General features: G+C 39.9%; 2 protein-coding genes across 3 annotated transcripts; both read right to left on the reverse strand.

The window, feature by feature from the left end:
* Positions 1 to 247: 247 nt before the first annotated feature.
* On the reverse strand, positions 248 to 15,042 carry TMEM30A (transmembrane protein 30A). Its single transcript, XM_080342264.1, has 7 exons — positions 14,707 to 15,042; positions 8,626 to 8,742; positions 7,883 to 7,990; positions 6,710 to 6,797; positions 6,097 to 6,240; positions 4,252 to 4,458; positions 248 to 2,516 (listed from the first exon to the last, which is right to left on the reverse strand). The coding sequence occupies exons 1-7, from the start codon at positions 14,977 to 14,979 to the stop codon at positions 2,323 to 2,325; spliced, it is 1,131 nt and encodes a 376-aa protein (XP_080198390.1). The 5' UTR covers positions 14,980 to 15,042; the 3' UTR covers positions 248 to 2,322.
* A 6,979-nt stretch (positions 15,043 to 22,021) lies between these two features.
* FILIP1 (filamin A interacting protein 1) lies at positions 22,022 to 86,051 on the reverse strand (the record flags this gene model as incomplete). Of its 2 annotated transcripts, XM_080342457.1 has the most annotated exons (6): positions 22,022 to 22,062; positions 29,937 to 29,994; positions 36,920 to 39,725; positions 64,484 to 64,662; positions 66,786 to 66,959; positions 85,779 to 86,051. In XM_080342457.1, the coding sequence occupies 6 exons, from the start codon at positions 86,049 to 86,051 to the stop codon at positions 22,022 to 22,024; spliced, it is 3,531 nt and encodes a 1,176-aa protein (XP_080198583.1). The 2 variants fall into 2 exon arrangements, with proteins under 2 accessions (XP_080198583.1, XP_080198582.1); XM_080342456.1 differs by lacking the exon at positions 22,022 to 22,062 and having other exon boundaries at positions 29,316 to 29,994.
* Between the last annotated feature and the right edge of the window lie 58,128 nt (positions 86,052 to 144,179).

Genomic DNA, 144,179 nt, shown 5'->3' on the forward strand with positions numbered 1-144,179 from the left:
GAGTATGAGTGAAGGAACCGTTTACAAATTTTACCTAGTATTTTACACTCTTTTAAGCATTTTAGTCTTCTCAGGCACACTGTCTCTTAGGCATATTGCCTGAGAAGTATTTCCTGGAACAAGCTCTCAGAGAAAAAGCTTAATTTTAACAAAAAAACCCAGACAGCAATTCTCATCCTGGTGCACTTTATCAAGAAGATAAAAGCAGCACTGACATCTGTAGTCAGTAGAAAAAAGGCATTGAAAAATATTTTAAGGTAAAGATAGAAAAACACTTTGTTTTTAATTTTGAACACAACCCAAAAACCAGCATTTCGTGCTTGGAAAAGGATAGGGATAATGAATGAAGCAGAATACATTTTCATTTCAAGTGACAAAGTTTAAAAATAAAAAATATTTGAGAACCAGTAACTTGGAGACATCCCCTTACTTGCTTTCTACATTTTGGACTAGCAACTGCTTCACAAAGCAAATTTAACATTTTGTGTCAGTTTTCTGCCTGGCAATATACAAAGGTACATACCTTTATTTTGTCATTCCAGCAATATACATAGAACACTAAATGAACTCTTAATGTGTTTTGATTATTCAAAGTCCTGTGCTGCCACACTGTACTATGCAAAAAAATTATTATATGGAGTTACAGAAAGCTAGCACACTGGAAACAGTGCCTCATTCCACAGTTCATACACTTAACTTGCTGGCTTAAAAAGACTACACAAGTAAATCAGTAAAAACAGTCGTGTTTGTGATAAACTGTGTCGTGTAAAACTGCCTATAGATTAAGCTATCGGACCATGAATAAACAACTTTTTGCGACAAATATGCAATCCCGGAAATACAACTCAAATTGCAATCACCCTTAATAAGAACGCATATTTTCATCCAGATGAAAATAAATGCATGTTCAAGAACAAAATAAAATCTCTTATTAAACAGTTTGCAGAATTTATTAGGTCTTTTTTAATATGCTCAATACTTTATCAAGCTAGTTGCATATAAAGTGATCTCCACCATATACATTACAATTTTTGTGCATCATCTAAAAAAACAAAACAAAACCTCACCAAAAAGTAGTATTTTACAGGTTGCCGTTAACTTTGAATTAACCTAAAAGTGAACCCTTCTGTGATTTGCTTTAAGACACTAACCTGCACAATGCTTCTAACTGCAATATTTAAATTAGGTTGCACAGCAAGCTCAAACTGCATTTCAATTGGAAGATGTTACTGCCATCCAGCTTTCGAATTTCTACAGTTTACTGTCTTAACACTGCAAAAATTTAAAGCAATTTTTACTCCAAATAAGGAAAAAGTATATGACAATTCCTTTACAACAAAGCCTGCTCAGAATACACATGCCTCAAGAAAATCAGGAAACTCCTCCAGTAAAAGAAATTCTGCCAAATTTGTGAATGGGGAAAAAAAAAAAACAAAACCCAAACCCCCCCCCCCCCCCAAAACTAAAAATAATAATAATTAAAAAATAAGGTTCTTCTTGATTAATGCTTGGAGCTGCTCATAAAAACCAAAACCAGCAAGCACAATAGGTAAACTGGTATTGGATATGAGTTAAAGCAAGTAAAAGTAGAGAAAAGTAGATTCTACCTGCAACAAGCATTTCCTAATTTAGAACAAACTTTAAAAGGGACTCACATAGATCAATAACCAATGGGTTTTTTGATAGCTTCATAAGATGCTTGTTTACTGGCCAGGCACATATATTGTAAATATACAAAGAATCCAGAGTGCTGAAATTTACACAGCACTTAAAGGATATAACATAACAGAGGTGGGTAGGACGCAGGAAAAATATTTAACAACTTCTATAAATATATTAAAATCTCAGCAAGAAATATAAGAGCCCATGCACACGAGACAGTAAATTGAAAAAACATGTAAGACTTCACTTCTCCTTTCAACAGCACTGACACCTGAATTCTGGAAGGTTAACAATTTACAGTATCTTAGAACAGCTTTTCTCCACACAATCTGTATGTACTGAATCATACTGACATTACACAGCACATGAACAAGCAGCAGATGCATCAAGGGAACAGGAGCTATTATATGCATCATGTGGCCCGCCCAGTTAGAGGTAAATATCAGAAAAACTGTTTCTGACATAGGCAGAGATACAATCAATCTAGCTAATTGTATACCAGTCAAGAGTGAATCCACAGTATGGGAAAGGGGAGCTTTAGATAAAAATTATGTACCCAGCCTCAGAAGTGACAGAAGCAGAGACTGATCTTTCAAAAACTGGGTCCATTCTGGACTGGCCTTGATGCACATGCAGTACATTTGTTTTCAGAATGCAAGATTAATTGGGAATGTCTGCACTAGTGTTTCGATTTCCATATTTGTGATGGATAATCAGCAACACAACTCCTAAGAAGAAGCATATGGACCCAACAGTGATATAAGCAATTCCCAGAAAGGGATTTTTGCCTCCCATCCACGAGATGGTGCTTAGGATCATTCTTTTTCGTCCATCAAAACTGTGTACAGGATAATCTGAAAAAAATATATAGGAAAACAAGAAGCACATTTCCAAATGTAGCTTTATTACGATTTTCTGTCATTTCACTCAGGTTCCAAATACAAGCTGCTGCCTCTGAATATTGGAAGTGAAAAATTTAGCTATTCCTGTAGGCTAAGACTAATCTGGGAACTGTCAGCTACTCCAAGAAAATTGCCATGTTAGGAGATGTTAATCTTTTTTTAAGGGAAGGGTAAGTACATGATCTTGTGGGGTTTTGACAGCAGTTTCAGTAAAGTGAGAGAAATCTAAATTTTAATTCTTGAATATATTTTAGAACAAGATTTTTCTCAGCGAGTTTATATTCCTTCAGTTTTACATGTCCTCCCCTCAATTGTGCAGCAAAGGAAAATACTGCAGTAGCTATTTTAAATTTATCATTAAGTGCTTTTAAATTTTAACAATTCAGTAACTATGACAACCCTCCTCTTCTAGTCTCCTACATTTCTAGCTAGTTTTTAGTTTGTCCAAAATAGAATGACAGACCTTCCTACCTGATCTGCAGTGCTGGCATTTTTCTAACCTCCAAAGTCAGTCTGCCCTTGATTGTCATTACATCCTTATGTTAAAGTTCTCAAATTTCTAGGCTATCAGCTACCTCTTTTCCTTCCTTTTTCCTAGGCTTCTCTCAATTCCTTTATAGCACCCAAACAATCTGATTTCCCTCTCACTATGAAGCTACTAATTTAATTGTATACACAAATTTGAATAATTGCGCAGCAGAGCAGGCTGCTATGGAGCAAGTCCACAAGTAGAAAGTAATCTGACAACAATATGTGAATCCAAAAAGGACCCAAAGAAGGGCCCAAACTCCTCCTGAATGAATGTTAATTCCTGTACCCATGAAAAGTGTCTCTCCCGATGATCAATATTCTTCAATGTCAATGCAATAACTATGCGTCCATAGGAAAGCACAGAAAGGCAAAGACTTAGTAGTGCATATACTGATAAGTAAAAATGCACACTGCAAATTGGCACATTATCAACCTAAGGGTAAAGAAAGTGTGCCTATATATAGTATTTTGCAGAAACTAGAACTTGGCTAACGCTCCCATTCACAGACTTCAGCCTCTGTTCTACATGAGGCAGCTAGTGGAAACCACAAGGACCCATAAATGTGAACAAAAATGTGTGAGAAAAAAGTGAATGAGACTGACCATACACCTGTGAGAATTCAAGTTAAGTGTACACAGAAGACACTGGTGTCCTCTAAAATTTACCTACTAGGTAAATTCTACACTGAAATCTTCCCTAGGATTAACATCTCCATCATTTCCTCACAAAGACTTCCTCTAAAGAGGACTTGTTTTTTAGTTGTTTTTTACTGAACTGAATGCTTTCATCTTGGTTTCAAAATGGCTTTGTATATGAACTTCAAAATAGCTTAAGAATAGTATGATTAAAACTGCACTTTACACTAAAGAGTGTAAGTCTAACCCAGTCATTTCATTTATGAAGGTTAAAAAACAGACTGGATTTCACGTTCTAACAGCCACACACAATTCTATTAAAAAACTGCACAGAAGTACAAGATGGTAGTTATTCCACCCAGTCCTCGCTACCAGTCTTCAACCACAGCTCAATACCATCTTTTTTTTTTTTTTAGACATGGTAAGAAAAAAAGCTAGTTCAATTTGAACTTGCACAAGTATATGCCTGCATAATCCAGCTAAGGTCCTTAGCTACTTTCAGAGGTTTTTCAAAGGATACTGTATCCGATATGCAAAGAATATTTTCCAGCCTGCAAGGTAGGCTGTAAATTATTCTTCCTTTCAATGAGACGATATAGCTTGCGAAATGTTGGCAGAGCCGCAGTACGCATCCACACAATGAAGTCTTCATTGATAAAGCCATTGTTGTCAGGCTCCGTGTCCAGCATATAGACTGGCTTGGGCCAGTTTACAGGTTTTGTTGTGCCTAGAATTAAACAACAAAAAAAATTAAGTATTTCAAATATAGGACTAAATAACACACTGGCTCATCAAAATTCATTCTAAGATTACACACCAAAAAACTACTTCTAAACAGTATGGACAGGTTGGCTTGCTATTATTGCAAGACACCAGGCTGTTTAACAACTTTTTATTTTGCAGCTTAATTTGTAGTGCATGTCCATTTATTCTGGACAGCACTGTCTATTCATTTAAACAAATTTGCCTCCTCTACACATTCATATAGCTACAAAGTTTTGTCTCAAAACATTACTCTAATGAGATAGCTCACCATTATGATGATAGTTCTTCTGCAGACCTGTGAAGAGTTTAACTACCACTTCCTGGGCCACGAGCAAATAAAATAATGTATGACATTTTAGATGATGCCATATAAATGCTTTTGCTAGTTTTATTAGAAATACAATTCTACACTGTATTAGTATCTACTTTTCCAAGGGTAGCATCACATTGGTAACACATAATTTGGCTGTGACTAAGCAAGCAATTGACCATCAGGTTAAACCTGAAATTATTAGATACCTTGCATAAACACACCCACACACTGTAGAGCCCTGAGGAAGATTATTTTCAGACATTGGTGGCCAAAGAAAACCTTGATTTACCAAACTGCATTTAATCTAAAAAAATGAAATAAATCTGTCACTTCTAACCACAAAATCAGGTTTTTAGAAAACTTTGTAGAAACATTTAAATGAAGAGTTTGATTAAACAACTGCAAGATATTTTTTCAAGTTAAATCCAAGCATTATAGCAGTTGTATCGGTTTTGGCTGGGATAGAGTTAAACTTCATAGTAGCTTGTATCCTGCTATGTTCTGGATTTGTGATGAAAACAGTGTTGATAGCACGCTGATGTTTTAGTTATTGCTGAGCAGTGCTTACACAGCCTCAAGGCCTTTTCAGCTCCTCACAACACCCCACTAGCAAGGAGGCTGGGGGTGCACAAGAAGCTGGGAGTGGACACAGCCAGGACAGCCAACCCCAGGGATATTCCACACCATATGAGTCATGCTCAATAATAAAACAGGGCAGGTAGAGGTAAGCAGCAGCTGCCGCTGCTTGGCCAGTTGGCTTTTTTTATTTTTTTTTTTTCCTTACAACGTCGTTTTTTAATTATTAAACAGTCTTTATCTCAACCCACAAGTTTTGTCACTTTTACCCTTCCAATTCTTCCCCATATCCCATTCAGATGGAGCAGCTATGTGGTGCTTAGTTAGCAACTGGGGTTAAACCACAAAAACAGTGCAGCTATTAGGCTTCTCTCAGTATTTAAGGTGGAAAACAAATATTAAAAAAACAACCAAAAAAAAAAACAAGCAAAAACCCCCAAACAACCAAACAAAAACCAGCAACAAATTAATGATTACAGTAAAGGTAAAACCCAAATACTTCCACGTGAAATTTGCAGCTTTCATTTTTTAAAGACAACCTTTCTAAATAGCAGAGTAGTCCTTACATTGGATTTCTTCAGAGAACCACAGCATATTTAATTAGCATGTTCACTCAAAGGCTGTCAGTCAGGTAAAACTTACTGGAATCAAAATGTGTTTGAAGTGGTTTGTTCTTAAAATTTCACATATTTCCTTTTTTTTTTTTTTTACCTTGGAAAAGTGCCGTTAAGTTATTTCCATCTCCTGTAGGATTCCTGAACTTTACATTTTTATCTGTCCACCACGCAATGCCTTTTTTAATCAAAGTAATAGGAGTCTTTGTGTCATTATCAATGCGGTATAATTCCAGTGTATCTAAGGAGAAAATCAAATTAGAAAACCAGCTGAAGAAACTTTCATTAGACAGATGATCCTGATAAGCAGTGAAACAATTATCTGCAGGAGAAACAAACCAAAAAACTGGACAAGGCATTTATTAACTGCCTGTCACAATCACAAGCTGTTCTGTAAGAGTCAATGTACATTAGATAGTAGCGTGTTATCCACATATGATATCTATATGTCTACTCCAGAGCAATAACAGCTTTTCACAACAGGTATTTGCATCCTTTGTACACTATCAGATTAAATGAATTTTGATAGCAATTTTGATAAAAAAAAGCAACAGTAGTACAAGATATTTTATTCTGAGCAATGAAAATGTGTTAATTCAAAACAAAAAAAGCCCATGATGTCTTTACTCAAAACAATTTGCAATACAACACAAAACATACACTAAAGCACGAAAACATCTAAGTGATAACTTAAAATTCTGTTACCATACCATTAAACATACTGTTGGCAATAGCTCCACAAGGAGCAATGGGTTTGTCCTCATTTGTGCGGTAAGGCTCACATTCCTTACTTGGGTTCTGACAGTTAGAAAGAAAAAAGGCAGATGAGTCTGTGCTACTTTATCCAACTAACCTGCTTTTTACTACAATACCTCGATAATGTGTTCATCTTAAATGTACCACAAAGTAATCTTTTTGCAAGTCAGGTTATTTACAAATACTTCAGCATTCAATACTAGTTAGCATGATTGATTTTTCTTTTACAAGCAGGAATAAAATCTAAATAAAACATTAAGTCAGAATGCCATCATGGTCATACTAAAAATAAGGCTTTTCTTGGAAGTTATTGGAACTTTTTTCTTTTATCTTTTAATAGAAACAGTTTTCCAACATGAAGGACTCAAGCATTCTTTCATTAAAGTGTTTGTTTTTCTTTTGTTTTGTTTTGTTTTTTTAAGTATGCATCAGTGTTATAGAAAGAGCATAATAAGAAACCAAGCGTAACATAAAACGCCAAAGACTGCAAGAACTCCAACAGCATGTCAAAAATGCAAGCAGAAAAAGGCCCCACCAAAACCCTGTGTCCGTCATCAGATATAACCTCATGAGACGGTCTCCTTCACAGGTAGAAAGGGAGAATCATTCTTGCTGGAGCAAGAACACAACTGTATTTCCACTCCTCATTAAAATTACAAGAAGGATTGGTCTGGCCCTAAACATTACACAGTGGCTTGAACAGAGTACACAATACTGATATTTTCCAGTATCACTGATGTTCAGTATTGAACCAGAGTCAATAAAAAGAGATGCATTTAGCTGCAATATATCAAATAATATTTTAAACTGAAAACAAGAGCTTCAGACTGTATGGATATAGATAGATACTACTGACTGAAAATAACAAGACAGTTTAAAATTATTCAAATTGGAGAAGTGATTGAAATACTGCATTGCTGTGTGCTTAATGAAATGACTAACATGAAATTTTATAGCATTTTACACAGTTATTTTCTGTAAACAAAATAAGAATTCCTTATGGACTGTCTTCTGTTATGCAAAAATTCTAGTACCTCATTACTATTAAACTAAATACTCTGCTATGTGGCAATTTATGCAATTATAAGAAATTAGTTGTTTATTAATATCCAAGCACGAATACCTACAAGTAGTGAACTGTTATCTCCATTTAGCTGGCTGTCATCTCGAGATTTCACATAACGACGATGGTTTTGATAGAAGTTGGAAAGTCCATAATACATGAATACATTGCTCTACAAGAAGCAACATGGGGCAAGAGGGCTTTTCATTCACACAAAGAACAGATCAATAAAACATACAAAAGTTTTAGCTGCTTAAACTCTGTGTTTACTTTACATTCATAAAATAGGAGCCTCAAGCCTGTCTTCATCCTGAGTACTGTCCTAACATAAGCTGCCATCCTGAAGTCACAAAGTATCAACATGCAATAAACTATCACAATGATACTCACCAGCACTAATCCCAACATCTATCCTGTCTGATATTAAGCATATAAGCCTCATTATTTGGCTCCAATTTGTCAGAAAGCACTTTTCTGGTATTTCCAACTCTTGAATTCTGAGGTTCTCTAAAATCATCCAAGACTAGCAGATCTACTCACCAACTATATGAGAGATACTGTAAATCTAAAGGTGTAAAACATAAGCATGCCATTTAATCTTGTACATTTCCAGATAAACAGAGGCATTAAAAACCATCTCACATGTGCTACTGAAAGGCACACAAAGATCAGGTCCAAGTTCATAGGAAAACTAGAAATAGTTCTTTAAAATAGAAAAAAAAAAATGAAGTGATACAGCTTTCCTATTAGTTATGAAATAAACCATATAAACTGTTCTAATTTCACTTTGCATACAGGGTAGCATACCTCAAATGAATGTTCCAGTGTGAAATTGATGATGCAAGTACAAGGTGGTGTGCTGTCCCAGGACACATTTAAACACTTGTTGCAGGGACTAGAAGGCTCTGTTCCTGTATAGTCAATCTATAATTAGAAAAAAAAAGTTATTAATTTACAATGGGAGAGTAAAGAAAATTGATTAATAAGCCAGAGAGTTGAAGTGGTATTTGTTTTGCAGTCTTATTACACCTCAACTCCAAAAGCCCATTCAGGCCTATTTGATGATCTCAAGAGGTCCCTTCTAACCTAAATGATGCTGTGATTCTATCTATATGCTTGACTTCAGCCTCAAACAAATTTAATATTGAGGTGGGCCATTACTGCTGAGGGAAAATGAAACAAAACACAGACCAAAAGACAAACAGCAGATACTCCAGACAACATGATGTTTCTGAATACACACACACACACTATACAAGCAGATCTGAGCTTTTACATGCTTTCCAGAGAGACTGAAGTTTAGATATTTAATAAAAAATGTTTGCATTAGAAAATTTGCTTTGTTGATCATTTTTAGTATAGTCAGAAAACTAAAACAAAACCAAACAAAAACAACAACAACAACCAAAAAAATCACTTAATGCCCAAGAACTCTCCTAAAATAGACAAGATGAGGACACTAATATTGTTTTGCCAGGCATGGAAAAATACCAGTAGATGGACACAAAAGATGATCAGTGTTGATCTGCCTTATACAATATTCTCTCTCTTTTAATAACGTAGCTCAACAACAAGCCAGTATTTGAAATCTGTACATACAGGCCACCTGGACAGTATGCATAGCATCTCCGAGCAGCCATAAGCTCACCCTATGGCCCAAGCCAACTGAAGTCGCCTCACCACATCAGCTCTCTCTCTCTCATGTATTGCTTCAGCATGTGAATGGCAGGAAATAACTTGGGCTTAGCAGATGAACTGCAAGTGTAGAAGGAGAAAGCATCCACCTGCCTACAAACTATGCACTTCTACACTTACTATGAACCTCCTATTTGGCGTTTAGACTCAGACTGGCACAACAAACACCAAGTTATGGCACACCGTTCAACGGCAGTATCATTTAAACTACAAGAACTACACAGTTTTATGAAAGGCTGCTGCAAATGGTTTGCCCTGATTTACGCTTGCAGTGAAAAGCATTATCAAGAATTAAGAGGGATCTATGATCTGTCTTAATACCTGTATTAAGGTTAACTAAAACAAACATGCAGTTTCAAAGTTTAGGGAACAAACAAAGCCTATTTTCCTCTGGATCTTCTTCAAGGTCTCTCTTCCTGCCATTTCTTTGATATCTATTAAGCTGCAGCCCTTTCCTCAGCACTTTCATTAGTATCTGCTCTGCTGCCAGATTTCTGACAGATGAGCCCTATACCCTAATGAGCCCAGCTGAAACAAGTCAGCTCCAGAAGCTATTAGCTAGCGGAGAGAGGATCACATAATCTTTGCTTCCTTCATTGAACGAGATATTGAGTTTATGCTGATCTAGAAATAGCACTACTGCAGCAGTCCTGTTTAGCTACAGCAGACAGACCACCATGGCTCTCAACAAACATCTCATTTGTTCAAGGCTAACCCCATCGGTTCTTTTTCCTGTTAAAGTAAGCTTAAGTAAAAATTTCCTTTAGAAAGAACTTCCACCTGCATATCCTGAGCTAGTTAGTTCTCCAATGTGTGGAAAAGTTTCAGATCAAGGACAAACTCAAATACTCTGAGTTTGCAAAATATCTAAAGCCTTTAGTTTTAAAAAGATAATCAACTAAATTCTGTGGAGCATGAAATTGATGTATATTGAAACAGAACCATGACTTTGATGACTGCTATCAGCTTCAGTGCTATCTAAAAACTTTCCTGTACAGCAACTATCAATACAAGTGTTTTACTTCTGCATCCACACCTACAGGTCACATTCAACAGAGAGCTTATTTAAAGGGATGGACGTATCTGTCTTCATCTCTTGACAAAGTGAAGCAAACCAAGAACTGAAGGACCGACTTTGGGGTCCATGGCAGGAACCTGCCTGACTCACTGTTCTATCCCCAGGATCAACCAGCAGCTGAGCAAGACAAAACCAGTGTCCTCCCCAACAACCCTTGATCAGTGGATATATACAAGTTACCCATCACCAACAGCTTTCCAGGCTGCTGATGTCTTTCTCAGTCGATTTACATGTCAACAGTATAGAAATAACGTAACTATTGCATATACATGTTCTCGCAACCATTTAGGATTTTGTAGACTTCATACACTGTCACATATTTATCCTACTCTGCTTGCCCACTTGTTGTATAAAAAGCATCCATAACTCTGGTCCTCTCTGCTATCCCTCTCTGTAGGTTTTATTAAGTTCTGTATCATTTCTGAGATAGAGCTACCAGAGCTGCACACAACACTGCAGATGTATCCAACAGTAATCTATTTTCTTTCAGTTCTTTATTCCTAGTCATGTCTTGAAGTCTATCTGGCTTTTTAACTATGATTATGTTTTTCACAGCAGCAGTCAGAGCACAAAGATCTCTTACCTACACAATGGTTTGGATATTCCACATTTTTATCATATATTATTATGGTCTGTCAATGCTTCTTATCCGTTCAAAAATAAAAATAAAATCAGGAAACACAGAACCCTCTCACTCTTTAGTAACAGGGCCAAAAGACACATTTACACAGCCAATTCTCATTTTCTACTCAACTGAACTGTTTTCACGATAGACACAAGATAAATGGCTGTTTACATCCTATGAAACAGCAAGAAAATTCTAGAGAAAAACCAACACAAAACTCCCTGTAATTCTAGTACATTTAAGCTGTTGGAAATCTTCCCACATTTGGATTCAAGAGAGCCTATAAAGAAAATCAATGGAAAAGCTACATTTTGCTGCTCAGTCTTTGCACCTGTATGAGAGCAGCACAGTTCACAGAGATGGTAATGGCTGCAATATCTAGTTCCAGGGAAGGGTGATTTGAACTGTACATAAGTATGTATTTCAGGGCCATAAATTATACATACTACTCAATTACAATACACTAAGTTTACAGGCAGATATATAAATATATATATATATATATGCACAGACACACTTAATAAGTATGCTCTTGTCTAGGAGGTAGGTGTAAATAACTACCTCTGCTTCCTTCCCCAATTACATTTTTAAAAGAGCTTAGTCACTGTACCCAACTTCTAGATGTCTTGTCTCCCAGAGCTAATTTTACAGCTATTTGTAAATAACATTTGGAGGTTACTAACAAAAGCCAACATACTAAGCAGGGACATATCTCAGCTAAGCATACGGGTGACAGCAGTGTGTGAAACTGCATCCCTCATTGGTGTTCAGAGCATAAATGGTAGGCCATGAAATGCTTCATCTACATGTTGTTGCTGCAGTTGTACAGTTTGATTTAAACCTTTTTTTCAAAATTCAGCTGTCTTTAGAGTTATAAACTCACTCACAGAAGTTCTACATTATAACACTTGATAAAACAAGAATGAGGACCAGAGAACAGAACCCGTTTTCCTCATTCTTACCTGCATAACTGGACTGTCTGATCATACTCTCAGAATTCAAGAACACTGTCCCTCATAAAAATCTAATGATCTCACATATGAGAGCTTCACACAGGGTGGATGGTACAAGAGCGAACCCACACAGTAAAATAAACAAACAAAACCCTTTCCAATCTTGAACATCTTGAAATTAGAAAGGGTGGAAAGGCCAGCACCTACCGACTGGTTTCCAAATATAAATGGCTATTACTGTTTTGCATATGCAATCTGATTGTGTAGGGGAGCATCAGTTAGTCTCCCAGCTCACCTATGGATTTTTGTACTACATGTCAGGTGGGAACAGCTAGTTTTTGGCTCCTATTGGAGCTTATCAGGAGTACATGATTGAGCTGCTAAGCAACAATAGTATATAAAATTCTGCATATGCATCCAGCAGCAATACAGGCACAAGAAGTCGCTTACATACTCGAACTCATGAAACTCTGATGCATTTCCTGTCCCTATAGATCAACACAGATACAGTTGTAATGAAAAAAGCAGATGTATTTATCCAATTATATTTACCTTACAATCATTATGATCCAGAACTCTGTATTACTTTACTATGGAAATGGCTATTTTAAATGCAACTGTCAAAAAATCAAAGTTAGCAAAGATTTTTTTTTTTACTTTTCTCTCCTTGTTGAAAACACATGATTGTATTTACCTTAAATATGACTATAATATGACAATTTAAAAGTCTGCGTGCCCATGACAATTTGGCAATGTTCTCTGCGGCACTCCTGTCAATTTTCAGATGTTCTGCATGCCCTCAAACCTTGACAGAAGAAGCAATTGCTTTTTGAAAATATGCTTACATATAACATTTGGACACTGTAAAATACACTTCAGCTTTGTTTTTTTTCCACTTCTGCTTTTCTCCTTGACCTGAATTTTAGTTCTTAACATAAGAGGAAGGTGAACCTTAAGTTGGTTTTATTATAAGATTGTTTGCATTTTAACAGAAATATGAAAATATAACACAATTCGTTGTCTGCATCAGGATTTCTTTATTTAACTGGGCTTCAATGCCACATTGCTGCCACTAGCCAAGCCACTGTCTTAAACACTACCTATATGAAAGTGACAGCTTAGTCTGATAACTAGAATAATTTGTTCCATAACACATCAGAATTCAAAATTTCTCCAATACAGCAATTCAACAAAAAATGACACTTTTTTTTCCTACGATCAATCTTGGTCGCATTAGCTCACTGAAATCAATCATAGCCGACAATTTGTTTTTCAAGGTTGTCCCTGAGCCCTTTAGGTTGTTTCACAGAATCACAGAATGTTAGGGACTGGAAGGGACCTCAAAAGATCAGCTAGACCAGTACCCCTGTTTCCTCACAACACATAGTAACGGTTAGCAAATGGACCTGACTATGATATATAGTTTACTTTTCAGCTGATGCTTAGCAACTTTTTACAGCAGTGATGTGGTTAATTATCAGATGTAAATGACTCAGTTTTTGTAAGTGTAATTAAAAAAGCCACACTCTTCCATCTTTGTTTCTAAGTTTAGCTGGAACACCCTGATCTCCCACAGAGCATCTAAAACATTAAATCATCAGTGCACATAAAAATTATAATACAGAGTTTGGTCTTGAAACTGCAATTACTTTAGAATATTTAGAGATTTATAACACATTGTCACAAGCTGTCACAGAATCACAGAATGTTAGGGATTGGAAGGGACCTTGAAACTTCATCTAGTCCAATCCCCCTGCTGGAGCAGGAACACCCAGATGAGGTTACACAAGAAGGTGTCCAGGCAGATTTTGAATGTCTCCAGAGAAGGAGACTCCACAACCTCCCTGGGCAGCCTGTTCCAGTGCTCCGTCATCCTCACTGTGAAGAAGTTGCTTCTCATATTTAAGTGGAACCTCCTGTGTTTCAGTTTGTATCCATTGCCCCTTGTCCTATCATTGGTTGTCACCAAGAAGAACCTGGCTCCATCCTCCTGACACTCACCCTTTACATATTAATAAACATATAAAACATTATTGAGGTCACCCTATCCCAGAGGTGATGCATGTATACTCTGTACTACCGAGAACAAAACTTCCATTGGGCTGTGCTGATCAACTAAAAAACACCGGCATTAACTTGCCTGGCAGTTCGCTCAGGGGCACCGGCAAAGCTGACAGGAGGATACAATCTATGCGGAGGATACTCTGTAAACTCAACCCCAGCTCAGGGTAACGGATGGCTGGTTCGTTAAAGAGCACAAACGTTAAACTGCACTGGAGCAGTCAGGACGAGGTGCCCGTTCACCACGGCACCCACGTACGCCGCTCCCCCCGCATCGAGCGCGGGCAGGAACAGCCGGCGGCGGGTTTCGCAAGGAGGAGCAGCCGCCCACGGGCAGGCGGCACCAACACCGCTGGACCGGCCCGCCGCCCCCCGATCGGCCTCTGGGGGTCTCCAAACCGCCGCCGCGCCCGGACACACGGCCGGGCCCCGGCACCCGCCGGCGGGAGGAGCCTGTGTGTCCCCCGCCCACGCACCTCGTACTCGCGGATGTTGTTGGAAGTGACGAAGATGCCGATGCCGATGGGGATGAAGATGAGGCCAATGATGAAAAAGGCCGGCAGCACCGTGCCCGCCGTCAGGATGGGCTGCCAGGCCGGGAGCCGCTGCTGCTTGAACGCCGTGTTGTCGGGCTTGCGGGTCTTCACGGCCCCGCCGCTGCCGCCGCCCACCGCCCCGCCGCCCGGCACCCCGACGCCGCCCGAGGGGTGTCCGTCCGCCTCATCCTTGGCGCTGTAGTTCACCGCCATGGTGCCTCCTCGGCCCGGCCCGCTGCCACCGGCGCGGCCGGCGACACAGCGAGCCCCGCGTCACCGGCCCCTCCCGCCTGGCACGTGACTGAGGCCACCGCGCCTGCGCGCTCGGCCGCGGCTGGAGGGAGGTGGCGGGCGCGCGGCTGATGACGCACCCTAGCCACGCCCCACCGCCCCCCGGTGACGAGCACTGCCGCAACCATATTGCGCATGCGTGGAAATGGGGGGGGCGGGCGCCGGAGACGCTGAGCTGCGCCTGCGCGCTTCCCTGCTGCCCGCCGGCCTGAGGCGGGGTTATGGAGTGCATGCGCAGTGCGGCCCGGCGCGCCCCGGGCAGGAGGGGAGGGGAGGGGAGGGGTGTGTTCATCCCCCTGCGCTCAGCGCGGCGCTCACGGGCAGCCGGTGCCACTGAGGGGCCGAGGCTCCGAGGCCTACCCTGCTGCCCCGCGCCGTGGGCGGAAATATCGCGTCACTTCCTTTCTCACTCGCCCTTTTCCCGCCGCGCAGGTCCTGCTGGGGCGGTCGTGTCCCGGCCGGCACACACATCCCTTCCCGAGGGGGCAGCCCGGCCCGGCCCAGCCCTCTGTGCCCCGGCAGGGTCCTCTCCACAAAGCCGTGCTGCTGCCCCGGGGCTCTGGCTCCCTGTTCCGCATACCCGGAGGCCAACTTGGTCCGCGACCGCCACCTCTGAGCAGAGAACCCCGAGTCAAGCCCGCTCAGTGCTTCAGAGGGAGCCCTCCCACCACATCTCGTCTTCCCACTGCCTCAGACCGGGGCTGCTGGATAAAAGCATCCATTGGATTACAAATGGAGACGTTAACTCACCCTTCCTGCTCTCATAAAGAGGAACAGCATCAGTGCTGCTGCGAAGATGTAATAGCATAGGTCAAACAATGGTAGCACAAGGGGCAGTGGGTATAAACTGGAACACAAGAGGTTCTACTTAGATATGAGAAGAAACTTCTCAGTGAGGGTGACAGACACTGGAACAGGCTGCCCAGGGAGGTTGTGGAGTCTCCTACTCTGGAGGCGTTCAAAACTCGCCTGGACAGCTTCCTGAGTAACCTCATCTAGGTGTTCCTGCTCCGGTGGGGGCATTGGTCTAGATGGTCTTTCGAGGTCCCTTCCAATCCCTGTCATTCTGTGATTTCTCAGCGAAGCTAAAAGAGCTTTAATGAAGCTATTAATACGAACCATCACTTTGGGGAGTTGTTTTCTGCTGTATTCCTGCTCTGTTGTCAGGACCTGTGTGGGTCTGTGCTGTCAGAGTTGTTACTTTTTATTCCCCTTAGGAGCTAATCCAGTTTCTATTCTCTAAATAAGCACCTTGTGGAAAGCAGTGCAGTGGTGTGTATTTGTATCCCAGAATACTTTATTGAGCATTGCTCAAGTCGATGCAACAAGTCCATATTTCTCACTGTACTGGCACTTTTACATTAAAGTTAGTTTTGTGAGGACAGTATTGTTCTTCCTATACAGAGTGTAGCCAAAATCCACTTTCAAGGAAGTATTTATGTATTTGCTTGATTCTTAGGAAAAAAATAATTAAAACTATTTAATTAAATAATTTTAGAAGCATGTAATCTAGTGTAAGACTTTTCAGCTGCCTGTGGAACAGTTTCACTAAAATAAATGTTTTTTAGTTCTCTGAACAATCCAAAGTATCAACAAAGACCACTGGGGGGTGCAAATGACCTGTGCAAATGTGGTCTCTCTGTGGAGGCAGACCAACCCCTCTTAGCAGACAGTACAGGAAATAGGGACAGTTAAGCATGTAAATTTTAATAATTAATTTGATGCCTAAATGTATAGGGTTCAACAATTAATTATAATCTTTGTAGCATCTGTGCTGAAGCTACATTTCTAATTTATCCTTTCCATTATCTTATGTGCCTTACTTTTTGCCATCATTCCCCCTAGCTAAGCCCCTTATCCCTATTATCACCCTTTTCTTCATTAGCTTTTGTTTTCAATTACCAGCTTCAGCTCAAGTAACTTTTAGTCCCATAGCCTCACTGAGGTGCAGCCTAGGATCCCAAGGGAACGAGGCTGCTTAGAAACCTGTGCTGTGAGGTGACAAGACATTTCTTCAGCAGCGGGCTAACCAATGGGCAATATTGGGAAGCTGGGAACCTCATGCTGCCAGTTATGAGAGAACTGGCAAGAAATGGCATGTTAAATTTGTGCGGGAAACTGTTCTGCAGTGGTTAAGCTGGGCATGGGCTCTGTCAGCTGTTGGGGAACAGCCACAGCAGTGATGCTGCGGGCCATGGTAGTGGATCACTGATGCAGTACTGTCATTTGTGTGAAATGGGCAGGAGAACAGCACGCTGCTTCGTAGAGGATCTTGCAGAGGGGCACTCAGTCAAGCAAACACAGGTGGATGTAAAAGTTTTCCTTCAAAAAGAGGAGACATTTCACCCAAGGGGCCAGACTAAATCCAGCCCAGGAAAACCCCAAACTATGACCAATGGAGACTTGGAAGAGCCCCAGAACTTTTATGTGCTGACCTGCTCCATTTGTATCAAGTGGCATGCTAATATAACCCTAGCTGAAAAAGCCCTGGATAAATGGAAATGTGGAAGAAGGAGAGAACAGAAGAACTTCCTCATTTCCACCGCAGTGGAACCAGCTGCTGTCTGATTTTGAACTGGGCAAATTTAACACGGTGTGGTATGGTCTACATCCTTGTAGCCAAGTCCTGATGTGAGGATCAGTACTGATCAGTACTGCTGATCAGATCTTGACAAAGCAACAACTGAAGCAAGGTGTCCAAACAAATCTCTGCTTGCCATTCTGCAGGATGGGAAACAGAGAAGCTATTTAACATACCATACAGACCAGATCCACTATTATTAGCCAGTTATAGTTCTCACTTTTCAACTACTTGTTCAACTACTAAAGCCATATGTTTGTTTACAAGCTCGGCCTACACATGCACTTTGCACTGTAACAACTAGGTTAATTAGAAGCATGAGTTTTCTTTTTATCAAAATAATTATATCCTCAATAGCATAACTAGATGCAATCATAGGGTATATCTTCCGTTCTTTATAGAAATAAAGAGTATCAGCATAAATACTTCAATATATTTGCTTTCCTTTTTGACCGGTAAGCTAAGGTCTTGGTTGGATATTATTTCACAGTTTTATGCTACAGAAAACTCAATTATATCACGGCAGGGGCAAACAACAAATTTCATGTTCATGAAGTTTTACAATGAGGTGCTGTGTGATGCAGTGCACTTCACATTGGTTTGTGTTAAGTTACAAGACAAATAGGTATAGAAAAAAGAAAGGAAGACAAATACTTATTGAAACATAAATTTATAGTTTTCCTTTTTTAATATGTGGAATGGCAAACTGATTTATTAGGCATTCACCTAGCAATGAGTGCTACACTGATGTATTACATAGTCAAGGCCTTAGTATGTTACATTTTTCAGGTAAGGAAGGAGCAAATATGTATCAGACTACCTAAGAATAAATCATAAAATACCAAAAAATAATTTGAATACTGAAGTCTGATTTCAGAGTTCTAAAATGAGCCTTAAAAATGAACAAAAATTAATATATTTTCCTTAATCCAAAAGACCGCCAATCAGCATTTACTTGCTAATTGTATTCCACGAAGCCCCCAAAATGATCTTCTTCTGGCACTTACTCTATCCCATTGCACACTTATTTCTAGGAAAGATGTAAATAATAAATACTTTAAAAAATAAAATCTAAAGAAACAAAATCTTATGTGATTGAAACCCCTAATATTTAGAACAAGTGACACAAATAAAAAGCATTAACTGCCAAACAGATTATTTAAGGGAGCAAATATACATAACTTAAAGCATTAAATATGAAGTTTTCAACTTAAATGTTACTGTTCAGAAGAAGAGATAAAACCCAGCCATTCATACTAAGAGGTGGAACAGTCAGGGCAGTAACCTCCATTTTATATCTTGTTTTCTACAGTAGAGATGGTTCAACAAAATAGGCAGTTTTCTTTCTTCTTTGGGGTAATTATGTTTCATAATGAGGCAAAAGGAAAACTCACTGGCTGTAGAGAGATTTTGTCTAGAAATCAAAGCATTTAACAGATCGAAATATCATATTTCATTGCCTATAATTATACTAACACAGGTCTTTCCGCCCTCTTCAGATAGTAAGAGATCTTGAAGAGAAAAGTAGATCTTTCACTGGTTTTTGGTTGCTTAAAAGCTACTAATATCTATAGCTCAAGGTAGTCTCTACATTGTCCAATTCTGAAAGCACTTGTAGAAATTAATCACATCTTTAGTCTCTATTAATAGATTTCTTCCTGAGTGTCCCCCAAATATAGGCTAATTATGTGGCTAATGCACTTTCTTTACTTATTTTAGATTAGAATCCAAATTAGGTAATGTAAAAAATTGACCAGGAGCACAAATGCATCAAAGATTAAATACAACATTTGCACACGTGAGCTTCACCCTCCAGGCATTTCTATGAAATACTTAGGCTCCTTACCAGATGTCAGATCAGAATTTATTATTCTACCTGCATAAACCAATATCAGTGATGAAACATTGTATATCGCCATGGAGTTTTTATGAGCAGTGTCACCAGTCTCCTACTCCTAAGTGCTACAGTTAATTAAAAATATTTTAAAATCTAAATTGTTTCAAATACACCACAACTGTATTTATGCTTTAAACAAACCTTTATTTTGTAAAGCTTAAAAACTTCATGTATTTGTGAAACCATAAATGTTTATATATTTGTTTAGGAATCATAAACCAAAAGGGGACAACTTATACATACACTCATACTGAATCTGCTTTATATTAAAATCTAGGCAAGGAAACATATTTTCTGCTTTGATTTGGACCTTTAAATCTAGACTCAACTTCAGAATAAGATTTTACCTACATCTTACTCATATTTAAAAGCTGAAGAGTATTTCAGGTGTATCACTTGCTTTCAAATAGTCGCCAATATCATTCCAGATGAGCTCAATGTAATTCTTAACATGGGTAGGTTTTGATTCCCAAGTAGTGCTTTGAAAATAGAAGATGTGGGTCATCACAATGTTCATCCTACAGCACAGTTAAATTGAAATGTGGCACATGCTAAACTTTATTCATCTCAGCTGTATTACCCTCTGAAAACTGGAAATTGAATTGGAATTCTTGATAGCCTGAAGTATGATCTACAGACACAACTACATACATTGTCTGCCATAAAAATAATAAAAAAAAAAAACCCACCAAGCCAAAACCAAAAAAACAACAAACAACTGCAAAATTAAAAAAAAAAACCAGACCCACAACACAAAAACAAAAAAACCCACACTCAAAAAACTGGGTGTAACTGGGTGTACCAGCTGAAGTATAAACTCCCTCAACAGAAAGACTCTTTTGCAAGGATAAGCAGCATTTATTTTGATTACTCAGCTGTATTAGCAAATTCTTTACAATGCAGATCAACTCCAATAGAGTTTATACAGGTCCCAGAATATCCTGCCTCCCTACAATGTCAGCATTCGCTGCAGAACTCACATCTAGAAGAAAAAAACAGCTCCCACGGCTGGCAAGCGAACTAAACCATGAGGATCAAATTGACTACATAGCAGTGGGTTATTACAGCTTCAAAGATGAACTGGCCTCATCTCCGTGGGACGCTGAGTTAATGCACTCTTGCTAGTGTCCCACTGCATATCTCCTGCAAGCAACACTGTTTTCCCTTCCAAAAATCAGGTTCTCCCAATAGCTTCTGCAATTAAAAAATCTGCAGTATTTTAAATATATGCCAATGACTTAGACTAAAAATCGTTCATTTTGAAATGCATAAGAAAAAAAACACCCTGCCCAGGTTGTATCCAGCTTTATATATAAATCATTAAAAAATCATTTTACAAATAGCTGCTGCAGACCTCTCTGGATTCTATTTGAAAAGCTACAGCCATCAGTGTAAAATGGGCCCTTCAGTGTATGGCAGAGTGCATGGCATCTCATTTATGCCGTCCTGTTAGTCCTAGACTAAATATTCTGACTGTACCAATCAGGCATGTCTGCCAACGCTGTGGAAGTGCAAGATTAGGAACCGTTAGGTCATTAAGGGCTTGGTGACAGATCCCTTTCTGAATCAGTTTTACTATGTACATCACCATGATACCGCAGTGAGATACCAGTCACAAAAAGGAACTTCCAAAGCCAAACATTCTGTCCCTATAAACAAATACATAAATGACTACTGTCAACCTGAGGAAATTAGAGTTCAAATTCAAACACTTGATTACATTTGCATAGTTGTGAAAATTTATTAGTTACAGTGTAATGAAAATCAACTTTTTTGGTACAGGAAGAAGTAAAAACATACATTATATAGAAAAAAAAAATCACAGCTTTAAAAACTGGCTTACATTGTTTAAAATGAGTAAATCTGGTTGTATTTCAAGGCATTGGACTTTAATACTTAGTTTTATGCCAAACCATCACACAGTGCAAGAAATATTCTGGAAAAGTACAAATTCCATACAGCAGTCTTCAGAGTCTTTAGTCTCACAGAATCTCATGGTGGCAAAAAATGTGCTGAATATTTTTCTATTTAAACACAGAACATTGCTGAAGTTAAATTTTTCTTTCTTTACATACTCTCTGTTACAAAAATATCAAATTGCGAATTTGACAGTGTATTCTACAAATAAATGCGCTATGGACAACAGGAATTGCAACTTTGGGACAGTTACTTTACAAAGTGTATTATAAAAATAAATTATATGGCAAACATCAAACAAAATCAAGCATGTGCCTTAGGCTTTGCAAATAAAAGTGAAATTCAGCTGGCAGAAAGACTGATTCTCTTTATGTACTTTCAAAATATCAGCAAGGCCCTTCATTCTTAAAGCTCTACCAAGAAAATATATATAAAATCTAATTGATGCAATAAATACTTCCATGACTAATCAGTAGCACAAGTGACCCTGGTATTGATGGCGAAGAGCTTCGACAGTGACCCATCCGACTGGCAAGGCGGGTAGTGCACACAGCGCGTACAGTGGGAACTCATCTAGAGTTCATGCGTAACTGGTGAATGATGACACTCTCTAGAAGAAAAGAGAGCAAAACATGTGGTTTTATGCGACTACAAGTACAAGTTACTTTAAAGAACAATTACAATGGCAGCGCAAAGCATTTTTCTTCTGGAAATGACTCTCAGACTTACACTGGTTGACTGAAACTCTGCTGGCTAATGCTACGAAGGGAAACTAAACCAGTACCAGGCAAGGGCTCAGAGGCCCTCGGCTTCCACCTCCATGTCAAGACCATCATTTGGATCAAACCACAGCGACAGCAAGGTTCCAGTCCCACACCAGAATGAGGCAGAAGACTTGAGTTTCTTGTGTCCTGTCTAAGCAAATCCATCATAAATCTGCTGTCAATTCTGAAATGGGTATGTGGACGAGGTATGGGGTCATTTATCGTTTTTAATTTAAATTTGGCTTAGAAACTTACGCTGGTTTTATTCAGCAAGTCTGCTTGAATTTTGCCACTGACATTAATGGGGATAAATTCCAGTCACAGCATGCTAAACTAAGTGTCGGTGTTGTCTTTGAAAGGCTGGGTTTAACTTTGCCCTGTGTGTAATGCAGGAGATCCCTGATGCTGATTCATGTCTGGACTCTGCTGAAATACTAATGACTCGGTCTTCTGTTCTTATATATATCTATATACAGTGCTCTCACAGGCAACTTTATTAATATAAGAATTTAGCTATCAATGGCATTTTCCTTTGAACAGGTGTATTTTATGCATTTCAAATAATATAACGCTACCATTGCTAACTAGAAACATACAATAATACATTTTCAGAAATACTCAATTTATGAATTCAACTTGTCTTTCTTAAGATTCCTTCCTCTCTTAAGAGTCTGAAGATTTCTCAAAATTTACATGACCAAATAAATGACACTAATTATATCATTATTCCCTTTTACATTTTTATTGACTTCTGCCTTTGTCTGCTTTTTAACTGATATCTGCAAGATGTTTGATTAAGTTACATTTTGAGAAGAAAGAAAAATCAAAATGTTTTCCATGTGCTCAATGTCAGAACTCAGAACTTTGCCACTAGATGGCAGATTCCAGTGATGCTTTTCATATGTGGTGACTCAGAAAAAGCAGGGTTAAGGCAACATTCGAGAAGATATGTCAAGGCATATGAAATAACAGAATTTCCCAAGTAGAAAGTATTTCTTTTCCATAGGATTCATCAATAACAAATGACTTTCAATAAATTACGTATACCAGTTCTCCCAAATATGAGCAATGAATGTGAAAGAACCACAAACTACAGTAAAATTTTACCTTACAGCCAGTGCTCTTCTCTAACTTCAAACTCTTGCGGGATATGATGTAAAAAGCTGCTTAATATCAGATTGTAACCTCAGGCAAAGTCTCCTATTAATTTTGATGGGAGTCACACAAATGCTATATGGAACTTTTTTTTTTTTTTAAATATTCACTATGCATATTATATTTGAATATGGAGTTTAGATACGAAATTCTAAAGACTAAATGGATAGCAGAAAAATATGCTCCTTGCAAAAGCTCAGTCACTGAATGAACAGCAAAAATACAAAGGTTTCTGAATCAGTCTTCTTCCTACAGACCCAATATAACAATTAGGCAGAAAAGAATAGGAGAAATAATTAAAAAATCAAATAATTTCTACTCCTAGTGTTCATTTGTTCATTCATTTCTCACACTCTTAGTTTGTTTATCAGTTTGTATTTGTAATGCTTAGATATATATAAATATAAATTATACACACACACTCTGGTTAATAAAAGAGATGTCTAAGCAGCTATTAGGCTAAAATTATAGTAGGGCAGATTTTGTCAGAAGTCTGTTGGACCACTCCCTGTAGGGATATGATTATATCTGTAGGAAAGGATTATATAAACTTTTCTAGGGTTATAGATGTGAATATTTCAAGGAGCTAAGAACTCACTTAAATAAAACAATTTATTGTAATGATAGGAAAAGAAAATGAAGATAATGTAAAGCTGCTAATTCTGCTTTCAGTCCCATTGATGTAAATCAGAACTTCTCCGGGAAAAACATCATTATTGGCTGGCCTATGGAAAATAGTTCATATAATGAAGCACATCAACTGACATTTTAACATATGAAGTTTAATTTCTCCTTATAATATATACAAACAAATAACACCAGATAATACAAAAATGTATATACCACAGACAACGCACGCCCAAGCAAGAGAAGATCATTATACATCAGTATTTCTATTCTTAAAATCCTGAAAATAGTTTTTAAAGGGAAGAACCATTCATATCCGAGTGATTCATACCTGACTCTGAGAGCTGGTAGCTCTGCACCTGAGAGTAGCTAACCGTGATTGCATCTTCCAAAAAGCCAAGTAAACACAGTGTGTAGTAGGGAGGAAGATTCAAAGTGAAGTTAACATTTATAATGAGAAATGTTGCATATAGTTTTGCCTGAGAGAGCTCAGGAAAAATCAAGGGAAAGAGGATAACTCATACTGATGTAGTGGAGAAAAACATTCCCCTAAATGAAAGCAAGTTCAAAAGATGAGCTCACAGATACTCCTGCCAGTAAACTACAGGTTTCTAAGCAACTCAGTGAAACTGCGCACTGATGTGTGATGGGAACATATAATTGGTCAGAAGACTGTCTGTTTCAGCTTATGCCAAGCACCTGAAACCCAGCAGGACGGTAGCTTACTCCCTTTAAAGACATGCTCTTCCACATCTGATCAGAGTTACTTAATATTCATGTAAATATGGAGCAGGTTTTAGAAAGTGTAGCATATTTCAGGCAGTACCATATGACTTGGCATCCAATGGGCATGAATCAACACGTTAACATGACTTTAGAGATTACTCACATGATGCTAATTACTATGTGCTGCAAGTGGTTTGAGGTGTTATACGTATATTCAGGAGAGTCACAAAGTGTTACTGGTTTTGGGGTTTTTGTTTGTTTGTTTGTTTTTTAATCGTACTAATAGGTGTTACGAAAGGAAATAAAGGTGGGCAACATAAATCATAATATCTGTTTTTCTTCTGTTATTTACTTGGCATGTTTACCGATCTGAGAGAAATCTCCCAGGCATTTGGGCTGAGGTTCTGTGCTCCTTCATTTTCAGTCACACTTATTCAAATGTATTTCTCTGCTAATGACTACATTAGCAATAGTCATATAAAACAGTAATGCAGGTGATGGGATCTAATATAAGTAACACGGTGGAAAACTTACTAGGAACAAAATTTTATATCACATCCGGAGAACTAAGGGTGCACCTTCTCAGTCCATATGTGCTGCCCATGAATGGGTTGACATTTTTCATGCTCTTCCACCCCTCCACCTTACTGCTGTCCTAAGCTGTATGTTCCCATCCCTGGTCTTGAGTTATCACAACTGCTATATGGCCACTCAGCCAGCCAGAATGGGGCATCTCTCCAGCTGACATTGAAACCTACCAAAAATACAAAGATTGGTTCTCAGCCAGCTCAGTTCCTGATGAAGCACTGTAACTATCATTAGTACTCTGAGTTGAGTGCATTTTGCTACTGAAACAGTTCTTCCACTTCATTAAAACAAAACCAAACCCAACAAAAAATCAATACAGAGAAAAAGGTAGGAGAGAGAAAGCATGAGTATGAGTCATTCTGGATCATCACCTGGGCAGAGGAAGGTTTGGTTTCTGCATTGTAATCCAGTCATGTAGAATACACAAACCCTGTAAATAAAGACCTTAATATTTTCCTATGAAGTGGTGTATCAGAGTTGGACTCTCTGGTGCCTAGTAGAATCTGAGGTCTGAGCAAATCTTGTCCTTTTGGTATTTCTGACATCACTGCCTTGCGTTCTTTCTTTGATGTTGTATGAAGATGAGCTCATGCTACATTCTTCCGCACAGTGGGGCACTGCTGAGGTCTTGCTCTTCTTCTCTGTCACCCTTTTCATTAAACTGGAGGAACTTCTTATTGTGGAGACTCCTATTGCATTGTCAGATTTGGTTGAAATTGGTTGATGTGTTCAATGTTATTCATCAATCAGGGGCAGATGGAGAGACGCATGAATACAGGCACTTCATTTTATAAGCAATTTTTTCACAGAAGGCCAGGCTCAAAGGCAGCCTTTGGAATAGGGACCAGAAGCCAGAGGGGCTCCCTCCTCCTTGTTTAATATCCTGAGTGCTCAACCACTCTCTGCTTAGTGAATACTGAAGCCTTCCATTAAGAATTTTTGCAGGAAGAAATAACACCACCTTCTTCCCCCTCAGCTGTCTGTTAGTGCCATTGGTGAACCTGGTTGGAGCTGACGTGGATTTGAGTCTCCTCAGTTGCTGGTGAGAACAGGGACCCATCTCCTACCTTTGAAGAAAGGTTTCAATCGAAAGCTTTTTAAAATAAGCAGCACTACCCCTACATTTGTGTGGTAATTTATCTACTAGGAGACATTCGTGATTCCACAATTACTTTAAAATAGTCACTGGTTTCCTATGCCTTCCTCCTTTCTTTTTCTGGCCTGAGAGCCTGGAACTAAGCTATGTTAAAGCTAACCTTTATGGTTTTTGCCAGATTTCTTTTAGTTCAGATCAGTTCCCCAGTTAAGTTCAAACACTCGTGTCAGCTCAAGGGACAACCACATGGAAGTGAGGACTTTCTTGGCTGGAGGTGACAAAGACAGAACTACAGCTTTTGACTCCAGCGTGGGGTTACATCCTGACTTTAAGTGACCATGAAATTGTGGCTTGACTTAAAGCCTGTAGAGGAAATACAAGAATATCTAGATTATGCATCTCGATTAGGTTGAAAGGCTGCAGTGCTATTTAAGTCACAACTGAAACACTGACTAAACAAAGGCAGTGGAAGAACTTCAAGAAGATCTTCAGGATGCCTCTGGGGCTTAGGCACTGTCTTTAGACTTGGTTGTCTAAATTGCCTTCTGGAGCTGACCTACTGAATGGAGAATCTTATTGCAGTCACTAAACATAACTGTCTTCAGATTCAGAGGAAATTCCAATATAATAGACACAGTTATGCTTCAACTTTTAAGACTTCTGAACTATAGGCTTTCTTTTTTCTTCATCTTACCCTTATTCTAGCTTTAAGAAACAAGACTCTCAGGTCACTTAAAACAGATGTCAAAAACTATGAGTACAACTAAATACCTATTTTTAGCTAACAATTAAACCAGTTGCCTGATTCCAACTTGTTTGGCTTCTGCTATGGAGCAGAAGTTTCTTTTTGTTGTGCTGCCCCTGGGAAAAATAACAGAATTCTTGGTCTGACCTGCCTGGAATTTCTTGAGTCCATCTCATGAAATCCTACGGACTCCACAAGAGTCATATCCAGCTTGAGCCTGCAGTTCTCGTTCAGTTGTGCTAATGTGTGTCCTGGATTTCAGGTACTGTAAGGCTGGCTTGTTTCTTTAGGTGAATTAGTTTCTCAGATCTCATGAAAAACAATTTTTTCAACCATGGATGCACAGAGAATATTGCCTTGGATATAGCAACAGTTAACTAAGGAACTAAGTTTATTTGAAACAAGGATCTGAAAAAGAAGGTGCGAGGCAGCTGTAGTTTATCACTGTATCAAGCCACATTAGCTTGGGGCTCATGTTCACAATATTATTTAAACGACTGTTTTGACCTGAAGACTTGCTTCAGTGCCAGTATTTAGAGTAAATATCCAGCAAAAAGCTCTTAATAATGTGTTTTCTTCAAATATCTGCTCAAAAGTCTATGTTACAATAAGAACAGTAAGATCTTGGCAACAATTTATTGACAAATTGAGGCTGTTAAGTGATAACAATTAATTAAGTGGATCTGATGTATTTCTGGCATAGTAACTCACATTGCTTTCTAATTCCAGTTTCCAAGTTTCATCTGAAATACTGGGAATCGAGTGTTATGAAAAATGCTGCTAATACAAATCTGATTTTCAGATGTCATATGAATCAGAACCTTAAAATTAAGAGGTACTGCAGGTGCTACATGTGTAAAAATTGAAACCTACTTATTTTCTGATATGGCCACAGCTTATAAACAACCGACAAAATGTCCTTCATATGAATAACAAAATGCAAGCTTCACACTGGGATAATGGCCATATCTGGATCTTAACTTGGAGAGCAATGCAAAGTGCAGACTTGAAGACTAAACATTGCTTGGATTTAACAGAATTTTGCTCAACTTCTGTGGCAGATTCTTCCATCAAATCTCCTCTCCCAAACAGAAAGCCATTTACTATTTCAGCCACTGGTGCATTTTCTTTTCTGTGAATTGTATTTCGTATTTATTGGTGGTCTTCCTGCCTTGCCTTCTGAAAGCTATTCCTAACCACTTGGTCCTTTACAGATTGCTGTGGTGGTTGAGGTATTATATTAGCTTTAAAAACCCACATTTATCGGTCTGCTCAGCTCCATCTCTTTTGTCTGTGGAAATGGATCACTTAATGGAAATGCTCTTTAATATTTTTACTGTTATTAAATAAACCATCATAACAATCATCAGCATCCACACCATTTCCATGCTGGAACCACTCCTTAAAACATGCTTAAAAGTGCAAACATATAAATGAGGAAATCACAAAGAGGGAAGGAAAAATGATGAATCTCCATGGTACTGTGAGGTGGTCTGTATTTAAGACAAATTATTTCAAACAACTGAGAATTGAGAGTAATTTCCATACCAAACCCTATCTCTTTCACTGTCTGTACCTGAGCTGTGCCTTTAGATAGCGATTTCTGCCACCAGCAGTCTGTGTTTACTTCCCCTCTAAGACACAAGGATGCTTGGCAACTAAGGATTATATATAGCACAAGTCCATCCAATCAGGAAAACTGCAAATGTAGTGAACTCAATGGAGTGACTTGCTTCATAGCCTTTAGCAGTCTTTGGAGCAGGCACAAATGGACTGTATCGATTTTAGCCAGATCAATGTTTCTTAAGCTTTTTCTAAAGACTAAACACCCTTTGGCTCACTTGCCTTCATCTGACCCCTGAGCTGGCAGTAACCCAGTGTGTGTAAGTCAGAGACCTGGCTGTAACTACTATCTACAAGCCTTAACCCCCTTTGTAAGAAGTAACCTGCTGCTTACTACTGGTGCTGCCTAACACTGTGCAACCTCCCTACCCCCTGGAATTTGTAACTGCTTTAAGAAAGCAGCTCACCACTGAGAAACACTGATTTGGATGGGAGACTCCTAGAGAGATGGCTGGTCACACAGTGCCCATCCTTTCTCTCTTCCCCTCCCTCCCAAACCTGAGGTATGAGCTTTCATTAAAAAAGGGCCCCAAGTGTGCTGTCTCCTGGCATTGCTTCCCTAGGATATGTGGCATCTCACAAGATGTGATCACAGGCAGTGTCCCATGCAGTGGTGAAGGTGGAAAGTGATCTGTTAAGGTGGAAGAGCCGATTAAGGTAGAAGTGAACAAACCTCCTTCCATCTATTAAAAAGTGATCAAGTCTATCAATAAGAAACCCTGGGCTAGATTAATAACCTAGTGCAGTTGCCCCATCCCTGCTTCCCAAGCTGAAAATCTTCCTGGCACACTACTTTTTGGATGGCCTTTCTTTTTTTTTTTTTTTTAAGTTCAGTAAGAAAAGAAAAGGATGTTGTTACTTGAGTAGTCAGTGCACACACTTATTAGTTTGTTGTGAGTGATGGCTGCAGAACTCCATTAGTACGGGCAAACGTGAGGAACTACACAGACAGGGGTCTGACTTCCATGGTAGCAGTAAAACCTGCAGAACATACCCCCTGAGCCACCGCCATCAGCCCTGACCCCCGCCCAGGGAGGAAGAGCTGCTGGCTGAAGATTTCTTCAGTTCTATTTTCATAGACTGAGTCTCGGCACGAGGCTCGAATTTTGTCACATTTCCTGCTCCAGGGGCTGCCACTACTGGCTTTCCTGCTTTCATACCTTTTGACACAGGAATGCGGGTGGGTGCAGGTCTCAGGGATGACCCATCCTGTCCTGTCTGCAAAATAGAGAGACAGAGAGAATTTACACGAACAGAGGACTTTTTCTTCTCATTTATGTTCATCTTATACTTTTCATTGGCTCTTCATTCACCTCTCAAGCAACAATGTCCCAGATCATATTTATCGGCAAATTAATGTTCACCTTTGAAACCTGGTTGTAGCAAATGCTGCTACAGTAGGGCCAGAGGTACAAAGTCAGCATCAAACAAGTTTCCCACAGCTGAGGTCCAGTGTTTTGGATCAGGATATGATAGGGATGGGAATCCCCACAAAATCCTAATTCCACAGCATGACACTGTGCAGGATGGCCTTAGAGGCTACCAAAGCGCTGGCTTAGATGTCAGACAGGTACAATATTAGCATCTTGTACAGAGACTAGCACATGCCCTCAAAAAAGTCTGGCCACGTGAGGCTAATGCTGAACCCAGACTAAGTGCCATATTTTCAGAGATGAGCAAGATTTCTCAGCACTATAGATAAAATTGAACTTCGCTTCCCAAAGTACGCAAGAGCCATGGCTGGGGCCTCTTGTTTCTGCATTGGGAAGTGCAAGGGGCTGGGAGAAAGAGACAGAGCAAAGATTTGGGTTTCCTTTTCCTTCAGCTTTGGGAGGAGGGATGTGGGAGAGGGCTCTCCTCCTCCAAGCCCTATCCACAGCTTAGTCAACTCTGGTGAGGGTGAAGCAGGCAGCCCAGTTTTCCAGGGATGCCTCAAAGCAGCGCAGAGATGGTTATTTTATGGTCTCTTCCAGTCTGCTGCCCTGGACAACAGCCTAACAAGCACACTTACCCTCAAGTTTGAGGGCTTCAGAGTGAAAACAAAAAATAGAAACTGCCTCAGTGGCTGAGGACCCAAGCACATGACTGGCAGACCCAACATGGCTCCTACCAGGGATCTGTGCCCTTCTGGATCACCAGCTGGGGGTCAGGCCGGCTATCCTATAGCTTTGAAAATGGCCATCAGTACATACGTCTAGGCAACTGAATCCCGCTGTGTCAGTGCACAGAGTACTTGCACAGGACAAAAAGAACCAAAAGGGTCAACTGGTATTTTCTGTCTCCATTGGCCAGATAATGTTGCACATACTCTGCAAGGCCAACACTGGAAGATACCCCTCATGGATCATGACCTAATGAAAATACCATGACAATTTTGAAAGGAAAATGTATTTTACCTTCTGCAGTGTGCAATACAGAAAGAAATGTTAATGGGTCCAACTTCAGTGTCTCAGCTGAATTTCACATGAGACTTTTTTCTGTTTAGATAATGGACAAAGACTTTCATCTCACAAAAGAGAACACTTTTCATGAGATCCTGGAATCCTAGCTAGACCCATCTGCTAAATAACTAAATTCTACAACTTATGACATGGAAGCAAAATAAAACTAAACTGCTGAAATAGGATGGATTAGGGGATCATGTGATTGCAACATGTATTTGCATATTTACTTTAAAATGCTAATTAAAAAATGCTCCATGAAGAAGCATTTTTCTCTCTCAAAGGATTTCCAGCCAGTAGCATCAGAGCCTTCTGTCTGCATCCTGAGTATTCAAAGGAAAACCATTCCTTAATCTTCTAAGAACGGTTCAAACCCACATGTGTATACCAAAAAAAAAATCACAATTGGAAAACTTGAATGCTGTCTGCCTGGCAGGAAGGAAGCCATTTTCAATAACTAAAAGCAACATTTACAATAGCAGTCTAAAGGCTAATATGGAACTCACATGTAGATGTCAAAACAAGTTAGGCCCATACAATTCTGTAGGGCAAAACATACAAATGCATTCCAGCAGCCTTGGAAAATATGTCAACATCCCAGGGAACCCAAATGACAAACATCTTGTACTCCCTGAAAGAGCTCCACAGTGTGTAAACATGAGGCAATCAAATGAAGTAGCTGGAATCTCAGGCATTTCTTCAGCTTTATTCACATGTAAATTATTAACTAAGGATTTGGGCGCTTTCAAGTTACTCATTTCAAGCCTAAATCACTCAAAAGCACTTTGAAAAGCACTCTAACTTGCTTAGTTGCCCTCCTTGTGGCATACTAACATGTTGATCATATGAAGTTAATGCCTGCTTCACGGGCAGCTGGAAAAGCATTTTGTGTTGGCTAAGCCACCACAAATGGCACAAAGGTGGCTCTTCAGCAAGCAGTCCCCTTTGGGGAGAGTGACTGGGTACACAGGCAGGGGACACTCTCTGGTATGCATCTGTAGCGTCTATGGCAGAGAACTCACATGTCCCTCTGTCTCTCGATCATTTCTTCCAAGAAGCAAGCTCTCAGCAATTCCCTCCAGCTCTGTTTGCAGGCTGCTGTCATCTGGTTGATACAGGAATGTGGCTCCAACCAGCAACCAACTCTCAGGCAGCCAGCACAGAGTTCCTGAGTTGTGGGATGCAGAGTGATGCTGGCTGGCTCTGAGCTGACAGTACGTGGTGCTGGAGCTACCCACGGAGGCCAGAGTGACGTTAGTATATACATTACTGAGAGTGAGATAAATAACATGCAGCAGCTAAGCTGGTTAGGTCGATAATCAGCGCTCACTGCAGACACTGGCAAGTATATTAAGCAGTGAGGTTGCAGTAAGGGTGGACAGTCCCATTAAAGGAAGAAAAGCAATTTGAATGTACAGAATATTTAGCAGGTTTTTGTGGTTTATAACAGATCCTGCTTAGTGCATTTTTTATCGATGTGCAAAAAGAGTACTTTCGTGCACACATTCACTTTTGGAATATTTTAATAACAAAGGTGCTTTTTCAGCACTTGCTCCCAATCATATCAGGGACCACCTTGCCCTGGATGGAAATGGTCCATTTCAGTGGTTAACACAGATATCTAGTGTAATTTTAATGCCCTGGGCTACTCAAGCTGTCTGCACAGGGCTGGTAGATAAGACAGAGGACCCAAGGAGACCCACGACCTCTGATGAAGCAGCTGGAAGCTAGGTAAGCTACTTGACAACACTTAAAATGACACCGAAGAAGTGTGTTTTAGCAACTGAAGGGTGGGACTTGAGGCTAGTCAATACAGTCAGTGGAGCCCAGTGGACAATTTAGCTCACACTGACGGGTGCAGCATCTCTGCTGAATCAGCTCCAGTCTCCATGGAGCACAGGGCTTGGTGCCGACAAGGGGACTGGTGACTGGAGACTGACTCAGTTGCCCTCACTGAGGCATGTTGTGCTCTCTGAGGTATCCTGTCAGCTTCCCCTGCAGAAAGGTCCAGGTCCATGTCATACCTCCCAGCCTCATGCACAAGCCTCAGCTGCCACAGGGCATGCAAAGCACCATGCACCTCTGTACCAGTGAGCGAGCTGACCCCTGGATCTTCAGTAACTCTAACAGAAGCTTAGAGCGTATATGGGACACCTACAGAGAACTAAATTTAGATGCCGATCTCAGCCTTATAGCTTTAACGTGTGCCCAGCTAGCTCTGGCACCTTGCAGCCTTTTGGCCATGCCCGCTGCTTCGGGCACAGGATGCCCTGCGTGGTTGGTGCGGTGCCACCATGCTGGCTCTGCTGCAGCCGGGATTCCCTCTGCTCCCTGCAGATCTGCACGTCACCGGATTCACCATGTACCCTGGCAGCATAAACAGCCAGCAGAGGATGCCAGGCTTGTAGGAGGTGGGGAGCACAGGGATGAAGTAATTACGTTTGGCTACCATCCTGGTAGCCAAAGAAGATCAAAATTCACCAGCAATCCTATAGCCAAATGTAAGGCCTAAATCAAAACACAGGCTATAGGCATCACAGTTGTTCTTCTCCCAAAGAATATTTGCTTTTATTCTTTGTTTTTGTTTTTTTTTTTAAATGTAAACTATAAACTGTCCTGGAAACAGGGACTTAGGGTAACATGCTAAGGCAAGACTAACAACCAGGCTACAGTTTCAGGTTCATTCTGGCCTGCATATCCTCTGGTCTCATTGTATTTAATTCTTCATTGTGGTCCACCCGTGATTAAAAAAAAATCATCTGCTAGGTCTGCTAGGGAAGTCCAAGTATTTTCCTGGGAGTGGGTTTGATTCTAACCAAGCTAAGAAGGACCAAACCAAATTTTTTCCACTTCTGTGGTAATTACCCAAATCCATAGGCCATCATATAAAAGGCATTTACCAGCTTAGGGTTTGGTTGTTGTTTGTGCGTTTGTTTAATGAAAGTGGCAATGGTTCTGTTAAATGCTGAATTCAATCCAACTAGCCAAACAGTCTCCTGCCATGGAGGACCCTGTGGGACTGGGCTAGGCTGGGTGGCAGCGCTGGTGCGATGAGGCCAAGCTGATCCACTGGCCAGCCCTGGGTTCCTGCAGCAGGCAGGACATAAGTGCCTCCGAAATATTTGGGTCCAATGAGTTCTAGTGCCAGTGGAGAAACAGTCACTGACTGTTTTTCGGTTGATCAAGTGCTCAAAAATCTCCCCAGTTTTCCTTCAGGTGCCTCTGTTCTTTGGGTCAGGGTTTCATTTTCTCTAAAATCAAAACTGTTGCAGGCTCAGAAGAGGCTTTGTATTAGGGAAATAGAGTGTATGTCAGTGTAAATCAATACAACCATAACACTCCTTAATCTGTGGGATTCATGGGATTCAAAAATCATCATGGTCCATCATGAAATCACAGTCTCTGGTTTTGGGCTCACACATGCAGGGATAAGTACCGTGGTACCAGGGTAACTTCACCTGCAGTACTGAACATAACCCTATAAATTCAAATTGAAAGAAGAGTTAAGTGTTTTCAAATATGAAAACAGTAACCACAAATTTGTTATAGCAACAGATGAGAGCTAGGAATTTGAGAATCTGTAGCTTGACACTGCATTGGTACATTGTACAAAGCATCTGTATGAGGAGAGTTAAGGAAGAAATTAAAGGCAGTGAGCTAAGAAAGAAGTTTTGTATCAGTTTGTCTTATTTGATTTTATTAACTTAACCCTCAAAATTATATCAGTGTTGGTTTCTTCTAGGGTTACTGAGTAAATGATCATGACTTGTTTTTTTCTGACTAGAGGTACTGAAATGCATTTGTAAAGTAGTCATTTGCAAAACAGATGGCGAATATTCAGGGTTTGGGTTTTTTTTTTCAGAATGATAGGGAGGAAAAGGCACATTTGGGCTTGTTCAAAGTTCCCTGCTTATCTGACTAGGGACCTTAAAAACAAAGGGAAGCATTACATAAAGTAAATCTTATGGTTGAACTATTTTCCTTACATTCCAAATCAGGGAGGATGAAGTGAAGAAAGAAGTCACTTTTTAGCCAGATGACCAAAAAAACCAAAAAAGTTTTATCAGCTATGGTTCAGTGCATTATCACAGTAGAGACACACGTCTAGTAAAAAAGAATGAGAAACTCTTAAAAAAAAGTTTTCCAAGCTTCTGAGAGGCAAAGGAGTTTGTAAATGAATTAATTCAAGACCTTTTAAAAAATGAACAGCTGCCTCTAGTATGTAGGAAAACACTGTATCTACAACATATTTTATATATATATATATATATATATATATGTGGAAAGAAAAAGCATACACTTGTGCAATCCCAAGTAGATCTGTATGATGAATGCAAGTTTTCTTAAATCAGGGGGCTTAAATGGGAATGGCAGCCTCTCTCCAAAAGTGTAGAAGTGTATCTTAAATACAGTTTGACGTTTCAGCTTGGAGATGCCTGAAGAGGCATGTTGTAGGGGTCTGCAGGATCCTGAGCGGCACGGACAAACAAACGGGATGACTATTCAGTATTTGTCAGGATACAAGAAAGAAGCTGTAACCAATGAAGGTATTGCATAAAAGGTACCAAACAAAAGAGCATTTTTCCCAGAGCCCACAACCAAATTCACTGCCCCCTGATGTTGTGGAAACAACAGTATAAATGAGTTCAAAAAGCAATTAGAAGAATAAATAGAAGAAAACTCTGCCACGGTCTATTAAACACAAAGATGTGGCTACAGGCCCTGGTTCAGAAAGAAATACCCACCTATTGCCAAAAACTGCGAACAGACGCTGGAAACATTACTGCACGTTTACCCACTTAAAATAATCTTCCCCTAAGCATCTGCTACAGGCTCTGTCTAGCTAAATAAGCTTTTGGACTAATTCAATACTGCTGGTTCTGTATTTTGGTTAAATTCTTCTTTCCCAGGGTATTTCCAACTAAAACAATGCAAAATAGTAAACCTTGGTGGAGGACTATCAATAAATATTGTTCAATGTGTTCAGAGACAGAGGTGAGAGACTGATTTAAGTAAGATTTTGTACGAAACAGAAGACAAGGAAGCCAACATAGAGGCACAGAGAGAAAGCAGGAAAAATATATTAGAAGAAGCACTATTGTCATGTGGTCCTAATAAAAGCTGAAAATTTCAGAGGAACAGAAAGAGCTTTAGTATTTACTGGCCAAAAGAGACCTGAGGCTGTAAGCAATGATACCACATCTGGCTATTTATTCCTCTGGAGTTCAGGATTAATTGAATGACAAATATAATGGGATTATACCAAAGAAATACCAGCCTGCATGCTTGGACTCTAAAGACCTGCCAGCCGGGCCAAAAATCATCATGGCTATTTTCAGAAGTCGGAAATTGCATTCACCGAAAATAAAAATAGTTTCCTGCTCTGTCATTTCCATCATTCTTTGACACTGTCTCTCACTTGCAATTTTACAGGATTTACATAATTTTCAGTAACTTTGCAGGGACTTCTTTCCAAAGTTACTCCTTTGGGAGGCAGTGCCAAAAGTACACCAGCATCCACCATTGGTACAAAAATATCCAATTCTGTCAAATTGTGATTTTATAGTTAAGTTCATACCTGAAACAAATGTAGGGAAATCAAGAGTTTCTCCTCACCCCACCCATTCTTTCTGGTGTCTCAAACTCAAACTTTGGTTTCCCTCCTCACCATGAAGACTACAGATTAAGACTACGCTGCTTACCACTGATTGTGTTCCTCGTGTGGAAGATGTCGTAGCAGGCGTTATAGTGATAGTGCTTGTCACCTTGCTTGCTGCAGGTCGTGAGGACAGGTTGTTCCGGGGCGATCGAAGGACGGTACCGGTCACAACTTCTTTTTCTGCTGCTATGTTGACTGGTCTGACTGTTATCACAGGACTCGCACCGTCAGGTGCGGCACCAGGAGAGCGTTTAAACTGGGAACCCAAGTGGATGTGGATTTTGTTGTCTTCTGTCGTAATAATGTTGGCGTTGGCATTGTACTTGCGGATTGGAGTCGGGACAGTTTGTTTTTCTGGTGTTACTTTGAAGACAGCCCTTCCCATGGTCATATCTTGTGACTGCGGAGTGACAGAGATTTCTGCCGGTGCTGCGGATGTTGATACTGTCATGATCTGAATTGGTGATGTAGGTCTGTCGGCGAAGGGTGCTCTCCCTCCTTCTGGGGACTTTTCCCTGGAGAATGTTGTTATAGTGACCGGAGACATAGAACGATCTGAACCCAGGGGACTTTCACTGCCTTTCCCTTTTTGGGGCATAACGTTTGGAGAAGGAATGATGGTTATTCGCGGCTTCTGATTTCCCAAAGTAGGAATGACAGTGGTACTTGAAAAAAACTCCTCTGAGGTTGGACTGGTTATCTCCAAAGTAGCTGTGCTGTTTTCATGGTCCGGTGTCACCCGAATATGAAGAGGCTGACCCTGCTTTGGTGAAAGGACAACCTCTCCAGGATGCGCTGGACTGCCATGGGTTCGGGCTCCTTTATCAGGAGTCACCTGAGCCCCAGTTTCCCTCTTTCTCATCCACGGTATCCAGGATTTCCTCATTGCAAGTTCATTTGCTGCTGGAGGATATCTCTCGAGCACTGAAGAGCGCTCCATGGGCTTTTTCAGACCTACCTGCCGCAGATTGCTCATTATGTGATTCTCTTCCTGGAAGGATTTCCTTATAAACACTGCTGGAGTTTCTTCCTCTGCTGCTTCACTGCTCACAGCATCTGTTTGCACACCGGTGGACGTCACGGGAACATCAACCATTCTTCGTCCATTTATGCTGGGCCTCAAAGCACGGCTGTAACGCTTGGAAAGCTCCAGCTCCCTTGTCAGGTTCAGAACTTCCTGCCCCATGCTCTTGTTTTTATTTTCTTCTTCCATAAACCTTTGCTGCAGAACCGAATAATCAACTTGGAGCTGAGAAAGCTGGTCTTCTTTGTTCATCAACTCGTGGATTTTTTCCTTAAGAGCCTGAACTTCTGCTGTCAAATCTCTGCTTTTGGCCTCTTCCAGACGAAACCTATGCCTCAACTCTGCCTCCTGGCTCACTGCTTCACCTTTTTCGATTGCTTTGGTTTTGGCAATCTGGAGCTTCATCTCCTCCAGCTGTTGAGAAAGAAAGTTAGCTTTATCCTGCTCAGTCCTAAATTTCTGCTCTAGCTGATCATATTCATCTTCTGTCTTCATCAAATCTCCTTCAACCACTTCCAATTGTTTGAGACGTTTCTTCAGTCTTTCAATTTCAACAGTAAGTTCTTTAATCTTGTTGTCCTCATGACAACCATGCTCTGGTCCTTTCCTGCTTCGACCTCTTGTAATTTCTCTTTCCACTTCCTCCATACCATCAATTCTCTTCTTTAACAGGTCAACTCTACAGCTTAGTTCTGAGGATTTTTCTTCTTCACTTCTCAATTTACCTATTAACTCATCCCTTTCCTTTGTCAAACTAGACACTTTTTCCTCCATTTCAGATTTCAGTTTCAAAAATTTCTTACTTTCTTCTATCAGTTTCTCTGTTACATCCATAACTTTCCCTTGTTCAACTTTAAAATTCCTGTTCAGATTTTCAACCTTTTTTTCCTCCTGTTTGATTTTTTCCATCATATTTTTTCGTTCATCAACCAACATTACAGTAAATGACTTCAGCTTTGTAAGGTCATCTTTTAAGCTTATTTCAGCCTTTTCCAACTTGCTTTCTGATGCCTCAAGGTCTTTCACTCGAGTCTTTACCACTTCCAACTCATTTATTAAATCCTTAGTCAAATTCTTTTCTTTCTCCAAGTTTATGTGTAGCTGAGTGCATTCAGACTTACTTCTACTGAAAGCCTCTTCCAGCTTCTCTAGTTCTGACATTCTTTTCTGCAATTTTTCCACTTCAAGTTTCAACTCTTTGCTATGATGCTCTTCCTCTTGCAGCTTATTTTTCAGCTCTTTACACTGGGACTCAGTTTTTGTGATCTCTTCGTCTTTCCCCTCCATTTCAAGCACACGCTTGCGGAGGTTTTCCACTTCGGCCATTAAGCTAGAGTTCCCACATTCCCCTTTTGCTATTTTATCTCTTAGTTCTTGAAGTTCTTCCTCAGCTTTTTGAAGATTTTTGTTAGTCTCTTCTAGCTCCTCTATTCTGCGACTCAGCCCCACTAGCTTAAGCCTTAGCTGTCTATTATGTGACTCTTGGTTAGCCAGTTTAGCAGTCATCTCCTCATGTTCTTGAGAAAATGATGATGTTTTCAGTTCAAGTTCTGCCTCTAACTTCATCAGTTTTTGTCCATCTTCTTTTGTTTTTGCACTAATAATTTTCAGCTTTTCTTCTTCTTCCTTTAGTTTTTGATTTAAGTCCTGTATCTTCTGGCTTTGTTGACCAAGTTGTTCAATATGCATTTGTCTCTCATCCACCAGCATGAGTGCAAATGATTTGAGCTTGACTAGTTCTTCTCTTAGTTTATTGAGTCTCTTTGTATGTTCCTTCTCCTTCCGGGCTTGATAGATCTTCTCCTGCTCAAGAAGTTTCTTCAACCTAAAACAAGTTAGAAGAGATGCATTGAATGAAAAAAAAAAATTAAAAGTATTCTGGTGTATTTCTCCATTTCTTAAATCACCTTCATTTTATCTTTTTTTTTTTTTTTCCATTAATAACCTAGGTAGTGTTTCAAGAAATAATTACCTATTACAGTTACATTCCCAAACCAAATATTTTAAATTACAAAAGTTAACTGAAATCTATATAAAATCATCTAGAAATCTGAAAAGCAGTGAAATTTTATACATGTATAGGTAACAAATATGTCAGGCTCTCATTCCTTTACATTTATTTCTCTGATAGGATGAGGTTGGTAAAAGCATACAATATCCCAAAAGGACAGGGTATATCTACTCACCAATCCATTTATACCAAACCTGTTTTACAAGGTGGATTCCTCCTTATGTCTTGGATACACAAAAATGGGTAAAAAGATGGAAAATGAAAACTAACTGCTATATGCAGCCATACACAAATGGATCAATCCTGGTTATATATAAACCAGCAACACAGAAGATTACACTAGCACACAACTGAGAACCATCTGGGCATCACAGGCATAAGAAATTAGCAGGAAGATAAATTTGCTAGTACAGTGACTATTATGTTTAAAAGTTTCTTCTTCTAGGCACATTTCCATTTACAATAGGGGAGTTAGTGGACTGCAAGGGTCAGACTAATCAAACCTTTGGCTACAGCTAACCTCAGCTGGAAAACGCTCTTCTTTTATACAGTCTGCAAAGCTGCATTTTCAAACAATAAAAAAGCCCGCAATACACAGGTTTTGTGTATCTTCTGAAAGATAATAAAGACCTATATTTTCCAGCCTTACCCATGCAACATTTCAATGAAGAAATTACTAGTAATATAAGTATTTTGTATCTGTGATTTATATTCAGGATATGTTGACATCATCACAGGAAGGTCCTGCACATATTGTAAGCACAGATTTATGAGGATTGTGATCCTCAACTGACAAAGAGGTACAGATAATACGTTTATCCCCTACTAATATAAGAGCCTTATTCTAAAAGTAGTAACACGACTTAGAAAAGACATAGGTGTGCACACTGAATTTACTGTGAAATTACTTGTTTTTCAAACCGCTGTCAAACTACCAGCAACTCCCATATCCCCTATCAAGACATGTGATGATTCAAATCCACTTGCTCTGCTCACCTGATGTCTGAACCTTTTCAGCTTCTTTGTAACTGAGAAACACAGTAAAGTGATAACAGCAGAGCAATTTACCACCTGTTAACTAACTTGCCATAATCAGAACATCCATATCTTAGCAGAGATCGACTGTATTTTTGTCTTAAATGCTGACCTGTAGATGGTAGAGGGTGAAGCACAGATATACATTCCTCCCTGCTGCCCCAGCAATTAAGTGGTGCACAGAGCTCCAGGGCACAATGTTGTACACAAAGGATGTCTTCCAGAGCCCTCACCTGAACCCTAAACTCATAACAACAGCCATATTAACTTAGTCCTCCAGCGACTGTTAATGTTTCACTCATTGCTCCTCCGGGAACAGAATGAACAGGAACTGGAAAGAAAAGCTGTAAGAAAAGAAAAGGAAGCCAGAAAGCAGAACACAGGATGCAGTAGGTAGGGAAGGAGAAGGCTGAAGAATGCATTTGAAAACAAGAGTCGGATAGGATGTGGGAGTAAGAGAATAAGAGGAACCAGCGGGAGAGAGAAAAACAAACAAACCTTACGGCCAACCTTGCTGGGTCACAGATTGTTCTCAAAAAAATCTCTTTAGTTTTGGCAGCTCTTTGGAAAGGACTGAAAAGACCTGTTGGTGGATGCCTCATTATGGGTCAAGTTAGAATGTCAAAAGGTAAAAAAAGACCTGCCGCCACTCACAAAGCATGCATTTTTCACACTAAGGAAGGAACTTTATTAGCATGCAACATATTCCCTGGCTACTCTATCACACTGCTTCATGCAAAAGTTTCTGCCCAAAAACTCTCCCTCATCTCCCCCAGGCTACATTTTTAAAGAAATAGCATGTGTCCTTCCACAAAGTATTATTTGTCGTGACAGATGCTCTAAATGACCCATCTCCCAAAGTCATGAACAAATATACAAGAATATGAGATCTTCAAAACAGAGAATGTTTCCAGCCTCCCTTGTCCACAGGAAATTTTACAGTGACTTCTATAAATTCGAAACACAGAAGACAGCACTTTATTTTCTTTTTAACAGCCTTGCCACTTGAAAGCCTATATAGAGAAGCTCAGAAAACTGCATATGTTTTCTAATTCCTAGTCTGTTCATCAAGGGCATATGTGATTTTCACCCAGCAGTTGCTACAGGTGGTACACACCAGCCAGGCTGCTAAGTAGAGTGCAAAACAATTCACTGGCCACGCGATTACCCGAGATTCTACTGGGTAATACTGCTGAGAAGGCCACTGAAAAAAAACAAACAAACAAACAATAAAAACCTGTTAAACTAACACAAGAATTTCAGGGATGTGACTGAGCAACAGGAGAAGAAAGTGTGTTATCACTGTCACTGCCATGCAGGAGAGTTAGCAGTGGGGAATCACTCACCTGGCCCCTCTGGGAAAAGCAAAAATAAAGCACTGTAACTATGCCAATACAGGGAGATGAATTTGCTAACATGTCTGTGCTGAACAAGGTGGGAAGCACTGTGCAGCGTTTCATCCTGCCTCAGCTTTTACGCAGTGAACTAGGCTGCGCAAGATTTGACAAGTGAATTTACACAGAAGGTACTTGACAATACTTCTGTTTTCCATGTCCAGGGAAACTGCTTCTATAATCTGCTTCTGCAAGGGATAGGTGGAAAAGCAGCATCCAAGTTTACAGATGTCAAAGTTTGGAGATGTCAAAGTAATAAACAAAATCTACACCTTTTCAGTGTTACTTCTAAACACCAAAATAATGCTGAGTTTAAGCTTGCTCATGCCTTTTCATCTTTGTACAACTATCATAACTCAGTGGTTAAAGTGGAATTCCAGCAGGATTGCAGGGGGTGATGTTGTCCCCTCTTGACCTTACAACTGATTTATTATCAGACTTCTCATCTGACTGCTGCTGCTGCTAATGTTTGCTAAGTAATGCAGACCTGCATGGGCTCCGACGCAACACTAAAAGAACCTCAGAAACTCAGAGCATGTGTATCTTCAGCATGTTACCCAGAGCAACTGCACTCTGGATTGTCAAGATGTTGAAAGTACCTGTATTCAGGTCACAATGAGAAGAGAGGAGAGAAGAGAGAGAGAAGAGCTTTAATAATAAAATGGGGGGCTAGATACAGCTGAAATACTGGCAAGCCGACAGTTTGGTACCCCTAGTCCAGTCCCTGTATTTGCTACCTCAATTTTGGGTTTTTTTAGAGATGGGAGAAATATTTGGAGAAAATTGGATAATCTGCATTTATCAGTAAAAGTCTCAGGGGCTCAGCACCCACATCACAGTGGGGAAGCAGGCGGGTCTGCTCAGGTTCCTTGTAGAGAGGGGTACTGTACCTCCTGCTTGTCTGTGGAAAACACTGCTGAGGTCTGTGCAGCACCTTCTCCCCACAGGTTACCAAAAGTATCATGTCAAAACATGCAGCCCTAGTCATTCCCTGAATACATGGTCTTCTGCTGCCAGGAGGGTCCAGGTAGTCTCTCCCTCTCTGTCTATCTGTCCTCCCCACAGTATTTGAAGAATGGGTGCCCTACAGCATTCAAGATGACGACACTCATCCTTTACAGTAAATGGGATAAATAAAATAGCAAACCCTTATGTATGAATATGTGCGAAGCACTAATTGCCTCAGTTAAAACCAAACACCCCAGGACAATGCTGTTTTCCAATTTTGTACCACAAAGGAAGATGCCTCTGGCCCTGACTGGACTGGGGCAGGACACTGGCGTACGAAAGCTACTGATGCAACCTCGCATGGTCTCCGCTGCATCGGGGAGCTGTGTCTCCTGCACCCCTCCACAGACTGCAGCATCAGCTGTTCACAGCCGCACCGGGCAGCGCCAGGGCAGCAGGAGGAAGGTCTGCGGGCAGCAGTGCTGGAGATTTAGGAGCATGAAGACTTCCAACAACCAATCTCAGTTTGCAGAGCAGGCAGACACCTGAGTGGAGGAAGAGCAACTATGGACTTAGTTCTAATATCCTTCATGAACAGTGTGCTGGAAGCAGAGGGTGCACAGTAATCAGGCCCTCACTGTCCCCCCTTATTTGGTGCTGAAGCATTTTATTGCACAAGGTCTTTCTGCTTCCCCTTCCCTCCTCCAAGCTTCAAACTGATCAACAAAAGCACAATGGGATGCTGATAGCTTCTGAACCCTACCCCTCTAGAGATGGGCTTCATAGAATCAAAAATCACTTAGGTTGGAAAGTACCCTTATAACCATCAAGTCTGACTGTAAACCTAACACTGCCAAGTCCACCACCAAACCATGTCCCTAAGTGCAGTCCCATCTGCACTGCATCCCAAAGTCCCATCGGCAGGTCTTTTAAACACCTCCAGGGATAGTGACTCAACAACTTCCCTTGGCATCCTGTTCCAATGACTGACAACCCTTTCCGTGAATAAATTTTTCCTGATACCCAATCTAAACCTCCCCTGGTGCAACCTGAGGCCATTTTCTCTCATCACTTGTTACCTGGTAGAAGAGACTGACACCCACCTCGCTACAACCTCCTTTCAGGTAGTTGTAGACAGTGACAAGGTCTCCTCTCAACCTCCTTTTCTCCAGCATCTCTTTGCAGACCAGACTGAGACTTCAACATGAACTGTAAAACTCACAGCTGGAGAATAATGTTGTGGATTTGAAAGACATTTCATACCAGAAGAGCTCCAATGGGCATTACTGGATTTTAAACGGGATTTATTTGTAAATGATAAAAGCAGTAGCTGCAGCAAGTCCTTAGCTTAGCAAGAACCATTAGCTCTTGCCTACGTTTGTAAAAGAAATTACAAATAGTGGTCAGCAGACATTTTCTTGCCTTCTGAAGGATCATCAACTTCATGACTACATTTGAAATACAATAAATTTAGCAAACTGGGAACTCTAAAAAACATGCTTAGCACTGATAGCTGATATGAGAAGCCATTCTACAAAGTGGCTCATAATATTTAAAATTTCGGTTATCAGGGGAAAGATGCACACTGATTTCCAAAAACCCACCTCTCCCCTCAATAAATCATTCACTTCAAAATGTTTTAAACAGAGCATGCAAAAGTGAAAAGCCTCCAAAACATTTATGGAAAATTACACCAGTGTTTGCATTGCCCTTCCCATTTGTACTTCCATGAAGATAAGAAAACATCACAAATGCTCATGTGACCCTTTCCATCTCTAGCACAGAAATGGACACTCACTTATGCGAGGAAACTCTGGTAAGGCAAGGGCAAGCCAGAGGATGACCTGAAAGGACATAAGCTGCTCCTGCAGACTGTGTACATATGAACATTTTTGCACTATATTTCCGCCATGTTGGCCTGGTTTAGCTCCCTGCTTTGCAAACAGACTAAGCCAAGATTACCAAGGGGTCTCACAACATTTAATGAAGCACTCACAGGAGGGGCTTATGTGGAGGGCACTCTGGAGAGAGGTGGAGACCTTTTTCCTCTGCTATCAAGACAGGGGCAGCAGGAGGAACAGCAGGTAGAAGGAAGAGGATGGGAAGAAGGGAAGCAGGTAGTCTCTGGAGAACCTTTTAACTGAGTTTGTACACAGCTTGGAGGTCTACAGAGCTCCTATTTGCTGCTCTAGCACAAAGCCATTGCAGATGTACTGCTCTTGTAGTACCCTGTTTCGCCATTTAAATTCCAAAAAGTTTGTTGCAACAGGATGTGATGACTTCCATCCTATTTTGTGGATGGCCAGTAAGTGAGGGTTAAGAAAAGCATGTTAACAAGGACTTGGTCACTCTAAGGATGGGCTGACTGACAGCTGATGACGGCTGCTTCCTCCCCAAGGGGCCAACAGCATTTCTGCCACTCACACAGCAATCCCAGGGAAGCACTGGAAAGGCAAATACCTTCACAAGCTCATCTTTCCACTTCGACCCTAAAGAGTTTGCTACCGCATACGCAGAGTTGGAGAGACATGTCCTACTGGCAGTTAGGAAGCTGCTGCCCATTAAGTGATGTGAGAGGCTGCTTGCTAGAATCCCAGGACAATGAAAACCAGCAAGAGGTGGTTTAACTTAATAAAGGAGTTCCCTCTTCATATTTTTTTTTCCCTATTTAATGTACAACAGCTGATTTTGAAGATTATTTCTACAGCCACTGTGGAAATCCTCCACACGTAAGGACTATGTCTGAGTGCTTCTGTGTTTGCTTCCAGGCTGAGATACCCAGAGGCTGAGTTAAAGTGATTCTGAGCACTTACAATTTCAGATAAAATCAAAGAAAGCCAAAAGGTAGTCAGGCTCTCTAGGAAGCAAAACACGCAGTTCTAACACTCAAGTTGGGAAATTTAATATTAAGTAACACTTTCAAATCATCAGCTTCAGTCCCTCCCTGACATCCATCTCAACTGAGAGAAGATGTAAATGAGATTGGATCCCATGGCAAGAGAAAGAGCAAAGCACATGTGTGTTGTTTTCTCCTTTCTATTCATTAAACTTGAAAGGCAAGGAACAGAGATAAATGTTTGGATGACCTTGCTACATAACTTCCCGAGATGCCTTTCAGTTTATCACAGAAAACAAATAAAAACTTGTAAAAAATTGGTTAGCAGTTGCAGTGAGTCCAAAGACAAACTTTGTGAATACCTACTATACAAAGTTAAAGCATAAAAACCCCATTTATTCCTCATTGCTGAATTAACATTTGAGAAGTGACTGTATCAAACTATTTCAAAAGCAATTCAATAATCCTGCCACTTCAGAACCACATGACAGTTCCCAAATTATAGTACAGAAAATATTTTCTTTACTTAGGACATATTGCTTGCCTTCTACAACAATTTTTGGTCCTCTTTTTTGTTTCTAACACTGGTTTTGTAAAACTTAAAATCCAGCTTGCTGAAATAGTTCATTCGTGTTGAAGCTGTCTTACTTTAACTGAACATTGAGTAAGGGCAGTATTTTGGAATAAGAACACTTACTAGATTCAGAGTCCCACCACCTTGCTAGCACCTTGTTCACAGAAGAAAAGCAACAAATATCTTTAAGACCAAAAGACGAGCAGAACCCGTTCAGGCTATGAAACAGTATTGTAACCGAACAGGAACTTTGTTCCAGCCCGCCAATTAGCACATCCACATTAATTTCGCAGGTCAGAGGAGAGGAAGGGGGATGAGCAGAAAGCATACAGACAGCATCCGTGAGAAAAGGAAGCAGCAGCGCTCAGCTGAGAGATGAAATTTGCCAAACCTGTCTCCGAGCTGCCGCTATCCTTCCCTGACCCCTCGATGCGCTGTCCCGGCGAAGAAGCCCCGCGGCACGGCCCCTCCAGGCGCACCCTCCAGGGCTCCAGCCAAACCTTGAAACCAGCGCGGTTCTGCCCCGTCCAGCTCGGCTGGAGCCGGAGCCGCGGCGGCGGGAGCTGGGCTGTCCCGGCCGCAGACCCCGCTCCAACCTCCCTCCGGCGCCTACGCCTGTGCTCAGCGCAGGCGGTTAACCCGTGAAGTGCGCATGTACAAGAACAATTAGCTCCGCTCAAATTAAGAAATAAAGAATTTAAAAAAAAAAAAAAAATGGAAATCGCTTACCTTATAGTTAGTTTTTTTTTTTTTTTTAAGCTGCCAATAAAATAATTAAAAAGGATAATTTCGCAGCACGGCTCGGACCCTCCGCCCTCCCGTCGCTGCCATGTCCCCCGCGCACTGCAAGGTGAGGGCTGCGCCCCGCCGGGGGGCCGCGGAGGCTGGAGCGCTGCATTGTGCGCTCCCTCCCGGGGCAGGGGGAAGGGGTGGAGCCGCCGCCGCGCCTCGGCGGGCAAGTGGGGTGGGGAGGGTTTCATTGGCTTGGTGGCTGGCTGCTGCCAGCCCTTCATTTAGCATCCCTTCCCCGGAGTTTATTATTGACAGCCCCCTCCGGGCTTACGGTTTATAGGTGAGCGATTAAGAAATAATAATTTGATTTCAGGGAGCCCCTGTGAATTGCTTTCGCTTGACCGAACTGGGATGCATAAAAGCAATGCTTCCCAGTCTGAGCTGCCAATTCATTCTTCCGACTCAAGAAAAGTTCCTGTTGCTTTTCTCTTGTCTTGGTGGTGTTTGAAGTGGCAGTACTACTGTTGGTAAGCGCTGACTGATCTTCAGATCAGTTGATAAAGGCATGAACACATGAAGAAAATCCCCTGTGGATTTAATACACATGCATATTTGTTTTTGAAAATTCATGCGTAGTAGTGAAGCTAACCGAGAGTCTGCATGAGGTCTGAAAAGCACTGTTCTCTTAGCTCCCTGCATTAAATAAATCCTAAATCAGCCCTTTCGTTCCCAAACTAACATAAAAGAATTTGAGAATTCTTTGTGTTTCCCTAACGGTCCCCTAGATTGCCCACAGTCACCTTTTCAGTCTTTACAAGGAGAACTAGAAACCACTCTTCCCTTTCCCTTCCTCTTCCATTTCCTCTTCTCTTTCCTCTTTTCTTCCCTCTTCACCTTCCCCTTCCCATTCACCTTCCCTCTTTTTTAAAGAAGCCTGCAATACCCAAAATCACTGAAAGCATATCATGTCAAATATTTACTATCCACAAAAATGGACCAGTGTGTGTGTTTACATTTTTTAGAAACTACCTAATTTGATGTTCTTTAATTACTTTTCCTTAGGACCCTCACCTCATTCAGCATACAGGCTGGTCAGTGCTCGTTTGAAAAGCAGGTGCTTAGTGATTGATTTTATGCTTTTTTGTTCAAGGCTCTATTTACCACACACTCTACTTCTGGATTGGAAAATAGGAGCACAAAGGGACTAGGGTCTAGTTTGGACACCTGCTCCGGCGTATGTCAGATGTGGTTCTCACGTGCTGCAGGGTGGGTGCTGCATGTGCTCACATCACAGCCTTCTTTGCCTCCAGCCCAGCAGTGGATGCTCCAGACTCCTGCACTTCAGAGCCCACATCTCCAACAAGCTCCCCAAAATCAGAATCAGTTTTAAATTGAAAAATGTTCACTGCCCATGTAAATTAGCTTCACATGACTTAACTAGCGCCATGTAGGAAATCCATCACACAGACTCAACAGGGGTAAGTCACATTTTCCAAGGAAAGCCTTAATAATTCTCTCCGTTTTTATATTGCCCTACCTCATTTACTAAATACCTTCCAAAACTTGAAGTCAGGGTCCTATGGAGGAATCGTTGCCTCCTGTGTACAAAGCTGATGCATCTCAACATGTTTTTATTTTTCCAGTGTCAGAGGAAAGGTTTCTGTACAAAACTTGTGTTTGATTATGCAATTACAAATGATCACATGTACTGAGGGGATGAATGTTCTGCTTAACCTACTTACTGTGTCCTTTGCAATCCTAATAGCCGTTCTGGTAGAGCTACATACTCTTTAAAAAGAGGAAATTACATGCACAATGGCTAACATTAAAATAAATATCCACCGTCAAAATTTAATGATGTGGCATTATATTGGCACTTAGGGAGATCACCAGAAGAGTTTAGATCCTTTAGATTGCCTGCATAAAGGTCTACACTGAGTTAAGAAAATAATTGATAACAATAGCAGGTTGTCAACCTCAAGGCAGTTTGATACTAGAAGAGCACAGAGCACTTTGCAAGCAGGTTTCTAAACTATCTGCTGACAGATGAGTTTGACTGTGATCAGCAGCTGGGAGTGAGGCTCTGCAGGAGGATATCTGGTCATGCACCCTGTCCCAGGTGGCTCTGAGCTGGTGGCACAGCTTGTCCCACCCAGTCCTGCTGCCCCTGCTGTTCAGTCCCAGGGTCCTCCTCACCTCTGCACTCCATTTCTAACCCCCACCTCTCCCAAATCCACAACCGTCCTAGCTGTCCCCTCATATCTGCTTTGGCTCTTCACCGATCTGTGATGCCATGCTGGTCCAGGCTGGAACTGCCAGAAGCACATCTCCCCTCATCTGTGTTTTTATGGTCTCAGCTCAGAGCAGAAATTTCAGGGACATCAAGAGGAGCTTAATATTTCTTTTAGGAAAGCAGCTGTTAGTCTATAGCAATCAGCTTTGTACAGATGTCACATGAAGAAGGGGGAGGGCACCGGCGGTCTGGGACAGAAGGGATCACTCATGTCATGAAGTCTGACCACTCACAGTCACAGCAGCCATGAAGTGGACTTCTGCCTACCCCACACACTTTGAAGTATTATCTCTACTCATCATGGATTTGGCAGCAAAATGACAGCAGACAGAACCTTAACATGCCATGAGAAGACCAGAGGATGACTGAGGGTGCTGCCAGTGTCCCTTCCTGGCAAGGAATGTGTTAAAGAGAATGACCAGATGTTGCTACAGAGTCTGTCCCAGTCTAAGCCACTGTGCCCTGGTGCAAGCAGAGTCACAAGGAAGTGTGTGGTGTCCTCTGGAGGGTGGTTCATCATAAAACCATAGAATGGTTGAGGTTGTGAAGGACCTTGGAGATGTTCAGTCCAGCCCCCCACAGGTCCAGTTAGAAAAGGTTGAACAGGGCTTGCACTACCCAAGTCCCAGGTACCTCCAATGATGGAGACATTACAACCTTTCTGGGCAACCCATTCCAGGGCCTGTTGAAAAAAATCTAGATTAGGTCAGATCACTAAGACAAGGTGACATACACCACATATGTACCTCATGGTAATCACCAGCAGCACCTGTGACCACCAGTGATCCTCAGAGGGGACTTATGCCAGACTGTCAGCTCCCCAATCTTGTTCTGCAGCTTAGAAATAAAAGCCGAGGGAAGGTAATGTAGAGTCACTGGAGTTGTCTGGATGTGAGCCAGCAGACAACTGGATACAAGACTTGTTAGTGAAAGTGCAGCGTGGTAATGGGGAGCCTACGTACCCTGCACTAGCTGAGATGTGTTTGTTCCACCACCACCACCCTTCGTAATTATTCTCCATCACCAGTCTAAATACTCCACATACCTACCACTACAGCAGTATCAGAGCTATAGAGGACATCACGTAGGATGTCACAGCTAAGGTCAAATAGGCCTTTAACCTTTATAACTTCTACTGCATAGGAACCAAATTATGTGTATATATAACAATATAAAGCTACTCCATATGTTGTTATTTCTCAATAGTATCTTCACTTTTAAGTCACATCAAAGGCTGGGCAAAATCTAACTTGCTCCCCAGAATTTCATGAATCTTTTTGTTTAGGCTTTCATTGGGATGAAGTAGACCAAGAAATACATTCCTGAGTAAAACAGCACTTAACAACACTGTGAGACCAGATTAAAAAAAAACACCAAGAAATAAAAGCAGGGGAGGAAATAGACAGGAATCCTGAATTCCAACTCACCTCTGACAGCAATTGTACTGTTTATCTGGCACAGTTGTCTGCTATAAAGCAGAGTAACTGGGAAGCAAAAGGTAGAATTGGTTTAACTATTTAATGATGTGCTAATAGACTACACATTTCTTTGATATGTTGCTCTCCTTAAAAATATGCTAAACTCTGCACAGCAATGGATTGCTCTTGTGGATCTTAGAGACTTGTAACAAATGATTGCCTGATTATAAAATTCTCTGTAAGCGGGGCTTTGTAACCTTTCCAGTGGACTGCCCTACTCTCTGTTGGCTCTTTATCTTCAGTGCAGAAACACACGTAACATTTACAGTGAAGGCAGAACTCGCAACTTTCTCCAAGTTAGCTCTAACATGTTAGGAGAAGCCTGAATATTTCTGTTTGTACAAAACAAAACTTTTCCTGAAATTGTGTTGATTTAAATATGTGAAAAAGTACACTGTGTAGCTTGCCAGACTTAATGGTTTTGTTTGTTAATCACCCAAAGCAGTGAAAATCTTCCATCATTTCCCGTTCCCCACCCCCCCCCTCTTTTGGTAAGTTAAACCCTTTTGGTAAGTCAAACTCTTTTGGTAAATCAGACTTGTCCTTCAATTTCTACTTAGCCAGTTGCCTGCTCTGAGCATAATAGATATTAATGAGTTCGGTGGCATCTTGACAGAACATGAAAACTTTGAATGCTGAGGGAGGGAAGAGGCTGAGTTTAATTTGCTGCTGAAGATACAGTGAACAAGGTGATCTGTTGGGCCTTTCCGGCACAAATAAATAACAAAGATAAATATAATAAATTCTTGAAACATGACTTTGCAGGAAAAGCCTGAGAAAAAGACTTCAAGTTGGACTCTGTGCTGTTATTTCTCAGGCAATACATTTTATATTGCATACGTCATGCACACTAAAAACCTTCATTTGGTGAGCTGCACTGACAACTGGCTTTGTTCACCTTTGTTCTTATTTAAAACAGGTTGTACCATGCAGCTGTTAGAGAAACTGTGCACACACAAACACAGACATTCAAACACTGGCTTTTTTTATTACTCCCCAGATCTTTCTAAATAAGTCAAGCTGCCTAGATTTAAAATTGTTTTTCTCTTTGCAGCATGAAAATTGCCTTATGTTAGGATCTGCTGGCTCTTACGGAAGCATGATTGAAAAGTTTAACAAAAGCATTTCTGGTTTGGTTTTATTTTTCCACCTTTTTTTTTTTCACCCCCTATTTCTGGTTTTCTGCTTTCTTAACACCGCATGTATCCTTTTGATAGCTGGGAAAGTTCACTATCTCCAATACTGGTGGGACTCCCTGAAGGAAAGGTGATTACAGCTGAAGTAGGACCCATCAACACAGCTAATTGTACCAAGTCAAAGATACCATTTTGTAGTGGTGTCTAGGACCTTAGCAAAGTGCAACATGGCAGGATGGTTCCTTGCTTTCCCCTGTGGAACTGCCATTTTAAGCATTGCCACCTTTACATACCTGTACTTTATCAAAGCACCCCACTAGTGCCACCTTCACCTGCTCTGGTGGCCACCTTTGCTTTCCTAAATTACTCACTTTTGAACGTGGCAGGTGTTTGTGTGAAAAAATGCCGTGGAGGAGTGAGCTTGAGGCTTTGAGAACAGGGAGCTGTGCTTATTTTCAGCTTACCAGGAGAGACTTAGTCTTTTGACAGTGTCTCAGCCTCTTGTTCAAGTTGTGTCTGGGACATTAATTAACCCTGACTGATTTTCACCTGCATGTTTCTTTTGCTGTCTTGGCAGCTGGTTCTCTGATGTTGCCCCCCTCTCACCTGACTTCTCCAAGTGTGGGATTATAGAACAGAAATACTCCATCTAGAGAAAAGGGTCACATTTTAAAGCATGACAATAAGTAACGCATAAAGAACAGTAGTGAATATTCCCTTACTGGAAACTGAAAATCAATGCAAAATTACTTTTCTTTGCTAAGATGTATTATCTTTTGGTGCAACCAAGTTCTGGGAAGTCCCAGTGCCTATGCTGTCCTGCATCAAACAACATCATCAGTATGATGCCTTCTGCTTAATTTTTGCTGTATTATCCTTTATATGTCTTCTGCTTGCAGCTTGGTCTCTGTTCTATGTCATCTCTTTACCATCTTTCTTCCCTCTGTCACCCATGTGGAAGGCTCTACAGCACTTTACTTTTGTCAATAGCTATTTCCCTTCACCACTCCCTCTGTTCTCATTAATCTCTTAATTCAGATTCATTTCCCATATTCTTTGTCTTGTGGCTGCCATCCCCTGCCCTAAACCTGCCTCTTTGCTGTTTGTTGTCTTTTACCTTCCAGTTCCATCAGTTCAGTTCTTGCCACATTGCTTTAACTCCTGCTGACCTTTTCTTGACTTCCTTATAATAATGTATGTGATGGAGTGAATAAAACAAATAACTCCTGTTTTAGCATAAAGCAACCCAAGTGATGGTTTCTGGAGTCACCATGACAGGGCCTCAAACATGGGAGAGTGTTTGAAAAAAAGAGTGAAGAGCTTTAAAATCTAGTTTTAGGAAGTAGCATCATTCGTATAATCGCATGCACTGGGCTAGTCAAGCATGGAAAAGCTCACACAGCTGTACAGCAGCAATGCAGCTTGAGAGCAAGAGTCTGCTTGAGTGGAGTCAATATAAAAACTCCATTTCCCTCAACACAGGGTCTCAGATTTTGGAAATACAGGCTACATGTGCACTGTTTCATATTATACTTGCCTACATCAGTCACAGCTTGACATAAGGATAAGACAATACACACCTATAAAAGCGGAGAAAAGTAATTAATGTCATGAAGATTCCTTCTTGATGTGGCTTCCTATGAGCACCATATTCAGTGACTTAGCAAATAATGAATCCTCAGTAAAATTTTCAAATGCTGTAGAAGCAATCAGTGGCTGCTTTTACGAACTAAAGATAGACTGATAGATTTTAACAACATCAGCACTGAGTAGCCCTGGCTGTCACACCACATCCTAATGTGCTGCCTCCCAACTCTCAGTTTGAAAGGCTCTGAAGGTATTTATGTTAATGCTCATGCCAGGACCCTCAGCTCTTTCCCTGAACACAAAGGAGCACACACCTGCCCACTACATTCATCTCGCAACTCCACCTTTGTTAGTGTTTTTTGCCCCTGTGTTCTGGAGGTGCAGCATAAATGGACGTGTCCTGCTTCCTCCCTCTTCTCCCCCACAAAAAAACAATGAGTCAAACAAACAAAAAAACCCCACACAAGCCCCTCAAAAGCAAAATGAAACAAAACAAATCAACCAGAAAAACAAAAAACAAAAACCAAAAAACACTTAGACAAGCTTTTCTACTACCACATAACTAATTACTACAGCTCATGCAATTCTTAGGTTTGCTGCTTGCATTATAAAATTTGTGTCTACTGAGAGGGAATTAGAGAAGAGACTGTCCCCACTATACACCCCACAGCACTCACCCAGGGCCTAGACTCCCCCACGGCTTGAGCATGCTATTTTAACCTTCTACTTGGTGTTACTTAGACCAGGATCCAAAAAAGACACATATAGATTTTTGAAATGCAATTAATAAAGAATTTTAAGAGAGGAAGATTTTAAAAACATAATTAAACAGAATTACACCCTACACACTCCCATATAAATCTGAATGTTCATAGATACCTGATTTTGGGGCAGATCTGTATCTCAGTCATCCAAACTTGCTGTTGCACATCCTTGGAAGTGCCACTGTCTTGCCTGAGCTGAACATCATTCTCCACTTGTGGTTACTTGGACCTCATGAAATACATGTCTTTACACACACAATGGCGAGAAGCTTGTTCTGAGGACCAGGGAGACAAGGGCTGACCACAGCCATCACATAAGGCCGGGAGCCAGAGGTGCTTCCATTCCAAGGAAGACTTGCAAGGCGGCTGCCTCTTGCACTAGCACCTGTGAGCTGCATTACTTGCCCAGGGAGTAACATATCTGGTTTTATTTCTCTTCTCAGTCTGAAATAATTCCAGCTTGCACTACCCCTTTCCAATGATGTCCCAACCACCAGCCTGTTGAGCATTTGGATGGTGGAAGGACAGGGAAAACTCATATACCCAGATGGAGAGCAAGCAAGGAGAAAGCAGGTCAGTTTCATACAGTAAGTGTGAATTAGAAGGTGCTCTATTTTGCTTCTACTTGCTTTAAAATTTCTTTCTACCATGTTGGTGTTGCCCGCTGAATAGCTACAGGGCTTATGCATCCTGGCCGTGTTGTTTTCTAACAGGTATTTGGTTGTCAGCTGTTGACTTCCACTGAGCATCCTCACTTAGAAATCACTATTATTTTTAAAAATGTTATAGTGACATAAGTGCAAATGATGCCTTGCACACAAAGAGAGGCAAAATCAGTTTGGAAAAATTTACAGCCTCCTTGGTAGAATCAATAGGCAATACTGACAAAAAAATAATTCAAAACACAAAAGTGTTATTTGGCTGTAGAAATTATGTAAAAATAATATGGCAATAAATTATTATTATCATAACCAGAAATGCACATAGAAGTTATATAAAAATATAATAATACAGGAAATATATGTTGTTAAGTTATTTTGCAGGAGAGCAAACTCTTATCCGGGGTCTATAACTCCACTCAGAAAACTGCTGTATGTAACACATTTGTATGTGCATATAAATACTTGTACGGGTACGTGCACACACAGTTTTAACATTTTCAGAGTTCCTACCCTGATTCTCATTAATCCCATTAATCAAGAAGCGCTCTGCTGACTTCAAAGGAATTTCACCAGTGCCAGCTTTGTGCTCACAAAATCCAGCGTCAGGTTGGCCTTTTTACGGATTAGTTATTTCCTAAGACTCGAAGAAGCTTAGTGTAGAGACCTTGGTGTGCTCATGATGGGCAGAAAGCACTAGTGCTCGCCACTGAGAGCAAGTCGGACCAACAGCACTTGGTCTGTGAGGTGAGGACATGGGCCGGTCAAACCAGGACACGCTCTTCTCCACCGCAGGATTAGCGGTGCCCACAAAGCCGAAGCTGTGTGACTACAGCTGCCAGCAGCAGTGCCCTGTCCTCCACACCACCCGCCCGCCTGTCACCCCTGTGGACACGGTGTTGCACGTACTGGGTTTGGAAACTAGGGTTGTATTGCAGCCAGTAATCTGCAAAATGAAAAAATGTGGAAAGCTATGCATCATTTTTAAACAAGTCATCTAGGAAAAGCATGACATTTAAATAATGAAAGAGAATATGTCTATCGCCTTCCAGTTCCTCTGAAAATAAACATTTTAAATGGAACTGTACAGGAACTTTCATCCTGTGATAGATATACTTGTCACCAAGAGATACTTTTTCACCTACGACATAATTGCTATCATCAGAAAAGCATTGCTGTCACTCTGCTATAATTTAGCCTCATTTTCTGCTCATTTCTTTATCTTTTCTCATTAAGCCATTAGATATTCAGCTACGTTACTATTAATCATTCCTTAACATAAGCAACTGGATAACAGAACTGTGTGAAAAACTGATTTTTCAGTTCCAGAGCTGAACCAAAAATTCAATAAGTAATTACCAAAGAAAACCTTTATTTTTCTCTTTCATTCAAGTGAAAAAAAATTTCACGTGGATTTCAGTGAAACGTGTTCATCTTGAATAAGTAATTTGTGTCATTTTAAGAAAAGCAGCAGATAGAGAGGACCATCACTCGGCACCTTTCACCAAACGAACAAGTGAAAAAGCCTCACTTTTTGGAAGATGGAGAGACCTTGCACAGTGAATTCCTGTGTCTGGGTGAATTTGAATACCCAGGCACTGACCTACAAGAAGATTTTCATCCCTTTGGTGAAAAGAACTCAATAAGAGTGTAATGACTTGTAAAAATGGGACAATTTTAGCTGGGAAGAGTGGGAACAGATGCCCCAAGAGACCTGATGACAAGACCTGGCAGGCCTCCTCAGGGAGGTTGAGTTCAGATCCCAGCAAGCTGATGGGACAACTGAAAGTCTTCCACAGTCCAGGTGAATGTCATCATTACAGGGTTATCTGATATATTTTTTTAGGTAGCTGGTCTTGTGACTTAGGCCAGTGGTTTTTCTTTGAGGACATTTGTGATTATTATATTACACTCCAAATTGCATTTTTAAATGAGTTTTTTAAAAAATTGGTCAAATATGAACTGTGGCAACACAATTTTATAATCACAGGCACTTCACAAATACATGCTGAATTATACATTTTATGTTCTGCATTTCTTCCCCCTCACATTTGCACAAGCTTTGGTAAATTTCACAAGAACATTTATTTTGGATTTTTGCACCCCCTGGGAATTTTTCTTCTGCCTTAAGATTTTTCCATATAGAAGACTAAAAAAGAAATGGTAGCTGAAATGATGCAAATATTGAACTCATTCTTTATATTCTCCACTGCAGGAATGAGAAGGGATGCACAATTTAGCGCCCTTTTTGGGAAAGAAGATGGCAATAGTATTACATCTGTTTAGGGTTAGGAAAGATTATATATAGGCTCATCAAGTCAAAATAACCTCCCAAGTCAGATAAGATCTTGAAGTTCTTTAGACAACTTAGTGGAAGTTATCTGACTATGTAGGAGACGCCTTGAATATTTGTAGGACATTAACCAAAACAGTAAGTCATATACTTTACTAATCAGTCTGTACACCTCTGCACAGGTAAACTTCCATTTAAACACAAAGAAAATATCCCACTTGTTCAAGCTTGAGTGCTTAGTAGCATATATTTGTGCTTGTAAATAAGTGGCATCTATCTGATTTTTTTAGAAATTCACTGAAACCTGGCACTTCAGCTGAAACCTGTTTCTAATCTTTCTGAATGAGGAAGCAATTTTCCCTACATGACCCTGATTCAGTTCTTGTTTTCTTTGCCTAAAAAATGACAACTTAAAAAGATGGCCTCAGTAGAGCTGTGAACTGATATTTATTTCAGTAGTATAATAACTCTGAAACATGCCAAAAGCCCCTTAAATATTAAAATTGTTACCTATTGCACCCTGGACAGAGTTCGAGTTCGTGAGTAGATTTTGAATGAAGTCATTTTTTCCCCCCGTCTGACCTGGGAGCATTTGAATTGATGATTTTAGCAAGCAAACTTGCTAGGAATAATGAACTACATATAGTTTTGTATAATAATTCTCTCTCAAGGGCCATGAAGCTGATGCCTACTTAGAAATAATTTTGGAAGAATAGCTGAAACAACACATGATGCCATTTTATATAATCCCAGAAGTGACTGAAAGACTGGACAGTTTTGAGGACTATCCAAGTGTGAAGAGATGGATTTGGATTAGTCCCAGCTCATGGCAAGCCTCACATTGTGTAAGACTTGCAATCTTTCATATTGTTTCTCCACAGTCTGATGTGGCTGTTTGCTCTCATTTTTAAATTACCTTTGGAGCCGTTTTGTTGGAACTTGGGACCAGATTCATTAGTTAAAACATAAACTTTGGGCAGTTGCTGCCTTACAGTCAGCTAGAGCCGTAAAACAGGACCTGCAAAATGGATGACCGTCAGATTTACTTAACTCTGCAGAAATGGTATTTGTCATTGCCAGGTTTTTTCATTTGTTTCTTTTGATAGACTAGCACAGAATTTGTGATCTGTGATCCTGTGCAAGTATTACATTGACAGAAAATAGCCAGTGTTTCCATACCATACAGATAGCATGTCAGCCTGAAAGAAAACAATAAAAACTGTACTGTTGCCCTGGTCTTCTACATTGTAAGATTAAAAGTTTAGAGATGCACTTACTGAAAAGTAGACAGAGAGTGACTCAGTTCTCTACTACAGCCAGTAATGTGCAGTACGATGAGTAACTACTGTAGGCAATTCCCACAGTTCCATCGGGCTGGCTTCTCCTTTTTTTGGGTCACAGTTTGGAAACCAGGACGCAGAAGCAATCACCAAATGAGAAAAGAGTCAGAGTACAAATATAGATAAGAAGTCTTGGAGAAAAAAAATACTAAAAACTTTTCTGTAGAGTAGCCTTATTTCCAGACTTTAAAGGAATCAGGCCCAAATCTGTGCTATATGTTTGCAGCTTATACCTCACCGCAATGTCTCCATATGGGGCTATTCTTACCACAGAATTTGGCCTTAAACTGGTAAATCACAGAGGTTTATTAGCCCTGAACACTTCATACTTTTGGCTTGATTGTTCTCTAAACAAGCAATTGACTGATGGATACTCTGCCCTGCTGTCTTCCTGCCAGCTTCTTTATTTGACAATCTCCATGAAAATCAAGAGAAAATGCAAACTGGAAGGGTAACACACACAAAATCTCCAAGCTATGTCACATTCCAGCCTTCACACATGTTTGGGTCCATGAAATAAAAGGAGACGAAAAGGCAAGCATTTCCCAATGAAAGGCTTGGTGCTGCCGTCTCGTGGGAAAAGGGAGAAGGGGAGCTTTGGTAATAAAAACAGAAATGCCACAAAGGGGGGGGGGGGGGGGGGGGGGGGCGAAGCGGAATTAAAAACTTGCTAACATCAACACTCCCATTTTTGTTTTAAGACGGCTGTGTGCTTTATTGCTCGCAGATCAGTTTCCTTTGCAGGTGATGTGGGCCCAGAATTACATCACCAGCAGAACAGCCAAGAGCATCTCTGTGCCAGGATGACCAAAGCCGAGAGGAATGTATTATCACAGACCTCCGAGGGACTTGCCAGTGCATTCCTTGCTGGGGGTGCTGTGATGGGGGAGGCAGAGAGGAGACAATTTTACACGAAGACTGAAAGGAAACTTTGTGGAGGAAAGATCTGGGGTCACAGTCCTGCTGTCTCCTCTAAGCAGATCTAATTATGGCCATGTACTTCAAAAAGAGGGTTTAACTAAAACCATATTTAGCAGGGCACTGCTTAGGAAGTACAGACTGAATCCCCAGCCTTGCCTTTGAGGAAAATGTGAAATGCTTCAGTGCACTGGGAACACTGTTGCTGTGGCTGTGAAGAATAATTTGAAGCTGCAGCAAGGAAAGCAAGAGCCAATTTAAAATCCTCATCACTTTCAACAAAGTCTTACAATAAAATGTGACTAAACATAATATCGATGCTTTCAGGCAGACTATACTTGCATTAGATAGTGACTGTGTATTTACTGTTACATTGTGTGGTGGTGTAAAAGAGTCTCAGGGATCATGCTGGAAGTGATCAAATTGCTCACAAAGCAGTTGAACAGATCTCCCTTAACGAGCTTCGACAAAGCCTTTCTGCCACATCCCACCCTCTATTCTACAAACCATGTCCATGCATATGAAAGAAACTCCTTCCTCTCCAAATTTTTGATGACTTTCAGCTTTTTTCTACCATCCATCCCGCCGGACTGGCTCAGTGGTCTTCACCACAAGGCTGTTTCTGAACCATTAAAATCAATGGGAGCTTTCCAGTGCTTTCAATAGCTGCAGAATGTGCTGTCAACAAACTGGATTAAAAGGAGAGTACAAGACAAATTGTTCAGAGATTAGCACCTCTAAAAATGTCAGGATTTTAAACCTCATCTCTTTGGTAGTTCAAGAGGTCGAAGCAGTGCCAAGGTTACACAGAGCTCTCCCCCATTCCAGCAGAAGAAAAAGCCCTACTGATCAAATGAAAAAGTTCATCCTCAATCCTGAAAATTTATTTCTTCCCCCCCACCCCTTTCTACTGTTCCATAAAGAGGTGAGAGGGTTGGAACTAGGCAGAGAAGAGAATAACCAACTACCACTTCATGCTAAGCCTGCTTTACACAAGAGCTTTTTAGGGTAGGATCATGCCCATAGCTGGTTTTGCTGTAGCCATCTCATCTGGTGCCCGAGTTCACTCCCCAAAGTGCAGCTGAAGACCAGGAGTGTGCCTCTGCTGGGAGGACCAACTTCATCACTGCAGCTCTTGCTGCTCTTCAGGTGTCCACTGCAAGCCCCATTGTCAGTGTAGTTCCAGTCAGACCCATCATTCTCCACTTGTCAGGCCAGAGACCCCTTGCCCCACTGTCTGCAACCAAAGGCCTCTGATCTCCTCTCCCTATTCTTCATCCTCTTCAGGAGGAAGATGGCTGCTTTTGCACTCACAGGGATAAGAGGTAGCAAGGACAACTTGACGGTACAGGAACAGTGGCTGAGGTGGGCAAGCATGGTAAAGGGGAAATTTACTCAAACGATAAAAATAAAATACTGTTCCCAACTTTCAAAACTTTTCCATCTTTAGATACAATTATAGTGTACTGTAGTGAAATATGCAAAACACTTCAGCCACCATGTCTGTAGAAGCACCTTCCGCTAAAAGTACCAGATTTCTTTCATCTCTGTCCAGCAAACGGTTGTCACTACTCTTTTCTTGTAACATGCCAACCTTTTTCATGACGTTTCTGTTGCAGAGCCAACACTAACAGTCAGGCCCTCCAGCTTTCCCCATTTACCCCTCCTAGCTGTCTACAATTAGAATATCCATGTGTACAGTTTTCTTTTTTATATCTACCTTTCATACATGATTATTCTTGACAAATCACGTTTTCCTGTTACTTCCTTCCTGTGCAATGCTGACCTAATAATTAGTTCCTCATGAGGACTGTTTTCTTTCATATCATGTTGTTGTGGATGGATTAGAGATAATGTATGAAAGTGTATGCAAAAAAAAAAAATAAATATTCCAAAGTAAATACATTCAGAGAGTGATAGAAATACATTAGAACCAAGGCATATTTCTGCTCTTAGGGAATTTCCCTATTTATCTTGTTCAAACTTTCACAGGACAGCAAAAGCTGATGTGGCCTCTAAATGCTGGTGTGGACATCAATAGTTAGGAGAGATGGTGAATTACTGTGAAGACCAAAATTACTTAAATTACTTAGAATCAGGACAGAAATTATTACTGCTCTCATTGTAGCGGGCTTCTGTGAGATGACTGTCCCGCAGGACTGTTCTTCCTCCGGTTCACCCTGTCTCATTAACGTTATAACTGTGAGTGCAGCAGAGTGGCTGACGGGCAAAGTTCACCTCCGTGTCCCTTTTCCTTTTTGTGGAGACTACAAGTCTGTTCAGCTTTTAATAAAATAACCCTGAGGCCTCAAAGCACCACAGTAAAATAAATTATGTAAATAGTGGTACTTATAAAACAAGAATGCCTAGGCAAGGCTCAGAGAAATGCCTTTGGGCAGGCCAGTTCTCTGTCCTAATATACAGGTCAAGTGAGTATGTTTGTTTTGTTTTGATTTGTTTTTTTTACATATGTTTTAAGCATTGCAACTTAATCTTTCTACAACAAACTCTTTCTTTTTGACAAAAATCTAATGCTGATCGCTACTGTGGGACTTTCCTAAGAAGTCATCCCATCATCCTCTCTTTCTCCATGAATATAGCCCTTGAAGGATACTACTTACAGCTTTTAATACATACAAAGATGTGGGTGCAGCCTCAGTTTCATGTGCACTCAGCAAACAAAGGTGAGGAGTTGAGATCATTTAAGACTGTACACTAATGACTGGTTTCCAGCCCATCCTGATTTTGCTAATCATCTGCTCTGTAAATGATCTGGGAGGAAGAACTTGAGGAGGGAAGGATGTGAATACTTGGTTTTCTATGTTTAGCTAAGTGCCATGTTCTTTCCCTCTGCTTGGTCACTACTAAACTTGAAACAAATTTTCTCTTTAGTGCCTTAAACAAAGAAAGTGGAATAAACAGCAAACATCAGGTTTCTTGTGTCATTCAACATAAATCAAAATCGCTTCAGCACTGCACTTCTTCACCCACAGCCACCAGTACGGAGGCACTGGTGACTAAAGCCAGCAGATTTACTTGCTCTTAAAGATCTGCTTTCAATAGAAGTTCAAATTCAAATTATCTGGGTTTTTTATTGCCATTTAAAAAAAAAAAAAATGTAGGAAATAGAAAAACTGAAGTTTAAAAGACACAAAGGAGCAGGAAGAGTACAAGAAAATGCCCGAAGAGATAGGACTTGATATCTCAGCAGTAGTGTGAGACAGAAAGCCTGCTAATCAATTCATTGAAGGAAGTCAGTTCAATATAGGCCATAATCTTAGGCTATTTAGTGGCCTTCATGAGTTGAGCTGGAATAATAAATTAACAATTGTCAAATTAAAATTAGTATAAAATGTAAAGACAAAAGTAAATGGTATCTTGATACCACTTTTACTTTTGTAACGTTTCAGTTGTATGCATGTCCACACATATACAGATATTCAGCACAAAAAACAATGACATCTACTAGAATCAGATATGAAATTGCTCTTCACTTGGAAATATAACACATTTTTTATCTTCTGCAGAAGCATTTTTGTCCTTTTTGTTTGCCAATCAACCCAGGAGAACAGAGAGACAGAAAAACAGCAGCTATTAAACCAGGAAATGTGGTCACTTCAGCTCATCTGCCACCTACCCAAAGCTGGTGCTGTACTGAGCTCAGGAAATACACTAAACAGTTTAGCTCCTGGCTTTTTGCACATGTCTGCCATCAGACTGTGGTTTCCTTAAAAGCATTTCTTCTTTGAACTTGCCTTAAGTATTTTTCTCAGACCTTTTATAAAACAAACAAACAAGTAAACCAACCAACCAACAAAAACCTTTGTGAATTGATTCCAAGAAGTTTAGTATGAGCATGAAAATTTCATATTGAAAAACTGAGGCTGTTACCGTGTGATCATTCTTCACCTAAGGCAGGTGCTGTTTCTTTTCTTAGAGACTCAGAAAACAAATTACTTCCACAAGGAGGACAAACACTTGAACCAAAAAAATGGAGTGTATGAGCCTGTGAGATAGTCCATTGCAAGCTAGGAACGGTTTTATAAAACATGAAAATATTTTCTTCCAGGGGAACATAAATCTTGCCTGAGGCATGTATCTTCAAAAATATAAAAAATAATGCAAATGGTTTGTGACTTTGCAAGCCTAAATGTAAAGGGCATGACAAAGTCCCTACCACTTGTGTGCCAGTATCCTAATGTGTGTTGTGGTTTTCCTTACCCTGTCCTCCTGCTGTGACAAACAGAGTCCTGTCCTTTACTAAATGTGGCACTTAGCTGAGCAAGCCTGCCTCAAACTTAGCCAACATAAATAACATCTGATCAAAACCTACCAGGAGGTGAACCCAAAATGGGCATGAGTAATTCAACACAAATCTGCTTCTTAATCCAAGTGCACACTAGAGAACATTTAATGGTATTCTTCCAACTCAAGGCTTGCACAGTAATGTACATACTAATAATGTGAGTGAACTGACAGGAGTTTAGTGTCATTTAAACAGAAAATACCAGACTGTGTCACTGCCGAACCGACAAGCACCAGGACACCAGGGATACTCTTTCCACTGTCGCAGGTACTCACTCACCTCTCCCGCTCCTGTTCCAAGAGGTTGGTAAAGTCATCGCTCTTGTTCATGTAATCTGTATGCTTATGTTTCTCATTTTCTAGCTCATAAACCGTGCGGCGATGGCACTTTTCTGCCAACAGGAGCTGTTCCAGCATGCGCCGATACGTCTCTTTCTGCTTTTCTTCAAGTCTGTCCAGCTGGATTGTAGGAAAGGAGAATGGACTGTTTTAAAGGTCTCTGCTTACTTCATCTGATTTATTAACCAACAATGTTGTGTTTGGTAAATGTGAGTCCCATAATTTTATGTCTTGGGCTTTACATAAAACAGTGACTAGAAATAAGAGTAACTGTCCTGTAAAAGTAATGATTTCTTTGGATGGCATGTTTGTAATAAATGTTTGCGTGATTCTCAGATATACAAAGAAGAGAACTTTGCATAGTTTTAGGGTAACAAATAATACTGTTGCAGTGAAGAATTTCTCCTGTGGTGAGGTGCTGGGCACACTTTCCTCATTTCACATGAGAAAAACTGTAGCAAATGCCAGGGCAGGATACACGCCCTCAGACCCTGGGAGCCTCAGTTCATGCACCTATATGGGGACTAGACATGTGGAGCGTAAAGTGTAAGCTTGAGGCTGAAATTTGGGCTGTACGTCTTCAACACATCTGTAGGACTGCTGAGATAAGAATGAGATTCAGCATAGATTCAGTTTTACATTTCCAGATACATCTCATTACAAGCCTTACGGTTTTCCCCTCAGACTGTTTTTCGACAGAAATGTCTCTTTCTTTATTAGCAACGCTTTGCCTTTTTTTGTCTTGCTGTTGTTTGTTTGTTTTGTTTTAAATATTAATTTAATCTGCCAATTATTATTCAAACAAACACCAAGGCCGGGGAGGTGTGCCTAAAATGTTGCTGGGGCACACCAAAACTACCATAGCCGTTCGTGTTGCCCATTTCACTGTTCTGTAAGAGTAGACAACGAACTCCACCCTCCTCCCCACCAAAGCAGCCCAGAGCCCTGGCACTTCTCTGCTTGCCTGCCCCTGGTACGGCAGCTGGCAGAGCTGCTCTGCCCAGCCCCAGCCCCTGCTTGGTGGGAATTGCATCATTCTCAGCCCGGGCTGCATCAGAGAGTTGCTGTTTCACAGGCTGCTTCAGCAAACTGAGGGAAATAAAAGAGCACGAGGACAATAGTGATTTGCTCCCCAGAACTTGGCCATGACAGTTGAAGCAAAACATTGCATTTTTAAACCAGCTGGGTTGGATTCAGCCTTTGGGAGTAGATCTTTTGCACTTATGAAATTTTGTCATCATCCTATTTGAGCTCCAACATAACTCCTGCAGACCTGCATGGGACTAAAGTTTTACACTGAGGTACCCATCAAATGAGCAACTTCTTCAGGCTAAAGCCCTGCTAAGCTCTTGTAAGCTTGCTAAACAGTATTTCATGCATGCTCCCACATGCTAATGATTGCTTTCTTTATTTACCATCATCCCAAAAATTCCAGAAAACACTTCAATGATAATACAGAGCATAAAAATATCCCACAGTAAGCACAATTCTTAGCAAAAAAAAAAAATAATGTTCTAATAGGAGGAACTATGAAGATCTGGACAGGTACTATAGTGTATTATATTGTACATTGTAGAATGCTCTTTCTCCATGCCCTGGACTGTTCTGAAACTATAAACATGAGCAGTGGCTGCTTATTTTGGTGTTCACACTGGCCTCAGACATTCCCAGGTCTATTCTACATTCATTTATTGCTTAGATTTTAAAGCAAGGAATTAAGTTTTACAAGTCTCCTTTAGGGGCTGAACGGACTTTGCAGTCCTAGAGCTTAAGTGACATAAAGTTATTATGGATTTATGATTCTCTAAATATGCCCAAAGTCAATCTCTGAAGGTCTTCTTTTCCTAACTACCCACAGGATACCACTCTACCATGCCAAGAAAATCAAAGATTGCTTACCAGTGCTGTGGGCAGTAGAGGTTGGAGCCTATCATCAAAAGGAATTTTAAAAAACAGAAAAGTAACACTCAAGGACTTTTTCCTCACTTAACAGCACCAACCCTATGGAGCGTACAAGCTGTTTATTGTTTGTGTTCAAACCCAGTGATTTTGTGACTTTGCTTATAATTTATTCTGTTGTTGAGTGAACAAGAGTGTTAAATTCTTCTTCCGTTTCTTGTCATTTGTACAAGGGCTGTATCATCTGCTTGTATGCTTTGCACACATGCAAAGTACGTGGAGTCTCATTTCTGCTTAGGATTCTCCCTGCACAGATGTAATGATGTAAATCAAGAAGTTATTACCTCTGAAATTGGTTTCTCATAGACATCTTCCCCTATAGACTTTTCCTGGGCAAGGATGGCATCCCTGTGTAGCACTCGGAGCACGTTCTCTGGAGCGGCAGACCCGTAATGAGCTTCTAAAACTTCAGGTTTGGTTTTCTCTGTCTTCAGCATGTGGATCACATCTTCCCTTGCCTGTAACATTGCAATTCAGTACCATAAGCCAACCTATTAACCCATAGGGAAAACAGGGAAAATGAGGGCATTTCCTATGTAGAGATTGCATACACAAAAGTAAAATAAATTAAAAGAATGCTGGGTTTTCAACACAAATATAAAAACTTTGGGAGATATCAGAGTAAACATGATCTGTGCAATCCAAATGTCATCCTTGTAGGCGTTAATTAATCTATTCCTGCCTGTCATTACATTTGAACTCTATGAATTTTTATCTGGGTTGCAACTATAACCAGGGAACATCATTACTCTTCATATCCTTCATCTTATGCACTGCCCATGTGGTTCCCTGACTGGGATAAGGAGAAGAGTAGAACAAGAAGCACAAATGGGCTGAATTAATATTTCTCAGATAGTCTTGAATCAAGTATTTCCTCATCGTTCCCCACCTGACTTTGTGACCGAATGTTCCCTTCAATTAACTCTTAAAGTTTTCTAACTTTCGTTTGCTGAAACAAAACCCTATAAGTGCTGCATATCCCAGCCAACTGGCATGACTGGTGGCAGACCCGAAGGAGGAGGGCTGTGGATGCTGGAGCTGGGGATGCACCCAGGAGCAGCGCTGCACCTGTGGCACAGGGGAACACATGGCCCAGGTCCTGCTGCCCACCCTGCGTGGGAGCCCCCAGCGCCAGGCAGCACTAGCAGGCACCTGGGCATGATGAGACTGTTCTGCAAGGTCACCTGGCTGTGCATAAGGGGCATTTTAGAGCTATTCTGCCCACAAACACTTAATCCTAAGCACTGTTCCTGATGACACTTGCCAACATCTGTTAAACCGTCTGTAAAATGGGGACAGGGAACTTTGCTTGTCCTTCAAGGAAAGTTTATAAAGCCGTGCTCCAGGGGAGGGCTGTAAAAGGTACAATTATTGGTGGGCACAAGGGAGCTCATACATTTCCCTGCAGAGCATCTCTCCCACAAGCCCAAAGGGATGGTAGGCAGAAGGGTACGGACACCAACTTTTTTCTCGCCTGCTCTTCTGATGCTCAGCCCATGTGGGCTTGGGAAGCAAATTAAGGGTGAAGAAAAGGTTCAGATATTTTAGGAAAAATCTCTTACAAATCCTGCCACTATGTAAGCAGTGACTGTTTAGGATTTATGAACTGACCAACACTACATGCTCTTCCATGGTGTTCATAATGGCACTCCGTAACATCCCTGTAACAAATCTTAAGTCTTTACCCAGTACCACAGTGGCATTGCAGCTCTACAAAACTACCTGCTTTTTAAATGAGCAAGGAAATAACTTCAGGAAATGGCAAAGATCCTTTTCTTTTCTTTAATATATATGTAGAGTGACATAAAAATAAAACAAAACCCCAAACAACAATTAACAAAACAATCAAACAAAAAACCACAAAAACCCCCAAACCAAACCAAACCAAACCAGACCACTTTGAAGCAAATATCGTGCCACTCATCCGAGACCTAGCCCACTTATAAACACTTAGCTGTAGGGGCTTACTCTGTACAACATTATGCAATCTTAAGTAAAAGCTTTCTGCATGTCTGCAAGATACAAAATACAGACTGTAATAGGATCAATGTTTTTTCAGCACAAGCGTGGGAAAGGTGCATCACTCATAGTCATCAAAACTACAAGTGAACCGTGTGGGTTAGTCCCAAAAGTGCCAAGAGAACCTGTACACCTCAGTATATCATGTCCTGGGAATACACCACCCTCCATGCAGGAAAAAATGTTATTTTAGGAAAGCTTTAGACAGGCTTGAGAATATATCATTTTATATATCCCTGTAGAAGTAACAGTTATCTTAGTGTCTTCATGACTATGAGGCTAATGCTTCTATAAATGAAGAAAAAGCCCTTAAAAAGGCTAATAGAACAACACAGGGATTTGGGAGTATTTATAAATATAATTTTAAGATGTATTGTCTTAGGCCCTTTTAGGGAGTGACAGTTTTGGGCCCATATCCATGTCTTGCCTCAATGAAAGAGTTTAGTGTCCCACTGTGCACCTTGCAGGAGGTGCCACATGCCGGAGGCACACACAGCACTGTGCAAAGGGAGCACCAAAAACGGCAGGATGAGGGATCAGCCACCTTCCACCCTATGCACTAAGTGCCACAACCAGGCATGCTGCAACTTCCATTTGTTTTGGTCCTCAGCACAGAAATCTTCAGGCCCCACACACCCCATTCCTCAGGGATGGGCACACATTGGACTCTAGGCTATTTGGGAGGGGGAGGAGGATGAATTTGTTCTCTCCTGTTGAAGCAGTTGGGCCCATTGATATGGCCAGGCAGAACAGAGACAGCTCAGGCTATGATTTGGGAGAACAAGGAGCCGGACTCCAGTCCCTGCAACAGGTATTCAACACAGTAGCAACTGATGGCGACACCCAGTCCTATTGTGTCTTGCTGTGCATACTTTCTTTCCAGCCTCATTAGTGTTTAATCATTGGTGATTAATGTTGGAGCAACTTTAGCAGGAGGAAATGGAAGTCCCTGAAACAGCTTATAATTTGCCAGCTAAGAAGGATTTCTGGAAGCTGAAGGTTTGAGTCCTCCAAGAGCCATAGGGAGCCAAGCCAGGGGAGTGGGTGATGCTGAATGGATGAACCAGCACCCCAGGCAGGAAAGGAGAAGGTGCCCAGGCTCGATTCAGAGCTTTGAAAGAAACCTTTATTCATGGCTTTGTCTTTAAAAGGAAGCAGTGACATGCTTATCTCCAAGGGATAGGGCAGGGCTGTCAGCCCTGAAAACCCCTCACTGTAGCCCACAGGGAGGGTACCAGGCTGGGTGGCACCATCCCCAGGGTGCAGGCATCCCCCTCACTTGCATTCCCCTTCTTGGGCACCCCACGCTCTGCAGGAGCTCAGGATCTGGATCGCATTAGCATAGCAAGATGCCTTCTGCCTTTTCTGGGCTTGGCCACTACTCCTATCGTTATCTTTTCAAGGGTATCGGCTAATTCACCAAGTACTCTGTTTCCATGGATTTGTGATAACAGTTTGTGAAAAGCAAACTAACAAACAGACACTCAGGTTGCTAGGAAGCATTGGACCAAAAAATGGGCCTCATGCTAATAATAAACTGGAAAGAAATCTGCTTTTTCATTTGGTCAGCAGCAATCTCCAGCATAGTGTAGCTAGTCTAGGTCAGAAAGGGGCCCAGGAGACATCCTAACCTCCCATCAGCCCCGAGAATTTCAAATCCAGTCAGTCTCTCTGAAACTCCTTAGGATAAATGTCGAGGGAAGGGGCTGAAACAACAGGCCTGTATGACTTGTGATTTCATGTTTCCTCCAGATGACTAATTTTCCACTGAAACAACTAGAAGAGAACTCACATGGAGATGTTTTCTTTCGATGTATAATGAACAACTATTAAACTGCAGGATACAGACCATTTTCAGATAACAAGTCAGAATAATACTGTGAGGGAACACTTGGGCTACTTCAACACATGTGCCTGGAAAAAGGTACAAGAGGCTTAAAGTGGGGGGTCCTTGCTAAGAATAGGGAACCATACTAGCAAGCTGTTTCTACTGATGGATATCTACAAATCACAATGCTGTTTAGTGTAAATCATAAGCTAGGAGACAAACACAAGAAAAGAGATTTCAAATTGGAAGTGAATTTATACATAAATCCCAGAGGAAAGTTGTTGGCTGTTTTGGTAGAAGAAATGTGGTGCTTGGCACAGAAAAGCCATCTCTCAAGTCTTTTTGTTTTGTTGGTGCTCTGAGAGAGAATATTCAGTCATGAGAAGACCACATTGCAAAAGCTTGTAACACAATGAAACTTATTTGCGTAAGTCCAGAAGACTGCGATTAGTCACAGAAGCTCTTTAAAGTCAAGATACAGAATTCAGAAAACACATACATTTACTTTGGTTTTTTTCTTTACTTAAATTGTCTTACAGAAAATAACAAGCTAACTTTCAGTCTGTATTGTTCATATTGGGGCTTCTTGAAAACAAACAGACTTTTCTGTTAATAAAGTCCCCCCAAGTACCTGATTCTGTAAAAGTAGAAGCAATGAGGACAGATTAATGAAAAGGTCAGTTTTACCTCCAAGAAATATTTTCATGGCAAGAAACACAGAAGGCTCAATATGTTGAGTGCTGTTTTTCTACACTCATTTTCTCCAGGAGCAAAGCCTTCTTAGAGACTCCCTGCCCATCAGACTCACAGAACTGTAGAACCATAGAACAGCCCAGGTTGGAAGGGATCTCAAAAGGGCCAACCTTTCATGGGAAAGGAAGTCCAGATGAGATCATCTAGCACCCTGTCCTTGAAAACTTCCAGTGATGAGATGCTACCACATCCATGGGAAGGTTGTTCCAGTGATTATTTGTTGCCACTGTAAAAAAATTTATTTCTTATGTTAAGATGAAACCTCTCCTGGTACAATTTGTATCTGTTGCCCCTTGTCTTCTCTGTATGGCTCCTTGTGAAGAGAGAGCCTCCCTCTTCCCTGTAGCTGCCCTTTAAGTACTGGAATACTGGGATGAGGTCTGCATAAGCCTTCTCCAGGGAGAAAAGACCTAATTCCTTCAGTCTTTCTTCATAGGGCAAGTTCTCCAGCCCTTTGATCATTGTCGTGGCCTTCCTTTGGACCTTTCCCAGCCTGTCTGTGTCTTTGCTGATTTGTGGGGACCAGAACTGGCCACAGTACTCAGTTAACTCCTTCAGCTGTCCCTCCTGATAGAGGAACTACAAAGTTGAACTGTATCTAAGTCTTGTTTTGTGCTTACTGGAAATGCCAAAATCTAAAGGCCGATGACCTCATCCATGGAGGGGCTGAAGTGCTGTGGACCACTGCTGTCCTGCACAGCTTTGCCTGCTCTCCTTTCCTTCCTCTCTACTACCCAATGATTAGTGCCTTTACTTAAAATGTGGGGTCTGCATTTCTACCTGGGAAATACGAATTCCTCAAGACAATGCTTCCATCCCCTCAGCTGCCCAGCTGGAAGGCTGACGTGAGGCCACTGTTTTCAGGGCTACCCTAAAATACTAATTTTTTGGCAGAATAAAAGAGAAGGGTTTTCTTTTTCTCACTGGCTTGAGCAGAGGTCCGACTTCCAAACCTCGCCTTACTACGTGCCTAGTAAAATATTCAAATGATATAGGAAGGATGTAAAGAGGTCCCTGCATAAAATTGAAAACATTTAGGAAACAATAGCATGACTCTGCTGCTTGTAAAAGGGGACTGGCAGCCTAGCAACGAAATTCTTGGTCAATGGAAAGACTGTTACACAAGCACAGCGTTCGGACGTGCTTCCTCCTCTTGCCCTGCCCTGCCAATTTACTACAGCCCTCTCTCCTCATTCCCACAGTCTTTGGCCTCTCCCATGAGACTGCTAACAAAACTCAGCACCCACTAAACAAGGAATTTTTGCTACAGCCCATTTGTCACCTGGGAAATGGGACTGAGCTAATCGAAGTTGTTTCATGTAAGGCATCTAGTAAATGAGAAAAAAAAAATTTTGGTTGTGTTCAAGATGGGCTGAATGGAGTCAAAGTAATCACTGTCAGCTGAGACTAAAATCCAACTCAAGATCCTTTGCCTGTACATCTCCTAAAGTCTTCTCCTGAATTTTGTTTGTAAGTAGTCTTCCTGCAAATTCACAGCGTGCATCTCTCAAAATCAGTTACCAGTAACTATTTCCTTCATAGCTCCATGTTTGGATCTAAAATACATCTAAATACTTGAGAGCAATCTAAATATTTCGATAATATGATGGCAACCATCTCAATTAATTGAAAGAAATTTTGAAAATTCAGAACCGGGAGTAGTATTTATAGGGAATACACTTATGTGATATTTGGAAGATCTGATATTTCCAGCTTTTGACTATTTCTTTTCTACTTATCGTGACACTTTTTTATGCATGCACAAGTGAAAGCACTAAGTAACAGAGGTTTAGTGTTGATGAAGTCATATTTTTCTTCCCAGTGATTAATGACAAGAAATAACTATCAAACCACAGGCAGGAACCTTTACTTCTACTTGTGGTGTGCTTACTTGCATTGCACACAGTTCAGGTTATTTATAGTGCAACAGCTGCTCTGTACTGCATCAGAAACTAGATAAGGTCACAGGTTCTCCATGTAGTGTTGTGGTCTTACCAGTGGCTGATTTCCTAAATTCCAGTAGACTTTACAAATGTTTCACCTAGAGCTAACAAACAGCATCGTCAAGGCATCTTTCTGAGGGAGATCAGGAGAATGTTGTCACACTGCTTTCTGCACTATCCACGACAAGCTTGCACCATGTCACTCCCAGGGCAGGAATATAATTATTTCCAAAAATTCCCGTTAGAGACCTCAGAAAGTGAATCCTGTGCATTCACTTAATTTAATGAAGAAAATGTTTTCAGGCGGGTATACTCAAAAACCTGTATCTGCACAACTTTCTTAACACTAATCCACTAATCCCTGTTTAAACTCAGTATAACTTCCCTTCTTACCTTAGGAGGAAATTCAAATAATTAAAAGGAAAACGCACTTTCTTAATTTTGTGTCATGATACTATGAATGTGAACAGAGAAAGTAATAAAAATTACCCGCATTTACTGGAATAACAGTTCTTCTAAAGGCCAGCTTCCACAAACTATCCCTACATACTGCTACAAGGACTGGATAGCAATTTATCTTCCAGGTCAGATGTACATAGTGTACGAAACATGCTTCAGTGCTGGGAAATCAGATGTTCTAATGCATCTCGCATTGTGCGAAGCTCCTTTTTGCTAAAAATGCAAAAAGTATTTTCCTCTTCTATACCAGATATCTGAAGTAGCCTTATTTATATCACTCACTGATTCTAGCCATGCAAAATGCTGGCTAATGACAGGTACACATAGTTTTTCTTGCAAGGAAGACTCTATGTACAGCAAAATTATTTTCTTGCCTTTCATTTAGCTTAATTCCCTAACACTTGAAACTGTAGAGTTCACTCACATGAATTTCATTTAACATTTCTGGACTTGGGTCTGTGTACATGATTTACTCTGGATGTAAAGAGGTGACTTCAGAGATGAAAAGTGACCATTGGTGTTTTTTGTACAAAGCTTTAGTGAAAGATATCTGGAAACGCAAGTGATCCCTCATGAATCTGGGGATATGAAACAGAATTGCCTTGTCTTCACACCGTGCAGAACTTTCTGGCCTTGTATGAAGCTTTTGGAGCTATACAGCGTATTTCTTTTTGTTGTATGTTATCTTACAGTGATAGTACAGAAAGTCCTTCTAAAATCAATACTGGAGGAGACGCACATGATAGATCAGCTCATCCACCACACAAACCCTCTGAAGTGGCTCCAGAAGAATTACATCAGAGATTAATTTGGCTTCTTATGTTTAAAAAAGTCCACACTAAAGATTGCAGAGCTGAGAAGAAGCAGCACTGAGCAATGTATTATTTCTTACAACAAGCTTTGAAACAGATCAAATGAGTACTAGAAGACATCTGTCTGTTATTTCCTGCCCACACAGCTTTGTTCTGCTTTATTGCCAGAGAGCTCCATGGATGATGTCACTTTTTTGTGAAGAAAACAGGCCACCAGAGTTTTCACTGACATAATTAATTATCTGCAGTCTGGGCCACAGCCAGAAAATTCCCATGGCAAGGCCCCGAAAAGTATTAACTCCACACTGCTTGATGTTTTCAGAATTATTAGAGTCTGGGATACCCTGTCTTGCCTTTTCACACTGCAAGGGTGCTTTGCTCAATATTATCATACTGTGGGGCAGTTGCTGCAGCATATAGAATTACAGTGTCATGATTCAGTCAGCACAGAGCAGCCAATGTGAGGGGTCACTGTCAGTTCTGTGCACGAATCTGCGTGTTGGGATATGCTCTGCATGCTTCAGCAATGCATCCCAATGGCTAAAGCCGGTGTTTTGGGTTTGCCATATCCAGTCATGCAGTTTACATCCCAGCCAACGTTAATGACACAATAACATTTTGCACATGATCTGGAGCCTGGCAGTGATCAGAGACCACTAATTGATCCAACTAGCCAGTAGGGAGATGAAGGAACACCTATTAAAACACCTTTTTGGACACCTGAGCAGGAAGAATCGTGAACAACAGTACACGAATAATTGTGTTTGCAGTTAATGGCTGGTTTGTGGGTACGTGATGCAGTGTGCATCCTAGCAAATGAGGTCATGGACAAAGCAGCTTTAGGTCTTTCCTCTGAGCAGTGCTAGTCACCACAATGCTTGCAAAGGCAGAGGAGATTTCCTTGGTTCAGGTACTCCAGATATGAAAACCCAAATGAATAAGTCCCTCTTCTGGTTTATGCATGCTAAGAAAATTATCTGCAGCTTTCCATGTCCCAGGTGAATGGCCAGTCTCAAGCTACTATAGTAATGTAGGAAGTCATTAAAATTGCAGTACATTTCCCACACATTTAGGTGTTCCTATACTGCTGGAGTCATGTAGTAAGTTGCTGTGTTCCTTTTGTAACCACAACTTATTTTGTGATCAGTTAGCACCTCTTTAGGAAGAAAAAAACATGAGTAATGAAAGGGTAATAACAGAAAAATAATTCATTTTCATCTTTCTTGTGTTGTCATCTGCCTTTAATCTTACGTTAAACAGTCTGGACCAAGACTCAAGAGATCCATGTTGTGTTCATGGACCTCTTTCTCATGCTTCACACACAAAATTAACATCACTGTGCTCCAGTTTCCATTCCATAAAGGAAACAATACTTCCCAGGAAGGTGGTGAGATTTAATTCATAAGTATATATAAGATCTATGTACTAACATTATGAATACTAAAAAAATATGTTACTCTGACATCAATATAGCTGTTCTCCTATTCATTTTCCCCCATTAACTATATTATTTTATTTCTTCCATGTTTATGTACTTCTATAACCGAATTTGTTGAAATCCATTGGAAGCTAAAAAGTATCTTCATTAGAAATGTAACTCAGGTTTTCAAAACTGCTCTTCAAAAATACTTCATTGCCTGTATAAGGAACTGAAGCACTCGAAATTAAGTGTTCTGACCTGAACTTCAGGGAGGCACTTGAAGCTGCTGCTGTAAGTAGCCCCTCTCCAAGAGGAACAAACCTGTCTAGGTATTTTTTTCTACAGTGACCTATCTGTTTTCTGTCAGGGATGAGCATGTGTGGAGTGGGATGGAGAGAGACAAACTGGTGCCATTGGGGCTGTAGCAATCAGGAGGATGAAGCTCAGAGGAAATCCTTCTGCCTTCTCTGAGGAGATGCCAGCATAACTTAGAGCAGGATACCAACAGACCTGAGTGTGTATACATGCGTAACAAACCGTATACACAACTTTAACTTGTCCAAGCACTTTGTTGAATCCAACAAGCTGTTTTTCAGCACTCTGTGCTACATGGATGTGCATTCGAGTTTCTGACGACTGATGAATGGGCAAGAACAGTAGGACTGCACGACAGCAAGCACTCACCAGCATAGACAATTATTTGAACAAAGGAGTTGTCAGAGGAAACGAGAGAAGTGGCACAAACTCTTGGAGTAAAGTAACTTAGAGAGGGTGTGCAATGAAAGGCACAGAGCAAGAGCTCCTGGACATGCCCATGGTGCCCTCACAGCCTCCTTCTGTCTTCAAAATCTCCCCGATCCACCCCAATGTCTGTCCTTCCCCTCGCCTTCCCCAAACCCCACTTGGACATTCTCTCCCCTCTGCATCCTCTCATTGCATTCCCAGGAATGACTCTGAAGCCCTTCAAAATGCCATTTTGCCTGAACTGCTGAGACTGCCTGAGCCAGAACTGGGGAAATGGGTTTTCATTATGAAGCTGACCATATCAATACTTCTTTTTCTGATTTGTTTAAACTTGAAGGTGACAAATGCCTGGAAATTATCATGAAACTGTATTTGGGTTAGTCAGTTTCACTCATTTTGCTCACATGGAAGAATTGATAGTGATTTTTTGGTGAAGATAAACAATAATCTCCAGGATAACAAAGGCTCCACTTGCAAATTCCAAACCATTCCTGTTCTAGGAAAAGACTTTCCTTCGTAGTGGCTCAGTAGTGCACCACTTTGGGTGCTGCATGTGCACAGCCCTCAGAAGTAAGTCACTGGGCTCCTTTTGTTTTAGACATCATGCAAAATTCTACACTGACGCGAGCAATTTTGTAAAGATGTGGCAAGACACAGGATGCTCAGCGAGGCCAGCAGTTTTCTATGTGAAAACGTTACATTTCTCTCATTTTAGTCAACCAATAGGTGGAGCCTTTAACCCTAGAAACAGGACACTCGCTCAAATAGCCATGTTCTCACAATTATTATATAAAGACTTATATTTACTTTTGTTAAAGCTCATTTTGGATGGAAAATAATCCATTTTTCTCTCAAGAGCTTATCTGATCCTCAGCTGGAGAACAGGAGACACAAATCTAATGAATACACAACTGGGACAGCAAAGTTAATAAAAACAGACTCAGCTACAACTGCAATGTTAAATTAACAACTGGTGACTCAGAGTACTGGACAGCCTTATGACACATAAGACATATGCTCATTGCAAGCTTTCCCAAGAATCCCAGATATTTCAAAGCCAGAGAGTCCCTGCATCTAGCACTTATTGCAAAAGGATTGGTTATGTCCGCTCCCACAGAGTGAGCCTTTTCTCAAGAAAATGAGAAAAGATACAAGCTTTCTCATTACTGTTGCACTGAGTATACAATTTCTATTAAGTACATGAAAGAAAAAAAAGGAGTCAAATGACATCAGTTGATTATAATTATTTTTAAAAGATTGCAAAGGAGGATCAGCTAAAGACACTGATCCCAGTGGGAACAAGACCAAAACTTAAAAGGTGATCGAGGACAGCATTTACTGTTTTGTTTTGGACAGAAGACCAAGCATTTTTGAAAAAACACCAAACTGCTCATACTCTTCCCTCCACTCTAGATGAGAGGTTCAATGGATCAGAGACACCTGCCAATTCTTCTTCTTCTTCTCTGTTCTGACCTTCCAAGCCTAAATAACATGATAAATGTAGCTTTGTTAATACAGCTCAGGCATTAACAGATAAGGATGTTAAAATGCCTTTGTGAATGAGGTTTTCTGCCTACAGCTGTCTAGTGACAGCTACATTTTATTGAGGATAATTACTTTGAAAAAATATATAATTCTAAAGTAATCTTATTACCAAAGAGACAGCGATCATCACTAGGGTTGATAGTACCTCTGCCCTTAATTTCAGAGGGAGCAGGAAATGGCCTGAATAGCACAATTTGACTATACGGGTTGTTTAAAAGAGATGGCCCCAGTTTCAAAGATATAGTGATTTCAAATTGAGGTCCATCTTTTTTAAACACTCTGTATTTTGGTATACTGTCTTATATGTTTTTTCTTCTTCTTCTTCTTCTTCTTCTTTTTTTTTTTCTCTCATAAAACAGCAGAGTTCTATTTTAAAATTAATGTTTCTGGGATTCACTAGACAAGCCCTGCTTACCTCCCATGGTATCTCCTGCACTTTGCACAGCAATGAGTGCAAACTACAGGAAAAACATAATATTCTGGACAAAATTCATTACTGGTCATAAGTTATTCAATGAAAATAGAAGAGAGCATTTGTGGTCGCAAGTCTATCTTAATTTTTTGTCCTGCAAAAGACTTCTTCACCAGGAAAACACAAATAAACAAACAAACAAGGAGCCAGTCAGAGAGAGACCATTTTTTAACTCATTGTACTGCTATTCATATGTCAGACTTTTTTAGGGATTTTTTTTTTAGACTTTAATTTTGCTACAGTGTGGGTACCATCTTTCTCTTCATTTTCTGGCCTTTTATGTGTTCCCTTTCCATGTCTCTAGCTTGGCTACATTTATCACCGTTTTATTCCCCCCTTCCTTACACTCCTTTTCTTCTCTTGCCCAAACTCTTTCTTCTCATTCCTTTCTCCTTAAGTCACCTCCTCACATTAACCCTATGTTCTCTTTTCCCTGTAGCTCTGTATATGCCAAGGTTTTTCTCTTGTATGATTTGAATTTCATCTGTATATGTGCAGAAAATCCTAAACTATTTCAATTCAGTTAACAAGACTTTACAGTTATAAACCCTTATGCAAAGCTACTCTACATGCACTTTTCTCTGTCTTTACCTATTTTTTCCACTCTGGGTCCTCTTCTGCTTCTCAAACTGTGCAATATTGCTAATGATCTTTTGAAAACTCCTATTCACTCTGTTATGTACTCTTTCCTCCAGTGCCAAGGCATCTTGTTCCAGCTTTATCTTCTGACTTTAATATTACCCAAAAGAAACACGTCTGGTTTCCACCTACCTATCCACCCCATATTCCTCACTTAAGCTTTCAGGCAGCTCAATATTTAATAATATTAATGCAAGAGTATCAAGAAAGGCACTGAAGAAAAAATATAGGAGTTAGTGTGGTGTTTTTAACTAAGCAATACTGAGGTGGCCATCACAATGTTTTTTTGATATCTCACGGAAGTCAAGTTCAAAATAAAAGTAGTTCAAGGCATTACATGAAAGTTTACACATTTCAGAAAGAGGAAGAAGAGATAGAGAGAAAAACATCACAAATACAGATACAGAGTCAAACTCTTTGGCCTGTAACAATCAGACTGACAAGTGATGGGAAGGTCCAGTAAAGTCATGTCAGCAGAGAAAGGGAAATATTAAACTCAATGTACAAGGCGTCAGAGAGCTCTTTCCTACTGCACTGTGCACAGTTCCAGCTACAGATGTGAAGAAAGATGAAGCCAGGGTGTAATTGGTGCTGATCAAGGGGTGATGGAAGATTTGGAAAGTCTGTTTTGCTAGAGGAAACTAAAAGGACGTGGCATGGCTAGCAGTCATTAAACAGTAGGGAGAGAGATAGGCTTTTTCAAGTATGATCAGTATGATCTAGTTTCACTAGATATAATTACAATTGCACTAGAAATTGAAAGAAATAAATTTGCTAAACATTAAAGATTTTTGGCTCTGGAACTATTTTCCAATAGGAGCAGTTGAGGTAAACAACCCACCTAGTCTAAAAACACAGCTTGATAAATTAATGACAAAGGTTAAATACAGGCTTTGCCTAGAGGATTAACTGCTGGGACTTGATTTACAGCAGATCTTCTAAAGTTTTATATCCAGGATTCTTAGGAAAATGGGTCAGTCAATGCATCTGCAGTATCAGGATGAGGAAGTGACAAAAAGGTAGAATAGGGAAAAAAATCACAGCTAAAGAAAAAAGGCAAAGAGAAGGAAAGCTAAAGAAAGAGGGAAAGATTGAACTTGGGAAAGAGAACAGAACAGATTGATTATAAAACAGAATGTATTAATAAAATATGTAGCTATACAAAAGAGAAGAAAGTAGAAAAATGGAAATAGTAAACAATTTTCCTTTCCCACTTTACATTTACAAAACCTAGATTTCTGATAGAAAGATAGATGGTAAAATACCAAAATATCTTTAAAAATGTTAGAATGCAAGAGGTAGTAGAACACCTGTACCCATGTAGGTACTCGCTATTTGAGTTTGTTAAGAAAGATTTCCCTTGTGGCAGGATGTACGGTAACTGGTATCTAAGTGTTTCACAAAGACCTTACCAGAGAAAACAAAACCCACAGCCCTCACCCACCTCTGCTAAACCTTCCCTGAAATACCCAGGTTAAGAAGAAAGTCTTACAGCCCACCTGAAGATGAGTTCCTCCTGGCTCTGTTGGATGAGCGAGCTCCTTTCCCCCATGATAACCCTATTTCACCCATCAGCAAGCAGTCCCCCAAACCTGCCCTACAACAACCCCTCTGCAGCTGATGAAACCACTAGTTTGCTAATCAGAAGCACAAATGCAATTAACCTACTAACCCCAGGCTGGCAGTCTTAATCCTGGAATGAAGGTTTCACTAGCAACCTCCTCAGAGAGACCAAATCAAGCTGGACATGACAAGAAGTGTTGGCCTCAAGTCAGGACTGGAGATACAGGGGGAGCATCCCTCACCATGGAGTGCATTGGCTGCTGCTCCCCAGGCAAGAGGAAACATCCCTCCTCGGGATCTCTCACTCTGACACCTTGTGTGAATACTCAACCATTAAATGCAGTCTTCAGCAAATACGAATTAAAGGAAAGGGCTTCTTTGACAGCAAAGTCATTTGGTCTCTCCCCTTGAAGGAGGGATGCTATGCAAATAAGTTCACTTATGACTATTTGCTACACAGTGTTTCCCTTCAAAAGTCCGTCCAAATCCATTGTTATATTAGACCATTTGGAAGTCTGAAGACTTCTCGGGAATTGTGGCTTGTGATTAATCTACATCTCATTTGTATTTTATACATACTATTCTCTACGACACCATGTTTCACATATTTCCCAACCACATCCTCAGGCCTGCAGCAGAAGAAATGTGGAGCTGATACCTTAATACATATTTCATTTACATCCCACACCACTTGCTGGCTCTGAAGACCAAAGCTTGGCCCCTCCACAGCACCAGGCTCTCAGGAAACATTTCCCTTGGCCCTAAAGCATGTGAAGGACATCAACAGAAGTGGGTGGCTGAGCTACAGGGAATGAATACCATCTCAGTGCTGCAGAAACATGGTAAAACACGGGCTATAATAAAGGCCTTGAGTGGAAAAATTGCTCCTATTTGAATTTGTATGAAATACAGGAAACTGTCTCCGAAGCTTAAATTGTCATCTGGCAACAGGCACAGAATCTGGATAAAAAATTATTCTTCTTAAAAACCCCAATAATTTGTAGTGGGGTGCTGTCTTTGTAAATGAACTTTTATTATTGTGGGGGTTTTTTCTAAACACCAAATAGATGTATGAACACTGCTTCTTGTTTACTTTAGGTCCTTAATCTGGAAATGTTGAAAATCAGTGTTGGTATTGCGAGAGATTAATGACTGGTGCTCAGAAAGTGTACAGGGAATATATTCCTGTCAGGACAAATGCATAGGCTGTTGAACAAAAATCTGTGAACCACAGATAGGATTATATCTTCATTGTAAAGATGCACACTGCCTGTGTTGCTCTGCAGTTAATATTATTCAAATGTTGGTTAGACTGTAACTACCAGGGAAATTAATACGGTGCCTTCATGGTCCAATTTATTCTACTGTTGTTGGTAGTATTCCTTTCAAATCAGTTTTGCAGTATTTAAAAATTATAAATTTTTATATGAGCAGTGAGATTTCACAAGAGAAAAGACACTCCACTGAACTTTAAGGCCTTTGAAATTATTTCCTGTCATCAGTTTGTTTGTGTCCTACTCTCCTTCAGAGAGGTTGTACTTAAGAGGTCTCTTGCCATATATATTGAGATACATTTTCATTGCTGCAGCTTCTGTATGCTTTTTCTGCCCTTTTTGTTTCTTACAAAACAAGACCTAGGCTACAGTAACCTCAGCTGTTTATTGAAACCTTTCCTTCTCTGTGTTCAGTAAGTGTGCAGGGCTCAGCCAGAAAAACTGACTACAGGCAGAGCTGAGCACAACTTGGCCCTAGAAGCAAAAGCACAGGCAAGCTACCTGAGGTCGTTATAATTAAAAAGAAAAAAATTATATTTTTATATATATATATATATATATAAGAAGATAGAAAAATCACCGCTATGGCATGTCTCCATGGTTTACTGGCACATTCATCTTCAAAATGAAGAACTAGAAGGTCAAGTCCCAAAGTAAGGACTCAAAATTGATACCAAAAGCAACGTGGCATGGGTCACAGAAGCACAGAATGGTTGGGGTTGGAAGCGACCTCTGGAGATCATCTAGTCCAACCCACCTGCTAAAGCAGGTTCACCCAGATCAGATCACACAGGAATGTGCCCAGGCGGGTTTTGAATGTCTCCAGAGAAGGAGATTCCACAATCTCTCTGGGCAGCCTGTTCCAGTGTTCTGCCAGCCTCAAATTAAAGAAGTTTTTTCTCATATTCAGATGGAACCTCCTGTGCTTCAGTCTGTGCCCATTGCCCCTCATCCTATCATTTGGTACCACTAAAAGGAGTCTGGTCCCATCCTCTTGACACCCACTCTTGAGATATTTATAAAAATTGATGAGATCCCCTCTCAGCCTTCTCCAGGCTGAATAGACCCAGCTCTCTCAGTCTCTCCTCATAACAAAGGTGCTCTAGATGCCTAATCATCTTTGTAGCCCGCTGCTGGACTCCCTCCAGTAATTCCTTATCCTTAAAGTGGGGATCCCAGACAAACCGGACAAAATACTCCAGATATTACTCCTCACCAGGGCAGACAAGAGGTGGAGAATAACCTCCCTTGACCTTCTGGTCACACTCTTCTTAATGTACCCCAGGACACCGTTGGCCTTCTTGGCCACAAGGGCACATTGTTGACTCATGGCCCACCTGTAATCAACCAGAACTCCCATGTTTCCAATGTTGTTAGATTATGTGAGCAGTGAACTCTGCACATAAAGCATATGTGTACATTACCAGTTTACCCTGCAAACCCCATGGTTGGCATGACCAGATTACTGCCCGTGGCTGAGCTCACTGTTTGCATCTTACATATTCCTATATAATATTTGCTTTGCCAGTATTGAAATGGCTTCAAAATAAACCCACAGTCTGATTTGTCAGTCCAACAAAACTCCAGCCAACCACCGGAGATGTCCGAACAGATCTGAAAATGAAAAGCCATGAAATGACTCAGTGCATTAGGTCACTGTGACAGCCAGGAGGTAATACCAGACTATTTACTTTGGCTGGAGTCTTCCTTGGCTCTTCTTAATTTAAAGTGTTAAAGCCAAGCTCTCATCTCAAGCCAATGTGCCATAGCTTGCCCACTTCAGTAATGGTTCAGCACAGGTAATAGGTAAATAACTAACTCAAATGGTATTTTTTAAATGAAATTAGAAACTCCTATGGATTAAAAGAATAACGATTCTCTTCCTTGCCTGGTAGCAGGGGGCAGAAGAACAGACATGGTCTACAGCTACAAGTGGAGTTGTCCTCACAATCCTCCTGTGGTGCTGGGAAGCTTTAGCAGTGCTTAAACATCTCTGTGGTGTCTGTACATGAGAATATCCCTAAAAGTATTGTCCATGGCAATGGGATTATCATCTTGGTGAGAATTTTCAGCCCATATTACAGTGCAGATGGCAACTATTCCCACCATTCCCAGAGTGATAATGAGAATGTGGGCAGTCCTTTAAAGGTTGTGTGACTCCCCTACAAAGTAAGGGTATGGTGAAGAGCCATATTTACATATATTGAACAAAGATAAGAATAAAGACCACTTTTATTGCTACCCAGGAAATATTAGTGACTTTTTTTGCCTCCCCTTTCCAGACCACAAAGGTGACTTCAGGGTAAATACTTCTAAATAACTTGAGCATGATACATTTCTAATGAGGTTTGGCTCTATTCACCACTGAAACTGCATGCTAGCTCCATCGTTTAGGAAATGACATATACATTTTTTTTAATAAAGTAAAATGAAACACTATAAATATGGATAGTGTTCTCTAATGATAAAAGTTTATTTCCTTTGCAAAATTGCATTAAACATCTTTTCTTGCTTATTTCCCCAGTTTTTCACTGCAAAATGACTGTTCTTTGTCTTTGTGATAAAAATTACTTACTTCGACTCACTTGAACTTGGAAGTACTTTCTGACAAACTGAAGGTGAATTATGCATGGTAAGAGTGATACTTGATTAGATGAAACCTCAGCATTGTGGTAATGGTGCAACTCAGGCAAATCATATACCAAAGAAATTAATCGATCACTTCCAAAACAATTGCTTCTTTTAACCAGATAAGATGGTAACAAGTCCAAAATGAAAGTAAAAATATTATGAATGTAGGTTTCAGTGAAAAAGTAAAGCCTTATATGAAATGCTTAATAATTATTTTAAACAAGAAAAAATGGATGGAGACGTAAAATGTTTTCACACAGGTGGGCAGTTTTATTCTTCTTGTTCATGGATTCAGTGAAAAGTACCATTAAAGTCCAAATAAAAGAATGCATAAATTTGGCAAGCAGCAAGCAGTCCTGCCACAAAAGGGGATAAGTTTTGAAAAGTCACAAGTATTCATATTGAATTTTTGAAATACCATCTTTCAACTCTTTGTTTTGAAATTACATTTTCACTGAAGGCTGAGATTCCTGAGACCTCAGTGATTTATTAACAATTAAGAGAATTCTCAAAACTGGATGGAAATTTGGGGCATGTGAGTTAAGCACAAAATCAGGCTGTCAGCTATCAAGGGCTTACTATTGGGCTGAATAAATATGCAAATAAGGACAACCAAGAAAATATTATAGCAAGTACTACTCCAAGAAATAAAACTATTGGGCCTTTGCAAGGCAGGGAATGTTCAGAGTGCTGGAGGCCAGGTGGAACAGGTCAAGTACTGAGCAACATCTGAATATGCAGAAGGTCCAGGGACCATCTTATATCCTTTTTTCACTATTACTGACTTGCAGATTTGTCTTTTGAATATTTCCATTGAAGATTATAAGTACACTCACTATATGTGCTTATCTTTTTCCCAACTGACTCCCCTGTGGTTGTTTTCTGGCTCTTTTAAAGTGTTCAAGACTTTCAGATCCCTCTTTCTTCACCAGTTCTAACAGGCGTTTATAATTTCTCTTGCTTTGGTAGCTGCAGATAGAGGTGGCAAATAAAGCAGCACTTAAAACTATGACTGTAACTAGGACTGTCTTGTTAAACACCAATTACCACTGTTCTCTCCTTACCGTCCTTTGCCTTAAATTTGCATGTCACTGTGAGTTGAGCCCTGTACATCTTGGACATCCTAAAAATAAATAGACACATAGAAAACATAGTAAAAAATACTATTAGTTTACCTGCAGTTCTCCTTCCATTATACTGAGGAGTTTTATCAAGTCCTCTTTAGAAAACTCTAGGGACTTCTTGTTCTTTCTTTCAGTAGGTCCAGGTGATTTTGAGTGCCGTTTGACAGTTGCTGAAACCATGACCTCATCTTCCTTCCGATGAGGTTTGTTCTTTTTCTTGGCATCCTCCTGAAGTTTTTCATTCTCTGCATGGCTGATGACAGGCTTGGAACTGGAGAAGTGCCCGTTAGACGAGCTTTCTCCACCTTGGTTTCGGGATCTCATCCCTACCTAGAAAGAAACAAACATAACGATGCATTTATAAATGAAATTACTTACAAAAAGCCGCAGTGGAAATACTGCCTTTGGAAGAACAACAGTCTTTTGAAAACTGAAAAATACTGTCATGCTCAAGAAACAGCAGTAGAAAGCTCAACCACTTCAGCAACTCTGTGTGTGGCAGAAAGTGAATCCAGAGAATTAATTACAAATTTAACAAAGTCTTGAAGTAAGGCTAACCATCTTTCTCAGGATGCTAAGATGCTGATATGAGTTTAAATGCACAGAACTTAAAAGTGATGTGGAAAAATGATAAAGAACATTTTCCAATGTTCCTTTTCCTTCAGTCAACATTTTGATCATTCACAATTCATCACTACAATACAAATCGGGTTGTCAAGTAGATCTTATTTTAACAGGAGGTTTACTTGAGAGACAGGAATGCAGTTAAATTTTAGAAAAACATATTCCTTGAATACAAATTCTCTATGAGAGCGGAGTGACAATGCATGGTAAACAAATGTGACTGTACAGTTTCCTTGACTGAAGCAATGGTTTTATCCCAGGTAACAAAGACAAATGGGGAATGCAGGTAAAATCAAGTGGTTAACTCCAATACTGCATGGGATTATTAGACAGTAAGTGCAATAAAGAAAAAGTGAAAAGAAGTTTGGAAAAAGAGCACAGAGAACATGAAACCACTAAGAGGTGAATGGGCAAGTCCTTCCAGAAGATTCAGGTCTTCTCAAAAATGTCAGGTCATGGTTATTGTATACCCACATCTGTGGTCTCTTAAGCACCCTCATAGCACTCTCAGACTATGTCTATCCTAGGAAATTAAACAGTGACAGCTGACAGTGACAGTTCCTGAGCTCTGGCACTTGACTTGCTGTGTTGCTAAACTTTAGCAGATTCCTTGGCACACTTCTGATCCAGGCAAACTACCCCTCTCCCAAACAGTTCCTGGGCACAGTTCAGCAATCAATCCAGGCTAGGTCCAGATGAGCCACCCTGTTCTGGAAGAGTTTAGTAATACAAGCATGGCTGGATTCTGCTGTTTGACTCCAGGGACAGAATGAGGGCCTTGGGACTGCTTAGTTTACAAGTAACATAGCCTTGGTGTCACACAAAGTATAGCTGTGAAAATCATTCTTTCTCTCCGTCATCCTCACCAAACAACAGTTCGCTCTGATCCCCTCTGATGCCATTCAGTGGTATAAAATTTAAACACTTGCACTTATCTTCAAATCTTTTCACTGTTCTCTTTCTTACCCGTCAGCCCTTTTCAAGTTGTCATCCACAAAACACATTCAGCTAAAATTAGCTTAATATGCCTGCCTGTTGTCTTCTCTTATCAACATCTCTCTCCTTTCTTCCCCCTTGACCCTTGCTAGCTCTTAAAGTCCCAGTTACTATGTAAGTTCTAGTCCTATGGTACTGGCTAATAATGGCACAGAAGACAAGATGGGTTCATCAGTGTGCATTTCATTACTTATCATTAATAAATGATGTGCATAGGATACTCAGATATGTACATACATGGGCCCATATTGCAATCCTGTCACCTTGCTATCCTGTCACCTTCCTGTGTTAGGTTGAAGTAGGTCTTTGAAATTATTTTCAGTGTTTAACTGTAGAAGATCTTGATTGTTTTTTGTAATCAAGATATTTGTCATATGCAATACAAAGGTAATGGTGAATTTAGTCTTGGTACAGGGCCAAATTCAGATCTAGAAAGTAAGCCAGGCTCCTAAAAATTAGATAATCTTCATCTTACTCGAAACTGTTTATATAACAGACAAAGAACACCATCAGGAGTTTATGTTGCCTTACTCCAATTTACTTTTGTATATTGTCATATTCTCTGGTACTTTAATTTTTTAGTTAAACCCAATTTATCCAAGATAAACTAAGAATACTAGAAAGCAAGATCTGCACAGAGAAACATCCTGCATTAAGTCAACTACAATTTGAACTAACAGATTGAAGAATGCTGAAGAAGGGTCTGTATGTCTGAAACTTGCCCAGTTTTTATATCAATAGAGCTAATGAATAATATTTCACTGCTTCCAAATCTTTGCTCTCACTTAAATTCATCTCTGGATTTAGTTTGTGGCTTGTTCACTTGTCAAACAGATGCTTCTCAACATCGTTAACATCACACACTTTTCTGATAAGGATCACAGAGCAGCAGTTCACTAGTGATGGGGCAAAACCTAAAATACATGGACTAATCAGCTTGGGTAATGTTACGCTGGGTCTGCTACAGCTTGCTACTTGCTTGACTCAGGCCAGTGTCATAAATCTCTTGCTCACATTGGCCTTGCATTCTGGTAGTTTCACACTCAGCAGGAAGATTGTCTTTTTACTACCATTGGTTACTCATGTCTTAACTCCATTAATTCAATGGAATTCATCCAGCAGCATAAATGGGGAGAGAATTAGACCCAATGTTTTTGAGTGAGGGAGTTTCACGGTGAGATTCCTTGCATTGTAGGTCTGCTCACATCCAAACAATATGTGACACAGGTATACAATGGCCTTTAACTTCCTGAATGCTTATGCAGTATGTTTTTCATCAAACAATTTCGATTAAACACATGAATTATGCTTTCTAAAAACAGATCTCCATTATAAGCATGAACAATACCTGAGAACCTCAGGAAATCTTTTAGGTCTCAGGTTTGTAATGGAAAAATAAACACTGTACTATGTTTCCTCTCAGATAGGGCTTTCCAATTTGTTTAACTTTAATGGGTTTTAAACTTTCCAACCATGCTTCCTCTCAGGAGAGAGCACTTGGGATCCAATCTGTCTCTATTTTCCGAGTGTTTCCTTCTGAGTCCCTGTGGGTCACAGCCTCCAGCCACTTTCATCTCTAAACCAAACCTATTTTTCATGGCTCACAGTGAATGGTTTCATGGCTCTAGAACATCCTACATGTTTTAAGAATAAATATTGCAAGTCTGTCTTACATATGTTTTCCAGAGGAAAACAGATTATTACATTACAGTGTATTCTGCTTAGTAACATGCTGCATTAGTGGTTTCTCCTTAGTAAGATGACTCAACTGTTAGACCTGAAGCTGCACAATTAATTTTACATTTAACTCATGACTAGTTGAGACACATCATCCACCTCAAGCATTGCATAATCAACCAGATGCACTTAGCTGGATATGTCAGACTTCACAAAATGTGGTGTGTCACCCTGTCACATCATAACTCAAGACATTGATCCATCTGTGCCTGTGGGAGCTGAGATGACAATTTATGAAGCCGTGTGAAAACTATAGGTTTGTAACCATGCTAACAGAGAAATAATCAATGCATATTTAAAGTATGCTTTTATTTGGTGTAATTAAATATAGGTCCACAAAGGACAGATGCATTTTTTTGGGTTTTTTTAATTCACTAATACAGCAGCAGAGCAGTTTAACCAATTGATCTGGAGTTTTATATCAACTAGGTAATTAGCAAATGATTGTCACTACAAGAAGACAAACTTGGCCTTTTTAAAAATTTCTAGAACGTGGCCTTTAAAAAATTTAACGATTTATTTTGAAGCAAGTCTTACAGTAAGTATGACAGTCTGTCACTCTTGGGGACACTGGCCCTAACAGCCTTCCTTTGTGTAAAAGCGTGCCAAAATCAGAGTAACACTGACACCTACTCTGTCTTCAGATGTTGATAATTTTCCAACATGCTATCCAAACACAAAAGTGTTGTGTGCTGAAGCCAGAGATGCAGGTGAGCTCAAGCTTGAATGGTGACAGAAAGGGCCAAAGTTTTGATATTCACACAGTAATTTTCAAGGAGTTTAAGGGCCAAAATGAACGGCACAATCCAGCTGTTGTGCAGTGCTCTAGGAACACAAAGCAGCTGTAAGGATGACTGAGTTTTAATTAGAGCAGCGTGAAGTAGCCAGAACATACCAGTGATCTTGGCTGAAATACTGTGTGCTGAAAAGGAGTGGTTAGTGTTATCATTTTGGACATCTGTCTGTATTTTGGATGGCATCATGATAAAGAAAAAAAGTTTCTGACCAGTTGCATGACATTATTTCAGTATGCAAATAACAAAATCCCAAACCTTTGCCTATCTGTTGTTTCATCAGGGTTCCAGAATTGATTCTGGGGACACTGCCAGTATAACACTGGTAACAAATGCCCTCCTGCTGTCTGCACTTATCATGTCTTTATATCTTACAGCATTCCTGATCTGCTGAAGGGATTGTGTTCCCTGAAGAAATAGCTGGTATGATTTATTATGAGTTTAGCATTTAATATTTAACTCTACTGTGGTTTTTTTTTTCCACCCCTCATCATACTGTGTGTTAAACTGGAAACCTTTTCTAACAGTCTCCAGTCAAACAAGAAGTCTTTATATGATCAGTCACCTTGATTTCGACATTTATTGGCTACTCATTTCAATATGTGCTCACAGCATTGGTACTTGGCAGGGTAACTCTTCAGCCTCTCCTCTGTTTCACTCATTTGTTAAGCTTTAAGCACAAAGGACAAATGCTATGATTATTTACTTGAGTCTGTATTGTTATTCTGGGCATGAGTCCTTAGGTTTTCAAAAGTTAGCAATCCACACAAGATTTTATGAAATAACCTTTATGTTAGTTTTACTGACATCAGGAGGAAATTTGTGAGGAATTTGCTGAGTAGGATGTCAGGAGAGGACAGGCTGCATGCTGTTCCAAACCCTGCCCCCATTGATGGCAATTTGTTCTCCCTATAGCTCTTGAAATGACAGGTTAGATTAGTCTCCATTACTAGTGCTATTAGAATCAGATACCTCAAAAGGGTTCTTTGAACTTAATATGTAGTCCTTCTTGCTAATTGGATATTGTGCTTTTGGCTCCATAGTGCTTTCCCTTTTTTTAAAAAACAAAACAAAACAAAAGTTATAATACACACACGCACACACAAGTTGATTTATACCCATGATATGGTTGTTGCCCTTAGCTATAAATTGGTAGTTTGGAGTTCAGTTGCAGATCTAACTGACTGAGACATCACATGAAAGTGCTGGGTTTCTGACAGGTTAATGATGTCTTGTAGGGTTGGTGCAGTTGGGTTATTAGTGAGTCAAAGCTGAAATTGTTTCTCAGCTGTGAATTTGGGAACTGTGTGATGGAGAACTGTATCTTTCAGAGGCTCTCCTGCACAGGCATTTTGAGTGGAGCAAAACATTGTGCAGAAGGGCCTGGTACACAGGGGAAATTGCTGAGAACTCAGGTGCTAGGCAAGCCAAATCTCTGTCCGGTGATTATCAATCAATGTATAGCACCAGGAGTGAAAAAGAAGTTAAAATTTACTCAAAAAGAAGACCACATCATGTAAAACATCTATCAGATCTGTAACACCCCATAAATAAGGAGGAGAGCTGTAAAACTTTTAAAACGGTATCAGTGTGTATCTGTAAGTAGTAGATACCAACAAAACAAACAAACAAACAAACAAACAAAAACATGACACCTCAGATGACATGGATGGCTTTAGCCCCAGGGATCTGGATAGCCAGAAATAAAGCTGTATGTCCTCAGTGGTGTGGCTTTCACAGGACAAACAGGTAGAGATGCAAGTGTTCACACCAACTCAGAGACTGATTAAAATTATTAGTTTTATTATTAGTTATTCCTTATAATTAGTTATTCCAGGCTTTTTTTCCTGGAGTCTGCAAATGTTTGTTATTGTTGTTTTGTCTGACTTGAAGAAATAAAAAGGAATCACACTACCAAGGGATTGTCATAGGACCAGGTAGGAACTGATGGCTGCACTGTGCAGGGGCACGTGCTAAGCAATACTGCCCAGTTGGACTTGGATGCTGCACGAAGCAGACATGTATCAGACTCCAGACTGTGCAATAGCCGAACAACACTGTGCCAAGGCAATGCAGATCTCATTCTTCGTTTTGCTTTTTTGCAGATGACTCTAGTGTTTGTTTCAGTCATGCTGGTCAGAGGAGGGTGCTAATCCAAATGACTAAGGCAATGAAGAACAGAACAAATATCTACCTTTGTCAGTTCTGGAGTTTCCCGAATTTTTAAACATTCATGCCTAGGGCACTAATTCATCATGTCCTCTAACCCTCCCCTAATCTCTTGCCCTCATATGCATCATGACTTATCTGCAAGAGCAAACAAGAAAAGGTCCTTCTGACCTGCTGCCTGTGCTCGAGTGAGGGAGAGAGGCCCTGGCATTGCTCAGAGGAGCCCATGAAGGAAGGAGATATTGCCCCCTGGCAGATGGATGTCATGGTGTCTGCCTCATTTTGCCATACCATGCATGGAGTCTCTTTGGTGGAAGAAACCTGAGTCTTTTCAATTATGAGAAAGAAGGATAATTGGTCCCTGTTTTGAGTATCTGACAAAAATTCAGTGACTGTTTTAGATTCAGGACACAGATTATTTAGTTCTATCGAGTCATTGCTACTCATTATTCCCTAATCTATTTTGGTGAACAGAACTTCTCTTTTTTGCTGCTTGCTAGCAGTATAGAAAAGCAACAAAGTTATAGTAGACACACTTGTTGAGGTACAGCATGAAAATCAGCAAAGCCTTTTTGCTTTATCAAAGATTTGGTTTATAGCTTCTAAAAATGATTCTTATAACAGTGGAGCATAGTAGCACATGGTTTATATTCACCAAGGGTTATAACAACAATAGTTCCTTTGCTTGAAAAAGAGAAAAGAGAGGAATAACTATAAATGTCTTTTCAAGAAGAAAAGGATCTCTGAAAATTCCCTATCCAGTTGCCATTCTGAATAAGTATCATCCACATGAAACCAGAAAAGGATTTCACAAAACTAAAAGAGGAAACCCAGTCATCACAAAGGCAGATTTATACCACTTTAACATCATTTTCTTAATTCCAAGATAAACTCTTCACTGGCTAAATTATGGCACAGATTTACAAAGAACAGAGTTTATGCTGGTATAATTCCATTAATTTTGTCATTTTCAGGAAAACTTGTGGTTTCAGCTGGAATACTTTTCCTTGAGTAATGCATGCTGACCAACTAAGGAGTAACATAGACTTGTTTCACAAAGATTCATGTTTCTCAGGCTTCATCTGGAAAAACATCTTGGATACATGAGCCGTGAGGAATGATAAGCTATTAGATCATCATTCAGTCAAAAAAATAAACTTTTATATATCACTCTACCCATGTTTTGATTACTGTGGCTCTCAGCTGCCAGAAAGCACAAACAGGAGTCATAGAGAAGAGACAGCTCAAGTAGCTAACACCACTAGACAAACATGCCACTAGGTCTGACGATATTTATTCGCTGGAGTGACTATGTGGCTGGAAGGGACTGACCAGGAGCAAGGTAGGTGGCAACCCTGTTAACTACCTGTGGTGCAGCCTTTCCAGCACGTTTTAGCAGAGCTGGGAGTCATGGGAGTAACTTGGTTCCTACTCCTCCCTCTTCCCAGACTGTTTCCAGCACGCTGGAGTGTTTTGTATTGAGGACTACTCTGGATTTGAAGGAAAAGCATGGATCCTTGGATGAAAGATATTCCCCTGCTTCTTGGGGCTGTGTACCTTGCACCCAGTTGACGGAGCCTGTCTCAGGACACAACCACCCCTTCAGGGCTGGATGAGCACTGTGTCCTATCATGACTCTGCACATAGGGTTTTACAGCTTTCTGCCCTTTTTAGTTATGCCATTTCAATTGGAAATCAAACCGTGAGCTTCACATGAAGATGAAGCTAGCAATGTCACCATTAGTTTCAGTCCAAACCCACCAAACATTTATCACCTGACAGCCAGAACGTGCCTGGAAAATGGTGAGAGAGGTGATGCAGATTAACTGGCCTACCAAAGATTTTTGACTCCTGCAGATGGGTAATCTTTAGTGTTAGGTAAGCATTAGTCATTTATTTTTGTTGACAGCATAGAACCAAGCTGATAACCTGCAAGATCAAATATACCGTGGACTTACAAACCACACAGTATCTCTTGTAAGTAGTTTCTAAAGTACATTGCTCCTGTAATAATGCATTTTCTGCTTCCGAGATGGCAGGAAAATGCTGACAACAGCAATAGAAAGGAGCAGGCTGATAATCTGATAATCATCACAGCTTTTTCCTCTGAGTCCCTTGTCTCGATCCTTACAATAACAAAAAAAAAAAAAAAACCACCAAACACCTAAAAGTGATATATCACTGAGGAAACCGGCATGGCAAGTAAAGTCATTCTGTCATCTTTGCAACCGTACTTTAACCTGGGAATGAACCACAGGGCAAATAGGGAATGCAGTTAGGAAATGAGGAAACTAATTCGTATTAGCCTTCTACAAAGTCTATTTCAACTTTTCACTTGAAAGTTAATTTTTATTTCAGAATTAACTTCATTTTAACAAGTGTGAGACAAGACAAAAAGCTAAATGTCCAAAAAGCAAACTTCAGGCTTTGGGTTGAGGGAAGCGTTTTGCTGTTTGTTGCTGACTAGACGTGAATCACGAATCCTGTATTCTTTTTGGTAGCCATGATTTGCACAGCTCTGATTTTGCTAAAACCACTAAACAGCCATAGCTACATTTTACATTTGACTAATTAATCCTTCTTTCATTTTATAAAAATAACAAAAAATGATCATGATGTAGATACTCTTACATATTTTACAGCAAAGGGAAAAAATATTCTACAGAGGACCTGTGTCTTCCACAAATATTGTCTCAAAAAGACAACAGAGTAAAAAAAACCATCTGCAGCATCTCAAATTTCAGCTGTCAACCAAAGCAGGGAGCAAGTTCCAAATCTCTCTCAGTGACTCCTTTGTAGGAAGTTTCAGTTGTTGATAGACACAGAGTACCAGCTTGCACATGAATGTCTGGTTGGTTTTTGAGAGGTGAATTTAACCCCCTCCCTTAGGCTGGGCTGCCTTCCACTACCCAAATGTTACCTCCTCTGTGAAGTTTAACTGATTTCAAAACAGTTAAAAATAGTCTCTGACACTAAACTTGCCCTTGAATCTCACCATCAATTTTAGTGGGTTTACAATAACATTTTTCCCATTGGGAAGAGAAAAAAAGAAAATAAATTCTCTGGCTACATGCACACTGGAGATTAACCATGTCCAGGACTGCTCTCTGGCTGTGAGGCCAGCTGTCCTGGAAAATCCTTCAGGCTCTTAAGCCCTCTTAGCATCCATAACATGCTGGCTGCATCCACACTGCCCACTGGGAATTGCTCCTACCCCATGCTGACTCCTGAAACATGCTCTCAAATGGTTCAGGAGGGTGTTAAGTGGCCTGGCCAAAAGTGTGCCAAGGACCACTCCAACGGTTTAATACAAGTACAGACATTCACCTTGCAGCATCTGTGCTCATGCCCTAGCACTGTTTAGTTTACAGCTTTTCCTTTCCACAGCCTGCTCCTTTACAAATAAAGGAAATGGAAAACTAATCAGCTGTGTAAAGGAAAAGTGCAACTCACCATAAATACACAGTTTGCAGAGAGAACATAAGCAGAAGGTGGTGGGAAAACAGAAAAGAATCCAGATTTTTTCAAGTAAGATAGATAAAGGCAAGCAGAAGTATATTGCTTATTCTAGAGGTGCATTTTTAAGTCACTACCCAAGGACTGTCTGGAGACAGAGCAGTTCAGCAGAGGAGTCAGGAAAAGACAGGGCAACCGAAGCAGAGAGAGATTGCACAACATCCCCAATTCACACCAGACTTCTCCTGCCTTTTGCTGGGCTTGGTGGTACAAAATTTGAGCTCTTCTGCTTCATGTCACTGATAAGAGGACAAGCACCATGAGGCTCCAGAGTGGCCCTTGCATTGCTCAAAGCCCCAGCCTTCACTTGTCATTACTATTTGTGAAGAGGTGAAAGGAAAGGAGAGTCTTACTTCATTCCTGGCAGTGCCAGCCCAGCGACCGTCATTATTTCCCAGTTATCCTGTAAGCTTTCCACTGACTTCAGAACTTGTGGCAAAAAAAAAGCAATGAAGTAAATGTCAGCCTAACTGATTTAAATAATACCAATGTCTCATGCTGACAGGGAGCAACACAAAAACCTGCAGATACATCACCTGGGCCTCTAATAGCTTTCTTTTTCAGAAACTATATTTACATGCCTCTTCTAATGTCTTGGTTTCCAAATCCCTAGACAATTTCTTCTCTTGAAACAAATGAAGCTAAAGAGTTATCCTGCATCTACAGGTTGAGCTGGTTTCAATCTCTTTTTGAACAGTCTGTCAATATTAATCTGCTCAAATCTTCATGTGCCTTTTTGGTTGAGAGCAAAATGTCAGGCTAAGCTCAAAGCACTGCATGGCCACTTTGAGAAGTGGAAGAAAAGGGAAAGAAGAAGAAAAAAAATATCTCTGCATGGGCTTGGTCTCACATTAACATAACTAAAATTATCTGCTGCCAGATTCAAGTTGCTTTACTGTCTGTGATTTCTTAAAATTAGATTTCAGCAGGCAGAAAATCTAAGTGAATTGTGTTTGCCTTACTGCAACTAGCCAAACACCCTACTTTACCTAACTGAGTAAAAACTTCTTAGCTGCCTTTCTTAGAAAGTAATTTCAGTTCAGAGGTATGGAAACATGTTAAATAGAGTTTCTACAAATGGAGTGGGTGTTTTACAAGTCTACATGAAGATAAAATCATCTGCACTGGCACGAATTCACACTGTTCAGCTTTAAGTATGTTACTTGTGTGAGTGAGCTAGAAGTTTAGGTTTCATCTGTAATTTGCAGTGTCTTTGAAATAGAGCCTGAGCTCCCTGAGGCTATGTTAAGACTTCGGGCCTGTCCTTGTCATCAGTCATGCAGCTCCAATGACCACTGCTGAAGCCTGTCATGGCTCCTGTCTATCAGAGAAGGCATCTCCTTATTTTCTTTCTGTGGAAAAAGGTGCTGGGCAGAGGACGGGCAGTGTTTGTCCAGCCTCCCCTGCGAGAGGACATGGCTGAAGGCCACCACTGCATCCTGCCCCTGTGGGAAGTGCTGGGAGGCCTCAATTTTGCCCCACTGAGCCACCACTCATCTCTCTGAAGATGTTTTGGTGGTAATTTGGGCACATCAGTAAGCTCACTGAACTGGCATTGGATCCATAAATGCATGATCACGAAGGCTGATTTTGCTGTTGGGTGTGGAGGCAATAGCAAGTATTTGGCACCTGGTTGTCAGCACCTGACAGTGTCACGCTTGGTGGCAACTGTTAGGACACGACAGAGGCTGTGGGACTGTGCCCACCAGTCACAGTCCCTGCTATAACCAACCCTGCCAAGTCCGTGTTGATGAAGTCGCAAACTCAAGTAGCTTGTGCTGCTAGGATGGATTTTCTACAAGGCACAAGCACACAAACAGCTGCCACATGGACATGTCTGGCTGAGAGCAGCAGACAACACAGTATTTCTAAAAAGTACTGAAAAGAGTCAAAAGCTTAACCCTACTGAGCTACCTAACTGGGAAATGAGCTCATTTGACTCTCCAGCCACAAGTCCTTGTGCTGAACTCTCTTTCTTGTGAGGAAAAGTGAAGGGAATTTGGCAATTATTGCCCAAAACAAGTAATTTAAGAAGCAGAAATAAACAATGGATCTATGTTAGCTTTCTTCTAGTTATAGCAAGTGACACTAGAGATTCATATTTAATAAATAAGGTAAATCTGAAAAAAAAATTCAAGTTCCTATTTCCTATGAAGAGGTGGATGACAGAAAAGGAATGTGGGGTTCAGTGTTTCTGAAGGGAATTGGTGGGTGCCTTTAAATATTAAGGCATCACTGGGTCTCTCAATACAAATTCAAAAGACTGATTTGACTTTTCATAACAAGGTATGTCAACATCCAAAAAAAAAACCAACAGAGAGGCATCTACAGGTGGTATACAATTGGTAAATGAGGTAAGAAAACAGGTAAGAAAGCAGCATATAAATAGAGAAATTACTGTATAGTTTTATTTATTGAAAAACTGTCTGACCCAGTAGTTATATAATGTCTCAGCATTGTTTTTTTGTTTCCTTAAGTATTTTTCATTTGCCTTCAAGGAAGTCTAAGTGACCGAGAAATTATTTGGGGCTGCTTCTCCTATGTACGTGAGGTGGGCCCATGGCCTCGGCAAGGACCTGTCATGGTCGCTGTTGGCAGCTACAACAAATGTTGGCTCCAAAGGGAGCGAGTTGGACCCCACGCTGCCCTGGCAGCTGCTTTCCTTGGTGTAAACACTGGTTATGGTCAAAATCCTAATCTTTCCTACTGTGTCTGAATTGCTCAAAATCGTACTGTTATTGCATTTTAGCTTCTCACCTGTGGGTTGGGGAAGAGAAGATTAACCAGTTTTCTTCCTGTGAGGACGCAAATTGATCTCTTGTCATATTAAGGTGCTATATTTAGTTATCTTAAGAAACAAGATGTAACAAAGTATTCTCATGTGCTTATTTCACATGCTGTTTTACTCCCAGTGAGAATAAACCTACTTGGGTTTCTATCCCTAGTGACTACATCTAAATGAGCTTCAAGTACCACCTCTTTCCTCTTAGTATTCATTGCATAGCCCACGGATAAGACATTTTCCTTATCTTATTCCTATGCATGCTGCAGGAATTTCACAGGTAAAAGAATTTTTTTCAGATCTGCCCAGCTGAAAGTTAAAGGGCAGCTCTCCAGAGCACCCAGGAGCTGACTGGTAAGCACAGCTGTCCAGAAAAAGCAAGCTCAGACAAGCCAGCTGAGCCTCCACTCTGTATATATTAAGAACACTTCACAAGGCTTTCAGAAAAGTCAGGACATATTCCTCACGTTGAATAAATATTTCCTTACAGAATTATTAAGAATATTTTACATCTTTAAGCCTGAAAGACTCTGCTAAAGTAAATGTAATTTGAGGAATACATACAATTGTTTATTATTAAAATATTTGTCATATAGGAAACTAAATTAAATGTCAATTTGTACTCATTTCCATGCAGTTACACTTTTGGATTTCCTTTTTATAACACTGTGCTCTAAGATTTGTATATCATGGTCCTAGATAAATTATTTAACTCAGTCAACCCCCCAAAAAAGTATTTGCCTCCATCTTAAGTTCTGTAACTCATTTAAACAAAGTTAATTTAAAACGTGGTGTCCTACTGTATCTTTTGAATTCATGCTATACAACATCATCGAGTGTATATCAAACAAACAGCATAAATAAATAATGATTTAAAAAATCAGTCAGCATTTTGCCAGTTGATTCTATGACTGCAAAACTGACCTTGTATGAAATGGCCATATTTAGAAAATCTCTGTACAGCTGGGAGTTTGCCACATGCTTGACCTAAGGTAGCTGTCATGCTTGTAAAAAAAATCCTGTTTATAATTGTACTTACTGATACAAATGTTATTACTTTTTGGCATCAAGAAAAACCAAAAGTCTGCATGGAAAAATGCTTGGCAGCACATGCCAGCGTGGTGGCCTGGCTCGGCTCTAGCACCAGCCTTCCAGGCACTAGAAATCATCTGGCCATACCCCATGGAAAGCAGCAAACTCTAAGTATTCCACAAAACTTGGGCTTGCTGAAATAAGCATATGTCTCAAAGACAAGGGCTTATAATTCGAGTAATAGGAAAGCCTAGAAAATAAAAATATTGTCAGAACACAGCATTTAGCATTATGGCACAGACATCAGGAGCTGGTGTGCCAGCAGCAGGCCTTGCTCCCCTGCCCTCTGCTCAGCCAGGCCATGAAGTGCTGTTGTGCAAATGACTTCTGCAGGTTGCCAAATACATGACATTATCTCTATTTAAGCAAGTAAGAACAAGGCTGAAGACTTCTGTACAAATATTTGTCACTGACTGATCTCTTATATCTTGAAGATGCATTTCTAGAGAGGAAAAAAACCCATAATTGTTCTTCCCATTGTATCAATCTTCAAAAAAAGCTGAAAAACACAATTTTATTAGGCTTTCCCAAACCTCAGAGAAACATTTCCAAATGCCTATAAAGGTGGAGAATTAAATAAATGCTTTGTTGAAATAATGGAACAGTTGTTGGACTTCATAACACATGAATATTTTAAAATACAAAATAAAATACTATTTGTTTTTGGCTTTGTTTTGTTTTGTTTTAATTTGGTTTAAAAATGCCATAACTAGAAACACACCATTAGTAGTTTGTGCTCACATCGATTTGTATTAGAGGAAAATAAAGTTTTCATTTTGTAACACTGATAAGCAAAATAGTAACTATACAAATTTAAGAAAGAAAACAACTTATTTATGCTAAGTTAATGGAAATTAGTATTATGAGTGACAATTTAAAGAAGATTATATGATGTATTGCAGGTTTCAACCAACTGAAAATAGAAAAGCTATACAAGCCATAAAAATTGCACAATGTACAACTTTCAGTTCCAGGAAGATTGTGTTTGCAATCCTTGACTACAAACAGCGTTGTTTTCTGACTGTTGAGATAGATCTTCTGGGGCCATAATGAATATAAACAATCCTGAGCTTTCCACATGAGGCAGACATTTAAAATATTATATGATATTGGGCTTAAAGTTCTGAAATTTTTATAAAATCAATTAGTGATTGCATTCCAGTTTTTGAGTTGGGTTCACAATTTCAAAGTATGTTTCAGCACTGTGAGGCATTTTTAAACTGGAAATAAAGATTACTGTATAACCAATGTGTTACTAGCAATGGGGTTTTAAAAGACAGGCAAAATCACAGACAAATATTGTGAGACACCCAGTATGGTCATAAAAGTCAGTAGTGCCTGCTGAAGAGTTCCTTCTTACACTAACTCGTTAACTCAGGATGTTTATTATTAACTCATAATGCTAAAAAAATCAGGGAAAATAATATACGTTCAGGATATCCTTGGTAATCCTCAACAGTCCCTAAGGGCTTTGATGGCTTTGCAATTCAGATGAGCCTTTGGAACACCAGAGATGACCTAAGTCATTTTGGTCACCTCCTGCAGCTGACATCAGCAGGAAGCTCAAGTGTTCCTTTCTACTCATGCCATTGCAACAGCACCTCCTGAATGCTATACATTTAGGAGCATGGCTCCACCTGGGAGTTCCTGCATGTCAGCTGGAGAGCCCGTGGTGTGGAGTAATACCTGTGTCGAGGGATGCTTCCAGAGCAGGGGCTTCACTAGAATCTAGGTCCGGAGGGGGGAGGAGGGAGTTGAGGATGGAGGTGTCCCTCTGCCATCGCCCTGCTGCTCCCACCTCAGGCTGACCGAGGTCCCTGCTGCTCCCTAGAGAAAAGATAAGGCTCAGGGGAGGCACATAAGAACAAAGCGAGAAGCAGCAGGTTCTGCTTTTTCTGCCTGCCAGCCAGCAGGCCAGCCAGAAAACCCAGACTTCTAGAGTTAAACTGGCTTGAAAATACTTATATTTTTTAATTTAGAGATTCCCATTGACTTTATCCATGTGTCTCCAAAGCCATGACAGATAACAGTGACCTGAAGTATCCAGAATACACCAGGCATTATGTTTTCAGGTACAATGCAGTATATTGACCCAGGTAGTAAAACCTCATGCACCTGCTGCCTCCTAAGAGCTGGTATCACAAGTCACAGCTTTCTGCTTTAATTTAGCATCAACACCAAGTAACCCCCTCCATGCAAACAAAAGCAGCTGTAATGAGGGAAGGAAAAAGCTGGTAGATAATGTGCTGGATTCCTCATGGAGTAGACTAGTTCTGCAGAATGTGTCCAATGCAATGCAGTGAAAAAATGATGAAATGACAACAGAGAAGTAAAATGTCCAGCTTGGTCCACCCCTCAGTCACACTGCACGCAGCCTGCAGACTTCTAGATGCTCAATGAGAATGAGTGGTTCCCTTGGCTGGGCAATTTGCAGCACAGCAAGAACTGCAGACCTACAAAGCAAATGAAACAAGACCGGACACATGGTGACAACTACAAATACCATGAAGGTATAGCAGACGTGGAGGGAACTGGAAGCATTGCTACTGGAAAGCTGGGGATGTTGCAGGGCGTGTGGGGAGCAGAGTTGATAAAATCTCATTCATGCATTTGACTAGTTTCCAAAATCAAACAGAATTTGAATCCACCTTGTGGATTCCCTGAATTCTGTGCCGACTTCCTCAACTGTGTGCCATGGTCATGGTATAAGCAAAGTTTGGTAGGTCAAACCCACTTCAGAGACAGCTGGCATGGAAAGATCAGAGCCAGTGGATCTGAGCAGTGATGTGTCCAGGCAGGCTCAGCGGCAGGGCTGTGGTACTAGAGAGCTTCTGAGGGCTGTCAGATCATGATGGCCTTTCTTTGGCAAAACATTTGGGCAAGGAGAACATGGTGTTCTGGAAAGCTGTGATCTTTTTAAAGAAAACAGCAACAATTTTGCTCAACTCTACAGACTGACATTGAAATAATTTCTATAGTTCTCCTAATAACAATGTAGTCATACTAGGGACATGACCATCTAAGGAATAAAGCAGAACTATTATGATAAGTTAATAACAGTCAGAACAGTGTATGGCACATCTCCCCATTATTTCTTAACAAACTGTATATGAATTCTTGCAAAATAGTAAATACTAGCTTTGCATTTGAAGATTTCTTTTGGTCCTTGCTCTGAATTGAAAGAACAAGGTTTATTGGATTATGAACAACACATGGACAGATACAATAATGAAAACCTAACCAAGCTGTAATCACAGTTAAATTCCTGCAAACGCATTAAGTAAAATTTTGCTTTATGGGAAAAAATATTTTATTGATAAATACTTTGATTTTTTTTGAAAATTTGTTTAGGAAACTTGGGTCTTGAACTGCTAGTTCTAGGAGAAAATTGAGCAATTATCCATCTATTTATTTATTTATTAATAGTAGAAAGCATTTCCTACAAGTGCAAGAATTCAAGTTATCACCCTGTTATGCCCACAAGCTCTGAATCACATCTGGCATGACAGTTTACAAGAAGCAAAGTAGAGATAATTTGTATGAGGCACATGGGATTTACAGAAGTTAATTCTTTGTCTTACAAAAAGTTTGTCCTTCAAAAAAGTCAGTGACAGTTTCCTCATTAATTTGAACAGAGGAAGGATCAAAACTATTGTCTTTAAAAGTTAATGTGCAGCTATCTAGACCTAATAAAAGAAAATGAGCCACATTTTTGCAATGAAAAGCTTCTTTTTCAGTGCGATTCACAAAATACAAGAAACAAATAGTAGTTTTCTGTCAATCAGCTCATATTAATGATGAAGATTATAAAAAGAGTGGACTAAGGCTTCATGGGTCAAACTCTAACCTCATTTGCCTTGACTTCTGGGTTTAAGGAAGTTGCTCTGAATTTTAATCAGTCTAAATGATATTAAAATCTGATGTACTGAATGCAAAACAAAAGTGGTGTTGTTCATGATTTGCAGATACCCTGTTCACAGGAAATATGGTTTTTAAAAGTATATATTGTTTTAAAGTAATTTTACAAGTGTAGTAACTACACCTAAATCTTCCCAAGAGGACATATCCTGGAACAGAGTTAGGTCTGGAGTAATTTAGATCCTTTGATGTTTTACCAAGCAGCAGGACAAGGTAGCTGTTTTACACTATTCTGGAAAATCATTTTCTTCATTAAACTTTAAAATATCTTCAAATACTATTTATGCATATACATGTCTTATTCTTCATTTTAACAAAGTGATGCCATGATAAATATGGTGAGCTAAAGAAACAGCCAGGATGAATATCACTGTATTTAATTAAAATATTCTCCATTATACAGCATTGTGTTTGTACTGAAAAGCCCATGGGATTTTGCCACTTATTTGAATAAAGCTGTTATTTCACTCACAGCCATCACACAGGTACATCAAAAATGCTCCTAACCACCCATTAGGCTAACAAAAGAATTAGTTTTGCTTGCAGACTTTGCCTCAATAGCATCCTTAACCCAACAGGGCTACAACAACATCACAGCCCTTTGCACAGTAGGATGTCTCTTGGGCTGTTTTTTCCAATGCCAGCTGTTGAGAGTTTTAATCACATGCACTAAATAGAATCATTTTTGTTTCTTACTCTCAGTGCAGTAATACAAAGCTATTGATTCTCTGTAGATTTGTTTTGGAGAAAGCCTCTTGGCTTTCTTCAGTCACATATATATCCCCTTTTTTTTTCCCCAATGCATCACAGATCATGGAGCTAAACTTAGGAGAAGGAAAGCTGAAGTTTTCTTTGGCAGGTTGGCTAAGATACCCTAACGACAGCTTTGATGAAAGTCTCCATCTTCCCATTGATCCACAGTCCACAATTCCCAGAACACTCAAAGCAATGCCCAGGAAAAGCAAAGAGCTTTCAAAGCTACTTTTCAATCCCTTGCAGCTCCAAGCCCCAGCTGTCAGTTTGGAGATGGTACCACAAAAGGAAAGTCCTTCTGGAGGAACAGTCTGGTGGGGTCCTGTGATTGTTGGTCTATGCACATCTAGTCAGTATAGGACTCAAACTGAAGCTGATTTTGGCAAGCACCCTATGCCCCACAAGCATCCCTGGAGAAGGCTTTGGGATGTGTGAAGGGTCACCTGCTTCCCATGGCCCATAGGCCACCATAGGGGCAGGCAGCATGCTACGGCTTCCACTATCAAATCAACTACTTGATGATGACTACCATCATCAGAAATGTTCATTAGAATTCAGTTCCATTATTGTCAGGGCCCTGAGGACCCAGGACCCCATGTCAGCCATTAGCCCTTGCCCATTGTCACCACAGCAGGGCCCGTTTCCAGATCCCCACAGCCCTGCCCTTCCTGGCCACAGGTCCCACCAAGCTGCACCCACTTGTGGGCCTATGGCACATCCCAGCCTTCACCAATCCTCATCCCATCCCTAGGGAAGTGCCTGGTCCCCATGGGGATTCCCCTGCTCCCAGCCCCTAGAAGCAGTCACCCATGCAGTGCCCTGACATGTATTTCCTTCATTGTGTATTTACTTGCTTGTAGTAAAGGCTGGGATTCCCCTTTGCTCTTGCTTAAGAAATTGCTTGTATTTTAAAAGCTTTTAATTTAAATTGATCTTTGTATGTGCACGTATCAGCTTAAATTTGTGCTTCTCTTTTCCAGCAGCGTACCACAAAAGCTTTTATTTTTTTGCTTATGTTACAGGACAGAGAAAAGCTAAAAAGAGAAATCAGTGTGTTTGTTCCTGAGAAAACGAATATAGAAAAACAAATACCACCCCCAAACCCAACAATGTCTCTCCTCCACACTAAGAGAAGCATCCTACACTCCAGTGATCATGGCCCCAAGCACTGGGATAGCAGGCTCAGCAAGACTGGGAAAATGTTTCTGTATGAAGCTGCCCTTGAAACCTGATTAAAATATTGACTCGGTAAGGATTGTAAGTAAAAGAAAAAAAAAAAGAAAAGATTGCTGTCACAGTCCTAACGGGTGGGAGTCAGGAGTTTCCTAGAGTTTTCCAAGAAACTATGGCACAAGAGACCAGGGGATACTGGATTTGACCAAATACCCTTTTCTCTGTGGTCCCGGGAGGTGGTTGGATCAGTTCTCCCAGATTCTCTTTTGCTTTCCAGTGTCTCACACTGATAGGAGTGCTCTGCAGAGGTAACTAACTCCAGGGGACCAGCCCCCTGAACTCTGCCATTGAAATTTTTTAACAACAACGTGTGAATGTAGCTGTGGCTTGTCCAGGAAAGATTCACAACATACTATACAGTGTTCATAGGAATTTTCTCAGTCACTTTTGTCAAACAAACTTCCAAAATGACAGAGTCATTTCTTCAGAGATCACTGTCACAAATCTAATCAACTGCACACTAGGCTGGCTGAAAGTCTCAAGCAAAAAATAATTTTCATTAATTTCCCAGTTTTGATTAAAGCCCTAAACCTTTCATAGTGCAATTTCAATCAACAACTTAGAAAAAAAGCCCTATTATTTCTGCTAAAGATCCCCCTAGAAGATTACAAAACCTTTACTCAACCTCCTAAACATTTGGCACAGCATACCTTTGCAAGCCTGAAATTATTACTCTGTTTGCTATGGTTTCTTTTATTATGCTATTATACAGGACTGTCGTACTTTGTCATTTGTAGCACATTACCTCAGGCTTGTTCAGGTACACAGATGGGCTTCTAGGGTGATCAGGGGAATAGAGAACCTATCATATGAGAAGACAGAATGAAGAGCTTGGCTTCTTCAGCTTAGCAAAATGAAGGCTGTTAAGGGATCCTGTTGCTGTCTATAAATATACCATGAAGGCAAACATCAGGGAGATGGGAGAGCCATTTAAACTAAATTACAATGTTGGCAAGGGAACCCATCAGCATAGATTGGCCAGAATTTAATCTGTGCTAGAAACCAGAAACAGGTTCTCATTTGGAGCAATGAGATTTGGGAACAATTTTCCTGTTGGAGTAGCAGCAGCAAAAATCCTAACTGCGGTCACAGTGGAACTTGATAAGTTTATGAAGGGGATTATAACATGGGATTCCTGAAATATTAGGACAATAGATTTGATGACCCATTTGATCCTTTCCAGTCATGAGTTCCTGTATTCTATCACACAGACTCTGTAACCTTCAACTACACATGCTTCAGAACAAGATATGCCAGCATACTTCATATACTTCAAGCTATTTAAAAATAAAACAAAACAAATAAAAAACCCCAACCATATAGTTCAGCCCAGTAAGTGTATTTGTTCAGGGTAGTGGCATATCTTAAATAATTTTCTCTCCCATAATGACAATAAATTTAATAGAACCCAAATGTATTAAAAAATAAACATCTTTTACATTCAGTTGTCCATCACTGAAATTCCTAAGATTATTGATAATTAGTTCTACTTGTCCTCTAGCACTGTTTAATGTTTAATACTAATTTTATGCAATATTTTATCCATGACTTTAAAACCTTTGCAGCTGAAGTTCAACTGTTATTTCTGGTATTCTGCTCTAAGCTATAAATTAATTAAGGACAAGTACATTTTTGTGCTAATGCATTTTATGTTGGAGGGTGTCCAAAAGATATAGCCAAAGGAACAGAATTGTGATTGTTTCTCATTTACTTTGGTCATAGCATGGGTTGTACATGTGAGAGGAAAGACATTTTGTTAAAACCAAAGCTGTCTGGTTTTGGAGATACTTTATAGAGCTCCAGTTTTTTTCATGTGTAAAGGATTGCTTATCTGCCTATCTGCTGAGCTTGAAGTAAAAAACCATGAGCTTCTACAAGGCAGAAAACTTCTTGGGTTAAAAAAAAAAAGTTTTGAAGAAAATCTACTTTCACCAAAGTAAAATGTTTAAATTAAAATCAATCATCTACAAAAAAGTATTTCTAAATGCACACACATACACAGACACGCGGAGAACCACTCCCCGCCTCCCCCACCATGGGACAAAAGGATGACAATGATGGAACTACACATATTTCCACTTTCCTATAGCTCCTATTTGAAATTTTGATAGGAATACAAGCATGTTATAGTAATATAAAGAGCACTAGCAGACTGAAGGCAAATTTTACTGTGCCAATGGCCAAAGTATTACTATAAGATTATTTTTATGGCAATTAATAGAATCTTAATCTGATTCACTCTACTCCCACTTAAAGTGGTTTCATAAAACCTAATATTGGTTTTGCTGGTTTTGTCGTTAGCAGTTCACTTTCTTAGCCAATGCAGTTAAAAATCTCTCACCAGTTTCTTGTGAACAATGCTAATTTCACTTCTTCAGATTCAGCTTTAGATGCTCAGGAAGAAAGGATCCACAGAATGAACAACCTCTCTCCATTGTTATCAGTTAATGGATGGCTTGGAACCATACTGGCGTCTAATGTCATTTCCTACCTTATAGAAAAATTCTTTTGAAAGCATTCTAAGCTTCTGGCTTTAATCACAAATGGTGAAAAATCAAGTACCCATTAGCATATCTGTTTGTCCTCATGGCTTGCACGTATTTTTTCATTTTAATTTTGTTGCTTTCTCCTTTTACCATATGCACATTTATTCATGCATTATGAAGGAGTGTCCATCCATCTTCTCCAGCCTCTTCTTATGAAACATTCTTCCTTCATGCCTCCTTTGCATTGTTTTCTCTCAACTGAGCAATCAGTTTCACTTTAGACTCTGACAATCCTAGTGATTTACGTCATAGCCTCTGTTTCTATTCCCATTATATATTTTTAAGTATTCGATAAAAAGAGAAATGCATTTTTCAAGCTCCTGATTCACCTCAGCAGCCCACATGATGTATATACATCAAAACAGTCTTGATTTCTCATTAAACTGCTACTTTTGTTTCAAGCAAAACCAGCCTAGATTTGAACAGAAACCGTCCATGTGCTCTGAACTCTTTCAGAAGCAAACTGGTCATGAATAACTGGAGACCAAGGAGTTTTCAGAAGGTGAGTGTTCTGAAATATTTCCTATGTGGGGGGAAATATCACGACTATTTTTAAGAGAAAACATGATCCACATTCAAGAGAAAAGTTATATGCTGGATTTATATTTTCTGACACTAAATTCTGAATTCACACATCAGCAGTTCAAAATGTTTTTAAGAGTGTAATCTTTTCGTTTGTCAAGACTTATTTGCCATCAGATTGTTAATTCTTAACTTGTTCCTCCCACATTAAAGGTAATAAATCACTGGATCACCCACTAACTTAAAGCATGATGTCCGATCCCTATTCCACCTTTTTATAGTAAATAAAGCAATGCAATTTTAAAATAGCAATATGTTAAATTATGCTAATCTTCAGTTGAAAATTCACAGATAATTCTTAAAAAGGCATGTAGAAAAAACCAAGGTGGTTAGGCATTTTCTGGCTTTTTTTTTTTTCTTCCCCCTTGATACTCAAGATGTACTTTACTGTGTAAATAGACTGATTTCACTAATCCATAAATTAAGTCATCTCCAAGTCCAGTGAAAGCGCTTGCCACTCAGTGCATTGATTTACACAAAATAAATCAAGCATGGCTGCTATACTGAGCCAGAGCTGATCAAAATGCCACACTTAAATGTGTTTATGTGACAGTAGACCAGGTTTGCCATAAGCAGGAGCCTCTATTTTCTCATGAATTCTCTGATGTTTACATGGAATAAATTAGTGGTTGTGGTGGGATTCCTAACAGATGCTTATTCACATAACAAAAGCACTCTGGTATCCTGCACGCAGCTCCCACACAGAGTGGCTGAACACTGCCAGGGCAAAGGTAATGAACTTATTTCACAAGTGAGTCAATGAAGAAGCATCAGGATCCTGAAAAGTGTCTGAGAAAATCCTAATGGGCCACATTATGTCATTCAGGTTTGTTTATCAGATACAAGAGATGGCTTCACTACAGAATCTCCAGCACTGTAGGTTTTATGTCTCCACTGTGACCAGTATAAGTATAGTAGAGCCTCCTTAAGGACCACTGGCTTCTGTACTCCTCTGAAATATCAGGGGAAACAGTCCAGGGATGGTCAGAAAGTTTATGGTACTAATTCTAGATCTAGATCCCTGGGCAAGAATTTCATGTGCAGGCTTTTTATTCATCAGCTGTGACAGGCAAACCTGTTCTAAAGAATCTCCCAGAGGTATCAGATCATTTCTGTGCATTGTGGCAGCCAGAAGGCATTTGTCTTCATCCTTCCTTGCTCATCTGCAGCTCAGTGAGCTGGGCTCCACAGGGCTCTGAAGTTGGCAGCCTCCAGTCCTGGCTGTGTCTGGGAGGAAGCCAGGAAGGTGGGTGACTGACATCTTTCAAATCCATAAGATTTCAAGTAAAAAACTAGTCCATGCTCATGTCATGTCATGGCACCTGCCTTCTTTGGCTGGTTATTTTTTATTTACATGGGCTTTGAAGCAGTCTCCACCAAAAAATAGAACAGGGTGGTTCTTCACACACTGATCTGCAGAATGCCTTGTCTATGGATGCAAAAGTTAACATGGCTTGGAGGGAGACAGTATAAATCCTTGGACAAAATACTCACTTATGGTTGCTAACCAGATAAACCACATCAGTTTCAGGCAATGTCTTAAATGGAAAATAGCTGGAGGCAGGGCGAGTCCTCAGGGGAAGTTTCAAATCCTTGCCCTGCACTTGCTCTTCTTGGCTATCTGCTTTTGGCCACTGGTTTGTGTGTTGGTTGGTTGGTTTGCTTTCCCAGGGCAGAGCACAAATGCAGTCCCCAGCTGCCACAAATTACGCTGTGGAGTTCTCTGCAGTTCACTGAATTGCGGGGTTTGGCACAGAGAGAGTGCAAGGCTCAAACCTCACCTTGGGAAAATTAGTTGGTGGCTTACTATTAATTTAGTAAACTTCTTTCTTTTCATCTGATTGCTTATGACAGGACATTGGGCTAAAACTGAAGGACTTGATGCTCAGCTATCTTAAATTACTATGGCTTGGCTAGAACCCTTGAAAGCAGGCTTCATTAGCACACCATAGTTCTGACATGAAAAATGTATTGTTATCTCACCAAGGATGCTTCTATTGAACTGTTTTGAATGTGAATGTTAGTTTCCTTTATTGTCTGAATACAAAAGACTTCTATTTTTAGAAGAAAAACTGTAATACATACCCTGCAACAACACAAGCTAATTGTACGCTCAGCTGAAGTACACGAAAATCCTAATATCTCCTGGCAGGTGCTCTGGAACTGGCTTATGTTAGTCTTAAACCACAAAAATTTGTTATCATTACTGAGGAGTTTAAATGAGAAAGCTGTTCTTGCAAAACAGTATTTAATAGGCCTGCAAATAAGAACGGAGCAGCAGGGAACTGCAAAATGTTATCTCAAAAGCACTTGCCCCACCCTTAAATTAAATCCATAATCAGCTCTTCCCATGGACAGAAAGAAGGACAGAGCATGCTGGTTTGTCACTGGGCACACAAATGCATGCCATGGCTCCGATGTCACAGCATTCTTTTCAGTAACATTTTTAAGCTTTCAATAATGCTTCAAGCACCTAAAATTAAAAGTGAATATCTTGAACAGCCAGGATCTGAATCTTACATATATTCAGAGATTTGTGTTTTGTGATGTAACAGTAATTCCTCAGAACTTTTAAGTGAATTAATACTGGAGTTGCCAGTTTTTAAACGATCTCCATCCAAATTTTTGTTAACCCAGGAAAACTATTTAAGATAAAAGTACTGGAAACATAAATCATGTTTTCAGAGCTACAATTTAAAAGTATATTTAATTGCTTCTTAATTGGAGAATGGTCCAATATCTGAAATCATTAGCAGTGTTCACAGTTCACAGCTGAAATTCCTCATGAGCATATTTTTTAAATTATCTCTTTTTTACTTAGCTATTTTGTTCAAGAATCCCTTTCTCATGGATGAGTTGGTAAAAAATGCATCACCCAAAGCTCTGTAAAGAATGCAGCATCTGCTCTGCTTTATGTCAGATGATTTCATCAGCTCTTGGAGAACGATTTGAACAGGGATGTTGGCAGATGAAAGTCCTTTTGGTTTGCTTTAAAATCGTGATATATTCATTTCTATTCATTTTAACAAAACATGCATTGTACATGGAGCATTGGAAACTTCTGCAAGAAGAGGGTGGTCTTTTCTATTTCATGCTATCACTTTGGGACAGAGTTGCCTCTGCAGTTATGCTTCACTAACAGGAGGAAGAACCCCTGGAGACTCTAAGGCACTTCTGCTGTCCTTTCACAGGAGAGGAGGGCTGAGGGATTCTGCTGGTATGAGTTGTTGTAATACCCAATGCTCTACTTCTGCACGTAATGGTGTAGAAAGCCCTGCACGGTCTGATGTTCCCACCAAGTAAAAGTTGTGTGCTCTGTTCTGCTGGAGCCAAGGATTCAAAGTGGTTATTTGAGTTTCTGGTTGGTTTGTTGGCTGTTTAGAGTCTACCATTTAATACATCAAGAAATTCTTACAATTGTCTGACAGTGGATAGAATTGCCTGTATGAGCTTTGTATATTACTCATTGAACTGCCATTCAAAAGACAGTCCTCCCAAATCACATATGTTTAAAATAAGCTTTTTTGCTGGTGTTTTTTTCTTTGCTTACATGTTTCCTTTTGAAATGGAGATGGTCCTGTGAAAGCCTGCACACAATTGTGCAAGTAGCTCTAAGCACTGTTTGTCCATGAGGAACTAGGAAGACCCAATGAAATGTTATTAGCTTTGACTCATCTGACCAAGGTATCATCTGCTATGCTCATTAATGACAATAGTTCAGGTGGAAACATTGGTCCTTGAGCTTTATTAAAATTATCTATTTGGCTTTTTTGGTGGTGGCTGTTTTTTTCTTTGTTTGTTTTTGTTGTTCTGGGTTTTTTGTTTGTGTATGTCTTTGGTTTTTACTCATCTAATGAAAGGAGTACAAGGAAGCAGACATTTGAAGCAGAACATCAGAAAGTAAAAGAGGTGCATGCAGAGGAGATACTAAAATAATGCCTTGGGAACAACTACAAAATCAGTTTAAACATGTGTCACAAACTTTTTTTTCGATGCTAGAATTTTCCAGCATTAGAAGATCAAAATATTCTTGGAAAGCAGTCACTCTAATCTTAGAGAATTCTGATTCAATAATAATAAAATATATCTTTATAATGCAGAAAGGGATTTATGTGACTGTTCAGATGATTCTAGGCATTTGATGTGTTCAGATGAGTATGACATGAGGATTATGTCTAAACTAGTAGGTTAAATAGTGCCAAGGCTTGGTCAAAATTTTAGCACACACTAACCAATGTTCTTCCTGGAATGGTTCAGGAATTAGCCCTGGCTGGGGACCAGCCTGGCCAGGGCCTGGCAGCCTGGACATAGTCAACCCTGTTTTCGAAAGCTGAGGAAGTTTAATAACGTATGTATGACCAGTGATAAATGGGCTGAGCGTCAGAGAACTGGCATTGTCTAATTTCCTGATAGCAGACATAGCCAAACTGTCATCCATAAACTCCTAATGGTTTCTGTATGGGTGATACCACATTGCTTTCAAACAAGGGTAAAACTGTGAGAAGTGGATTTTTGAGAGGAGGGCAAGCAAATGAGAAGCACTCAGACAGATGGCACAGTCAGATGGAATGAATTCCTGAGGGGGAGTGCAGCAGACAGAAGAGGAACAGTGAGCATGGTAAAAATACGAGAATAGCAGCTGCCAAAGCTGTTTCTACAAAAGTAAAGCAGGTCAAGCAAATTGCCTCAGGAGCCTGTCCTGTGCCCAAATCCAAAGGTAAGAACTGAGAAGATATCTTTGCAGGGAAGTGTGGTGCCATGCAGATAGGTGGTGTTAGATGCTGTGCTGCCGCAGCTGTTAGAGAGGAATCGGACACAATCACTTCCAAAGCTCACAGCTGGAAGGTCAGCCGAGGCGGACACTGGGACGAAGAGAAAAGTCCAAGCTCAGCCTGGCAGGCAATGGTGAACACCAAACAGAGCAATGACACAAAGCTCAGACCACAGAGAGACATGAACTGAGATAAATTTGATTCCAAGTGAGTCAACCGAAGATCCAGATAAATTACTAATAAAAGCATGTTTACACTGGCAAAGTGTCAGTGTGATTGCTGATTATACTCTGCTTTCCCAAAGAGAGTGTTTCCATCCCATGGCAAAGGTGATGGACAACACCTATCACTGGCAAAGAGATTCTGTCTGACAGGTTCAAAGGTTTCATACAAAGGCTTGTCACAGAGGTATTCCTTCCCAGTGTCCTTCCCCAGCAGCAAGGGCAATCATGCTGTCTACACTATTTTTTCCCACCATGGCACAGGCACTGCTGAGGAAGTACTGTTGAAAGAGAAGAAACAAGATCCTTCACCTTGTTTTTTGTGCTGTAGTGCTATAGCATCAGGCAAAGAAGTAACTGTGGGAAGTGCATTGCTTAGCCCTGTAACCCTGTGACCGAGGTGCTCTCTGAAGTAGCATGTGCCGAAGGCAGCTGCAATAGGTTGAGATGTGAAGAACTGGGACAGCATCAGTCTGTGTAGTGTATACTGAGAAGTCAGCTACAAATCTCTACTGTTTAACTTCACTGAAAAACATTTATCAGTGTCTGGAATAGTTTTCACAGGGATGGCAAAAGCCAATTCACTGCCACAGAGCAGTTCCCCAGCTGAATTTCAGTAGATCACGCTGCAACATGGAGACATTAAAGCTCTTCAGCAAAATGGTCATGGGATTGTTTTCACACAGGCAAACAACAATTTTCTCTCATCTAATTCTTGGAAATGCTCAAAGCATTCTAGCTGAAACTTCCAAAAACAATTCAGACTCAGCCAGACATCCAGCCTGAACAACTGAAGTTTGGCAAAGCTGTAAACAACTGGGTTTCATAGAAGACTAGATTTCTTAATGAAAAATGTCAGGCAAACTTAGATAGGGGTCTCGTTATCAGCTTGCTTTGTATCATGTCTCCTATGTCCCAGCTTAACTTTACATTTGCAAGTTAATTGACATACCTGACCTTTAATACAGCATTTAATATCTGCTCACATTTATACTTCCCATTTTCATCTATTGCTGATTCCCAGTTGATTAGCTATATTTTGCTAACACAATGACGAAAGTTGAGACTCATAAAAATCCTTCAAGTGCCTCTATTAGCAGAGTTTCAGATTTATTTTCTAGATCAGAGAAATCTGTGTCAGCCTCATAAAAGTATCTGGATGGAACATCTTGATTTTTCCCAGTTTCCTCCTTTAAAGAAGGACTCACAAAGAAAATCTGAGAGAAAACTACTGAAGCAGTTGACTTAGATCAACTAGCTATCTTTCTAGAATTAAACAGATGAGACTCAGGACGTACCTACATCGATAAGACCGCTTATCAACAAACTCACTAACTCCCTTCTGTGTTCAAAAAGAAGCATTTTTAAAGATGCGAAAAGTGAAAACAGATGTTTTATTAAATAAATTCATATGTTTTTGTTTATAACTGAAACATCAGAAGTAGTGTCTGTTTTGACTTTCACTATCTTATTCTCAGTGGATTTCATGGTTTCTTAGAGAGTACATGGAAAAAAAGAGATGGTCATGATTGGTGAGCTGACATATACAGCACATTCTCAAAGAAGCCCTAAGAAATTTCTAAATATTCCTTATAATGGTTTCAGCCAAACTTGCAAAGTTTTTTTCCTTTATTTCATCTGCAAATGACCCATTTTGGCAGCACTCTGAAAATATATCAAACTAACATAATGTCTGCAATTTATGTTTTCCTGCCTGCGATGCTCTATGACAGCATTTTTAAGGTTAACCTATCTGACACTGCCAGACTTTTCTGTGATGTCCTTGGGAATTTTGACCTATTAATTAGAATGGAGTTTTAATGCAAGTTGTTTAAGGCAGACTTGTTTCCATAAAGGAGGTGTTTTAATTTTAAGGGTTACACAGATGAAACACTGCTGCTCAGAGTTAGAATACAGGTGATTCCATTGAACTGCATGACAGAATTGTGAGGATTTTGCCACCCTTGAGAAGCCTGTGGAAGGAGACTTGTGCCAAAGAAGACAAAACAAAAGAAAATTAAAATACAACTGTACCTACATTAGATATTTCTTCAGCTATTAAAGGCTACATATCACCAGACTCACAGAAAACCTAGGTTTGTTGCTTTATTCATAGTATAGTGGCAGCATATTATTTATTTGTGCTGGTAGATATTTTTTCAGTGATGGCTTTGTGCTTGTTTAGGTTCTGTCTATGGAAAGAAACAGCAATATGAGGTTAAGACCAGAATTCTCCAGCACCAAATTAGTTCCTGTGGCCTAGAGAAGGGCTGGGACACTGGCACACTGTCTCTAAAGGCTCAAGGATGTGCTTTTCTCACTGAGCCCTGGTGTTCCAGCTACGCATCTCCTCTGCTGCCAAGGCTTTGCCCTTGGGGATTTGCCACCGCAGGGGGACTGGAAGCAGAACAGTCTGATTAGAGCTTGCAGCTGAAATTACGCTGGGCAATTTGTTCAAGTAAGCAACTCATTCCAGTAAAAGTATGGGTTTGAGTCCTCTGAAGCAGATTTGGGTCAAATTCAGTATAGACTTCAGAGAAACAAAACCCAAAAACTGAATGTATGAACCACACAAACAGTTCCTTTTGCTATTTCCAACTTTTTTTTCCCCTCACACTAACATCACAAGAAGTCAGAGATGCTATCAGAGTGAAGCACAAAAATGATGAGAAAATGGTTCCTCTGCCTTCTTTTTCGACGTCCCAGCTACCTGTCCAAAAAGCCCAATAGTGGTTTAAATTCCTACTATACAGAAAGGAACTGTTGTTCAAATTCTCTGCATGATTCAAAATGAGTATTTGAATATAAATGCATGAATTTTAGGTCACAGGGAGTAAGAAAAACTCTGTGAATCTGTGTGTAGCTTCGGGACTTCCCAAGCGTCAGCTCTTGCTCTGGTGAATATTTAAGAATTGCATACAAAGTAGATTTCTCTTTTTTTTTTTTTTTTTCTGCAAAGAGTGGAGCAATCATCTCAGAACATTTTGTGTATAAAATATTTTCCTTCGGAGGTGGAAGACTGTGTTTTAATCCCTATATTATAGCAATAAACTATTCTAACTTTTTCCTTTCTGGGTTGTATTTTTTTTCATGGTTCCAAACTCCCACTTGTTTTCCTGTTCTCTAAATTTTGCTAGAAGAGCCCCACAATAAAAACAGTATTTTGCAGTCTCATAAAAAAAATTAATCCAAATAAAAACTAATGTGCCTCACTGCAAATCCTGATAAAACATAGCAAAGCATTTATTTGTTTTTCTTTTTTAGATTCAGCCATCAATCAAAAAAGTATACATATATATACATATATACACAGTCTTAATCATAATTAATTTTCCTGGGAATTCATTTGAAGGACGAACTGAGCAATGTCTACTTCTCACTTTTCTCTTTGGGTCTCTCTCTTGCATGCTGGCCGCTTCTGAAACCTATTCTCCACCTTCTTTTTCTTCCTTCTTACAACTTAAGAGGTTCAGGGGCGTAACCAGGAGCACTGTAACAAGTGTAAATGTTTTTGTTTTCTGCCTGGGAGGAAGACAGTACTGCATTTGTGAAAAGTTCCTTTTGGGGGTGAATCACTACTGTACTACTGAGTGACTGAATATTACATGAAAACTTTTATGAACAAAGAAATCAAAGTTTGGTTTTCAGGGAATTATACATTAAGATGGATAAAATATTTTTTATACAGACTCTGATAACAAATATGACTATAACAAAGATATAAGGTTAGAAATAATGTAATGTTTAAAAATATCGGTGGACATATTGCATAGCTACATATGCAATATTATTTTTGTTCCCAGATGCAGGTGCCTATTTACTTCAGGCATGGGAGGGGAGATGAAATAAGGGAAAGAAGAGTAGCTGTTGCTGCAACATTAGCAACTGTGGAATGGCTGATATGCTTCACCAACACATGACCTGACCCTATTCTGACCCTTTTTCTGCTGTTCCATTACAAGTGATCACTATGAATAATTGCATAGTACAGAACTGCACTGTGATGCAGGTAAAGCCATGAGGAAGGTAGCATTTTCAGTCTAAGCTAAGGGACCCTTGAGATAGGGTTGATGCTGGGGTGAACTGAAATGTTATCTGCCAGCTGTAGCTGTCAGCAAAAATATTAAAGAAAGAGCAGCTGCCTCATGCTACAAGCAGGGGAGTGGAGCAATCGTAGCTCCAAAATAGATTTTAGAGTCAGACAGACTTTCCTTTTAATGAACCCCATTAATAGTCATGGACTGTTTATTTTCAAACCTACTTTGAGCCAGTTGATAATGCTATTGCTTTAAAATGTTTTAAACAAATGCTTGAGATGCAAGTAAAGAAGAGCTATTTAGAATAGAACTTACCGAAAGGTATGTTACTGCTCTTATAAAATGTGATTTTTCTTACTAATCGTTTTCAGCTTCTGTAGATCTAGATTTACTCTCATCATTTTAGTGTATAAGTGCTGATAAAAGAATAAAATTGATATGACAACAAAAAATCACAAACATGATTCAGCTGGAAGAAAAATTGTTGGCTTACTATACCTTCTGTAGCAACTATTCTTCCATTTCAGAACATTTAATTAATAAGATACTAGGCTATCCTGAAAATATTTATTAAAGAATAACATCTTACAGTCTTTTTGGGTTGCCATTAAAGAAAATAATAAACAGCAGTCTCTTCTGGATCTTGAATTCCAAGATAAATGTAATAAAGCTTGTGGCGGGGTGTCATTGTTTGCTGCTTGGAAAAACTTATGCAACAGCAGAATACTCTTCTGATTTTTGAGCTAATGAAGTACAACCAGACAGGGTACATTGCCATGAGTCAGGAAATCTGGATGTTCCTGGACAGAGGCCAAGGGAGCTTAGACACATCAGAGATGTGATGTATATATATCCTCTGGGGGAGATACACTGAGCTGTTTTCAAGCATCTCAAGTTGCCTGGTTCAAGAAGCAACCAAATGACCACCCTGAAATGAAATTACTAGCTGTCTGTTTCTCAGAGTTCCTTGTTTTTACACCAGGAAAACAAGAATGAAATAAGCTGTTCAGGAGAGCTTGGAGATATTAGTAGGTCCAAAACCCTGAGAGTTTAACTTGGTTCTTTCATTATAAAAACAAAACCAACCCCCCTCATTTAAACAAACAAACAACAACAATAAAATATCAACAAACAACTAAACAAAAATACTGATATGCTACAATTTACTTTAAGACTTTATACAAACTTCTTGAGCTCATACTCTGTCAAAGAATGATATGACTATGACTTTTTCACAAGAGCATGGGTGCTACCATTGTACACATGGGGAGAAGCTCCCTTGTCCACAATGTAAAATCATTTCCTGAAATGTTGCTACATTTCAGTACAGCCCAATGGTATATATGCAACTCCATAGCATTTTTTGATCCTTCAAAATGTTGTTACTGTGGGCCCCTATTTTTTGAAGGGAAATTAACTGCTTTCCTAGAGCTGGTTGGGATCACATAAAAGGGTGACACTGATTTATTTTCCTTTGCAATCTCCTTTCTTGCAGCTTAATATAACTGCCCCAGGAGACTTTCATTTTTCACTGTTCCCCTACACTTTGTGGTGGGGCTACAGCTTTCACTGCAGCTCGCAGCAGAGCAGGATATGCAGAGCAGTTTGGGTCCTGCCCAGTCGCTGCTGGTACACCCAGGTACAAGTGGCTGTTTGGACTTGCACATTTTTCACCTTTTGTCAGAAGAAGCTCTCACAATAAAGACTTGATGTCCCTTTCATTAAATCCAAGGAAGATACATGTATGACTCAGTTCTTTTCCCCCCAGGGAGGCTCTCAAGTAAACTAAGAAGTGTCAACTGCATGCATTGGAATCTTCAGATAATCTTAAAATTTGTGTTTCAGGAGAATACAAAGCAACATGTGGTGGCATAAGATCATCTGGACCTCATAGACTTCAACTCTCTTGAAGCCATAAGGAGTCTTTTTTTTTTTTTTTCTGATTTTCTCTCTTTTTAATTAAAGCTGAGAGTCATGTAATGGCAAACTGATTCCTATGGTAAGTCCTTATAAAAAATCTCAGTTACCAAGAGAATTGCCCGAGCAGCCACCATGGCTTTAACCAAGCAAGTAGAACTCGAGACCCTGGTTGCTTGCCAGGCCTGTAGAAGACAGGCAGGGTCACAGAACATTTCTTTCCTTAAAGGTGCTTTTTCCTCCAAGCTGTTTTCTTTCACCAGCAACCTCCTTCTTGTACCAGGCAGCTTGTCCTGAGCACTCCCAAAATAATAAGCACCCAGGAGGTGATAGCACCATCTTTGCCCTATGAATTATTTCTGGTACAACTGAACCTGACGGAATGTTTTTGGTTTGGTTTGGTTTTCCTGAAACATCTTAGCATTGACGCTAGTTTGTTTTCTATTTTGGTATGATTTTGTTCTTGTAGCTTCCTGGTCACATCCCCAGTCCCCCTCTTTCCTTTTTGTGCTGTACTTTACCAGCATTCGTCATTTCTTGCTACCCACAACTCAGGGCACAGCTATGCTTCCCTCTGGGAGTTCCTCTAAAAATATATACTCTTGTCATTCAGATTAATTCAACTTCTATTCCTACATCTCCCATTAGAATCTGGTTTCCAAGGAGGGCTATTTAAGTCTCCTTATTCAAAGCTGTTGACATGATGTTCAATACTGCAACATCTCAGGGTGTTGGAGTCACTACTATATTTATTCTTGTAACATCCCAGGTGTTATTACAAGTGTAAAAGTAAATAACTTGCTGAGACTCACACAAGGAGTCAGTGATGTGAAAGCCAGCTATTTAAACAGTTTTTCTCTCCCCTGGTATGATACCTAGCACTTCACATTTTAAGGTAACATTATTTGAAAGGGATAAACAACAAAATTCAAATATGGCATGAAAATTTTGGAGAGGGAACCTGAATTTAGCAAAGTGTTGCTGATTAATAAGCAATCTATCAGGTGTCCCGTCACTCTTGCAGCCTGTTCCCTGCAGTGTGATTTAGTTTTGCTTATATAACCAGTGCTGAGGTATATAAATTAACCCTCCTTGTGTGAGGTTATGGTTGCCTCACTTTTAGATGCTCACTGCTCTCTTGGAGGGACTTTTTGAGTTGATAGAAGTAGCCTGTGTGATTGATCCTGCTCTACTTAGGAATTCCTTAACAAACTTACAAACTGTTGTGTTGTGTTCAGGGTATTCAGCAAACATGTAGATTATTCAGTTTACTTCTGATATTTTCTTGTGTTTCCTTTGTGCTACCTAAGCTAAGGAGAGCTCATTACACTGTCTATAGGTAACATCACATATTTTTCCAGCTCTTCATTAATTTTCAGAGACCTGTGGTGACATAGGGTTTGTAGCTAGTAGTGATACTGAACAGAGGATAGAAACTGGAATCACTGCAGGGAATTTATTTTCTTGGAGCCAGGCAGCTGTATCACTGTCAGAGAGGGCTCTGAACAGGACCTCCTGGGCCCCCAAGTACCACAGCAATCCTGTTGTGTATTTTCATTTACAAATAGGCCAAGTTCTGTATCAAAGGTACTTACATTGACCCCCTCACTATCTTTCTAATAAAAAGATGTTCCAAAATAATTTTGGGTTTAAGAACATGTTCTCTGAAAGTGGGAAAATCAGTTTAGTTATTTTTTTTCTCCAACCCATAACCTACTTTTAAAACCACTGCCCACATGGATTCAAGAAAGGGTAGGTAAAGGTGCTGTTATCTGGTTAACCCATAGTTTAGAGGCCCATAGCTTCAAAACACTAAGCTTCCTGGCCCCATGCTGAAGCACTCTTTGTCTGTCCTAGCCTGTCCTGGTGTCTTTCAAAGCATGATCCCTTCTTCCTAAATCTCACTAACTTTCTCTATACCTTACGTCTCTATACCCCACTGCAGCATATTGCAGCTTCTTTTATTTAAAGAAAGCTGCCAGGGTAATTTGTATGACCTGTATGTGTGCACAAGTCATATTGTCGCCTCAAGTTCACTTTCTGCAGCAAGCGCTGAATTTGCTCTAGGCAAGTACATTGGGATCTGAGACCTCTGTACTCGACTGGCTGTGAGAATTCCCTATCCTGTTTTCAGTCATTTCTACTGACAATGACAAAATCTTAGTTACAGTATCCAGCTTTAGCAATATTACTTGCCTATTAATCTAAAGAGAAGAACACATGCCTTCAATGAATATTCTTAATAGGTATGACAAATGTGGAAAGTCTGCCTGCTACCTGCCTTTGAGTGCCACAAGGCCACTACTTCGTCCTTGCTTGATGCTACAGTAATCACTACCAGGCAAATTTAGATGCTTCCACAACCAAGGGCTTTTTTAAAACCAAAAGAGCTTAAGCTAGTGTCATGCTAACCAGAACTCCATCTAGGAATCCTCTTTGCCATATGTGCAGCATGCTCTGTTCCTGATTAGCATACAATTGGGGAAAGACGTTCAATTAAAAAAGTTAGCTCAGTCATGGAAGCAGTCTCCAGCTTCTTTAAAAGCAGCATCTCTGTTTTCCTTCCTTATTTGCTTACAGTCTCAATGGTAGCCTTTCAGTTTATTGGACTATGTGGAAATATAAAGATAGAATATACTTAACTTTTTTTTTTTTTTTTTCAGAATCCTTTTGCAGAGAGATGGCATCTTAATGGCATTGTAATTCTAGATGTTTGGCTTTCAAATAGAACATAACAGGGAGGAGGTTGTGCATTCTAAAAGCTGGAGTACACCAGGATAGAAAATTACATACAAGATTTTTGGTTCGTTTTATGCTTATTTTAGGATATAACACATCAAGCATAACAAAATTGAACAAAAAAGTGCCTACAGATATTACTTCTTTTGCAATTTTGAAAGTGCCAAAGGCCTGTGATTTATGTTACTATCAACCATCTCTCCAGCCATCTTTTATTCAGCTTATGGATTTTGATACACTGATTATCATCACTATCAAAATAATCCTCAGCCATCCATGTTCAAAACCTTGTGATTTGAGATGTGAGACCTTAGAATAATTTAAAAAAAAATTATTAATATTATTAATAATTAATTCTTTAAAATTTAAAATTAAAAATACTCAGGTTAACTGAAATAAAGCCCTGAGCAGCCTAATCAGACACTGAAGTTAGTCCCGCTTTGAGTGAGACTGGACAACTTCTGTCAGTTCCTTCCACCTAAATCCTGGTTCTGTAACTCCAGAACTGGCATCTCTCATTCAGAGGACATGCTACTGTGACTCTGCCTTTTACTATTTGCAATGTGATGCCTTTTGTGACTTGGATTCCAGCTTCTGGCTCCTGCCACCCAAAGCGGCAGTGGTTCCCATAGCCAGCTGCTGTGTAACACATAGCTCCTCTGGCATTCAGGAGCTCTGTTGCCATGTGTGCCCCTCCGTGCAGAAGGGACATCTTGTTCTGCACTATGTTTGACATGCTTGAGGACATCTAGCATGGCATTGTTCCCTTCCTTCTTTCTCCTGCCCAGAGTCAAAAATCAGGCTGTTTCTTTTTCTCTAAAGAATTTTATCAGATTGAGGAACTGAAATCCTTATCTGCAGGAATATAACTCATGTTTCTTATTACTACAGAGGTCCTTGTAGGAGACTAAAAGGAGGAGAAATAAGACACTACACAACTGTTGTAACCTTTACCTTAAAAGTTAGATCCAAGAGGTTTTTTGATTACAGATGGTGGGACAAGTGAGATTTTGGGATAACTATGAATGACAGACACAGGAATTGAATAGCTTTAGCATAAGAAATATATGCCTAATTTTTAAAACAAATTTAGTCAGCCCAACAGAGAACCAGTCATGGTTAACCACATATACTTTGCCACCCTTTCGTTTATGTCCTTGCTTATGGCTTTTAAAGGGATATTGTTTCAACAATTTGGATAATATATTTTAAAAGAAAGAATGTCCTTTGCGTCACATAACTAGAGAGTGTGAGGTTTTATTAATATCCTATCTACTACATTCAGAAATATGAACTTGAGGTTAAATTGTATGTTTTTCTTCAGTGTATATTTGTTGTCACAGTAACTGCAGTTTTCCCAATAAATGGAAATTGCATAGTTTCCTTACCATTCAGGTTACTGCACTGAAATAGCACCATGAACTCACCACCACTTCTCCCTTCCTGTTGTCAAGCCAGAGCTCATTTAGTTACAGGAACAGGCACTAAAACAGGTTAGTTTAGATATGTGCACATTAGAAAGCTGAAGCAAGTCTGCATAGCCCCATTACATCCTATGACTCATGCCTGTGTGGGAAAGACCTTATTTTCACAGAGATCTCTTAGATAAACAAAGCAAGTTGGCAGCAATTCGATTACACTGATGTTAGCAGCCTCCTGCTTTCCGTAGCATTCATTTGCTTTATATTTTCTGAAAAATGCAAGCAGTCTGATAAACCGTAATGAAAATTCTTGTACCAAGGGCACATAATCTTTCATTTTCTTTCTTTTTTTTTTTTTTAGTAGGAGAAGCCTTAAAATCAATTTCTAAAAAATCCTTTTCTGTTATTACAATACAGACCACTTTTTAATTTTATTTTTTTTTTAAGTTTGTTAGTGAAGCTGTATCTCTTGCTATCCACAGCCATAACACACTAGTTAGTTAGATGCCTCTCCCCACCCTGAAAACCTACAAGCCTCTAAATACTGTGGACTTCAGACAGAAAATGGATGTAGCTTCCAAAATAGTACTTTTACATATGCACTGGAACAAACCTTTGAACAGCATAAATCACGAAACATTTTATGCTTTGACACCATTTCCCCAAAAAGGAAAAGCAAAAAAGTGACACTTACTGTATTAAAGAGCTCTTAAAGTATATAAGCCAAATTCAAAAAAGCTTATCGCAAATTCATTGAGGTTTTTGATCTTGTTTTGAAACCACACTGTTTTCTATCTGAGCCTGGCCACATCATAGATAATAAAGATTTTAATCAGCTTTGAAATGAAACTCATTCAGACAATGTACAGCAATCTTTTCGATTCACACACCCCTTTGCTTGTGTCAGCTAACAGCAACTACACTGGTTGCCCATTTAAGGGAAAAAGTACAAGCTCCAGCCCATTTCCCTGTACTTCGGATGTGTTTGTCCCACTCCTTCAGCAATGCATTCTGTAATGCCAAAAAGCATTTATTTTCTTACAAAAGGCACACACACATACATTCCTGATTAAATTTCAGCAAAATTAAGGAACTGATGTTGGAATTTGTCAGTTTCTCCTTAGTTCTGTAATACCACATACAACAATTTTCTATTAACTGGGGATAAAAAAAAGAAATTCCATTTCATTGCCTCAGAACACTGCTCTCTAAACAGCCCAGGATAAATCATATATTTTAAAAGCTGTATATCCATAGAAGAATGATTTCAAAATAAAATGGAATTGCGCCTTTAGGATATATGCATTTAATGGTAGGAATTGTGTCTTTCTCTGTACTTGCAAAGTGTAAACAATTTTGGTGTCAACCACAATCTATGTAATCTTGATATATCACCTTTAGAGTGTGCTTTACTTGTGGGAAAGATTTATAGTCCAACAAAAGCAGAATGAGAGTGATAGGGCAAACTCATTTTGAACTAAAAAAAAAATGGTGTCCCAACTTCGGAAGACTTTGTGTTTACATTGATATTAGTACTTATTTTGCTATGATGGTAAGAATAAAAAGTAATACAGAAAGTGCAGATTATCTGCAGAAGCTGCAAGAGGAGGTGAAAAGACCAAAAATAAAATCTAATCAAGTATCCAGAAAGACACAATTTTTCAAAATGCATTAAGTGTCCCACAATCTTCAACATGATTAGAAACTCCCAGTGTCTCTTCTGAACAGGAAACAAGGATAATTGCTCCTCTCCTTGGGACACCTGTACCTCAAAGAATAGCTACAGAACTGTGTTATAAAAGCTTTATTTTTCTAGTATCACTGACTTGGTACAAGTACTACTAAATGAGAAAAAGAGAGGTTAAGAAATCTTAATTATTTATTAAATAATTTTACCTCAGTTAACCAATATCATCCAATATCAAGAAAATAACTGTATTCTCCAAATAATCCCACTCTTCTGTATAAAATTAGGAAACAACGTTCAGTATTTGAACAACATCATTGAGAGAAATGAAAAGAGAAATGGCTACAAATGAAAAGTACCAGAATAAGGTGATAAAGCTGAAAAGTATAGGTGTTTGTGCTTCTTGGAAAGAAATATTTAAATTTTTCTATGAAATAGATTATAATTATTTTAGCACATACACTATTTTATCTTTCTAATTTTCAATTCTTATCTTAGGTTTTACATTCTAAATATTTTCAGTGAAATGGGTAGTATGAATAGATGAAATGGAGTTTCTTCTCCTTTGCCTTGCTGTTTCATCTGGTGTCTTCACAAATATTATAGCTCTATTTCTTCAAATGGCATTTTAGGCATGTAGAAAGAAAAAACCACTGCCCTCAAATTCAGTTTATATATTAAAATACTATAGCAAACTGCAACAACAAGCCTTGAGAAAGGAAGGGAAGAAACAGGAAATTAGAGAAAAAGTAAAACGTCTCATAGGAAAAAAAAAATATTTGGACAGGAATATAGATGATCCATTCTGTTAAATGCTCTTGAGGGGACGGGAAATTTATCTGTTAATTATTGAGCACTAAGACCTGATCTTATTAAACTCAAAGGAAATCTCACTCTAAACTCAGTGGCATAAACCTGGCCTCTGACTAAGCACAGCTCTGAGGCACATTCTTAATTTATGCCTTGGGGGCACATCAAGTGAGTTAGATGAGATTACCAAAAGCCTTCAATTAAGCATGTGTGGAATCTCTGCCAACAGAAAGATCCTGTATCAGGAGGAGTTTTACTGATTCACCTGTATCAGTAAAAGAGATTTTAGTATGGAAATGGCTACACTGAAGAAACTGTGACCCAGAGGAACATAACAGGGTGTACAAGTAAAAGCAGAGATTTCCACAAGCTGCTTTTCAGGGAGCACAACTATATCTTCAGGATTAGTCTTTCCATGACATTAGTGGCAGGTGCTACAGTGAGAGCCACTATAGAAAACTCATAGATTGTTAGGTCCATTTCAAGCTTATTAAAGCCAGTAGCAGAAAGGATGGACCAGTTAACAACAGAGCCAAAGGTTAACCGAGTTCCAGATATGAGCCAGAGGAGAATGGGAAAATCGGGGAAGATGTAGGCAAGGACAGAACACTGCTGAGATTTGAAGATGGATTTCAAGTCTGCATTTGGTGTTAAAAAGAACCAGACATTCTATAAAGAGACTGGAAGACTGAGGTGATGACAAAACACTCAGTTAAGATGACGACTTTAGCTGTGGCTAGATTGGCTACAAGAGGCCATAAATTATAATATTGCTGTAATGAAGGTGAAAGAATGAACCACAGGCAGAATCTGGAAGTGGATTCAGATTGGGAGGAATACACAGTCTTTAGCACCACGAAAAGCAACATTTGTTCCACAGTTATGGGAGTATAAACAAAATCAAAATAATATATAATGGGGAAAATAAATGGCTATGCTATGTTGTCTTCCAATAAAATCTCTACAAAGGAGTGTATCGCCAAAACCTAAATGACTTTTTGATTTGATATAACATCAAGTTTGGTTTCACTGTAGTCGTTAGTAGAATTGGCTATTCTTCAAATATGAAACCATCTGTTGAATAGACATATTACATATTCCACAGATTTGATTGGAAAATCTCAGAGCCTCTTTGTGGACACCTGTTGAGAAGAGTAATTTTAGCCTCCTCCTCCATTTTGAAGTGGAAAGGAAGACAGATGCATGTAAAACCACAACTCCATGTGTTAGAGTTGGAACTTGCTATCAGACTGTTCAGAAGTCACTTCATTTTTTAACTATTAGGCTAGTAAATTTACCTTTTGCTTTTAAAAACTTTGCTAAAAGTATATTGTGCAGAAAATGTAAAACTGTAAAACCATACATTATACTGAGCAACAACTAAAACCGAAAAGAAGCCAAAATTAGCATAGCATTTTCCCCAGATTTTGTCATCTCTGTATATTCAGAACATCAAATTCACCATTTCTCCACAGTTTATTACTTGTCAATTAACTCAGTCAAAATAAGGAACAGTAATTTTCACCCTAATGTCCAGATGAGAGAAACTGTACAAATACATTGTCTCAGTTTTAGTTCTCACTGTATAGCTTTCTTATGAAAAAAGAACTTTCTCAGGATATGTCTATATTAAAAAGTAATAACAAAGTTTCCTTTTGAGATTTAGATTTGGGATACCATAGTGCTGTAGTAATTCCACAGTAATGACTATCATATTAAATCATGGCCACCAAAAAGTATTCTTATTTAGTGTTTAAGAAGTGTGCCCCTTGCTATGAGATAAAATGTAAACTATATTTTTGTTTTTAAGAATTTTCCTCCATCCTAATACTTTACTTATCTTATTGTTTAACAGGCAATTACATTCTCAGCCACGAAGTCAAAGTTCATTCAATCTGTAAGCATGTCACTGCTAAGATGTGGTATTGATGTCATTTATATAGCATGCAGGGATGAAACTAGAATTATTTAGCTAAAGCAAGACCATCTCATCTTCCTGAGGCAGTTCCCAGAGTCCACAGACTAAGTGTCAAACACCACAGACAGCAGAGACTCAGTCAGTCCATTCTTTCTTCAGGACAAATATTTTTCATATGAGACAATTCTACATAAATCTGCGAACATGAATTTTGCAGGGGTTAAGTACGGTCTTTAAATCTTTGCTTTCATAACTGAATTCACATTACATATGAATTAATAATCAGTACATACTTTAAAAATTCATGCATGCTATATTTCTTTTGTTTGGAGAAAATGGGTTTAAAAGACAGGGTGGGAGGAATTCATTCTTCAATTGACCACACAGCTTTTGTCACTTTAGTCAAAGCAAACGGTATTTATTAAGCAATTCCTCCCCTAAATTTCATGACCATTGTGGGACCATAGGATATGCATTTCCAATAGACAAACAGGCTTCCATTCTGCTGTCAGGCTACAACCTCTGAGCACTGATTTCTCATTTATTTTGCTAAAAGACACAAACAGTTTAACAACAATGATGCAGCTCAAGCATACTTGGGTACAATAAACATAAGGTCAGTCTTTAGGATGGCTGGATTACACAGCTAATCAATCAGAGATTAATATTCGTTCTATGTAAATAAGTACAAGAGGAAGAACCAAGAGCTGTTGTCACAGGGTAGTACGAAAAGCACCAGGTGTGCCTGTGTGCTAAAAATTAGTAAGGAAACAAAAACTACAAATGCGCTGTGTCACAAAGTATTCAGTTAATTCAGTTACCGAATGGCTATTTCCTCTTACTTATCACAAAGGCTGTCACTGTTTTTAATAGCTGCTGCTAGACTATCACTGGTAAGGGATGATATGTATTCTATTCTTAAATGTTGGTTTGTCTTCTGTCAGCATGTAAGCAGATAGAAGCAAGATACAAGGCAAAACCTATATATATATTTCCATATTATGACTAGCTACTTGATTATCCTCATTCTAAGAGCTGCAAAAGTTTTTTAAGTAATGTCTTCCTGTGATGAAAGCGAAAAAAAATCTAAAACTTTTAACTCAGCTTTCATCTACCAACATTTCCAAATCATGCAGAAGATTGTTCATAGTAGGAAAGAGACAATAATCACTAAAAAGTTTTAAAAATAATGTATTCGAGCAGTTAGCTCAGTCTTACCTGTCAGCAACACGAAAGGAGGAATATATCCTTTACAATGCAAGACTGCAGCCGCTCGTCCCACAGCACTACCCCAGCAGTAGACTGATCCAGCCCAGGAGAACACAAAGAGCGAAACTTTTCCCACTTTTCTAGGTCTACCAGCAGCTGAAGTAATGAAAGAAAGGGGATAGAGAACAGAAGACCAGAGCCGCTTCTCACAGAAATCCCAGGCAGGAGAAGTAGGAGATATATTCTGTCTGTGTCTCACCCAGACTTTTGTTTGAAAGTTTTTTCAACTGTTGCTAGGTGGTGTTAGGCTTTGGCAGTTTAGTTCTCAGATTGTATTTCCCCTCTTCTGGTCTCTTCACACAGTGTTACAGCAATGACTTTGTTGAGCTCAGCTCGCTTGTGCTATATTTAACCAGTGTTCTCAGCAAGTCAAGCCTGTCAACAGCTGAGAAGTTTGGAGCAAGCTCCGCTGAGTTCCTCAGCTGCTGAATTATCAGTGGATGTAGCACTGCACAGCCCAGCTACTACATTCACTGCAAGATTGTGGGGAAACTGTCAAATCCTTTTAAGGGCTTCCAGTGACTTCACGGGAGTAATTACTATTTAAAGTACTAAGTACAAGATGTGTATTTAGGCATATATTTTAGACTGCTAGAGAAAGGATACTTGTGTTCACAGCAGATGAGTTCAATTATTTATACAGTGAGGATTTTCCTAGGACAAGTAGGAAGTTTATAATTTGAAAGGTATGCACTTCACTCGAGGAAAAATTACACGTGGGGAGAACTTTCTGCAGCACATTTTTTTACAGACTTTAAATATATTAAGACGACACAGAGAAATTAATGAAAGGCTTAGGCTGGAAAATTTTCAGTGTGATATTTAGTTCAAAGACAACTGTTTCTCCCAGAGCAAGAGCTTCCTACAGTAATTCGTACTCTGTCTATAACTGTCATTGAAGAAGAAAAGGAAAACCACACAAATCCCAGTTTGTTTGATATGAGTATTAGGAATGCATTACTCCAGGGCTGTATACATTCTGATGTATCCACACTTGCTTCTGGACCTAACTACTGTTCCTAATTTTAAGCCGTAAGTCTCTTAATCAACAGACCAGCAGTAACTTTGGACAGCTTTCAGACCACAAACCACCATTATATCAATATTCTCCAAAGACTTTTCAGATCCCAGACTCCACAGTGAAGCTCTACCACCTCATGGCAGAACAGAAAATTCCTTACACCAACAATCCTGTTCTCATCTGAGCTGTGCTTCAGAGTGAAATGCAGAATGGGCCTCTGTTGGTAAGCTTTTCCTAGTGAGGATCTGAGATATTCATCTGGGATTAGGTGAGGAGGAAGGAAATAAAGAAGAAAGGGAAGAAAAAAGTAGAAAGATGCTCAAAAATTTGCTTGTCAATATTTATACATGAAGACACCGCAACTTTTCAGAGCAAAAGTAGAAGATTCAAGGAAAGCCTAACAGTACCCTTCAGTGATGCTGGGTCACTGTGCAAAGAGCAGGATGGCAGTGAAAAGGTACCATGTTCTTTGTGGCAATTTCATCATGCAGGAATCTAATCAGCTACCGCTGTCTGATATACTGGGTGGTGAGTACAAGCCCTTGCAGGAAACAGCTGTGGGCTGGTGCTCTAATCCTGTCTCTGGAATGACTTCTGCTTCATCTGTGTTACTGTCTAAACAAGTAGGAAACAATGAAAGAACACTTTCATTCCCAAGGAGCTTATAAGGAGAAAATGGATATTAGGTATTATAGCAAGTAACTGATATTTAGACATGGATGACGCATTTATAAATGCCTCAAACACTTCCATCATGTCAAATATATTTTATTTTGGAGAACAAGTAATAATCGCTAATTTCACATTGTCCATTTCCATATTGGACTTGGACAGAATGTGTAGAATGTGTAAAGATAGAAAAACTTCTGTTTCACAGAAATAGCTATTTGTAAGATTATTGTAGAGACAGCTGATATATTGGCACAAAATTTGGAGTTAAATGCTTACACTTACGCTAAAATGGGTTATATATATCCACATTCTAAGAAGAACACCTAATTTTGTTCCCTCACATAAAATTGAAGTGCTCCAATCAGAGGAGTAACTTTTTGACTATTCTGGCCTTAACTTCTTGCTCAAACTGCAATGCTATAATAATAGTACTTTATCCATTCACGTATAACAAATCAGGCAAACAGAACTATTAACTTGGCTCATAAATCTCAGAAAAAAAAAGAACAATTCTCAGCATTTCTCTCCCATTAGTTAGTGGCACATTCACTGAGTGGAAAACAATACAACTTCTCAGGAGGCAATCTCTGCTGCCAGCCCTTGTGGGTGGGTTTCAATAGTGACCTGCTGATGCAAGCCTGCTCATTCTTGTACACTTGCAAACTTACTCCTCAAGCTGTGCACCATAAATATTAATCCTGTAACACAGTGGGAAATTCAGGAAAAAAAAATGGGGAACATAGAAGATTTTGCAAGTGAATCAAGGAAAACATAAAGGCTTCTAGCAAAAGAAAAAGTGTAATTACTCTGGATTACTGGAACTGTAAATCTTTTAACTTTGTGCAGTATGAAAATGGTTCACATCTAAGTATTTCCCCCACTGAATGATGGAAAAAGTAGTTATAAATAGATAGGTTGTGGAGGTTGGGGAATAAGAGAAAAAACAGAACCATGAGAGAGACATTTTAGTTTGGCATTCTACATTAGGTCCTAATGTCAATATACAGCACTATCTAAGTCCTAGTGACAACCTGCAACTAAGTCTAAAATGTGACTTTCTTATATTTTCTGACCTTACTGGTCCCTCTTGACCTTAAAATGTGTGCCTATAAATAAGCTTTTTCTGGAACACATACAATAGTATTACTATATAATTTTTATCTCAGCTGTCCATCACTTAAGTTATAGTGGCATCCAGAGACACAGCCTTCTACCATTATCCTTTTTAGATATTTTACATCACCATTAACTAGACCAATATATTAGAAACAAATTTATCTAAATAGGCTTAGAGTATCTTAACTGTATGTCCTGAGGAGCTCTACTATGTGTATAATTCTTTGTGAGCAATTATTGTCAGTTCTTCATTAAGTTGCTCCTTAAAATGCATTCAAGTAAGAGCCATCAGTATTTTAGTTTCTAATAAGTTAATTTTTCATTTGCTTGAAGAGTAGTACACCACAGCCTTCTGATAGCCTGCTTTCATAATACCTACTGCACACTTCAATAAAAGCTATATTGTTTTAGATTGTGCTGCTGCTTTTAGCTTTGTTTTGGCTTTACAGTATAACTTGTGCTGTCTTATACTGTGTTGGAAGTGACGGTGTTTGATCAAGTTTTGATTAATCTGATCTTGGCTGCACCCCCTCAAATCTCCATTTTGAGAGAGCTAGGTATTTATTTTTTTCATTTTTCCAGATACTATTGTCACCTCATAAAAGCTGATATTACTTTTTAGATATTAGTTCTGCTATACCTTCAGCTCAAGCACCTGTTTTTTCAGAACAAAGAACACATTTCTGTCATTTAGCTCAGAAATGTAGTTATCTGCTTTATAACCTTGCCAAATTACTGAAAATAAAAAAAACTTTGTAACATTCTTCAATCCAAGTATTTTTCCAGGTATGTAAATTATTTTACTAAGAAAACCACGTAGAATTTAAAAAGTGAATTGCATAATTAACACTGCTATTTGCCTTACACTATTTACTCCCTTTTTTGACACCTGCAAAAAATATGCCACTAATCTTACTTTTGCTAGTGGTAAACATGTCAGATATATTAAAAAAAACAGTGCCTTAAGATCCTTGACACAGTCACAAACCTCCAGGAACACTTACTGGAGTTTATAGTCTTTCCTGTACAGTTTTGTATGCTTTATCAATGAAATAAGAACTGGGTGTCTTTTGATCCTTCATATGCTGCTGTGATCCTATATTCTGTCTTCAAAAACATTTTTTGCCTTCTTTTTGGTGGCAATTTTAATGAAAGAAACATATTAGAAGACTTGGCCATTTCAGTTGTTTTAAAATTTGTTTTTCTCCATTGTGCCAACAAAACCACTGGCATTTCATAAGTCTTCTCCAGATGAAGTGAAGTGCAGTTCAAGGATGACTTGAGACAGTTAAAGACATAGCCACATCAAGAACATCAGATAGTCCTTCAGACTTAGAGGGGCACAAAACTGTCTATGGAAAATGTCAAAAATACAGTGATAACTTTAGAATCATATTTGGATGCTTTTAAGTCCAAAGCCCTAGAACCTGGCTCTCACTTACAGTTGGGTCAAACAGAGATGGTCTGAAGCACAAGCCTAGAGGAACATGCCAACTCAGATCTCTGGAAATGCAGTAAATCATCTTATTTGCCTTCACTGCCACACCCCAGGAGTGGTATGCAGCTTGCTCAAAGACTATGATAAAAATGAGCTGAACATGGGCTAATTGCTTTTAAGGGCAGAATAAACTATTTTCATAATCTAATACAGCTTTCTATACAGGAAAAGCTGTGGAATTTTACTCATGCAACGCAGCGAGTTGCAATGAATTAAAGTACATCTTTTAGAAATAATATAAAAATCAGTTACGGATAATTGGCCACAGCAATATATAATGCAGCCCAACAGTTAATTACAATTAATGTTTCAAGGAAACCAAAACTCTGCAATTTATTTCCAGCTTGCTGGTGAGTGACTTCAGCTCCTAGCCCATGAGATGGCTAGGCAGTGGCCTCTCTCTCAGTTTATTCGATTCTAAAATTGTTCCTGTGGAGATTAACAACTCCACAGAGAAAAATCTAAGCCTACAGGAGCTAGCTGTGCTTTTCCTGGGGTTTGTGCCCCCCTCGGACATAGTGCACAGATGTCATTGGACCACAGAGTGAGAACAATTTTACATCACTTTTCAATAAGTAAGTAATTAAAAATCATTATCAAGTCAGTACTGAGTCATCTCTTTTAGGGACTAAACATAGTGAGATTCTTACTGTCCCTTGGCAGATACTTGTATACTATGAAAGAACCCACTCAGACTACCTAGAGTTGTTAAAAAATAATCAGGTAAATAAGCAATCATCCTACTTGTCTAATCCTGTGACAATAGATTATCCATCAGTTAAATATGGATAAATACAGACAAAAATAGAATACTATGTTGAGGCTTACATATTTCCTTGAAAGGACACCTAGAATATGTCTAATGAATAGTCCCATGACGAGATGTTGCACTGAATGAAAATAGTCCTGTATTTTCTCAGATTCCTTTGTGCACTCTTCAACCCTGAAGGGAGTTCAAAAGGATTGCCACAGATTTTTGTGATGCAATTGAAATATCACCTTCTGTTTAATATTATTATTAATCTTACTTTAATAAAGATCTATCTAAGGGAAAAAACCACTCAAAATGAACATGAAAATATTAGCTGCAGGTAGGTAATTATCAGTAGTACATGCAAAGAGTATTATAAACATTTGCTCTTAATGAATTAAACACAAACTTCACTTACACTTTAAATGGAATAAGACCAAACAAAACATTCTTCTTCTTGTAGCTCAGCCTAATTGTGTTCAACCCACTCCGCACCCCAGGTTTTTCAGAAAATCTAACAAGCTGTGAAACAGAAAACTGTATATTAATTGCAGTCAGTAGATCAACATCTATTTTGTAATAGTGGAGGGTCTGGTCATAAGTCTTTAGGATGGCTTCAGTTCTTTCTGCTGTCTTGCCTTCATTAGTCAAACAGCTTGCAGGAAAAGTGGAATTATCAGCTAGATGCAATTCCTTTATTGCAATTACTTAACAGTACAGACATTGACAGAACTTGGTAAAATCCTTCTGCTGTAATCTGATTTTTACCAAATCTCTTGCCTCTATGCAAACGAGTCATCTTCAAATGAAATGCAGCGGTCTGAGGTGAAACATGGCAGCCTTTGTAAACTAAGAATATTGCACAATAAATATGCAGACCAAAAGTAACAGAATGTTTTATCCAAAGAAAACAGATCCTCTGTATTTATTATTGAAGCTGCAACACCTAAGGGCTAGATCACCAAGTACAGCATCTCTACCCTTGCAAACAGTGTCATGCACTCTTGGATGTCTGTAAGTGGTTCAGATCTGGAACTCTGGTTTGACATCTCCAGGAACACAGTGCCACCTATCTATACGTTGGGGTTAATTCACGGTAGGTGGTGGGAGAGGATGGGGAGAGGGGGCTGCGTTCCTTGCACCCCCTTCAGCATCATCTGCTGCTCCCCGGCTCGGTTTCCTGCGGGCCGGGGGAGGCTGCACCCACTGCCCATCCCCAGACTGCAGCTGCGTGTCCCAGCAGACACTGGTTTCTGTCACCAACTCAGTCCCGTTTACATGTTGCAGTTCAAGTTCTGGTCATCCCTTACTTCGCTTAAGACATTGTAAGCTAATAGTCATATAATTAGTACTCTTGTAGATTTTATTGACAGAAACCTAAATTCATTATTACATTATCTGTGGACCTGTAGAAGTTGAATTGCTGAGAGGGAAAGGAGCAGCTAAAACATATATAAGCATTCTGATAGCTTCAAAATAGGTACCTGCCTGGAGTTCTCTACCTGAGAAAAGGCAGGCTGGCAGGAGCAGCCTTTCCTGGAAGTCTCCTTGTCTCCTTGGAAGTGTTAGGACAAGATGTCCCAGAGATGAGCCACAGATGTACTCCAGATGTAAATAACAGTCCAACTAACTTTTTAATGAAGAACTGTCTCCAGTCTCATGACCAAACTGTACACATACGCCTCTCAAAGACAGTCATAGCCTTTGCAAGAATAATTCATGTGCAGTAAGTAGGAGAACAAGATGGAAGGGATAAGGTACTTAGATTCAGGCACGAGTCCATGCTTGAGGAACACCTCTGCAAGGGGCCAGAAGCAGGGTTTTGAAATTCTAGATTATAATCTCCATGACGTATCCAAGATATGCCATTTTAAATATAAAGAGGATTTATGCAAAATAGCTTACTTCTGTCAAACAATAGGCCCTGTTTTCCAGATATCTCTGAACATTTGCCATAATTTACACTTTGTGGTTTTACTTTCACAGATGTGGGGAAGAGGAATCTGCTGAAGCACGTCTTTCTACTTTCTATTATTTAATAATTTGGTGAAAAATAATGAAGAAGGCTCAGTTAAACTGCTGTTCAATTCACTTGCATGAAGAGACATTGCTTGCTAGTGACAGTCAAAAATAAAATGGGTTTCAAAATGCTTTGTTTATAAGCAATGATGTTTAGAAAAGTTCTCTAAGCACACAGTTTACCAGCGAGTGTTAGGAGAGACTTGTTTTGCCTTTTTTATTGACTGCAGGAGAATTTAGATAACAAAATTTTAACAGTAACATGTGACTATGAAAATAGGAAATGGGGAAAAAAAAAAAAAAAAGGTTTTATTGCTTTAAGGCCAGTTATGCCCCAACTTTTCCGTATTAGCATATATACTTTCTGTATATTTTGGCACTGAAAGTATACAACTACTTTTTGGTGGTGGTGGTGGTGGTGGTGGTTTTTTTTTTGAAGCAGCAGGAGGATATGTATTTTAAAACATATCTATTGGGAAACACTGGCTGTAAAAAAAAAAGAAGGAAAAAAAAAGTCACTCCTGTTATTTCCAGTCAGCAGTTGGAAAAATAAAACCAGTTTAAACTATAACATGTTTGGACTGAATATTAAATCTGCCACCTCCACTCTGACTACAAAGCACAATGCTAGAACATCACCCATGAGAGAATTTAGCACTGAAGTAGGAAGAGGTTACCAGGATCACATCAGTATGTGACAGAATGAAACCGTGTGCTCACTGTGCTGAAGACCAAGCTGACAAACATAACTCCTTTTCTTCCATTTGTATTGACTATGCAATTGCTTAGAAAATCCATCTGAAACAAAACCTACAATGCATGTCTGGTACAGACTAGTGTCCAATGGCTGTCTATTAACAGAAATTACTGAGATGAAAATCCCTTTAAATTAGAAAAAACTACCTGAGGTTCTTCTGAGTCCTTGTAAACAAGGATGTAGTTTTTTAGAGAAACGAAAATAGTGATGGGAGATGAGACAGGGAATACCTAGGCAACAGGGTAATGTGATACGATACACAGAGGAACCAGAACCCATAGTAGCAAGAGCACTGCAGCATGCCTCCTTACAGGGAAAATGAAAGGGAGACAAACACAGAAAGTACCTGAAATGTTCTGTATCCACTAAACTGTTGGCTTTCAGAATGTAAGCAACTTCAACAGAACAAAGTACATGCTAAGTCAAATGTAAGGAACAACCACCACTGATGGTAGCAATGTAGTTTTTCTTCTTTTTCTTACCTAAGTAAAGTACATCTATAAGATATTCAGCTAATTCATGAGTATCCCCCCTTTCAGTATTCAAAAGCATAACAGAACAAAGACTGCAGAGCAGAAAAGCCAGAGCTAGTACTGGCTAAAGAAATGTGTAGGGAAATTACATTATACTATTTCTTTTATTAGGCCACATTTCCCTTTACAAATCACCAGTATTGCTACTTTCTAATTGCACTTTCATATTTTTTAAAAGATGTCACAGAATCAGGTTGTGGTTGAGATTGGAGGGACCTTTGCAGGTCATTTCATTCAATCCTTCTGTTCAAGCAGGATGACCTACTGCAGGCTGCTCAGGACCTTGTCTTAATGGCTTCAGAGAATCTCCAAGGACTGAGTGAACACACAAAATGAACAGGACATGAGATCAGGTTTAATCTCATCAAAATCAGCCATGAAGTTAGGTGTACCGCCTAAGATGGTTGTTTATGCTCCTTTGATAGTCAATCAAAGCAAATAATTTCATCCAGAAGAGATTATTAAACACTCTTCTTTTGCATGGCCCAAGGAACGTGAGAAGAATCTAGTCTGCAGCACAATTCTATATCTTATATTTATCATTTTTCCAGAGTAATAGTTTGTATTAATTTCATTAGTATATCTAGTAGTATTTTCCATATGCTATTTTATGTAACACATTTTTAAGAAGTAAATAAAGTTTAGCTTCAACGCTAAAGTAAATAAAAGATTTTTTTCAAAAATTCAGAATTCTGGTTATTTTTATGTTTTTCAATACTCTAGTGCATCAAGAACTAAGTCTTTATGGTTAGCACATAGCTAAAAAAACAGGGTCAGGCAGGAGGGTCAGCTGCTGGTTGTTAAACTGAATAGGTCTGTCCTGGTCATTTAAGTGCTACAGGTCTTCCAACACCGAAGAGCACAGTATCTAACTGCCTTTGAAGGACAGTGTTTAACTACGTAAGAAAAGTCCAAAGAATCTCTTGAACTACACATTTAACAGATATTGAGAAAACACACAGTCCAGGAGGTTCCTCCAGTGCATTGATGATAACTTCCTCATGCAGATGGTGGAGGAGCCGACTAGGAGAGGTGCACTGCTGGATCTCATCCTCACTAACAAGCAGGGTCTGGTCGAAGCAGTAAAGGTTGAGGGCTGCCTGGGTTGCAGTGACCACGAGATGGTGGAGTTCAGCATCTTGTGTGGCAGGAACAGAATAGCAAGTAGAATTGCAACCCTGGACTTTAGCAGGGCTAACTTTGGCCTTTTCAAGCAATTGCTGGGGGAAATCCCATGGGCAAGACTGCTTGAAGGAAAAGGGGCCCAAGAGAGCTGGACTGCATTCAGAGATTGCTTCTTCCACGCTCAGGATCAGAGCATCCCCACACGTAGGAAGTCAAGGAAGGGAGCCAGGAGGCCTGCGTGGTTGAATAGGAATCTGTTGGGTATGCTCAAGCAGAAGAGGAGAGTTTACGGGTCATGGAAGCAGGGGCTGGCCACTTGGGAAGAATATAAGGCTGCTGTTAGAGGATGTAGGAAGGCAGCTAGGATAGCCAAGGCCTCCTTAGAATTACAGCTGGCGAGAGGGCTCAAGGACAGCAAAAAGAACTTTTTCAAATACATAGCGGATAAAACTAATACCAGAGGCAATGTAGGCCCACTGAGGAATGGGGTGGGTGCCCTGGTGGCGGAAGATACAGAGAAGGCAGAATTACTGAATGCCTTCTTTGTCTCTGTCTACTCTGCCAGAGGCTGTCCTGGGAAGCCCTGTACCCCTGAGACCCCAGATGAAGCCAGGTCAATGGAGGAGTTTGCTTTAGTCGATGAGGACTGGGTTAAGGAGCAATTAAATAGACTGGACATCCATAAATCCATGGGTCCAGATGGGATGCATCCGCGGGTGCTGAGGGAGCTGGCTGAGGTCATTGCTGGACCGCTCTCCATCATCTTTGCCAAGTCTTGGGAAACGGGAGAGGTGCCCGAGGATTGGAGGAAAGCAAATGTCACTCCAATCTTCAAAAAGGGCAAGAAGGAGGACCCGGGTAACTATAGACCGGTGAGCCTCACCTCTGTCCCTGGGAAAGTAATGGAACAACTTATCCTTGGTGCAATCTCAAGGCATATCAAGGATAAGAGGGTTATTAGGGGCAGTCAGCATGGCTTTACCAAGGGTAAGTCATGCTTGACCAACCTCATAGCCTTTTATGAGAATGTAACAGGGTGGATGGATGATGGCAGAGCAGTGGATGTGGTCTACCTTGACTTCAGTAAAGCCTTTGACACAGTCTCCCACAGCATCCTAGTTGCTAAGTTGCGGAGGTGTGGTCCAGACAATAGAGTAGTGAGGTGGGTTGCAAACTGGCTTAAGGAGAGAAGCCAGAGAGTGGTAGTCAATGGTGCGGAGTTTAGTTGGAGACCAGTATCTAGTGGAGTACCTCAGGGGTCAGTACTGGGGCCAGTATTATTCAATATATTCATTAATGATTTAGACGAGGGAATAGAGTGTACTATCAGCAAGTTTGCTGATGCCACTAAGCTGGGAGGAGCGGCTGACACGCCAGAAGGCTGTGCTGCCATCCAGCGAGACCTAGACAGGCTGGAGAGTTGGGCGGGGAATAACCTAATGAAATTTAACAAGGAAAAGTGTAGAGTCCTGCATCTGGGCAGGAACAACCCCAGGTTCCAGTATCGGTTGGGAAATTACATATTAGAGAGCAGTGTAGGGGAAAGGGACCTGGGGGTCCTGGTGGACAACAGGATGACCATGAGCCAGCACTGTGCCCTTGTGGCCAGGAAGGCCAATGGCGTCCTGGGATGTATTAGAAGCGGGGTGGTTAGTAGATCAAGAGAGGTCCTCCTTCCCCTCTACTCTGCCCTGGTGAGACCACATCTGGAATATTGTGTCCAGTTCTGGGCCCCTCAGTTCAAGAAGGACAGGGAACTGCTGGAGAGGGTCCAGCGTAGGGCAACCAAGATGATTAAGAGAGTGGAACACCTCCCTTATGAGGAAAGGCTGAGGGAGCTGGGTCTCTTTAGTTTGGAGAAGAGGAGACTGAGGGGTGACCTTATTAATGTTTATAAATATATAAAGGGTGAGTGCCATGAGGATGGAGCCAGGCTCTTCTCGTTGGCAAACAATGATAGGACAAGGGACAATGGGATCAAGCTGGAACACAAGAGGTTCCACTTAAATTTGAGAAAAAACTTCTTCTCAGTAAGGGTGACAGAGCATTGGAACAGGCTGCCCAGGGGGGTTGTGGAGTCTCCTTCTCTGGAGACATTCAAGACCCACCTGGACATGTTCCTGTGCAACCTCACCTAGGCGTTCCTGCTCCAGCAGGAGGATTGGACTAGATGATCTTTTGAGGTCCCTTCCAATCCCAAACATACTGTGATACTGTGATACTGTGATAATTCAATTAATATTCAGAGCTGATGCACTTTGTGCCACTTCGGCTGTATTATTCCTAGAATCTATATCAAGCCTAAGATTCCTTTAACCAGAAACAGATCTCTTTTTGGCAAATATTACCCTCACATTCCTCCTTTTACAGAAGGCGGAAGGCCAAGATTTTTAAATGTTTTGTGCTTCCCTCCCACATATATACCTTCAAAAATTGAAGCTTACTTTATTTTGTCATGTTTTTCCCACAACTCTTTCATATTAAGCAGATTTTCTTTCTCCCTCAGATCTAAGTAAATCCTTCTAGAAAGTCAGTAAGACACTCATGAATCTCAAATTATTCTATACTTCTGTCAAAAGGATGCCCTCCAGATTATCCACTAAGTGCCTCTGCATTGCTTGCTTTCTAGTGTTGCATGTATGATAGGCTGGGATATAAAAAATTTCCAGCGAATAACAAATCTCCAGGGCACCATCACTGAGATTCTTCTAGGGATGGTTTACCCTTGTTTCAGAAAACAAGTAATAGATAAAAAGCTAATACGCTCCAGACCATAGTGACACAGTCAGAAATTAACTTAAACAGAATAGTACAACGTGACCATTTTAAGTTAAAAACAAGACAAGTCAGAAAAACACGGCAAACAAGTAAAATAAATAATTTTCAACGATGGCTAGCAAAGTATTGAACCAGAACATGTACACCTGAAGAAAACATTAATTCTGCTGTAGCTGAAGGATATATGTGGTTGGTTACACAGAACTGTAGTGCTCTATAAGACAAACAAACCAAAATAATTGCTTGCTAGACAAAGAAGGAGGAAAATCTGATGAAGAAGAGCTCTGTACCCTGCACCTTAAATGTTAGTAATTATACTTCACTATTAAGAAATAAGATGAGAACTGTGAGAGAAAAAGCTCTTCAGAAACAGCCAAACCATCCAAACAGGAAAGCGAAGAAAATACAAAAATATAACAATGTCCTGATGCAGACAAGAAAAGAAACCAGTGAAGAGGTGGGATGGGCAGCTAGTGGACTCAATATATTGTAGGAGGAGTGTAGAAGTTTCAGTGATGAGTGCAGTTTAAGAACCTAACTAGACAAATGAGTGTTTTGTGCACTCAGTTTGGCTTATGCTGGCAGCTGACAGACATTAAATATAAATCCCTCCAAATCCAAGATACTCTGGGTAGGAGTATGAGTTTCAAGCCTTTAACTGCACTAAGGTTTATTTCCACCATTCATAACAAAAACAGAGGCCATCACATAAAGCAAGAGACAGCCACCAAGATAGACCTTTAGATGCAAACACAAGGGTAGGATTTTTTTGATACATATGTCTATAGGAAGATATATAGAGACATATAATAAACCAGTTCACCTCCAAACATCTAAACAAACTTCAGCAATCATTAATGTAAAAGATGTTCATGGACTAGTGTAATATCAGAAGTGAAATACGATGCGAAAATAAAATAGCAAGGGATTTTATTTTATTTTTTTTTACTGATAATTGAAGCTGGTTAACTATTACACTGAAGTAAAAAGTAGCTTCTCGTGAACAGAGATTACTATAAACACTCTAGCTTCACTCAGGCCTCCGAGAAAGACTTTAACTCAAGATGTTGAAACCCATCTGGGGGCAACACTCATTTCTAAAAGCCTGAAATATTGTACAAACATTGGGTCTTCAAAACATTTTATTTTTGAAAAGAAGTAACAGAGACGAATGGGCAACCTACTACCATGTACAGTAAAGGCAATGGGCAGGCAGTGTGTATGCTTTCCACCTGTTTCTGCACATATTAGCACCTTGTCACTCATAGGATCAGAATCATCACTGTGTTCAAAGCGCAAAGAAAATATTCTTTGCAATCCTTCAGGAAGCACAGAAAAAATAGAGAAAACTACAGAAAATAACTGTTTTGCATTTGCTAAACAGCATGTTTGGAGTAGGTCTTAGGAACAACAGAATGCACCAAGTAGCAGCATAGAGAGTGGGACCTGTAAGTGGGACCTGCAGGGTACAGCAGCAGATCACAGGCCTTTCACACCCTGTGAAGACCTAGAACTGACCTAGAACTGATGTGACAAAGCAAACCTGGACAAATACTGTGTTTGAGAGTAGTTGGTAATCTGTATGACACTCCTGGGCAACAAAACTACTGATCTCAAATCATCAGGATGGCAGAGGTGGAACTGAGTTGGGTGTAGAATGAGAGCTACCTGTAAGAAGTTTTATTAGGATGGTAGGAAATTATACAGCTCTTCACCAGCTGCCTGTTACACATCTTTCCTCTTGCATATAAGGGATTTACTGACAGTTGAGTATAGTAGACTCATAGAGAGGAAAAGGATGGCCAGGGTTTGAAGTTACTTGACTGCACAAAGAGAGAGAGCCTCCACTGTTCTGACAAGGACACAGACGGGATCAGTCACCCCCAGGAGGGACCTGCTTCCCAGTGAAGAGCAGTATCATCTCTTTACTTCCAGATTTTTCTCCATCAAAACCAGGAAAACCTTTACAAAGGCACTGTGGGAAGAGGTCCTTCCACTAATGTCTTCAAGTCATAGACAGAAGCAGGAGGGTTTTTAGTGACTGTTCAGGCACTCTTTTTTTTGGTTTGTTTTTTTTTTTTTTGGCTGTTACCATCAATTCCCCGCTTTTTCATTTAATCCTAGGTAGTGCATACCCTTTTATTCTATCCCAGATTTTTTTTCCTGGATACATTACAAGAATGAATGGAAAGATAGGTTACTCCAAAAATACTAAGATGCATACTTTTGAGAGATTCCACAAAGAACGAAATCTAGTCCAAACATACATGGATCATATAAACTTTAAACCTATTTATAGAACTGAATACAAATACCTCTCTATTCTTTTACATAAATATTTCTGACTTCCCAGATCTCACGTCAGGTTTCCTCAGTGAATAAGTAAGTAAAAGAGAAGGCAGCAAAGTAAGTTTTCCATGTTTTCAATAATTCTCCAATATTATTACATTTAAAAATTGGAATTTTATAAATATTATGAAAATACCTCCTTTTTTTTTACAACAGAGTAAGCATACCTAAAGCAAATTATTTATAAAGAACAACTTCAAAAACAAAGACGTGGGGGTTTTCTTCTATGCTGTTTGAACAAAATAAAAATAGATGAGTTAAAGCATATAAAAGGAAAAGCATCAAAATGTTATTCTGAAA

Source organism: Nesoenas mayeri (assembly GCF_963082525.1).
Source record: "Nesoenas mayeri genome assembly, chromosome: 3".
Taxonomy (NCBI): Eukaryota; Metazoa; Chordata; class Aves; order Columbiformes; family Columbidae; genus Nesoenas; species Nesoenas mayeri.

Coding starts and splice junctions, on each gene's coding strand:
- TMEM30A (XM_080342264.1), bottom strand. CDS start 14,979: ATGGCGGTGAACTACAGCGCCAAGGATGAGGCGGACGGACACCCCTCG. Junction 8,743..14,706: donor ACAACATCCGCGAGTACGAG/GTGCGTGGGCGG, acceptor TTCTAATTATAG/ATTGACTATACAGGAACAGA. Junction 7,991..8,625: donor CACTGGAACATTCATTTGAG/GTATGCTACCCT, acceptor TGCTTCTTGTAG/AGCAATGTATTCATGTATTA.